The sequence below is a fragment of the Podarcis muralis genome, chromosome 12, assembly GCF_964188315.1.
Source record: "Podarcis muralis chromosome 12, rPodMur119.hap1.1, whole genome shotgun sequence".
Taxonomy (NCBI): domain Eukaryota; kingdom Metazoa; phylum Chordata; class Lepidosauria; order Squamata; family Lacertidae; genus Podarcis; species Podarcis muralis.
Window position 1 is genome coordinate 42,726,412 of NC_135666.1, and position 144,179 is coordinate 42,870,590.

General features: G+C 43.7%; 1 protein-coding gene across 5 annotated transcripts; it reads left to right on the forward strand.

Moving 5' to 3' along the window:
• Positions 1 to 29,839: 29,839 nt before the first annotated feature.
• LRRC3B (leucine rich repeat containing 3B) lies at positions 29,840 to 100,783 on the forward strand. Of its 5 annotated transcripts, none has more exons than XM_028750655.2 (3): positions 29,840 to 30,021; positions 94,671 to 94,842; positions 99,519 to 100,783. In XM_028750655.2, the coding sequence occupies exon 3, from the start codon at positions 99,684 to 99,686 to the stop codon at positions 100,458 to 100,460; it is 777 nt and encodes a 258-aa protein (XP_028606488.1). In that variant the 5' UTR covers positions 29,840 to 30,021; positions 94,671 to 94,842; positions 99,519 to 99,683; the 3' UTR covers positions 100,461 to 100,783. The 5 variants fall into 5 exon arrangements, with proteins under 5 accessions (XP_028606488.1, XP_028606491.1, XP_028606487.1 ...); XM_028750654.2 differs by lacking the exon at positions 29,840 to 30,021 and adding an exon at positions 30,682 to 31,982; XM_077916302.1 differs by lacking the exon at positions 29,840 to 30,021 and adding an exon at positions 30,682 to 31,982 and having other exon boundaries at positions 94,671 to 94,838.
• Positions 100,784 to 144,179: the final 43,396 nt, after the last annotated feature.

The window sequence follows — 144,179 nt, forward strand, 5'->3', positions numbered from 1 at the left end:
AAATTACAATAAGAACAAAAGATAAAGACTCACTTATCACAAAAAACCACTTTTCTGTATTCTTTTCTCTCTGTTGGCTAAAAGAAATTCTGTCCCCAATTTGAGAAATAGTCAGGGTTCAGTGCAGAGACAGTACTGGATATATACAGCACTGAAGCAAGTAATACAGTAAATCTGCAACTATCTCTTACCACAAATACAGAATCGTCAACAATAAGTTTCTTTTTTCCTGCTAGGGTATCCAGAACAAATACAGTGGTACCCCGCAAGACGAACGCCTCGCAAGACGGAAAACCCGCTAGACGAAAGGGTTTTCCGTTTTGGAGGCGCTTCGCAAAACGAATTTCCCTATGGGCTTGCTTCGCAAGACGAAAGCCCATAGGGAAATCTCCGGGGACCTCTTTTAAATGCTAGCGGTGGGGAGCAAAGCCTTCCCCCCCCTCCGGCCTTCAGAAGAGGTCCAGGAAGGCTGGCGGGGGCCGAAAGGCTTTGCTCCCCACCGCCAGCATTTTAAAAGCAGTCCGGGATAGCAGGGAAGCGCTTCCCGCTATCCCGGACGGCTTTTGAAGGTAGGAGAGGTCCGCGAAGCCTGGGCGCACTGATCTCAGCGCGCGCAGGCTTTGGCATGCCGGCAACTCACCGCAAGCAGCGGCAGCGCTGCCGCTGCTTGCGGAGAGGTCCGCAAAGCCTTGGCCGGACAGCTTTTGAAGGCAGGCGGGGGGGAGCAAAGACTTTCGCCCCCGCCAGCCTTCAGAAGAGGTCCTGGACCTCTTCTGAAGGCTGGCGGGGGGCAAAAGTCTTTGTCCCCCCTGCCTGCCTTCCCAGGGGCTTTTAAATCGCCCCGGACAGCAGATAAGTCCTCCGCTGTCCCGGGGCAATTTTAAAATGCCGCCCGCCAGCATTTTAAGATCGCCCCGGACAGCGGAGAAGCCCTCCGCTGTCCCGGGGTTTTTTAAAATGCTGGGGGTGGGAAGAAAAGCCCTTGTCCCCCCCCCCCAGCCTTCAGAAGAGGTCGGGGGACAGACTGTCCCCGGACCTGGTCTGAAGTCGGTTTCCCTAGGAACGCATTAATTGATTTTCAATGCATTCCTATGGGAAACCGTGCATCGCAAGACGAAAAACTCGCAAGAAGAAAAAACTTGCGGAACGAATTAATTTCGTCTTGCGAGGCACCACTGTACATTCTCCAGTGATGTGGAGCCTGTGACCATTGAGATATTGTTGGATTCTAGCTTTCACCAGCCCCAGCCAGCATGGCCAATGGTCAGGGATGATGAGAGTTAACATAGGAAATTGCTTTATACCAAAGGCGCCTACAAAGAGGTGTATTATTGCTGTTGCGTGCAGCAACAAGTGTTTTACACTTCCCGTTAAGATTTATTGGACCATGAGCTCCTCTTCCTGCTACATAAATGTTCACCAATACTCCTGCATTATTGACACTGTCTCCTTTGGCTATCCCAAACCATGGTTTCCAACCCTGCCATCTTCCCACTATTCTTTCAAACAGCAGAAGTTAGTTTCACGATGATGCTATGCTGCCACAATGGAGGCAGATTTAGGGCGGTGTGCCCTATATGGGGAGAGGCAGTCCTTAGGATATTGTGGTTCCTGAGCTTTTTGTTTTGGTCACAAAATTAAGCAGAACACTAGGGGGAGAAAAGCCGTTAGTGAGGCAGGGTCTCATTTGTGGATTAAATTTCTTGTTACTGCCAATTTCTCATTGCTGTTAGATAACTTCCCTGAGCTAAGATTAACATTTGTCCAGAGAAAGACATATAGCCTTAGACATGTAGCATTAGGGAGATTAGCTTACGCATTTATATTTGATATATGCATATTTTTGTCGAAGGAGCTAAATACTGTAGTCATTCGATTAAAAATATAGGAGAGAATTTATAGAAGGACATAGTTTGAGCACTGTTCCCATGGCAACGACATCGCTGGAAACTAACTTGCGCATGGTAAGAAAAACAGTTTTCAAGTCAGATAGTCAAACACACCTAAACTGGGTTAGATCAGGGAAGCCAGTGTGGTGATCTATCCCTGTATTAGATGATAGGTAAAGGTAAAGGGACCCCTGACCATTAGGTCCAGTCGTGACCGACTCTGGGGTTGTGGCGCTCATCTTGCTTTATTGGCCGAGGGAGCCGGCGTACAGCTTCCGGGTCATGTGGCCAGCATGACAAAGCCGCTTCTGTCAAACCAGAGCAGCACACAGAAATGCCGTTTACCTTCCCGCTGGAGCGGTACCTATTTATCTACTTGCACTTTGGCGTGCTTTCAAACTGTTAGGTTGGCAGGAGCAAGGACCGAGCAACGGGAGCTCACCCCGTCACGGGGATTCAAACTGCCGACCTTCTGATCGGCAAGTCCTAGGCTCCGTGGTTTAACCCACAGCGCCACCCGCATCCCTCTTAGATTATAGGACAGGACAAATAATTTGTTAAAGGTATATCTCATCTTTCTTCCACCATGGAATCAAGGTAACATATGTTTCCTAATCAGGCACTAACTAGACCCAGACCTGTGTTGCTTCAGCGAGGGTGCTAACATCACATGTGCCCATCAGACTCTGTCGTGTTAGCAGAATCATAGAGCGATTACAATGACTTAACCCACCCCTCTCCTGCTAAGGCCTGGGGTCTTCGCTTCTAAGTTCTCCGGTGCCGTGCTGGACTCATTGCTCTGGGAAAGGTCACAGTACTCTCTTAGCTGTAAAGCCAGCGAGTGGAATGGCTCGGAACACAGCTGTAATTATTAGGAGACAGATGATATATGGGAGACAGATGAAAAGTGGGAGGACGTGTGCTGCCTCATTCCTCTCGTAATTTTGGCAGCTTTGTAGTCGCTACAGATCCGTTCAGCTTCCTTGGGCTCATATCTGCTGGTTGTTCATCTGCTTTGAAATGTCTTGAAAATGGTACTGATGGTGGACTCCTCATGTCAGTTTCTATTGCATTAAAAAACAAAACCCTTATGATTTCAAAATGATAGACCTTTCTTAGTTTGTATATGTTATTCAGAAGTCCCTTTCTGGGTATCTCTCTCTCTTTTGACAAGGTAATAATCATAAATAAATAAGAATAAAAATATGTAACTATCCAACCTCCCAAAATTTCAACACCTCTTGCGATAGTTTGTCCCCTTTCCATTTTAACAGTACAGATTCTAAAAACACCCTCCATATTTCCTCAAAATTATTTCTCTTGCATATTCCCCGTCTTACCTTAATGGCACATGTTAATTTATCATTAATAGCTATATCCCACACCTCTTTATGCCATTCTTCCAATTTATATTCCTCTTACCCCTTCCATTTCCTAGCTATAATAATTTGTGCAGCTGTCAATAAATTTGTGAGCAAGTCATTCATAGCCTGTGAACCTTCCACCCCATCGTAAATTGATAATAATGCTACCTCTGGACTTTCGGACAGCTTTAATCCATTGGTATCTCTTTGGTCAGGTGGATGGCAACAGAGAACAGAATCTTTTCAGTGATGGTACTCTGCCATTGGAATGTACTTTCCAGGAAGACTTATCAGTCCATCCTGAGAGCACCAATGCTGAAGGGCAGGATTAAAAAATAAGCAAACTAAAACCAATGGATTAAGAAATAGTCAATGTAGACCCACTGAAACCAATGGACTTAAATGGCTCAGCACTGCAATACCTGAAGGACCGCCTCTCCCCATATAAACTGTCCCGGACATTCATCCTCTAAGGCCCTTCTTCATATTCCACCTCCGCGTGAAGTCTGGAGGGTGGCAACACAAGAACGGGCCTTCTCTGTGGTGGCTCCCTGTTTGTAGAATGCTCTCCCCAGGGAGGTTCGCCTGGGGATAATAATACTGACCTACCATAACGGGGGGGGGGATGCGGGTGGTGCTGTGGGTTAAACCACAGAGCCTAGGACTTGCCAATCAGAAGGTTGGTGGTTCGAATCCCCGCAACGGGGTGAGCTCCCGTTGCTCGGTCCCAGCTCCTGACAAGCTAGCAGTTCAAAAGCATGCCAGTGCAAGTAGATAAATAGGTACCGCTCCAGCGGGAAGGTAAACGGTGTTTCCGTGTGCTGCTCTGGTTCGCCAGAAGCGGCTTAGTCATGCTGGCCACATGACCTGGAAGCTGTACAGTGGCTCCCTCGGCCAATAAAGCAAGATGGGCGCTGCAACCCCAGAGTCAGTCACGACTGGACCTAATGGTCAGGGGTCCCTTTACCTTTACCTTACCATACAGGGTTGTTGTAAAAACCACCCTGATGATGTATATTAAATGACCAGCTAATTCCTAGTGGTGAGAGACCTCAGTGGGACAAATTTGAGTGTGTATCTCCTTGCAGTCAGCCTTTGACAAGACCTCTAATAAAATAAGAATATTAAATACGTCAAGTATAATACAGTCATTATAGTGTAACAGATGCTGGTGGACTGCTTTTAGAGTTTCACATAATGCAGGGATTTATCCTGGGACACATACATTCAAAGAATGATCCTCAAGTATTTTATTTGCTTCTCTTGCAGAATAGAATAGCTGAGGAATACAACTTAATGATTCGACACATAGATTCTATTGACAGGGAGCTGCAGTAAATTCTCAGCCTTTGGGGAGACATGCATCATTGAGATAAACAATGATTCGTAATCTGTGTGGGTGAATGGAGGAGTGGAAAAAAAGAAAAGGGCCACCCGTCAGAGGGATGCACTATTAGTCTATAAAAACATACACATATAAATGTAACGTCTCTTTTATATTTCACTGTGTACATCATTTAGAATCACTTACACGAATAGCAAACCCTGGTGCCAAGTTATACCAGTTACATTGCCAACACTGAATCAGTAAAAAAAACACCACACACATACACAAGAGGGAAGGGTTAGCATGCTCAGGGAAACCTCAAAATTTGCAGGGGAAGAAGAAAAAAATTATTCAGGGAAAAAAACCCTTAATGGGGCAAAAAATCCCCTGTAAAACTACCCAAGTGAGGACTAAACACAGAATACTGAGTATATTGGGGTGTGGCAAACAGAAAACAGGGGAGAAGGGGGAATGAATAGAATATCCTGAAAGAAAGCATGTCTGGCTGGAGCACTGAGAAACCCATACTGCAATGTTTTGCTGCAGGCTCCAGAAATAATCTGAATGCAAAGGCCTTTCCCAGTGTGTCCATACCGTTTTAGTTTAGTTTTTGTTTTTATATGTGTGTGTATGTATTATTTCCTGCCATCATTTGTTTTTAACATTCCAGCTTAGAAGTTCACCAGTTGGATATCAAACATGGCAAGGGGCTATAAACTACGGCTATATGATTAGGCCATCTGAAAAGGCTTCTCTGTCCACCGTGACTGTCATGGAAGGCTGAGAGGATGCACCAGTCAGGAACCTAGACAAGAACTTTATTGACTCCCTAAAATGAGAACAGAACAGTCACAGGAAACTCCTGACTCTTCTCAGATACAACGAAGTCCGGTGCCAGTTAATGAGAGGAAGAGCTTCAGCTAACTTTCCCACATATAGAGGTTATTTGACTCCAACTGTCCATTACTCCTGACCATTGGCTGAGGATAATGGGAGTTGTAGTCCAACATCTGGAGAACCACCCTGGGATTTAGAACCAGCACCTCTGCATTGGTCTTGCTTAGTGTGTCATGTTCTTTTGAAGCTGTGGCTTATTGCTACCCATCTGTTTCCTTCTTTCCCCCATCCTGTGATGACGAGCCCATGAACTTTAACACCAGAATTGCTATATAAAGCTTAGGAAGAAATGTAGTTACTTTTACACAAGCGTTCTTTCAAATTGGGCATGTTTTTATTAAGTCTTTTGTGGCTTGGTATGTTAATATGAAGGTCAAGCGCAAGAGCAATGAAGCCTTGAATTAAAATATTCAGTACTGGTTAAGTTTTTTGAGGGCTCTTGGGCAAGATGCTCTCGTTGGCTCCTTTCCATCACCTCTTCTTCCCTGCTGCCCATTCACTTGCTTGTCCCTTTGTGCCTAATCCATGCCATCTTAAAGAGGATAAGACGAGGCATGTGAAGGTTGCTGCTTCTTCTCCTTGCTCCTCCCAGTACTTCCTTGGCTAGAGAAAGAGCAGTAAAAGCAGGGGCCAGGAGACTCTTGGAATCAGCAATGTGGGCCATGGACTTAGCAAGCAAGCGCCCAGTGATTCCCTTGAATCACTGAATCCCTTGATTTTTCTATTGCAGTGCCTTTAGTTTTCCAACTAGCAGAACACCAGTGTTTTGTTTTTGGTGGCAGCAGGTTACTATAAGTTGGGTGTCAGTTATTCCTTCTTCTAAGGGTTGTTTTTTTAAAAAACCAAACTCAAACAACTTGGGTGCAATTCTGAGTGCAGGAAGAGAAACCACTTAAGCATTTTGCCTCCAGGTATTTTTCTGTTCAAGATTACCCTTCCCAATCTGTTTTGTTGTTGTTTTTTCATCTTGCAGGGTGAAACCCACAGAGAAGCTGCAGGGATCCTGTGTCTTTCCATCTGTGGATTAAAAAGTTCCTTGGAGCGGGTGGTTTTGAGCTGAAAAATTCCAATAGGCAAAGAACCAGAGCTCCTTCTCTCCATAGCCTTCCTACTTTCAGATTAGCAGCCTGCCTAGGCTTACTTTGAATCTTTAAAAAAATGCATAGAAAAGGCTATCGTAATTTGAGCCTATCAAACTAGTTCCTAACGTGAACCACTTTATGGTTTTGATGATGGAAACACAGAACTATGTTTAATCTATGGCCTACCTGAAGATGACCAAGCGATGAAATAAGAGGTAGCTTCTAATTAGATGACGTGTGTTGATAGAAGCTTTTAAAAATTATTCTTAAAGCTGATTTTACTGCTTGCTTGCTTTTTTCACATAGCGGTTGTTTGTTATGGGTTATTCTGCAGTGCCTACTGGGAGACTTCCTCACATTCAGTTTTTGCTGAATTCCAAATAGACTCCCAGGGGAGATGCTGAAGAGGCCCTGTTGCTTGAAACAATCAAATCATTTGACAAGAAGCATTGCCAAGTACCCTGTAGGCAACAGCCCTGTGCTAGCCGGGGAGCAAGAGCTGATCTGTTGGGGTTTTTCCCCCCATTACTTGTTTCTGAAATTTCGGAAGACAGATTTGCATGAATAACGCATAAGGGGAGAAATAGCAAGTAAGTGCCTTGCTGTTGTGATACATTTTCTTTCCAACAGAATTCAATGCCATGGGCTCACATTCAAGAAAAACTGTCAGCACTATAAGACAAAGGAGAAGGCAAGCGGGATTAGCAACAAAATGTGTTCGGCAGCAATGTGCAGTCAGTGAACTAGGGGGACTAAGCTAGTCCCCTAAATGTTCCCCTGGTGCCTCTTTCTCACAGCCCAGGAAGTTTCTGCCCAACTTAGGAAGGGGAGCGAACACTAGGATGGGTCCAAGAGCACTCACGACATCACACGTGCTTCTCCATCCCCCAAAGGTCCTCGCAAGCTGGTGCCTCTGGCCCTAACTGTTCCCCTACAAAAAATTTCACTGCGCACCACTAGTGTGGAGTGCTCCACTTTGGGACACCATCCATTCAGGTAGGCAGACCCTCTTTGAGGACACTCCATTCCATTCCCCTCTCTCCGCTTTTCCATTTCCCTCTTCCAGCTGTGGCTCACCAGGTGGGGCTGAGGAGCTACTCTGCTAACTTCCCAGCAAGTGGGTCACTTTTTCTTATTGGGAGGAGCAGGGGACGAGGCAGTCCAATATGGTTCAAATGCACTTGCAGGAGCATCCAGTTGGCTCTGCTGTTGCTTTTGCGCTGCGCCTCACCCTTCTCTCTCCTGGTATGAAACAGTCACCCACCTGCTGGGAAGCTATTGTAGTGGTTTTGCCTCAGACAGCAAGCTGCTTATGTCCAGCATTCAGTGGCTACTGAGCATGCCCAGTATGGACTGATTTTGGGGGCCCTGCAACTCTTTTACTGTAATTTTGCAAAGCCTTGCAGTTTCCCCAAGTCTGTTGATGCCTCCCTCTTGTGTGTGGGAGCTATTTTGGCTACATAATGATCTGCACTCTGAGAGCTGAGTTCACTCTTAGCATATATGATGTTCACAGAGAGCGAGCCATTTTACACACTACAGAGAATGAGGTGCTAAATGGAGGTGATGGTATGCTCTGAAATTTACCACTCCAGACTGCAAGTAGGTGGTCATATTTTTTAATGCCCCTCTACTTAAAAATCTCCCAGATGTCTGAAGTGGTAAGAATTTTTCCTGTGTGAGTGGTAAAAAAATTTCCTGTGTGAGTCCGCATTATAGGGAAAGACCAGTCACTGATCTCCCAACACCTTTTTGTGAACTAAGAACGGATATGCGTGTGGCCTAATTTAAAGGAAAGCCAACGCATGTTCTGAAGGAATTTAACCCCGTTTCCAGGTATAAATCAGCCCCCACTCAAGCTGCTATTTGCTCAAAGGTGGAAAACACCTTGAATTATCACTGCCCCCACTTTCAGGGAGCATTGTTGAGTATGCACCTGGTTTAGATTGAAACAGTGGGAAAGGATTAAACCATGTTGCTTTTCTGATCAAATTAGCACCCCAGGACTGCATTTAGTATAAATAAAAACAATGAGAGATCACTCATTGATCTCCTCTCATAGCAAGTAGTTTAGCCCTTGCACTAGTGGTACAGGAGTCTGTTTGCCAGTGGTACATTAATCTGTACCCACTCCACCAGGCCTCTGTGAGATGCTTCTGATGACATGGGAGGAGCCTATGTTTCAATTTCTCCTCAAGGCTAGTGTTGCCTATTCATTCAAATCAGTGGTGTGTAGTCAGTGGACCAGGGGGACTCGGTTCGTCCCATAAATGTTCCACTAGCACCCCCTTCCCAAAGCTCAGGAAGCTTCTGCCCTGCTTATGGAGGGAGGTGTGATGTTCACTTGTGCGACGGTCCTCCATAATCACCATCACACGCTGGTGCCTCTGACTCTAACTGTTCGCCTATGAAAATCACTGCACACCACTGATTCAACTTGCCCTCTCTAGCTTTCTCCTTCTCTCTCTCTGCCAAACTTGACCATAAAGAGGGCAAGATGAGGCCAAGATGAGTACCAAGAACCGCTGAGCTTGTCCAAAGCTACTGAAATCATGGGATTTGGTGTAACAGAAATATTTCCCAAGCCGAGCTCATAGAAGTTGGAAGTGGTACATTCCAACCTGCGAGACTCCAACAGGTTCACAATTCACACACTTTTAACTTCAGGATTTGAGAAAATTATTTTAGTACACCATTCCTAGAACGAAACTTGGGTTATGTTCACATTACGGCTTACTGTGACTCCAGCATGCTTCCTACCACTGGGTTTTTTAAAGTCAGGTTCACACAACATTAGCCACAATCCTTTAGCTTTTAGAGAAATACTCTTCTTTGATATGCTTTTTCTCAAACCAGTTTTGATGTGATTTGAAAATGGAAGCCGTGGTTTTGTTGTGGTGTGGGCAGTTCATGCAGACCCAGTGTGGTGTAGTGGTTAAGAGCAGTAGACTCGTAATGTGGTGAACCGGGTTCGCTTCCCCACTCCTCCACATGCAGCTGCTGGGTGACCTTGGATTAGTCACACTTCTCTGAAGTCTCTCAGCCTCACTCACCTCACAGAGTGTTGGTTGTGGGGGAAGAAGGGAAAGGAGATTGTTAGCCGCTTTGAGACTCCTCAGGGTAGTGATAAAGCGGGATATCACATCCAAACTCTTCTTCTTTTGTGCATGCACAGATGATGGTGCATGCACAGATGAAAGTTTCACTGAATTGGAGGCATAAGGTGATGCCTCTGGTGTGAACAGCAGTGGAAGAAAGCGACTTGGAAAGGCAGAAGAGGAAATCAACCTCACAACTTTTCAAGCTGCCAATGTGAACATACCCTTGGTTTGTTTTTTTCCCTCAGCTGAATTGCAGCAGCGCAAGATTTAGCTGCTAGAACGATACACTCGGGGCTAGTTCAAAGATACAGAAATTGTTCGCTAACGTTTTAGGGGGAAACAGTGCATTCTGAATAGCAGATTTTTGCTATACCGCTTCCATCCACTTTATTCTGCCGTTATTTATATAAAATCTAATTTGTGTACTAGTACATAAGTACAAGTACTCACGACCCCTTGTCAGACAATAAATTAAGGGAAAGTATTTCCAAATTGAAAATTAATTCATTCAAAAATAGGCATGCATGTACATGTTTGTAGGCTGTTACGGTTTCTTCAGAACGCTTGCAGTACAGAAGGCGAAAGCATTTTTTCATTCAAGTGACTGTCGCTACTTCTCCTAAACATTGCTTAAGGCTCCTCTTTTATTTCACTAGATTCCACTAGGATAAAAATATAATAGTTCACACCCTGGTATGCACTCTGTAATGAAAAAGGAGTTCATATTCTATAAATATAATTCATGTGCCAGGACAAATCAGTTGTATTCTTACAAACAGCCCTCTAAAGGCATGCAATATATCCCCAGTTTATTGTGCTTTTCACAACAGTGGGATCATAACTCAGAAAATGCGCTCTGGCATTAATGCTAAATATGAATATTTTGACCCGGCATAGCAGCCACCTGCTGCCTGTATATAGGAATGGATTAATAATGATCAATCCTGCTGCCCGTCTCTTAAGATCAAATCATTAAGTCCTCACCCAGAGAATATTCCTGTTGAACACTATTGTGCTTCCAAAGTGAATAATAAATCGGACAGTACATTCTTATGATTTATTTCTTTAATTGTTTGAGACAAGTTGTATGTGGGGGGCAGGGATCAAGAATGAATACTCCCCCGCCCCAGCTAAAAAAATGTCCCTGCACGTAGAATATGTGGATGCCGCAGAGAAGGGCTTCAGAGTAGCCTCTCGCCCGATATATTAGTTTTCTATTTGCAAGGGAGTCATTTGGTGTGAAGGAGCATTAACTCATGCAACCTATTACCTGTCGCTTGAAGTGATACAGTCCAGGAACAGGTTTAACCACCTCATCTACTGTGTGTGTATGTGTGTATGTGAGGGGGGGGCGCTTTGTTGCTTTCATGTGGTAGAACATGAACAAGAAGAAAACTCCACATGTGTGGAGGAGAACACCAAATCAAATCTGCGATGGCACACCTAGCCTGCACTAACCTTCATTAGAAGGAAATTCCATGATAATGACCAGCAAATAATACACAGGGCATATACATAGTAGCAAATCCACAACATGGTGGTGTAGCATGGGTTGCCTGTGCCCGGGGCCACGCGGGCGGGTGGCGAACGGACAGAGTACATATATACATTCAACTGCCTAATAGCATCTATGTCACCCAGGAGATCTTAGCCACAGAAATAAGAAAAGAAGAGTCATTCCATTGTCTGGAGAGGCCACTCCCTGGTTCGTGTGGAGAAGCTGTTTTCAACGCAGCCCCACGACGGAAGCACACAGCTGTATTGAGGCAGCACTGGGTGTTGGAATTTGGTGCCCCTAACAATTTTGCAGCGAGGGCAACCAACCCTGTGCTTCCACCACCACCACCATGCTAGGCCACTGCCACAACGAACACAATTCAGCTGAAATCAGTGTGTTTCTGTAGGGCTGGCACAAGACGTGTACACACCTCACCCATTCCAGATGCAAAAACTGACTGCAGTGGCAGTTGAATTTTATGCCGACAATAGGAACTGGGCAGCAGCATCTAGCTGAAGGGAACTGCTGGTTTAGGAGTTACTGTGTAGGCAAAGGGAATGGCCGATTTTGTGTGTGTGTGTGTAAGAATGCACACATAGCAAAGAGGCAGCTGCCTTACTCTGTTGAATAGTATGGTCAACACTGTGTTAATGCATGCCTAATGCAGGCCACATTTACACTATAAATTTAAAGCAATAACATGCCACTTTAAACAGTCATGGCTTCTCCCAAAGAATTCTGGGAGCTGTTGTTTGCTACGTTTGTGCTGGGAGCTGTTAGGAGACCCCCTATTCCTTTCCCAGAGCTACAATTCCAAGCGTTCTCTGGGCTAGAGGGATTGACTGTTCAACCACTCTGGGAATTGTAGGTCTGGGAGGGGAATAGGGGTCTCCTTAACGATTCTCAGCAACCTTAACAAACTACAGTTCCCACGATAGTTTGGGGGAATCATGACAGTTTAAATTGGTATTGTGACACTTTAAATGTTTGATGTGAATGTGACCTCAGTGTTGGGAAAGTTCCTAATGGATCTCAACAATGAAATAATTATTTAAACATTACGTTAAAGTTTCAGGAAAGCTTTCAGAACGTTACTTCACTTTCTTTGTTACTGTTTACTTTATTTGCATGTTGTTGTATTTGTTCTCAGTTGGGAAAAAAATCAGTAATATTATTGATAAAATGACCTAAATCAAAACAAGTGTTTCTTGTTTTGTTTTGATTCCATCACTTTTGAGGAACCATAATGCTGCTTCATATTTAGCCCCAAGTAAAAATAATTTGAAATAGTTGGGAAATTAATGGTATTCCTAATTAGTACTGCAACTAATGGTGTGATAAGCATTCATTTGAAACTACATTAATGAAAGACATCTCCTTCCCTCTAGCCCTCTCCTCTAGATTTCTGTCTGAGCTGACTTATAAAATGAAAGAATTAAAACCTCCTAGCAAGCAATCTTAATTAATCTCTTGTCTTTTTTCCCCTCCTAAAGGAGATGATCTGATTGGAGATGCCACAATGAAAAACAATCTTTCTTTTCTCTTGTGAAACTGGAAAGGTTTATTCTCTTCATTTTCAGAGCTAGTAAAGATTTTTTTTTTTAGGAGCTTTATTTAAGAAGCCTGTTACCAGAATTACTCTGGAGAGTTTAGACTGTGGATTAGATTAATGAGGTTTTAACTAAAGAGAGAGAAATGTGTGTAGCTTTTCTCTCTATCACTGAAGTGACTTTCTCAGAGGTTTCTTCCCCACAGAACACCAGAGGCTGTTTATCTTAGAGAGGAATTATACATCTATTTTTTCTCTCACACATGCACACACACATGAACACGCATGAACAAAGCATGTAAACCAACCTGCACTGAAGTTCTTTTGTGATGTTTACAAATAACCGTTGGTTCAGTGCAATGCAATGCCATAAAACATAATGTTGTGCCAGCATTGCAAGGGCTGTTGATGTTGCAGAGACGCTGCTGTTTGGTTGTTTAAGGGTTTTGTTGTTAGTAGGGATGGTGCACGGTATCAATTAGCATTTAAAGACAAACCTACCCTAATTTGTGCTTTCTGAAACAATACATAAACTGAAACTCAACCGTCCTTTCAAATGGTCACTGCTCCATCTTTTGCAGTGCAGTTCCCCAGCTAAGTAATATGTCTAAAAATGCATATATTGGCGTAAATGTGCATCAAAAGCATATATCAGTGAAAATAGTATACAAAATGCATTGTATTAGAGGAAACTGCCTTGCAAAAATACGTCTGTTAGGCAAAATTGCATACAAAAATGTGTTTATAAGGAGAAATTTGCAATAAAATGGTGACAAGGGTCAGGTCTTGACATTCTGCTTCATTGGGGTTCTTATTGTTCTGCCTAGGAATATATCTGAATTCCATTGTGTGCATTGTCATCCAATGTACAGTGGTATCTCAGGTTAAGTACTTAATTTGTTCCGGAGGTCCATTCTTAACCTGAAACTGTTCTTAACTTGAAGCACCACTTTAGCTAATGGGGCCTCCTGCTGCTGCTGTGCCACGATTTCTGTTCTCATGCTGAAGCAAAGTTCTTAACCTGAAGCACTATTTCTGGGTTAGCGGAGTCTGTAACCTGAAGCGTATGTAACCTGAGGTACCACTGTACTGCAATTCAATGTAAGGGCACTTCCAACATTTCCATTATCTATGTTTTTATTTAATTAATTTATCAGAATATTTATAGATAGATAGATAGATAGATAGATAGATAGATAGTTAGATAGATAGATAGATATAGATAGATGATAGATGATAGATAGATAGATAGATAGATAGATAGATAGATAGATAGATGATAGATAGATAGAGGTAGGTGTCAGCATCCGTCTGTTTTAGGAGACAATTGAAGAATGTGCCTTTGGGGGTGAAGTCAAACCGTCGGAGAGTTACAGCGCCTGCTGTGGCTGTAGAGATTGATACAGGACAGACATGTTTTGCTGCAGCTGAGACAGAGGAAGGCAGAGGTTTACAACAATATAAAAACATAAAACCAGACAGTAAAATCATAAAAAGTTAAAAACAAGAAAAGCAATAAATACATACATAAAAAAACATTATAATCTTATACTTTAATAACATGGACCAGAGTTAAGTGGTAGGCTATTTGCATTTCATGTAGAAGCCTCAGAGGCTGGAGCCTTGCAGGTAAGGCGGTGGAGTCCAGAAACATCTTGCCAGTTGAAGCAGAGCTATTATGCTGGTTTCCTGGCAGGTGCGTCACTGTTGCTTATTAGGAGGGGGAGGCGAAAGGGATGAAGCAGCACGGAGGTTGCTGCAGTGCAAACACATCTTGCAGAGCAGCAGATTGGCTTTGCTAGTGCGTTTGCACTGCAATGACCTCCCTGCCACCCCTCCCGTGCCCCTCCTGGTAAGCAACAGTGGCCCAGCTGCCAGGAAGCTAGCGTACCAGTTCTGCTCCTTGTATGTAGTGGAGAACATTAGTGCTGGTTTGGGGGTGGAACCTGATGAATCAACAGCAAAAGCTCTCATGCCAAGCAGACATTTGCTAGGGCAGGAGAACTGCTTGGTGGTAAAGTGTATGTTAGATAGTAAAGGTCCCAGGGCCGATTTCTGGTAACTTCAGGTGGTGGTTGTTTTCCCTCCAAAAGGATTCAGTGGTATGTGATGTGAAAGACCTCAGCTTGATTTCCTGCTAGGAAACCTAGGAAGGGAGCAAATATTCTGGCCTGGTATACAACAGGCCCAACACTGTTTAATTCAACACCACTTCTCATTATCTGAACAATTGCAAGTTGTTTAGGCTAATCAAATGAATTACATTGCCCTGTGTTTTAAACATTAATCCTATGGATTTTCATAGCCAGTGGTGAGGTTCCAAATAAACTTTAGAGAAAACAGGCATCCCAACCAAGTATGTTCTTAAAATAAGTGATGTGGCTCTTCAATTTCACTGAAATGGGTGAGAGGTGAAAAACTACATATTGAAATGATTGATTTATACTCAATTGCTTTTATGTGGTTTTATAGGAGGCTAGTATAGGTTCTAAGGGACGCGGGTGGTGCTGTGGGATAAACCACAGAGCCTAGGACTTGCTGATCAGAAGGTCGGCGGTTCGAATCCCCACGATGGGGTGAGCTCCCATTTCTCGGTCCCTGCTCCTGCCAACCTAGCAGTTCAAAAGCACGTCAAAGTGCAAGTAGATAAATAGGTACCGCCCCGGCGGGAAGGTAAACAGTGTTTCCATGTGCTGCTTTGGTTCGCCAGAAGCGGCTTAGTCATGCTGGCCACATGACCCGGAAGCTGTACGCCAGCTCCCTCGGCCAATAAAGCGAGATGAGCGCCGCAACCCCAGAGTCAGTCACGACTGGACCTAATGTTCAGGGATCCCTTTACCTTTAGTATGGGTTCACACACAAGTACAAAAAACAGAGAACAATTCATCGGAGTCAATTTCTCTGTGTTTCCAACAGAACTGCTGTATTTGACTGACAGCAGTAGTTCTCTTTTAATTCCTAAATAATTGTGAATGGCCTTGCAACCCAGCTGAATGGAGGATCTCCTTTTCATTCATTTCAGCGACAGCAACTGCCTACCCCTTTCTCTTTGATTTTGTTTTAATCAAAGCCACATGAGACAAAGAGTGATAGAAAAATTGGATTTGCTGGCAAACTGATGGGTTGTCAGGCTCAACCCATTAGAAGGCTTTTTAATCAAGATCCAAAATGCTTTTCAAAATGGAAAAATGATTACAAAAATCCCCGAGAAGAGACAATGAATTATTAAAATGTATATTAAAAAGCACTTGCCTTCGTAAGGACACCTCCCCTATTTGTTTTATAATTGTGAATTATTATATAATGTTAGCCCTATGCAGTTGGAGAGATAAAAACATAAAACAAATGAGAACAGAATGGTGAGCTGAACTGCTAGCAGAATCACATTACTTCCTAGGCTGCTACAGCACTTTTATTCTAGAATGTTTCCAATTATATTTCATTCATGAAAACCTTGAATCTTGATTTATTACACCGAATGAGTAGATCTTGCCAAATCCTATACATATAAATTTTCTATGATATTTCAGCAGTCAAGAGGGGGAAAGTGTACATTCTGATATTTATAACATTTCCGAGTCTGTCGCAGTTTAGATGAAATAAGAAATTGCAATAACTATATAATGGAAATAGATGTTTCCCGTCTCCTCCTTTTAGCTGTGCCAGGGGAGAGAGGGAAGCATATGAGCCTGAAGCTCATTCATGTAATGCTAAACTATGGTTTGGTGTTCCAACCAGCTTTCCCAATGAGAGTCAACCAATCCACAACGTATATAAAATATGGTGGACATCAATGAATGAATCAGGGTGCAAATCAGTCATTCCTTGTTCTTTATGGATATTAGTTGTACAGTTTCTGTATCACTGTACTTTTGCTCCTAGATTCCTGCTGAACATCTCTTTTTCTTCACTATGCCACATATTCCATTTGCTGCAACTCCTCCACCAACTTCCCAGAGCAATGACTAGTGCCCAAATTCTTATTTTGGCAATGTTTATTCCATCCATCTGCATCTTCATGGTCTGCTGCTGAATCTTTAGCTTTCTCCCCCATTTTCCCAGTGTCGTGTCAACCTTTCCTCGTCACGCGTCATTTCAATTCCCCAAGCACTTTAGAAGCACTAGAAGTGTGCCTTTCTTGGCTCCGGCTTTGGGTTAACCACAGTTTAACAGGCCCACATTTAGAGAGCCAAATTCATCAATCAGGGAGTGTCAGTGCTCTCTGGCTGGATGGCATGTTGCAGAAGGTGAAAGGCATCCATTGCAAAACTAAGCGGAAGGCATTCCACGGGTCTTTTTTCAGTGGAAGTCAAGGAACCAAGCCAAAGACGACAAGCAATTCATTGAGATCTTAAAGGTATGATTAATTTCCAAAATGCGAACGAATTCTCAACAAGAAAATTTCTATAGTTTCCACACTGGCAATATTAGTCAACATTTTAGGGTTGCTGATCATAGCTGTCAACTTACAGATTTGAAAATAAGGGACCAGCAGCCAAAATAAGGGACCTGCAGCCTCACCTGTTCCAGGCACTCCAGTCTTCCTGACCTCCTGAAGTCTGGTCAAACTCATGTTGGTAGCTTCGAGAACACTGTCCAACCAACTTTGTAACCAGAGGTTCAGCTGAATAGAATCTGAATCACATGCACCACAAGGCCTATGCAACCTCAACTTAAGATGGCTCCCGGGTCTGGCTTTGTACTGCAAAGTTTGCAGCAGCACGTGCAACAAAATGGCGTCCAGCATTCAAAACCCCCCTCAGCTTGCATTAACTAGCCACACACAAGGCATGCAAGCTCCACCCCCCAGTCGTTCTTAGAATTCTTATTGGGTGAGCAACACAGCCAAGCAGCACAGTTGGAGCCTCCCTCCGCCCTGGCCGGCAGGGAGGGAGGGAGAGGAGCTGCTTCCTTTGAAATTTAAGGGACATCATTTAAGGGACATCTATCAATAAGGGACAGCAGTGGGACATGGCGCTGGAATAAGAGACTGTCACTTCAAATAAGGGACACTTGACAGCTATGTTGCTGATTCTCCATAATGAAAGGAGCTGTTTCATTATTGGCCTGTATGTTGTGATGTGCAGCTTGCAGCATGTTTACTTAGAAGTAAGTCCCCTTAAAGAAATAAGTCCCCTTGAAGTAAATCGGCCTTCCTTCGAACTTAGGGGGCGTAGAATTGTCGCCTTAATTGATATATGCTCTTGGCATATATCTTAACAGTGTACACTAAGCTTTACACTTCATTATAAACAAATAAATAGTGAGGAGCGACATTGCTAATACCAACTGTTAGTGTTGTTTTGATTTCAAAATTGGTCTGCACAGTTTCTTGGCTAATATAAACATCATGTCTCTCTTGTTTAGCCTTAAAAATCAAAACAGGAATGCAGAAAATCCAGCATCCCATTGTCTTAGATGATAAATTGTTTGTCAAGCCTTCAGAAACATGTAATTTAATAACATTGAATCAGTTTCCTTTCTATTTGTTTAAACACACATGTAATAATAAACGCCTGAAGCCAAGGAATCCTGGGGCTTGGTAGGGGGACACATTCACAGCACACTACTATACATGTCTATCATCATCATTACTACTACTACCACCACTACAAGTAGTAGTAGTTACTATTACATTTTGATTTGTACACTGCTTATCTGCCAAAACGAATTCTAAGCAGTTTGCAGGTTTAAAATATGCAATAAAACAAATCCACTAAAAGCGCCCATGATTTAAAAACGCAATAAAGCAAGCCAGTTCAACAGCATAACAATTAAAATCTTTAAACCCATTAGATCACAAGGTCAGTTGCCATACTTGTTCAGAATTAGGTCCCATTGGTTACACAGCAGTCTTTGCAGCTTTGCGGGAGTTGGGGAGGTTGATGCCTCCCCCTTCAGCAATCCTAAGGCAGGAGGGGAAATGTTAAAGTCTGTGTGCATGTGAAAGGAAGATGAGAGTGGAGGGAAGGATATGCCATGGGCTTTTTTTTTTTTTTTTAAGCCGGAACTTATCAGAAATCAGTTCTGGCACCTCTCAGGTGGGTGATGTTGCTATTCTAAAACAGGCTTCCTCAAACACGGCCCTCCAGATGTTTTGAGACTACAGTTCCCATCATCCCTGACCACTGTTAGCTAGGGATCATGGGAGTTGTAGGCCAAACACATCTGGAGGGCCCAGTTTGAGGAAGCCTGTTCTAAAAGAACGAAGGAGGTGTTCTGGGTAAGTTCTGGCACCTCTTTTTCTAGAAAAATAGCATTGAATATGCCTCATTGTGTATATTCAATGCTATTTTTCTTGGGGGGGGGAGAGGTGTCTCATTGTGTATAGCGGGACGCGGGTGGCACTGTGGGTTAAACCACAGAGCCTAGGACTTGCCGATCAGAAGGTTGGTGGTTCGAATCCCCGCAACGGGGTGAGCTCCCATCGCTCAGTCCCTGCTCCTGCCAACCTAGCAGTTCATAAGCACGTCAAAGTGCAAGTAGATTAATAGGTACCGCTCCGGCAGGGAGGTAAACGGCGTTTCCGTGCACTGCTCTGGTTCGCCACATGACCCGGAAGCTGTACGCTGGCTCCCTTGGCCAATAAAGCGAGATGAGCGCCGCAACCCCAGAGTCGGCCACAACTGGACCTAATGGTCAGGGGTCCCTTTACCTTTTCCTTTATGCCTCATTGTGTATAGCAGGAGGGGGGCAGAGGTTTTGGTGAATGAATGTGTGTTTAAGAATGAGAGGGAGTCAAGGGGGATCCCAGCACTGGTCTCACCCGCCATTGAGTTTGGCGCCACCCTTGAAAATGAAGCCTCTGCTCCAAAAATGTTGCCCGTTGTATAGGTCTGCAGCCTCGCTTCCTTTGCACGTAGCTTTGCGTGGAAATCATTCTTTTGAAAATGCCCTTGTAAACTACGAAATGTGCGCCCACGCAACGGAAACACTGATCTGTGCTGTGTGTATTATGTCTTGCACTGTTTATGCTGCTGTTTTAAAATAGCCATAGTCATTCTATTATAGACAACCTCGATAGCACCCCCACCCCCCGAAAAAAAGACAAAGACATTTGCAGAGATAATGGGACTGCAATCAGCAGCTGTCCACAGTAGAGGCAGTGTGCATTATCATGCCACCTGTTCCAATCCAAAATGTGAGCCACGCAATGGTCACCTCCAGGCTTGATTATTGTAACTCACTCTATGTGGAGCTGCCCTTGAGACTGACCCAGAAACTCCAGCGGGTGCAGAATGTCGCGGCAAGACTCCTTACGGGGTCCTCGCCGCAGGATCACATTCATCTGGTGCTATACCAGCTGCACTGACTCTCGGTGGAGTACAGGATCAGGTTTAAGGTGCTGGTTTTAACCTTTAAAGCCCTATACAGCCTAGGACCCTCGCACCTACAGGACCGCATCTCCTGGTACGTCCCACGGAGGACCTTACGGTCTTCAGATAAAAGCATCTTGGAGATCCCGGGCCACAGAGAGGTTAGGCTGGGCTCAACCAGAGCCAGGGCTTTTTCAGCCGTGGCCCTGATCTGGTGGAACTCTCTGTCACAAGAGACTAGGGGCCTGCAGGACTTGTCATCTTTCCGCAGGGCCTGCAAGACAGAGCTGTTCCACCAGGCCTTTGGCCAGGGCACAGTCTGACCCCCTCTCTCCTTCTGTAATCCTCATAGTACTCTAGCCCAATGGTTGCCATTAATTTGATTCTGAACTGATTTTAGAATGTATTTCAATTAATTGACTGTGATTTTATGTAAACTGTGCTATTTTTACTGTTGTTAGCAGCTTGGAGCCCGGCTTTAGCTGGGGAGGGCAGGATATAAATAAAATATTATTATTATTATTATTATTATTATTATTATTATTATTATTAATACTAAATGTTTTTTCTCCACCCTGCGTAAGTTGAACGAAATACACACGCAATGTTGATACCTCCCAGGACATTTGCATTGGGAAGTTCTTACCACCGCACCATATTTATGTGTAGAAGAAGAAGAGTTTGGATTTGATATCCCACTTTATCACTACCCTAGGGAGTCTCAAAGCGGCTAACATTCTCCTTTCCCTTCCTCCCCCACAACAAACACTCTGTGAGGTGAGTGGGGCTGAGAGACTTCAAAGAAGTGTGACTAGCCCAAGGTCACTCAGCAGCTGCATGTGGAGGAGCGGAGACGCGAACCTGGTTCACCAGATTACGAGTCTACTGCTCTTAACCACTACACCACACTGGCTCTGCAACATAATGGGACCTGGCTATAGAGGCTAGGTTGAGTAATAAAAATGATTAATACTATGATTGATTGACTGAATCATTCTTCCATCTTATCTCTGGGGCTTAGCACAAATTGCAGTAGGGTTGGTGGGGGCTTTTGTTTTATGTTTTAACAACCCAAAAGCCTGTAAAACTACTCCATATAAACCAACAGATAGAAATGTCACAGGAGCCAACCATTTGTTACAAATCCCAAGTAGCAGCTTAACCCTGGAATTGTAATCCAGCACAGGCATGACTGAATCTTACAATGCTGTTGCCTATAAAAGCTCGCGGTGCAATAAATTAGGTGGTCTTTAAAAGTGCCGTTATACTTTTTGCTATCTTCTAAGACCTTGGAAGTCTCTAATAGAAGCAAAATACCATTCTATATGTCCTTGTTATTCGGACACTTCGAAGATGTTCCTCCTGGACAAGCTATACGGACAGCTGAGAACAAAGCCATAGGAGCGGAAGCCATTGTACAAAGCATTTGAGAACTGGAAAATGGTGAGTCCAGAGGAAAGACAAATGGACTTGGTTCCTAAGCTTCTGGTCCACTAATGATGGGAGTTTCTCTTCATAATAGGTGAGCTTCTGTTTAAGGAAGATGTGCAACTCTTCTGCTCTACGCAAATAGTCCCCTCCATTCACAGAGCCGCAACAACATAGGATCCTAACTCTGCTCCTTTACAAAAATATACAAGGAGGTAGGAACCACCTGACTTTAGCGTGGGAATCATAAAGCAGTGCCAGTCCTTCAGAAGCAGCAATGTACCTTTGCAGCTCCCCAAGTTCTTTATAAAACTGCCCCCCTCCCCTTGTAACTTCAAAAATATGCTCCCCCTTGGACACAAGATGCACTTTTGCTGGACAATTGCTTATGACAGATTAAGCATGTTGCTTTCCCTTCTGAGATACATGTTGTAAGCAGATAAAAATATTGACATGGACTGAGGGTACACAATAAATATCTCTCTAATTACCACTGCAACTCTGGGGAGTCTTTCAAACTGTTCTCTCTTTAAGAAATTTTTAATACGTTTTCTTATCAAGCTGTTCTCTCTTTAAGTAATCTTAATGTTTTCTTATCAGCCCAAAGGGGCGATAAGCCTGGGTTGAAAGAGGACATCTTCATATGTATCTGACCCCTGGAAAGCCCTTGAATGTGTGTGAGAGAGTCATGTTCTGTTACCAATACATGTGTTCCACCCATGGGTTTAGTTTGACCAAGCATATCAGCCATATGAATATCACTGGAATCTTTCTCCATATAAGATTATGGCCTAGGTTGATTTTATTAGATGGCCCCAACCTCTGCAGCTTTCTTCAGTGTGTGTGGGCTGGTCAATAGGAAGACTTAGTTCATTAATGCATCAGCCAGCATATGAATTTTATGGCACCATTAGAAGTGAGCAGATTAATCCTCTATTAAAAAGGAATATAAGTTTAACAGCAAAAGAGAAGGTCATTTGGCTGCTCTTCACATCCTAGAGTATGGGCAATGTTTGCTGACTTCTACACACAGCCAAGGTGACTAAAATGAATGGACTGCACTGCTTAGTTCCTTAATTAGCCCATTAAACAATTTTAATGAATATTTATAATTTTTAAGTCTCTGCTATCATCGACACAGATACTTTTGCTTTGGTAGATAAAAAGTATTTATGGAGCCCTGATCTTCCATTGAGGAAAAGTTTCATAATTGATTCTTAAATATGTATAAATTAACATTATCTTAATATTGAAAGTTGAAAACTGTGAGGTGTATTGCATTCCGTCCTCATTTTTATGACTATGTGCATATTATTGCTTCTTACTACACCGAGAAGCCAGGTGACCTCTTCTTTTGACCTATTAAATACATATTCTTCATTTAAAAAGGAGGGTCAGCCCTTTCATTTTCTAACAATGGTGTAACAATCACATGCTAGCTAGTGCGATAATGCACAGAAGCTCCCAGGTATGCTATCTACAGAACTGCCCTCAAAAATTAACTCACTCTTCCAGTTAAAACCCATTCCGTACTGAAAGAACAAAAGCACCAAGAAACACTGTAACAAAAGAAGCAGAATTCTCATTTTTAATCTGAGGCATACACTTGGTCAAGCTACATGTGCCTTATTGACACCTCATGACGGAATGGGGCCAGCTCACACAAACTGAAGTACAGAAGGCGGTTATGCAGAATCTGGAGGATAGAGTGGTCATGTGATTTCTTCACATTGTGATTTCTAAGACATCAATGGGCACAGAGCGTCTTGGACTACATACAGACATGTGTGGGTAGTAAGCCCAGTGGATCATTACTGAGACTTCTATTACCAGGGCTTTTCCCCCAGCCAGAATTCACCCAAACTCAGTTCCAGCACCTCTCAGGTGGGCACCATTGTTATTATAAGACAACAAGGGAGGTGTTCATTATGAGTTCTGGCACCTCTTTTTCTAGAAAAATAGCACTGATTACTATCATTCCTTCTAGGGGCTTTAGAAGAGCCTCAAAGGAAGGGAGGATGTTTAAAATGCCCTCCGGCAACTCCTGGAGTCCTTATCTGACTGGGATATAAGCTTGTTTTCTGGGAGTGTGTCTTTTTTCCATATTATTTTTTTAAAGCTCCTACTCTCTCTGCTGAAAGGGACGCGGGTGGCGCTGTGGGTTAAAGCACAGAGCCTAGGACTTGCCGATCAGAAGGTCAGCGGTTTGAATCCCCGTGATGGGGTGAGCTCCCATTGCTCAGTCCCTGCTCCTGCCAACCTAGCAGTTGGAAAGCACAACAAAGTACAAGTAGATAAATAGGTACCACTCCAGCAGGAAGGTAAATGGCGTTTCCGTGCGCTGTTCTGGTTCACCAGAAGCGGCTTAGTCATGCTGGCCACATGACCTGGAAGCTGTATGCCAGCTCCCTCGGCCAATAAAGCGAGATGAGCGCTGCAACCCCAGAGTTGGCCACGACTGGACCTAATGGTCAGGGGTCCCTTTACTCACTCTGCTGAGGTTCACAGGAGACTTGCTTCAGGCGCCATCTTCTTTCTCCTTCCCTGGGTGGCCTCCCCACCCTCCCACTATATATAAGGGTCTGGTGACTTCTGTTTCAGTGTATCTGAAGACGTGTGCATGCACACGAAAGCTCATACCAATAACAAACTTAGTTGGTCTCTAGGGTGCTACTGGAAGGATTTTTTTTATTTTGTAAGATTTGGGTATTTGTCACCTAAACCCTCATCTGGGCAGGTGAAACAATGGGAAGTCCTAAAGTGACATATGCTGTTTTGTGTATAATGTATGAACATTTGCTTGGGCGCAGATAAGCCATCTGCTTGCTGCGGTGTCCGTACCATGTCTGCAAAGGCTAGGAGAACTGGCAGGGTGCTTTGCTATAAGTATACACTTTCTTAATAAAGTGCTAGACCTGGTCATTCTTATATTTTTGGCATCCCTTTTTGGTATCCCTGCACCCAACCACTCTCATGAGCCCTCATTTGGGCTGCAGTTCAGGACAATGAACAAAACAATAATTTCACACAAAAGCCTTTATATCCACACATGTTGCCGCAGGGAGTCTATGAATGCAGGCAAATATGTAAGTAACATTTTGAAGGACCAAACACATTGTGTGCAGTATTATTATTACTTAACTTGATTCATAGATAGAATATTTAAAATCCTTCCATTGTAGAAGAACAATTGTGTGGGAAGGTGGATTTCTTTTGATTCAGTAGCAAACACATTTGCCCTGGAGCCAGCTGAGAAGACACTTGATTTTTCACCCTTTATAATGGTGCTTCGGCTTCTCAACCAAATGTGGAAAACAGTAGCTTCCCAGGCTCTGTGACAGAAAAACACAGAAAGACAGGCTGGGCAGAGCTTCCATATCAAATGCATTTTGCAGTCTTTTTCTTTGTTTCACAATCTGCAAAACAAAACCAGATGCTCAAGCTAGATTTCAATGCTTCTACAGTATCCTATTGAACTTGCAACTATGTTTTGTTTTTTAAGCAAATGTGTCCAGCACTCTAATACTGCATGGTCCCCATTCCTCATGAAAGTAAATAACTTTCCTTAACTTCTATGGGAGAACGAGGGGCAAATCTGCACCCATAAGAAACTGATGACCAGATAGCTATATTTGGAGAGGTAATTCCTGCACCCCAATTATTTATCAAAGGAGGGATGCCCTGAGAATTAGAAGTAAGCCCCCTGCTTGAATTGTTTGCAGGACTGAAGCAGGTTTTGCCTGCTATAAGCAGTCCACCCTGCCTTGATTCTGCTTGCACCCCCAATTCCCATTGCCCCCTGCTACCCCAACCCTGTGGGGACGCGGGTGGCACTGTGGGTTAAACCACAGAGCCTAGGACTTGCTGATCAGAAGGTCAGAGGTTTGAATTCCCACAACGGGGTGAGCTCCCGTTGCTCGGTCCCAGCTCCTTCCAACCCAGCAGTTCGAAAGCAAGTCAAAGTGCAGGTAGATAAATAGGTACTGCTCTGGCAGGAAGGTAAATGGTGTTTCCGTGCGCTGCTCTGGTTCGCCTGAAGCGGCTTAGTCCTGCTGGCCACATGACCTGGAAGCTATACGCAGGCTCCCTCGGCCAATAAAGGGAGATGAGTGCCGCAACCCCAGAGTCGGTCACGACTGGATCTAATGGTCAGGGGTCCCTTTACCTTTACCTTACCCCAACCCTATATGCCAAAGGGAGGAAAAAGTATTTTGGGAACAGGAACATAGTAGTAGGAAGTGGAAGGCTGCCACAAATATGGAAAAGGCTTACTGGGCCTCTTTCTCAACTCAACTGGCAAGCAAGATGCTAGCAATCTTTTTCATGACCCATACCCACTGAGATTCCTAGTGGAAAATTACATTGGCCAGTGAGAGACTTGACTCTCTCCCCTTGGAGGTCTTCAATATTTGGAAGGAATGCTCCCACTTTATTTAATCCAGTTGCTCATCCATCACTAGTCCCATCTTCAACCTCTTTAACTTTTATTAAACTGAGAAAGCAAAACAGCTGCAATTGAGAAGACCAGGGGGTTTACAAACCTGTCTCCCATCTGACAGTAAGAGCTGTTTGACCGTGAAAAGGACTCCCCTTCATTGGTGGCTTTTATGCAGAGGTTCAATGGTCATCTGTCATGGATTCTTTAGTTGAGATTCCTGGGTGCAGGGGGTTGGACTAGATGACCCTCAGGGTACCTCCCAAATCTACAGTTCTATGATCTCAAAAGTAGGTGATCCACAAAAGGGACTTTTTTTTTGTGGTCTACACCTCTGCCGCAACCCTATAAACCTCTTCTGCAAAAGTCAATGGCAGCCACTGTGGGACTCACCCATAGTGCTTCTTCATTTACAGAAAATGGCGGGGGACTAACTGTGAGGGTTTGGGATAATATAACAAGATGAAATACATTCCACAAACCCAAGTAATTTTAGTCCTGTGGTATGTGATGTAGCTTCATATTGTAGCACAACACCCCAATCTCTGAGTGGTTTGAGATTCCAGGGTTTCCAGGATCTTTCCTTTTGGAAATGAGGCACAGCAGAAACTGTGGTGTCTTTATGATATATGGTTTATTTACACATATATACAACCTGAGCCTACGATGGAAGGGTTCACAGCATTAACACCTCAAAAGGATCTCGTTTCTCCCATAGCCACAGCTTTGGATTCAAGCAGAAATCAAACATTGTTCTGACTCGCTCTGTAGCTCGCTGCTTTTGCTTCTAGCTCACCCAGTGGCGTAGCGTGGGTTGTCAGCACCCGGGGCAAGGCAAGTAATTTGCGCCCCCTAACCCGTGGATTTGCGCCCCCTAACCCGTGGATTTGCGCCCCCTAACCCGTGGATTTGCCCTAACCCCAGATGTTGCGCCCGGTGCGGCCGGCCCCCCCTGCACCCCCGCTACGCCACTGAGCTCACGTCACGGCAAAACCCTCTGCCCTCAACTCTGCCTCTGTCTTTCTAACTACCTGCGAGTTGAGAGAGGGGCTCCCACCCATTTGCTGTCTCCCACAGATATCCTTCCTTTGCTCTTCATAATGGCACATCATCCAGGCTATCACCTCACCAGGAGGCTAGCTTGGCTATTCCAAGAATCATAAGCCTTGATTAGATTTTAACACTTGCTAAATCCAGGGATTAGAAGAGTCTCAACATAGAGCCTAACATCCCAAACTGATTACTATCTTTTGTTAACAGTGAAGAAGAAGTTGTTATCTGTGCTTAGACATGGGTGAAGAGTATAGAATAAGTATCTGAACTAGGCAGGTCATGCATTCCAGAGATCGCCCACCTTGCACAATAGCTCTGATGTGCCTTAAGTTTTAATGACTTCGTATACTGGATTTAGGGACGCGGGTGGCGCTGTGGGTTAAACCTCAGTGCCTAGGACTTGCCGATCGTATGGTCGGCGGTTCGAATCCCCACGGCAGGGTGAGCTCCCGTCGTTCGGTACCAGCTCCTGCCCACCTAGCAGTTCGAAAGCACTCTTAAGTGCAAGTAGATAAATAGGGACCGCTTTATAGCGGGAAGGTAAACGGCGTTTCCGTGTGCTGCGCTGGTGCTGGCTCACCAGCTGCAGCTTCGTCACGCTGGCCACGTGACCTGGAAGTGTCTTCGGACGGCGCCGGCTCACGGCCTCTAGAGCGAGATGAGCACGCAACCCTGGAGTCGGCCACGACTGGCCCGTACGGGCAGGGGTACCTTTACCTTTATACTGGATTTAGGAACTAATTAAAGGTAAATTGGGGGTGCATCTGGTTCCCCAACCCCCCACAACTGTGGCAAAAACCTCATTTTGACTTTGACCACGGAAGCAGTAACAGAATGTTATTTTGCCTAGCACAGCAGGATAGGACGTTGATATATAAAATGTATTTACCAAAAATAAAAATTATCTTGAACGCTACAGATAACTGGTGAACTGCCTTAGCCTACATTATGTTTGATTTCTCCCTGCAATGATCAATATCATACTCTTGAACTGTACTCAAATACAGTAATTATGTTCCCAGCACGATAATTGGTTCCTGGGCAGTACAATATTTGTTGCTTGTAGTGCAGCTTGTATTCAAAAAAGCTACCCTTTTGATTAGTAAAAAACCAACCATTTTGCTTTGAAACTGAATTCAGCAGTTTACCTTTGAGAATTCCCTTCAGTCTTAAAATTCCGAGGACGCCAGTGTCTAGAAGCTACAACGATCTGAAGCAACAGCAAAAATCTAAAGGTTATGACATCTAAATATCTTAAGTTGCTGCTGTTTGCGCTTTGATTGAATTGATTTTTGCGCCCACTTTTATTGTCCTTTTAACAAGTACTGTAATATTTTGTTCTTTTGTGAGGTCACATTCAGGGGTGCCAACTTGTATAAAATATTGGGGGGGCCAGACAAGCCCTGCCCTGTATCCTGATTGATCACGTGACATGCGACACGTACACCACTTGAACAGCAATGCCCATCAACTTTTTCTGAGGGGGGGGAGAGCCCTCAAATATTTTATGGGGTGTGTGTGAAGGGATCTCAGCCCCTAGGAGTTGGCCCCTCTATTGGTCACATTCACACCATACCTTTAAAGCCACATGGCTTCCCCCAAAGAATCCTGAAAACTGTGGTTTGCCAAAGTTGCTGGGAACTGCAGCTTCTTTGAGGGGCAAACTACACTTCCCACAATTCTTTTGGGGCGAAGCCATGTGATTTAAAGGTATGTTGTGAATGTGACCCATAGGAGTCAACTCCTGGGGTTGAGATCCCTTCACCCCAATAAAATATTTGAGCCACGCCCCTCCCACAAGTTGATGAGCACTTTCATTCAAATATGATTTAAATGTGTGGCACGGTTGTGATTAGTCCTTTTGAGACATTTTTGTTTGTGTGGCTTTTCCGTTTTTGTGACTGTAACTTGTTCTTCGTTTTACGGGACTCACTTGTGACTTTGTTTTTATGGCTTGTTTTTGTGACTGTGTGGAACCCAGTACAGCTACTGATTGACTGATTGTGTGACTGCGGAAATGGATAAAAGCCCCCCCCCCATCCAAACAATGACTATCATCAGTGCACGTAAGGGGGGGGAAATGAATTTTAATTATCATAGTCTACAATACTCTTGGGACGCGGGTGGCGCTGTGGGTAAAACCTCAGCGCCTAGGACTTGCCGATCGCATGGTCAGCGGTTCGAATCCCCACGACGGGGTGCGCTCCCGTTGTTCGGTCCCAGCGCCTGCCAACCTAGCAGTTTGAAAGCACCTCCGGGTGCAAGTAGATAAATAGGGACCGCTTACCAGCGGGAAGGTAAACGGCGTTCCGTGTGCTGCGCTGGCTCGCCAGATGCAGCTTGTCACGCTGGCCACGTGACCCGAAGTGTCTGCGGACAGCGCTGGCTCCCGGCCTATAGAGTGAGATGAGCGCACAACCCTAGAGTCTGGCAAGACTGGCCCGTACGGGCAGGGGTACCTTTATCTTTACAATACTCTTATTTATTTTATAAAACAGTACATTGATCATTGCTTTCATTTTATGGATCGATGGTCTCGTTAGATAGTAAAATTGTTGTTTTTTAAAGCCTGGAACGGATTAATCCGTTTTGCATTACTTTCTATGGGAAAGCGCACCTTGGTTTTGGAACGCTTTGGTTTTGGAACGGACTTCCGGAACGGATTAAGTTTGGGAACCAAGGTACGGCTGTATCTGAAAAGTAGAAATGAAAAACTAATTAATTAATTAATTAATTACATACGTACGCCAGAGGTAATAATGCTATGCAGAAGCGCAGAGGGAGACTTTAGACCCTATTTGTCCTAGAAATGCTGACCCCCAAGCCGGGCCTTAGACCCCGCTTAAGCCCTTCCTCTAGCCCTCCCTCGTGGCGGGTTTTTGGTTTTCAGCCACTGGAAGGCAGAGTCTCCTTTGGCCCCACGAGAGCCTCGGAGCTGCTCCTTTCGGCAGGCAGAAGCTAGCGGGATCCGTCCTCGAGTAACCATTTCTTCCCTCTGGAAGGGGAAGGGAAATAAAGCACCCACTCCTTCTCTTCTGCTTATATGGTCAGGCGGGCAGGCGCAAGATTTGGGCAAAGGAAGGTAAGCCGCCGCCGCCTGTTGCATTTCCTGCCCGGGATTGGCGCGCTCTCTCCGCCGCCCCACGGCGACCATTGATTCCCAGGGAAGGGCTGGGGGGGGGGTCGGGATTGGGGGGGGGAGCATGACGCCTCCGAATGCATTATATAGACAAGCGGATCGGCAGGCAAGGCTTCAACGGCGTCGTTGCCTAGGCGTCGTCCCGTCCCCTCCCCCCCCCCCAGCACCGTAACAACACGCCTTTTAAAGTTGATAAAAATGGAAAAAAACGCGGAGGGAAGCTTCGGGCGCAGTGCGCTTGGGTGTGATGCGCGCGGATTTCATCCGGTGCCCAAAGGATTGCGCACGAGGCGCCACCGCCACGGAACCGAATTCTCCCATCCGGCGGCAAATCCACCCCCCCCCCATTTCCTCCCCTCCCCCCACCCACCCCCAACAACTCCCGTTTTTAAACCGGCATGGATCTGAGCCTCGATAAAGCTGCATCATTGGGAAATGAGGCTGCTAAATCCACATTTTTTGGCTGGTACCGATTCCATAGTTCGGTGGGAAGCACCTAGTATTTTCCACGGGGATCTACAGCCAGAGGAGGACCGTGGGGTGGGGTGGAGGGGTGTCCCTGAATGACAAGGCTGCAAGTGCAACAGGAGTTTTTTTGGGGGGGGGGCGCGGGAGGTTGGCCCTAGCAGGTGCAGAGGGAAGACGATCGGACGCCCAACCCCAGCAGCAAGTCTCTTTACTTCCGAGGAGATCCTTACACCCACCCACTCACCCCTCGCCTCCCCCGGGGTGCCTGGAATGAAAACGGAGCTGCCCAGATTGAGTAAACCAGGAGTAACCGCGGAGTACATGGCAGAGGACGTGATCTCGGAGAAGAGAGAGCGGCCGATCGGCGGGCGGGTCATGGATTGACATGCCAGGGTGGAAGAGAAGAGATCGCTGCCCGAGATCGCGAAGCTTTTCCCGGGCTGGAGGAGGAGGAGGAGAGGGACCTGGAGAGATCAGGTGCCCGTTCAGGAAGCGGCACAACGGCCTCGCCTCTTTCGCGCCCAGGCTCCCAGGAGCAAGGCGAGGGCGGGGATCGCGGCAGACACCCGGAGTCCGTGACTCTCCGGCTGCACGTCCCAAGAAACTCTCGCGGCCGTGGAGCTGGGGGAGGGGGGATCTGGCGCGCCCAAAGCAAGTCATCTCCCCGATCGCGTCTCCAAAGCGCCCTCCCTGCCAAGGGCGAAAAGCCCCCCATGGCTCGCTGGGGAGGGGGCCTAGCTGCCCAGTGTAGGAGCCCCCCCTCGATCTCCTAGGCGGCAGCACCTGTAGAGCACGAGGCGATCGAGTCCACTCGATCCCACCCCTTTCCCGCAACCTCCCCACGGCTCCGCAGAGCGAATCGAAGTCGTGCATGTGCTCCTGTCTCTTGCAAGGCGCTGCTCTGCTCGGTTTGCCACGCCCGGGTTTGCAGGACGCCGCCGAGCTGCTGGTGCCGCCGCCGCCGCTGATCAGCATTCGGGGGGCGATCGGGGAAGCGATCGGGCGATCGGGACGTGCCCTCCGGCTGGCCAGCGCCGCGCACCATGAGGCGAAGAGCGAGCGAGCAGCCGGCGGGGAGCGCCTGGCGTTGCCTTGGGATTTGGCCACACTGAAAAAAGGCTGCTGGTGGTGTTGGGGGAGACCCAAAACCAGCGGGGAAACCCTTCTAATCCGGATCGGTTGCTACGGAGCGGACTCTCCGCCGGGATCGTGGGGAGGAAAGGCTCTCTCGCTCTCTCCCTCCCTCCAATGCCTCGCTTGCGTCGTCCCCGGGAAGGCGCGCAACAAATGGCAGCCAGGTCTGTGATCCGGGCTGCGGTAGCAGCAGCAGCAGCAGCGACTCCCAGGTGAGGCGCAAAAGGCTCGGCAAAGCTGCAGTTCTCCATGCCCGCCTGCGCCTCGCCTTCCACGCCGCCTGAGTCACCCCGCTGCACCCGGTAAGGTGCTCGAATCCCCTGTCCCTCGGGTGGGGGGTTAGCATAGAGCCCTCTCCCAACTTCACTTTCATACGCGGGGAGGGAAGGTGTGGTGTCCCCCCCCCCTTTTTTCTTAAAATTTGTTCAGTTCGCCTACTAACCCCCTTCTTCCCTTGGTTGGTGACGCCTGTAGTAGAGGAGGAAGGGTGGGGAGTTTGTATTCCAAAGATCAGAAATGGGTGATATAGTGGCAAGCCCTGGCTGGGACACTGTGGTCGTGACCTTAAAATGTGGCACTTAGGAGAGAAATTCTATGGCTGTGCATAGTAGATGTTCTCAGCGAGTGGGAACTGGCTCTCTGTGCATTGCTATGTATGTGTCTCAAACTCCCCACCCTTGGTGTATTGATTATATTGGCACACAGCAAAGCTGTGCCAAATGAATTGTGTGCTTTGGTCCAGTGTTTTGCTAACTTGGGAGAGGTGAGCAAACTGGCAAACTACGTAAGAAACAGGGCAATGTAAAATAAAATTTGAAATGCCGTACAAGAGGTAGCGGGGACCTGTTTTAAAATACAAACGAAAAGTATATTGATCCCACAAAAGGAAAACATTAAACCGAAAACTTGAGGCAGAACAGATTCTGGTGATATTGGAACATGTCCATGCCTTGTGTGGTGTATGTTGTGGCCTGTTGAGAACTCGAACCTTGGAAATGTGTTGTGATGGGATACAGGATGGTTTGCATGCTTAACTTTTGCTTTTGGCTTCCATTACTGGACTGTAAATTACAGATGTGAATAAGTGTGTGGTTTGTTGACAAAGACCAGAATATGTAAGCTGTTTTATAAACTGACTCTCTCCTACTTCAGCCATACAGTATCAGTTTCTGATATTTCTGTATTAGGTCCAGTTTAGTACAGCCAGAATAATTGGAGGAATAATTGGACCAGTTCTGCATTCCCTATTGCTTCAAATAATATTTGATAGCGAAATATGTGTTCAAATAAGTTTGCTGGGTTTTGTTTTGCTTACAGAATCCAAGATCTTCTCTTGAAAGAGTAATGATAAAATGTAAAGGGTGAAATCCAGGCTCCTAAATGTGAATGGGAGCTTTGCCACTGACCTCAAGAGGCTATTTCTGGGCTTACACTCAGAATTAAAGTTGGACTTGGTCCTTCTGACCTCTGAAAACAATGAGTAATATTCTGTTTGTCTTCCAGCAGAAATAAACACACCAGCTACTGCCTAAATTTCCATTGCCTTTAAGTTGCTAAGAACTTCTACCTCTCGGGAGACATTTAACATTTTGTGCTGTTTGGGCCTTGAGTGATCTATTTTCCGAGTGAGACTGCAGAAATCATAATTGTAGCTTTTTGACGTTGAGAAAGATGATTACTAGTAAGTCACATGTTGTGCCAGAAGGAGAAGGCAATGGAAATAAAGATTTAATTGCAATAAATGAAATAAGCATGTATTTGTCTGATGAGCTTTGATTCAAATGAAGTAAGGATATATTCAGACGAAGATGGGATGGGTCAAGAGTTTCTCTTCATAGTGCTTTAAAAAAGGCCTCAAATCTAACCTTAACTGCAAGAAATAAGTCTATATTCAGATGATGAACTGGAATTTAAGATGGAGTAAAATAAAGATGGGTTTGGAGTTTGTAGTGCTTTAAACAGGGAGTTGGCTCAAAAGTGTCAAGTGTCTTGGGCCAGTTTGTATCTTTCGTGCTTGTCATTGTATATTGAACCAAGCTAAAGCGGTAACTGCTTACCTGAGAGTAAAGCCTATTGAACTCAATAAGATGTGCTTCTGAGTAGATCTGTCAAGCAAACAGTTGGGGTATGTATGTATGTATGTATGTATGTATGTATAAATAAATAAATAAATAATATAATGATTATAGATTGCACTGCAAGTCGCTCAAATGGGAAGCATCTGAAACAGCTTTGGAAAGCAAGGCCATCTGTAATGGAGGGCTTGTTTATGTGATCATTTATCCTGGGATCACAAGCCATTAATTCACTTTAGCTCTTGGTTTGTTTACGCACTCAAGGGATGAACTGGAAGATAAAGTGAGTTGTGAAATCACATAGTCAGGAACTGTTGACTTCCTGCTCTTTTAACCCAGGATAAGCAATTGTATGAACAACAACAGGATCGTTATTTGTTCTGTGCAAACTCTGGTGGAGTCTTTTGCTCCGTGCAAGCCTCATGTTGGTGCATTAATAACCTGAAATTATTAGTGAGGTGTATTGCTGATCCCATTGCTAAGCCAATACCTTCAAGAAGCTCAGAAGCTTTATTAGCATGCCATCAGCGATTTGAAGGTGAACAAAAGCCAAGTGAAAATTTCAGTCCTTTCTCATCTGAAGACAAAATATTGGAAACTACTGAAAAATTAAAGATGATCACATTTCCATTTGACACTAAAAAAGGGTAGCATACTAATTCATATTTAATGTAGTTTGCCTACTTTTGCAATCACATAAGTCTGCTTTCCCTTATTTATGGGGAAATTTCCTTGGCCTTGATGAGTTTAGTTACTTGACCAAAAAATGAAGGATATAGCAACTTGCCACGCATATCAAAAAGATACTGGCTCAGTTTGCACATAACACTAAGTCAAACTTTGGCCTAGTGTGAATGAGCAAGCATGCTTGGAAAATTTCAACCACTTTATTACTCCTATGCTGCTGCTGCACTGGAGGGAACTAAGCCATGGTTTGACTTAGCATGGCATGTAAACCCTGGGCTCGTAGTTTGTTTTCCCCAAACAAGAACAAACCTTGGCTATCATTTGTGGGTTGCTTGGAGCTCATTCATGCTATAAACCCTAGTTTATAGCTCAAGATTATTTGTGAACAAGGCTAGTCTTTGAAAAAATGGAAGCATGATCCAACCAAGTGAAGCATTTTTCAATCCCATTGATAACAGTGGGAGAGTCAAACGTATACTTAAATCATATGGGAAGTTAAAGTACTTAGCTTTGTCAGGATTAGACCCTTGGTGAGAAGCCGGTTTTGTTGTTGTTGTCAAACTGCAGTGTGGGGAAAGGGGAAGAATAACTCTATAGAGTTGTTAAATGCCACTTTTGAAATATTTGTGTATCCCTCTGTCTGATTTCATTGATTCTAGAGACCAGAACAATAAGAATATTTCCACATATTTCACTGGGCTTGGAGTTTTCTCCACAAAAAGAAAAGGGGGAATTGGTCATATGGATTTTTAAAATGGTAGAGGCCCTACAGAATATCAACTGAATTAAATGAAGTTTCTAGAATTTCTAGCAAGTGATTTAAAAACCGTACAAGACAATTTCTAAAGCACTGGAATTTATTTAGCAAATGCATTTTGAAAGCTTTGGTAAGGCTTTTAAAACAGTTTTGTTAATAAGAAGTCATTTGCTTTAATCTGATGAGGAAATACGTTTGTGTTCACCTAATTGGGTGTTCTGGGGACCAGTTTAAAGCATTTATCCCATTGATCCTTCAGGGTTCCAAATCTTGTGAAGAACCTACACAGGACTAGGCATTTGGTCTGCAGACATTTGCCTCTGAGCCAGGAAGGATGATGGCGAAGTCGGTTGAGGGATTGAGCGAGCCGTCTCCTCCCCACTCTGTGATGGATTTAGAATGTCTGGTTGGAGCTGTCTCAATGGAGGAATGAAAACAGCAAACAGTAGTTCAAGTCTGATCATATTTATTTCGGAGCAGACAGCTGTTGCTTCATGGGCATTATAATTTGGCTCTGTACAGTGTGTGTCAGCAAGAGGTAGGGCCTCATAGACATTTATTTCTGTGTAGATAAATGTGCTTCCTCTTAATGAAAACAGTGCTCTCCTTAGGCAATCACTTACCAATGAGGCCCTTGTTACAGAGTTCCATATCACTCAGTGATTTAAGCTTTGCATGTTCACAGTGATGCAACATTAACGGAAACATTTTATGCTTGAAAAATACATAGGGTTGGATCCCTAAGTTAGTTGCACTTAGTTCCCATTGACACCAATGCTCAAATAATTATCATACATGGGAATTACTTCCAGGTAAGTGGGAAAGGATTGCCCGGGTATAGAATTTTAGCCTTTTGTCTGGGCACAAGCTATTGCTCCTGGTGGTGCAATTTTGCTGAATCATTGGCAACCGTTTTGCGGATGCTTGTGGCTTTCAGTGGATCCAGACTTTTCAATTGTGCCATTCTTCACATTTAGTTAAAATAGCAACAAGATATAAATCCTGGTTCACCCACCCCAGCACTGTAGACACCTGTTTTGGGAGGAAGCCACTGATTTCCAGTCATCCTCCCTCCCATTATCCCACTGGTGAAAAGTCCTGTCAGAGCTGACAGCACCATCTGTTTGGCAGGGAAGACCCCTGCACACAGCAAATCGTGGACAAACTTTGAATTGCTCCCCCCCCCCCCCCGTATTCAGAGAAAATACACAGAGAGAATAAATTCAAATACTTCTGAGGGTCAGTCATTTGTGACTACATATGTGTGTGTGTGTGTGTGTGTGTGTGTGTGTTTACCTACAAATAAAAATTGATGTCAAAATACTGCTGCAAAGCTTGGACAAGTACAGCTCTTGACAAACACAACTTGGGCCTGCTTTTGTTCAGGGAAATTCTTTGTTCATCCAGTCCTTACTGAAATATATTTTAAGCTGCATCCTGTTTGAATTTAAGCTTTCAGTTATTTGGGAACATTAGCCGATGTGAAAAGCATCTTTTTCCTGATCACATTTCCTGATACAGTATTTGATTCCAGGTCTTGATTTAGAGAGTTGTCAAACCAAAAGCTTGTTATCATCAACCACTAAGGGGGGAAAAGCTCCTTATGTTCAGAGCATACAATGGTTGTTTCTAATTCTGGCCAGTGCAATTCTATGGGCTGAGCTGCACCACAGGAGTCTGTATTTGGTTGAACAGGGACAGCATTGGAATGATAGGGTGGGACCTCATATTTTTGGCTTCTACCTCTCCAGAAGGATAACATTTCCATTCTTCACATTATGATGGCTCTGTGTCATGAGCACGAATGTGAAGGCGTGTCTCATTCATAGAAAATAGGAAAGTGCCTTATGCTTAATCATCCATTGGTCCATTTTGCTCAGTAAATTGACACCAAGTATCTTCAACCTTTTCAGACCCACCTTTAACCCAAGCATGCCTTTGGGGACCCATTTCTTAATCTTTGCATGGTGGCAGTGCTTCCGTTGCAACTCGGTTAGTGGGTCCCAACCCACCAGTTGAAAACCAGTGGTCTACACTGTTTGGCAGTGGCTTTCTACAATTCCGGGATGCGGGTGGCGCTGTGGGTTAAACCACAGAGCCTAGGATTTGCCGATCAGAAGGTTGGCGGTTCGAATCCCCGTGACGGGGTGAGCTCCCGTTGCTCGGTCCCTGCTCCTGCCAACCTAGCAGTTGGAAAGCACGTCAAAGTGCAAGTAGATAAATAGGTACCGCTCCGGCGGGAAGGTAAACGGCGTTTCTGTGTGCTGCTCTGGTTCGCCAGAAGCGGCTTAGTCATGCTGGCCACATGACCCAGAAGCTGTACGCTGGCTTCCTCGGCCAATAAAGCGAGATGAGCGCCGCAACCCCAGAGTCGGCCACGACTGGACCTAATGGTTGGGGTCCCTTTACCTTTACCTTCTACAATTCCAGTGTGGAATCTTTCCCAGGCTCCCTGGAGATGCTGGGGATGAAAGTTGAGGCCTTCTGCATGCAAAGCAAATGCTTTGCTGCTGTGCTACATTCCTTCCCCTCCCCCCACAGAGTGATCACAACTCCAGAGGCAGATTTAGGGGAGCATGACCAGTTCCCCCACATCCTACCCGTAGCCTGGTAAGCAGCAAGGAGGCATGAGGGCTCTGGCAGGGTCCTAGAGTCCTCCCACCTCCATCCCAAAGCTTTCCCAGCTTTAGGAAGGAGGCAGGAGGGCTCTAGGATGCTGCCAGAGCCTCACACCTCCTTCCCAAAGTGATTTGGGGAGGCACCCCAAGGGCTATGGGGTGTGTGTATCAAATTTTGGCCTTGCGCAGGACACTGTATTACCAAGGCCTGCCCCTGACAACTCCAAACCACTGAGTCTCCCTACCAAGGGAGTAGTGAGCGAAATGACATCTACCAATACTCGTTCTGCTTTCAGGATAGAGATTATTTGAAAGGGTAAAAGGGGAGGATGTATGAAAGATGGGCAAAAGGAGGATTAAGTAAATGCTTGGCTAGGTCAGAAGAAAAGGGGGGAAATATGGTATTTATGTATTGTGGCTAAGAAGTCACAGTAGCAATTGGAGGACTAGCCATCATAGTTAAGTACCTTTCCCTTGGGGTCCCGTGCTTGCAGTCAATGGTTTTGCTTAATTATCCTTCCTTAGATCGGGCCCCAGGTAGGCTTCCTTCTGCTAAAATCAAGTAAAAAAAGGAACAGCCACAAGCAATATTCTAGCAACAGGAGGGTGATATTTGAGGATTTCAGAGTAGTGGCTGGAGTATTCGAAGCAGCAGAACTAGCAAATGAAAGACGGGAGAATCTGTGTCACATTGGTAGATATGCCAAGACAGAGCCAAGAGACCTGTTTCCCCCAATATTGGATTTATTAGAAATTGAAAGCACAACCTTATGAGATATTACTTTTTTTTTTTACTGCACTGTGGTGCACTGCTTTGGAGACCTTAGTATGCACATTCATTCTTCTTTTTATTGAAGGAGAAATTCCAGACAACTGGGTAACAAGAAAGCCTCAAAGCGTTTCTGACTTTCTGGAGTCCCTTGCCAAGGAAGAGGAGAATTCAGCCTGCTTTTGTGCCTTGGTTTCTGCCTTTAGTGCCCAGGCTCAGCTCTGGAGCTTGTGGAGCAAGCACCTCTGTGCCTACACAACTTATCAGTTTTTATGCACTTGTAATTAAAACGCAAGGGACGCGGGTGGCACTGTGGGTAAAAGCCTCAGCGCCTAGGGCTTGCCGATCGAAAGGTCGGCGGTTCGAATCCCCGCGGCGGGGTGCGCTCCCGTTGCTCGGTCCCAGCGCCTGCCAACCTAGCAGTTCGAAAGCACCCCCGGGTGCAAGTAGATAAATAGGGACCGCTTTCTAGCGGGAAGGTAAACAGCGTTTCCGTGTGCGGCTCTGGATCGCCAGAGCAGCAATGTCACGCTGGCCATGTGACCCAGAAGTGTCTTCGGACAGCGCTGGCCCCCGGCCTCTTGAGTGAGATGGGCGCACAACCCCAGAGTCTGTCAAGACTGGCCCGTACGGGCAGGGGTACCTTTACCTTTTAATTAAAATGCAAAGCTTCTGGGTCAAAGGCGGTGGCTTCTAGGCAGACTTGCACCCCAACACTGAAAAAGAAAGCTCTTAAACGCCAATGTGAATGTTACAAGATGTATTCCTGTTGCACCGCACTTCTTAACAGATGGCTTACCCTTCAGTCACGCTGTGGCAGAATGACGGCATGTTCTGCTATTGTGGATCAAGTCATATTGCTGTTGGCTGGTGGTCACCCTGCCCAGCAAGCAGCATGTATATTTTTAACAGTGACATAGAACACAGCCACGTTTTATTTAATTTATGTATGTTGATTGAGGACAGCCGCAAAGGGCAGAGACTTTTGCAGCAAAGGGGGAGGCCCTGGGGTTTCAAACCAAGGTACACAAAAATAGGTGGGTGGGGAGGAGGGACCATGCGGTTTAAATGTTGCTTCGCCCTGCTCTGGTCTCAGGCTTACTTCACATGTGGAAAGCTTGTAAAAATAAGGACGCGCCAAACTGTTACCACCCTTGCTTTGACATGTGTCACCCTCTATATGGACTATGGCTCTGTGATCAAGGATGGAAAACAAAACAAAAAGGGGGGTGGCATTTAGTGTAAATGTTCTAGGGGAATTATTTTCCACTGCAACCCTGGCTCTGCTCTGCTGGAAGACAGGCTGCTTATATCAGGCATTGCTGGCCCAGATATTAACGCGTTTTCCAAATAGGCAGGCGTGCAGTGCAAGTAACTTCGGAATGTTTAGTCAAGGTAATGGAGTTCCCTTGTAAAGGACCGACTGAGATAGCATCAGAGCTTTTCTAGAAATGAACTCTTGGAAAGGGACTTTGCTGTGAGTCCTAGAAGACCTGCTCCCAGCCTTGCAGGCCTTTTCCCATCTGGCCTGGGAAGGCAGCCTTGACTGACTCCAGCTACAAAAGCAGAGACTGCTGGACAGAGTCTTGGGCTGGGGTTTTGTTGGGAGTGGGTTTGTTGCTGTTGCTGATGTTGTTCTTTTTTGTATTTTTGTTTTGGATCTTATGTTTTATGTGGAAATGGTTTGATTTGGTTGTGTACTTCTGCTATTTTGTTTATTGTTAATGACTACTTTTGCTACCTTTGTAATTATGTAATTGTTTATATGTTGTAAGCCGCCTTGAGTTTGGATTTAACGTTGGGAAAGCAGCATAATAATAATAACCAGGGCTCCTTTTTTCAGCTGGAGCTTACAGGCGCTCAGCTCTGGCACCTCTCGGGTACCATTCTAAGAGAACAAGGGATAAGTTCATGGTGAGCTCTGGCACCTATTTTTCTAGAAAAATAGCACTGATTATAATAATTTGCTATTGATATGGCATACAAATGACATGATTGATTGATTGATTGATTATTGGGAGAGAATAGCAAAATTCCAGTGTGATAGTTGATTGTGGACAGTTGACTGTGGAGGCTGTTTTGGGGATAAGAGGGAAAGAAAAGAAGGAAAAGTGATGCTGTATTTAGCCACAGAGGCTACAGGGGAAAACTGGATTGGGGGGGGGTATTGCATAGAAACTGAAAATCCATCAAGAGAAAATGAGGCTTGTACCTTTCCTTCCATATGCTCTGTCCAGTACAGGAACTATTCACATTAGGCTAAGCTCCAAAAGAGAAAGTAAAAAAGAGGAGACTGTCATTGGCTATGGCAAGGCTTTCCTGGACAGTGTCCGCTGGAATGGGAGTGCAGAAAAAGAGCACCAAAGCCAGGATTCCTGATTCAGCCAAGCTGAGTTTATTCCAGCTAGATCCTTTTGTGGGAACACCTGGACTTCAAGGTTTCGGAGATAAAAGACCAGGCACCCATCAAAGAAATATAAAACTGCTTCTGAAATCAAATCACTTGTGCTGCCTTGTGGAGTTTCTCTGGGAATATCTAAGGGGAATCTTGGGGTCTGAGAGATAGCCAACTATAGCTTTGATGACAAAGACTCACCATAGAGTAGGGCGATCATGCCATGTTGATTTCTAGATACAGAAAGGGGAGGTGATTTTCTTCCTCCTGCTTAACAGAGGGAGGGTCTAGGCTTTAGGTGGAGTTAAGTTAGTGGCGCTGTGGGTTAAACCACAGAGCCTAGGACTTGCCGATCAGAAGGTCGGTGGTTCGAATCCCCGCAACGGGGTGAGCTCCCGTTGCTCAGTCCCTGCTCCTGCCAACCTAGCAGTTCAAAAGCACGCCCAAGTGCAAGTACAGTGGTACCTCAGGTTACATACGCTTCAGGGTACATACGCTTCATGTTAAACACTCCGCTAACCCAGAAATAGTGCTTCAGGTTAAGAACTTTGCTTCAGGATAAGAACAGAAATCGGGCTCCGACGGCATGGCGGCTGCAGGAGGCCCCAGGCTGCAGGAGGCTAAAGTGGTGCTTCAGGTTAAGAACAGTTTCAGGTTAAGAACGGACCTCCGGAACGAATTAAGTAGTTAACCCAAGGTACCACTGTAGATAAATAGGTACTGCTCCGGTGGGAAGGTAAACGGCTTTTCCGTGCGCTGCTCTGGTTCGCCAGAATCGGCTTAGTCATGCTGGCCACATGACCCGGAAGCTGTACGCCGGCTCCCTTTGCCAGTAAAGCGAGATGAGCGCCGCAACCCCAGAGTCATCTGTGACTGGACCTAATGGTCAGGGGTCCCTTTACCTTTACAAAACATACTAGAGATTTCAGGGCTCTTCATAGCTAATCAATAGGTGATAAAGTGTGGCTTTTACTAGATTAGGAACTGGAGGAATGCTGGTCATTAAGCATTTCAGGATGTTTCCTGCTAATGTTTGCTTGTTTCTTAAGTATCTTCTTTAGCTTATGCTTCACAAAGTGCTCCTAGGATTGGTTGCAACATAATTGAAACAACAGCAGCAAGAACAACAAGAGCAACTTTTTATTTCTACCCTGTCCATCTGGCTGGGTTTCCCCAGGCACTCTGGGTGGCTTTCAACAGAACATTAAAAACAGAATAAAACTTCAAACATTAAAAACTTCCCTAAACAATTTTAAGCGAAATGCAGGTTAAAAACACAACATTTAAAGTTCATCCATACAAACACCCAGAATCGTGGCAGAAGCCAGTGAAACAGATTGGGCATTTGGGCAACAGGAGAAGACCAAGGTGTTGACTCCACTCATGTTTCTAGGTATGGAATGGGGAGAGAATTCCTTAGTCAGGATGCCACCACAGAGTAAACCCTACAGTGTGACACCGCCTGGTGTACATACACTGTGGTAGGGCAAAGCAAAGGACCTGGGAAGGCGGATACAGGGAGATGTGTTCCTTCATATATCTGGATCCTAACTTGTTTATCAGTATCTTAAATGAATAGGAAGCCACTGTATATCTTTCAGAATCAGTGTCATGAACCCTGCTAACTCTTCCAGTCAACATTCTGGCAGCTGTGTTCTCCAGTAACTGTAGCTTCCAGACCATGTTCAATGTGTAAGGTGCATCTTAGTAAGCCAAGTGGGAGGTTATCATAGCATGGGTCATTGTGGCTAGGTTATCTCAGTCTACAAATGGCCATAGCTGGTGAGTCAGTCACAGCTGGTGCAATGGCACTCTGTACTTCGGAAGCGTCTAGTGCGTCTAGTGAGCATCTAGTGACAAGCCTGGATCAAGGAGTACTCCTAGTCTATACACCTGCTCTTTCAAGAGGAATTCAGCTCCATCTAGAGCAGCTCTATCTATCTCATTGGGATTCAGCCTCAGTACAACAACAATTTATTTATACCCCACCCATCTGGCTGGGCTTCCCCAGCCACTCTGGGCAGCTTCCAGCAAAATATTAAAATACAGTAATGCATCAAACATTAAAAGCTTCCCTAAACAGGGCTGCCTTCAGATGTCTTCTAAAAGTCTGGTAGTAGTTGTTCTCTTTGACATCTGGTGGGAGGGTGTTCCACAGGGCGGGTGCCACTACTGAGGAAGCCCTCTGCCTGGTTCCCTGTAACTTGGCTTCTCACAGCGAGGGAACCGCCAGAAGGCCCTCGGCGCTGGACCTCAGTGTCCAGGTAGAACGATGGAGGTGGAAACGTTCCTTCAGATATACTGGACCGAGGCCGTTTAGGGCTTTAAAGGTCAGCACCAACACTTTGAATTGTGCTCGGAAACGTACTGGGAGCCAATGTAAAAACCAGACCCCCCTGGCCTCTCCAATTTCAGTAGAGGGGTTTGACAGGAAACTTTCAAATGTACCTTCTCCTAGTTTGCTAGGTCCTCACGAGTATTTGTCTTCCTGGGTAAAATGCAGCTTTTTGAGTAAGGTGCTTGGGCGAGGACACACAAAATGACACTGCAACAGTGCTCTCCAGCAAGAAAACTGAGCCCAACCCACCAGCCTTGCATGGTGGCCTGCCACCTTGACAGCTGTCTCATTTTTGTAGTTCTAGGTATGGAGCAAAGCAGGAGGATTAGGGAGGCCCTCAGGCAGCTTGATGGACCATATGGTTGTTAAAGGTATGCATCTAAAAATGAGGAAATGCGTTGATAGGTGTTTTCAGCTCATACGCAGTGCTGTTGTCCTAGAAAAAGAGGTGCCAGAACTCACAATGAAGGTATACAAAGAGTAGAACCTCATCCAGGTTGATGAGGAACTCACAACGAACTTCTCCCTCATTCTCTTAGAATGGCAATGGCATCCACCTGAGAGGTGCCAGAACTGAGTTCCAGCTAGTTCTGGTTGGGGAAAAAAGTCCTCCTTATGTGCATGCTTGAATCAGGAGAGCTCTTATACAGGGGTGGAGAGCCTGAGGCCCAAGGCCTAGAAGTGGCCCTTCAAACTGCTTTATCTAGCCCTCAGGCCTCTCCCTAGGCCACATCACTTTTCCAGGTAGCACCCCTCAATTGCGCTCTGCACTCGACTTGAAGTTCTCTTGCCTGTCTGGAATGGAACATTGAGCTTCATAATGCCTCTTGCAGTGTGTGTATATATCTGTAGGAAGAAGCCTCTACTTTTAGCATGGTGGGAATGTATCCTACTGTAGAAAGATTATTATTATTATTATTATTTTATTTGTACCCCGCCCTCCCCAGCTGGAGCCGGGCTCAGAGCGGCTATCATATAAATAATACAATATGCATAAAAACAATCAATCAATCAATCTATTAAAATGCATCCCAAAATTAATTCAAACAAATTAAAATTAAAGTTAAAACTGAACAAGTGACAACCCTCAGGTTAAAACTGAAAGCGGTTAATACCCGCCAGGACCAACTGTTTCCACTGATATTATAAGGACCCGTGAGCAGGCTGGGAAACCTCCTTTGTGCTTGTTCTTATACCAAGAGAAAATGAGTCAGACTGAACCCTGACCAAAGGCCTGGCGGAACAGCTCCATCTTGCAGGCCCTGCAGAAGGATGTCAAATCCTGCAGGGCCCTGGTCTCTTGTGCGAGAGCGTTCCACCAGGCCGGGGCCACTGCAGAAAAGGCCCTGGCTCTGGTCGAGGCCAGTCTAATAGATAATAGATGCAGTGGTGTAGCATCGGTTGCTGGCATCCGGGGCAGGCAAGCTGCCAACGCCACCTGAGCACCCCCACCCCCCCCACCAGAGCCAAGGGAGCCCAACCAGCCGATGCGGCCCTTGGCAGGTGAATCCACCCAACGTCTGCATAGAGGAGCAGCAGGCTGCGCCATGCTGGGGTTGCCCCTTGCTTACCCCCATCTGTGCCCGCTCACCGTGGGCCTGAGCTGCTCTTCTGCCTTCGCTTAGGTGGGGTGGGGATCCCTGTGGAAGTCAGTGCCTGCATGGGGGCACCTGGTTGTGCCCCCTTAGAATTTTGCACATGGTCCCCCTGTCCCCCCCTCCAATATATTGCTGAATAAATGTGCCCTTTGTTCTGCCCCAATTTTAACACTGGCTCTTCCCATCACCAGAATGCGGTCCCTCAAGGTTTGCCACAAGGAAATGTGGCCCTCATTCTGAACAATGTTTCCTACTCATGAATGAATGAATGGATCTTTATTTGCGTCAGCCATCGGCCATAGCAATAAAACAACAATACGGTATACAAATAATAGAAACAAAAAGTCAATTATATAAGATACATTTTAGGGTTTTGAATCAATAGTCACATAGTGGATCTTATTCTAATTGCCCCAGCTAAAAACCTTGCAACCTTTGCTGTCACCTTCTCATCTTGATCGGCCAAGAGAAAGGACACTTTGGCAGTGGTTGGGCGACCCAGAATGGACAATAAAAGAGGGGTGATAATCTCATTCCTCAAGTCTTTATAAAGAGTGCAAGCCAGAAGGGCATGCGCCACCAATTCGGTACTGCCATCTCCGCAGGAGCATAAGTGTTTTTCGTGTGGAATCTGTTGGAATCATCCCTCAAGTACAGCCGAGGGCAATACATTCAATCTTGCGAGAGTAAAAGCGCGTGTATATTTTGGAATTGCTAGGTTATGCAGATAGGGTGCAGGAGTGTCAAAATGGGAAGGTAGAAAATAGTCATACCATGGGCAAAATTTCCTTATTGTGGCCAAGTTGTCCAGAGCTCCGCAGATTTTAATTGAGATTTAATAGTTTTTCCTACTCATGTGTTATACGTTCCGTTTTTGGAAACTAGTTTTGGGGAGGAGGGGATCCTGTCAGACTTGGACATATACTGGGACAAAAGTAATGCATTTGTATTATATATTTCTTGGCACTGAATATTAACAATGTATTGTCTCGTGTTTTAAATAAGCATTAGCTTGCTCTTACTGCTAAAACAAAACCAAACCAAATTCTTGGGTGTTATTGGTTCTCCAGCAGACATTATGTGGGAACACTGTTTTTTGCTTGTTTTTAAAGGGTATGGATTTTCGGTGCTCTATGTGCTTCACGTACATCATCTCTGTAATTCTGGTAACAAGAATTGGAAGGGCAAAATTTGCAGCTCCATTTGACAGATAGTAAAAGTAAGAGGGAGACGCGGGTGGCGCTGTGGGTTAAACCACAGAGCCTAGGACTTGCCGATCGAAAGGTCGGCGGTTCGAATCCCTGTGGCGGGGTGCGCTCCCGTTGCTCGGTCCCAGCGCCTGCCAACCTAGCAATTCGAAAGCACCCTCGGGTGCAAGTAGATAAATAGGGACCGCTTACTGGCGGGAAGTTAAACGGCGTTTCCGTGTGCTTCGCTGGCTCGCCAGATGCAGCTTTGTCACGCTGGCCACGTGACCCGGAAGTGTCTGCGGACAGCGCTGGCCCCCGGCCTATAGAGTGAGATGGGTGCACAACCCTAGAGTCTGTCAAGACTGGCCCGTACGGGCAGGGGTACCTTTACCTTTTTAAAAGTAAGAGGAAGTGGAGATGTTGAGTCCGCAGCTGAGCGGAGTTTTAAATGGCTGTGGGAGGGGAGGGCATAGACCTAAAGCTCATGCTGTAAAGCACCACAGAGTAGATTACTCACGATTAACGAATAATTGTCCACACTTAATTGCATGTAGATTGTACGGTATGGTGTACATTAGCTGAAATGTCAACCTGGAGTGGCTGCCTGGCCTTTGAATATGGTTGCTTTGTTTGGCAAAGATGAGCTGATGTTGTGAGGGAAAAAGTTGGCCTTCATTTTCTTATAATGTATTCAACCATTCTTCCCAATAATTGTGTAGGCCCTTATTTGCGGCAATCTGTGATGTGGTCAGACAGGATGCCGGACTAGACCACTGGCCTGCTCTGTTCTTATTTAGAATTGCACACTGGAACAGTTCAGCTTTTAGAACTGTAGAAACCTTTTGTTACCGTTTCCATTGAACTGTGAATCTGTCGTTTTAGACTTTTGAATGTGAGGCAATAATGAAAAACATGGAATTTGGCCAGTGTACAAATTCTCCCTTGCAAGAGTCTACTGCTTTGTTAATTTTCAATTTGAGTCAGTCTGCAAGTCTATCAAGAGTTTTCTGAAGACTTCTTTTACACCAGCTTAAGTTCCAGTTCCCTGTCAAACTCCTTTCTCCCCCTAGAGCTCGGTTTATCTCTTTCCATTTCCTCATTATATTCTCATCAGCTGTGCCTTAGCTGCTAATTGGTCTCTAGGCGCAAACATATCCAGCAGAAAAGTCCCACAGAGGGGTAGGATTGGGCTGTTGAAGGATCTTTTCTTAGTATATGCTCTCTTGGGGAAAAAAATCCCCACCTCCAGTCAGAGGGGTTTTCAGTAAGATACAGGAGCACCAATATTTAACTGTTTACCCTGGGGCATTTAAATGAGAATAATGGGGAAGCTCTGGTGGTTCTGTAAAGTAGTAAAAGCACACGAGAAAGGTGAGGAAAGGGGAGAAAGAATAAAACAGCAGAGAAGAAAGCTTCTTAAAGATAATTGTAATGGGCACAATTCTACTAAAAACAAACACTTCTAAATCCCAGTGACTTCCAAAAATTACATTTTTAAATGTACTTAAAGGTAAAGGTAAAGGTACCCCTGCCCGTACAGGCCAGTCTTGACAGACTCTGGGGTTGTGCGCCCATCTCACTCAAGAGGCCGGGGGCCAGCGCTGTCCGCAGACACTTCCGGGTCACGTGGCCAGCGTGACAAAGCTGCATCTGGCGAGCCAGCGCAGCACATGGAACGCCGTTTACCTTCCCGCTAGTAAGCGGTCCCTATTTATCTACTTGCACTTTGATGCGCTTTCGAACTGCTAGGTTGGCAGGCGCTGGGACCGAGCAGCGGGAGCGCACCCCGCGGCGGGGATTCGAACCGCCGACCTTTCGATCGGCAAGCCCTAGGCGCTGAGGCTTTTACCCACAGCGCCACCCGCGTCCCTTGAAAAATGTTTAACTTTGACTTAATAACAATAACAACAATAAACTGCCTTTCATCTGAAGATCAGTGGGTGACTCACAAAATGGGAACACAAAATACGTAATACATAAAATACATAATAAATACATAATAATTGTTAATAATAATAATAATAATAATACATAATATTTTTTTAATTATTTCTGGTAGGTGACTGCAGTATGGATGCTATGGAGCCACTGCTTTTGAATGTCCAGTGTCTAGTCTGTTTAAAGTTTTTAGGACAGGCAGCAGATTTCTGATTAGCATACTGCTTACGATATTCTGGAGATATTTTAAGAGGAGATTTATATATTTATAATAATATTTATAAACTGTCAAGGTTGTGTACATTAAGATAATTAAAATTTATAAAATAAAATAAAAACACAGTACAAAATACAGCTGGATTTCCCGCATTGGCAAGTGGGGTGGAATAGACTATCTTTGAGGTCTCTTCCAACTTTCTTACTCTAGAGCAGTGTTTCCCAACCTTGTGCCTCCAGATGTTTTTGGCCTACAACTCCCATCATCCCTGACTAGCAAGACCAGTGGCAAGGGATGATGGGAATTGTAGGCCAAAAACAGCTGGAGGCACAAGGTTGGGAAACACTGCTCTAGAGCATGGGTAGGCAAACTAAGGCCTGAGGGCCAGATCCGGCCCAATCGCCTTCTAAATCCGGCCTGTGGACTGTCCGGGAATCAGCGTGTTTTTACATGAGTAGAATGTGTCCTTTTATTTAAAATGCATCTCTGGGTTATTTGTAGGGCATAGGAATTCTGTTTTTCTTTCTCAATATAGCCCGGCCCCCCACAAGTTCTAGGGACAGTGGACCAGCCTCCTGCTGAAAAGGTTTGCTGACCTCTGCGTAGCGTTTCAGATTTTGGTCTAGGACAGAGGAAATCATAGAAATCCCTACTTGCCCTCAAAGCTCGTCAGTTGACTTTGCACTAGTCACTTTCTCCCAGCCTAAGTTTTTTTTTGTTTTTTTTGTTTTTGTTTTTTACACAGGGTTGCCAGATTAATAACCTGAGTGGGAGGAGAACTATCTATGCTTGTCTGAACCCCATAGAGAGAGGACAGGATTATAAGTGACTAATACCAAAGCCTTGCAGCTAATTCCCACTCAGGTTGCTGGCCTGCGGTCACTTCTACTCTCTGCCTCACTTTCCCTCTGTGCTGCCCCTTCATCTTGCCTTTCCTGGACCCACAAGCCCAATTCTCCCGACCAGAAATAGCATAGGGACTAATTCCATTCAAGTTTCCATGTCGCCACCATGTTAGGCTCTCTGATTTTCTTCTCTTTTCTTACTTGGAAAAAAGCTAGAGAGAGCATCGTAATCGTGAGGTGAAGTTTCCATTGGTTGCTCTCGTCATTATCCTGCATCTTGGTTTTGCCATCAGAATACTGACATTACTGTTTACTGCAGGTGAATGAATGGGAAATTAGAAGCCGTCCTGTGTGTGTGTTGGATTGCCATCCAGAATGTGTGTGTGTGTTTTTTTAGAGTTCATTGCTTTTTAGAAAGATCACTAATTTTAGCTTCTTGAAGGTTCTGTTCTGTTGATGAGCCAGCCTTTTCCTCCTCCCCCTCGTTTCTTTTAGCTCATAGCTAAACAAAAATCCAGAATCTCCAAAGTAATTGCAGATAAGTGTGGGATAAATTGCCGTTTTTTGTGTGTGTTCAAGAATGAGGACGGCTTCACACATGACATTTGTGTGTGCCATCTGGGTGAAAACAGTAAAAACATTTAATTAGCAGAATGTACAAGTCTTGGAAGCTGCTGCCAGTTGTAGATTCCTGTTGTGTGTATACCCAGTGAAATTAATCTACAGTGGTACCTTGGTTCTCAAACTTAATCTGTTCCGGGAGTCCATTCGGCTCCCGAAACCATTCGAAAACCAAGGCACAGCTTCCAGTTGGCTGCAGGAGTTTCCTGCACTCAAATGGAAGCTGTGTCGGACGTTCGGCTTCCGAAAAACGTTCACAAACTGGAACACTTCCAGGTTTGTTTGGGAGCCGATTTGTTCGACAACTAAGCCATTCGAGAACCAAGGTACCACTGTATGTATCTTTCCTTAAAGACTGTTTACAATACATCTTTAACATGTGGTTGTTTCTTGGCCCATCCAAAGGGAAGTGATAACTGGGTAAGAAAAATCCTTCGTTAAGTGCCCTCGACAGAATTTGCCGACCGAGTCTGCTATGCTGGTATCTGGTATTGAAACTATGCAGGCCAAGCAAATGAAAGGAATATGGCAGTTTATGAATTGACCTGTACTGGGGTTTATGGCCTGTGGCAGTTGCTAATCAGTTCATAAAGATTTTTAAACTGCAGTGGTATTTGACTATTGGATCTGAGCGAGTCTAATCATGCCGTAGCTGAAGTGGGAGAAAGACTTGATTAAAACACACACGCAGGAAAACCGTAGATGTTCAAAGTACTACGTTTGCGTTAATGTTGCGAGTTATTGGAGTCTGATTGAGCCTGTCCTCCCACAGCTTAATTGCATTAATGCAGGCATAGGCAAACTCGGCCCTCCAGATGTTTTGGGACTACAACTCCCATCATCCCTAGCTAACAGGGCCAGTGGTCAGGGATGATGGGAATTGTAGTCTCAAAACATCTGGAGGGCCAAGTTTGCCTATGCCTGCATTAATGCAACTGTACAGTGGTGCCTCGCAAGACGAACGCCTCACAAAACGAAAAACTCGCAAGACGAAAGAGTTTTCCGTTTTTGAGTCGTTCCGCAAGACGAATTTCCCTATGGGCTTGCTTCGCAAGAAGAAAGCCCATAGGGAAATCTCCGGGGACCTCTTTTAAATGCTGGCGGTGGGGAGCAAAGCCTTTCACCCCCCTCCGGCCTTCAGAAGAGGTCCAGGAAGGCCGGCGGGGGCTGAAAGGCTTTGCTCCCCACCGCCAGCATTTTAAAAGCGGTCCGGGATAGCAGGGAATTGCGCTGCGCTAAATGCTGGCCGTCGGGAGCAAAGACTTTTGCCCACCGCCGGCCTTTAGAAGAGGTCCTGGACCTCTTCTGAAGGCCGGCGGGGGGCAAAAGTCTTTGCTCCCCCCCGCCTGCCTTCCCGGGACAGCGGAGACTTCTCCGCTGTCCCGGGGCGATCTTAAAATGCTGGCGAGCAGCAGCAAAGCCTTCGCTGCCGACCCCCAGCATTTTAAAAGCCCCCGGGACAGCGGAGGCTTCGCTGCCACCCGCCAGCATTTTAAGATCGCCCCGGGACAGCGGAGAAGTCTCCGCTGTCCCGGGGGCTTTTAAAATGCTGGCGGTCGGCAGCAAAGCCCTCCTGTCCCCGGAGCTTGCGGGGCGGGAGGTGGGGAGAAGGGCTTTTCTTCCCACCGCCAGCCTTCAGAACAGCCTTCTGAAGGCTGGCGGTGGGAAGAAAAGCCCTTGTGTCCCCCCCCCCCAGCCTTCAGAAGAGGTCGGGGGACAGACTGTCCCCGGACCTGGTCTGAAGGCGGTTTCCATAGGAACGCATTGATTGATTTTCAGTGCATTCCTATGGGAAACCGTGCTTCGCAAGACGAAAAACTCGCAAGAAGAAAAAACTTGTGGAACGAATTCATTTCGTCTTGCGAGGCACCACTGTAATGTTGACTTCCTGCAAATCATGGTTCGCCTTCCTCATAGCCTGTTGATTTAGCTGTTCATTGGCACCAATGTTAATTGAGGGCAAAGTTAGCTGGGGTTTAAGTCAGGGATCTGAACCTGCAGATTGAAATCAGTCTAGCTTCTGTTGAGAATACCTGAAATATTTCCTCTTTCTGTATGTAACGTTGTGATAGCTGTTTGTCATTTTCATTCTGTTTGTTTACCAATAATGTGAGTTTTGTATGTTTGGCAGTAATGTTTGGTACCAGTTGGGTTACCGTAAAAGCAAACTACGACACTTGCGTAGTTCTGCTTTGTGAATAAGCCCACAAAGGTTTTTAGCCTGCTGGGGGCTGACAGAGGAGAGGCAGAGATCTCACTTTCATTCATCCACTGTCTTTTTGTGATGGACACAAGGGAAGGGTCTTTCCTCTTCTGGCTTCCTACTTCGTTTTTGTGCTGGCCACTGAGAGAAAATAGAACACTCAATTTCTGCCCCGGTCGTTTGCTCACTCGCCTGCATGGAATTCCTTGTCGCCTATGGCTACCAGGCCAGGGCTTAAATCCAAGGTTGGCATTGGTACTGCAGCTCATATGACCTTAATGCATTTTTTAAAGTGCAATTATGGGCTTGGCAAAGTCATAGCAGATGAGATGACAAACTGCTGCAGAAACGCCATGATCTTCCTGGTATGAAAATACATAAAGTATGAGCTTCTAAAGGTTTCTCTATTCCGAATTCTATGCAGATAAGCCACCAGCTTCTTCAGAAGGTTCGGAACTTGTCTGATTGAAATATAACTTTACCCTTGAAAAGAGCATCCTTTCCCCCCCCCTGTTATCGAGAATACTATTTTTTTAATGAGAAAAAAAACATAGTTGGTTTTCATTGATCATGATATATTATTGCATATTTAAGCGGGGGTCAGATTCTCCCTGTCCTTGTCCTGTTTCACTGTGGATCTTGCCAGCAAAGCTGTTTTTAATTAACCACAAGTTCAGCAAGGTTACTCCAATGCAGAGAGGTTCTCCTGAGGCAGCCAGCCATTTGGATACAAAGAACTCTATCTGGGATTTATGGTAACCAATGCCCATATAGCCCAGGATCTATTTGTGCTTCAGCTTGATTTGGGGAGTTGATGTAGAACGAAGGTCAAAATTGGGTTCATGTTGTAGCTGGAGGGTACGCATGCTGTTTTTACTTTTACTTTTTTTTGTTTACTTTTCTTTTAAAAATACCTAGCCCACCTTATCTCAGCAGGACAGATTTCAGCAAATCTTCTACAGCAAGCAGGGATAGAGTTGGGGTAGAAAACCATGTATAAGCAACCTTTCCTGACCTGAGGCTGGTGTAAAGTCAGAAATAAATTGCATATAAGAGCTGAAAAACCCAGTTTCTGTGAGAATGATATCTCTTTCCAAATCCATCTTCTGTGCACCATTCCCTCCCCACCCCCAAATAAGCCCAAAAGTAAGTTCCTTGGATTCAATAGGACTTATTCCCTAGGAGCGAATGAATGTGCTTAGGATTCCAGACTTAACTTCTGAGCAGCTATTCAAAGGATTGTGCTGACTGGCATTTAGAACTGTGAAGCATAGAGTTGTCTTGTCCTGTCTGGAACGGTGGGCGCTTCGTTCTCTGCCCGCCTAAATTACCCGTAGCTTATTTCAAACGTCTCATATCGTTGCGCCACTTTCTTTCGGAGTTTTGCTTTCGTATGAGGAGATCAGCCGTGCATTAAAGGTCTCCTGCTCTCGTGAGTCAAAATGGTATTCTTCAGTTTCCATGGATGGTGATCTTGTTCAGACAACAAGACTTTTGTGAAGGAAGGTGGCGAAGTGAAACAAAGTGTAATAAGATGCAACACCTCAAAACTGCTGGTACCAGCATGAATACTTTTTTATCTCCTGCATTTTTTGAAAGGCATCCAAAAATTTGTTTCTTTGTGCATTCTTCCTCCCCACCCCCCCACACTCCAGCTGAATCCATTTATATAGCGAGCTACTTTTTTTTTACCAGCCCTTAATTAAACCTGCGGAACAGGGAATAGAAATTGAGATCTGTATGAATTTTATTCTCAGTTTTTAATTGTCAGTGGGTAAGAGCAAAGGAAGACAGTACAGTGGTATCTCAGGTTACATACGCTTCAGGTTACATACACTTCAGGTTACAGACTCCACTAACCCAGAAATATTACCTCAGGTTAAGAACTTTGCTTCAGGATAAGAACAGAAATCGTGCTCCGGCGGCACGGCGCCAGCGGGAGGCCCTATTAGCTAAAGTGGTGCTTCAGGTTAAGAACAGTTTCAGGTTAAGAACAGACCTCCGGAACGAATTAAGTACTTAACTGGAGATACCACTGTATTTAAAAGATTCCATATTCACAGAGTTGTCGCAAGGATTTACAGCTAGATAACACGTGTGAGATTCTCTGTACACTTCAGAGTTCTGTACAAATCTTGTGGCAGTTGGAAGCATGATCAGGGGATTTGTACCTGCGCAAAGGTTTTTTGTGGAGTTGGGAATGGGGAAAGCATGCTTTACTGTTTGGGGGTGGGGAAATGTTTTAGTAGATGGATCTGGTTCCTGATTCAGATTACTTCAAACCAATTCGTTTGCCAGTTCTGAACATTCTGTTTAAAGTTTTGTCATCGCTTCTGCATCCTCTCTGTAGACAGTTGCACCGCAAGGATACTGGCAGCCTTATGAAAAGAAGAGATATGAAATGAAAAGGGGCAGACTCCACAGTGAGCAGAGGAGAGCAGGCAGTTCATCCCTGGCAGGAAAGAGGAGGGCCACTGCTATTTTCACTAGGCAGAACAACCAAGAGGGCCATTTTGTTTCACACAGCCAGTGTTGGAGTGATTGGACTGAAACACAATAGCAGATCTTGAGCTTCAGTCCTGTATGGGGGAAAAACCTAAGACCGTGTCTTGACAGTGGTCTGGTGAAAGGGTAAATTGCTGCATGCAGTGAGCATGCAGACCCAGCCCCAAACATCGCCACCTGTGTCTGCGGCTCTTTTAGAGGTTCTGAAAGAGCATACAATTGAACTGGCCCTGGCTTAGGGTCAGAAGAACCACATTAGGTTCAATTTGGGGCCTTTTATTCATAACGAATGGGACGCAGGTGGCGCTGTGGGTTAAACCACAGAGCCTAGGACTTGCCGATCAGAAGGTCGGCAGTTCGAATCCCCGCGACGGGGTGAGCTCCCATTGCTCGGTCCCTGTTCCTGCCAACCTAGCAGTTCGAAAGCACGCAGTGCAAGTAGATAAATAGGTACCACTCCGGCGGGAAGGTAAACAGCGTTTCCATGAGCTGCTCTGGTTCACCAGAAGCGGCTTAGTCATGCTGGCCACATGACCCGGAAGCTGTACGCCGGCTCCCTCGGCCAATAAAGCAAGATGAGCGCCATAACCCCAGAGTCGGCCACGACTGGACCTAACGGACAGGGGTCCCTTTACCTGTACTATTCATAACGAAGCACAAAGCTGGCATAGGCACTCTCCTGGGCTTCCACACCAACAGTGCCTAGCTCTAGGGCAGTGTTCCCCAAACTTTGGTCTCCAGCTGTTTTTGGACTACAATTCCCATCATTCCTAGCTAGCAAGGCCAGCTGTCAGGGTTGATGAGAATTGTAGTCCAAAAGCTGCTGGAGACCCTAGTTTGGAAACAATGCTCCAGGGGGTTTCACCAGAGGGAGACATTATTGGGTATGAGGTCCTAGAGAGCCTTTGCACACCTATAATGACTGAGGGATGGATTATATTTCTTTGCCGCTTTTCATTCAAATGAATCCCAAAGCAGCTTACAAACGATAAATAACAGCAACAAGATAGAACGTAACAGAACATCACAAATATAGAATCATTAACAAATCCTCTGTGAAACATTTACAGTATAAAACACTGTTAACAAAGCCACAACTAAGGAATGAGCTAAACATCACAATTTTTATTTAAAATATATATTTTTATTAAAGATTTCTTGGTTTACAAAAGTATGTGCAACATCTCATTTTTCAAGTTACATTTTCTACAGATCAGTTTCGTTTGTTGAGACATGAGTGTTACATTAGGAAGAAAAGGGGGAAAGAGGTGGAGGGGGAAAGGGTGAGTGGGGTGGGGTCGGGTGGCAATGCTTCTATTCTGCTTAGTGTTATGTGTGGGGTTTTGTGTCAGCGTCACTTGTGTGGGTTCTCTTTACTATTCACTTGTATCCCTTTGGTGTGAGAGACGTTGGGGTTGGTCTAGGGTGTGGTTACAGTGGTACCTCGGGTTACATATGCTTTAGGTTACATACGCTTCAGGATACAGACTCTGCTAACCCAGAAATACTACCTCGGGTTAAGAACTTTGCTTCAGGATGAGAACAGAAATCGCGTGGCGGAGGCGCTTCTGATTGGCTGCAGGAGCTTCCTGCAGCCAATCAGAAGCCACGTTTTGGTTTCCAAACATTTTGGAAGTTGAATGGACTTCCGGAACAGATTCCATTTGACTTCCAAGTTACGACTGTACACCATACAGTGGTACCTCGGGTTACAGACACTTCAGGTTACAGATGCTTTAGGTTACAGACTCCGCTAACCCAGAAATACTACCTCGGGTTAAGAACTTTGCTTCAGGATGAGAACAGAAATTGTGCTCCGGCGGCGCAGCCGCAGCAGGAGGTCCCATTAGCTAAAGTGGTGCTTCAGGTTAAGAACAGTTTCAGGTTAAGAACGGACCTCCTGAACAAATTAAGTACGTAACCAGAGGTACCACTGTATTTGTTTGTGATTGGCTGTAGTGAACTTTCTTTTCATGTGTGAGTGAGGTGTGTTTGGGTCAGCTTAGCCAGATTGATTCGAATGCTGTTGGCGGGTTCTTGTTGTTGTCTTGTTGGGCTGTGTACGTGATAAAGGGTAACCATATCGGGGTGAAGGCATCCTCTTCTGTTTGTACCCGTGTCAGTTTCAATTTATTGGTTAGTTTTTCCAATAAGGCTGTTTCCCATACTATTTGATACCATTGGTCCATGCTTACTCCTGACAGGTCTCTCCAGTGTCTGGCTGTGACTAAACATCACAATTAAAGCAAAAGTCTTATGATACGATTAACAAATCAATAGGGCATTTATAATCTAAGAAACAATAGTAAACAAAATAGCTGCCAAAGAATAAACTGAGCATCGTCAAGTTCATACACACTCTCTCCCCAGCCCTGTGACTCATAATCTTTCATTCTATTCAGCTCATTAAAACACACATCCACATGATGCTTGTGGCAGCAACTCCATTCTGAAGGTTCCTCAGGTTGGAGTAGTAGTGCAGCTACTGATGCAGCCGCGGCAACAGGGGGTGGTCTGTGTATGGGGTGGTGGTGTCTAGGGCAGCAAGTCTTCCTTGGGCAGTAGAGAATGTCTTGTTCTGGCAATGTGTATCTCCAGCAAACGCGATATACAGCAGGCTTGGAGAACCTGTTGCCCTCCAGATGTTGTGGGACTACAGCTCCCATCATGCCTGACCTTTGGTCATGCTGCCTGTGGCTGATGGGAGTTGGAGTTCAACAAGAACAACAACAACAACAACAACAACAACAACAACAACAACTTTATTATTTATACCCCGCCCATCTGGCTGGGTTTCCCCAGCCACTCTGGGCGGCTCCCAACAAAATATTAAAACTAAAACAAAACATCAAACATTAAAAACTTCCCTAAACAGGGCTGCCTTCAGATGTCTTCTAAAAGTCAGATAGTTGTTTATTTCCTTGGCATCTGATGGGAGGGTGTTCCACAGGGCAGGCGCCACTACTGAGAAGGCCCTCTGCCTGGTTCCCTGTAACCTCACTTCTCGCAAAGAGGGAACCACCAGAAGGCCCTCGGAGCTGGACCTCAGTGTCTGGGCTGAACGATAGGGGTGGAGATGCTCCTACAGGTATACTGGGCCAAGATCTGGAGGGCCGTAAGTTTCCCATTCCTGGTGTAGGGAGACATGAAGCACGGGCATAAATGACATGGGTGCCTAGTGCAATACATTAAAAGTTATCAGAGCTTCGATGCTATTTGCTTCTGTTTGTCTTAAATGGAAAATGTGGGGATGTTTTCAGTTGTTACCACCTCTGCAGATTAAAGTTGAAGTTACAAATAATATGTCTCTTTTTAAAAATATAATTTTATTGAGACATTTCGACATACAACAAAAAACAGAAACAAAACAAAAAATAGGGAAGACAGAGAATCCAAATTATATTGTTGTGATATTGCAGAAGCAGCTGTGATTTGAGACCAAAGGCAACTTGATTTATTTAGATGAGGTCTAGAATTTTGCCCAACTTGGTTTGTCTGCTGAAAGATGTCATCAAGACTTTTTTTGGGTTATGACCTCTGCCATATCTATAAGAATTAAATGAAAGCTTTGATGCCTTGTGTACAAATGCTCCTAAATAACCATTCATTTTTAATATATTCAAGGCGTCTTAGTAAGAATGGAAGCATCTGAACAGCAGATTTTATTTAAGTTGGTATCTTGCAATCAGCATGTAGTCGGAAATAATTATTGTAAATGCGCTTGCAGCTTCAAACACTCAAAACGTGCATCCGTTTAAAGTTGTCTTGCCTGCAATCCTGAAAAGATAAATCCCTTTATCTCTTAGCATGCATTTTTTTTCAAGTTTTCATTTCTGAGCTTTGTTATGATTGATGTTGTAATAAATGATTTTTTTTTAACAAGAGAATATGGGAGTAAATTCAAATACAGTCAACCTGAAATCCTCTGGATTCTGCTTTGTTCCATAAGCCTTCCCATTTCTATTCTTTGGTGTTCAGTACCTTACAATAGTAAAGATGCCCGCAGCTGATATTTTTCTGGTAATTTGGCATGCTCGTTTTATTTGAAGCGGCAAGCAAAGATTTTGTTAGAAAATTTAAGTAATTAGGTTCTAGGAGTAGCTCTTCCCTTGAAAAGGGAAGCAGCAACTGGGGGACAAAACGTGAATTATTTTGATGGAAGCAACAGTAGTAGCTGGTAATGGGAGAGAGCATAAACGAGGGTTCAGACAGGATATTTGTAAAGCCCTAAAGCTCCATCCTTAAACCATGTTTTGCACTCCATATTTAGGATGTGCATCTAAAAAGTGAAATTGAATACAATAAATGCTTGCATTGTACAGGCACCCTCATCTAAAATCGTGATTGGCTGCAAACACTGCTATTTTTCTAGAAAAACAGATGTCAGAGCTCACCCTTGTTCTCTTAGAATGGCAATGGTGCCTGTCTGAGAACTGCCAGGACTGAGCTCCTACTGAAAAAAAAAAGCTATGGCTGCAACTATCCGTTAGAATTCCTGCTCCATGATTGCAGTCATGAGATTTTTGTATATCACATGACGTGGTATGTTTTGACTCCACAAAGTGGGAAGTGACGGAGACAGGATGTTTGTGTTACTGTGTTCCATGAAGTGGGACTATTGTCATTTGTTCTCTCTCTTTGCTGCCTGATGCTAGAGAGAGAGGGAGCCATGTTGCAGTGATCCGTGTGTGTTTATATGTAAATAAAGTAGATTAGCCAAAATGCTGAGTTGCTGAGGTCTGTCACGCGAGATGCGAAGACTCTGCGGATGTCTGTTGGCATCGGTCGCTGTGATGTTCGGGCAGAAGAAAGCTTATGAAGCTCCCGAACAATTGACCAGGGGGGAGGGAACATGTCAGTCGGGCATGTGTCTCTGCCAGGATCCTACTCGAGTGTAGGACCAGCTCCTGACAGGATGTACATGGGTGGGAAACTTTTATTTGCCTCCTATGTAATATGTGCAAGTAGATAAATAGGTACCGCTCCAGCGGGAAGGTAAACAGCGTTTCTGTGCACTGCTGTGGTTCGCCAGAAGCGGCATAGTCATGCTGGCCACATGACCCGGAAGCTGTACGCCGGCTCCCTCGGCCAGTAAAGCGAGATGAGCGCCGCAACCCCAGAGTCGGACATGACTGGACCTAATGGTCAGGGGTCTCTTTACCTTTACCTAATATGTGCAACAGCCCTTACTCAAAAGAGAACAGGTCTTCTTTACCTTTATTATTATTCTTTATTAAATTTGTATCCTGTTCTGTATCTGTAGGTCTCAGGGCAGTTCATCATGGAACTTTGGAGTGTCAGGCATAGCCCTACTGGCTTTAGCCCAAACGTAGCAGAGTTTTCCTGCACAGCGAAGAAGCTAGTTGCGGCAGTAATGACTAGTCAGCTAGACTCAGAATAACTATTTACAGGATTTATTAAAAGGAAAAATAAAACCAGCAGAGTTTCTGCATACAAATCAAAGCAAAATAAACCCTCTCTTTCTCTCTCTCAAAACCATACACAGCACTTCTACTCCTAACAACACCTCACTTCAAACTGAGCTAGCAATCCCTTGATAACAGAGCAGAGTGCTGGTCGTTAACCAATCAGAGTGAGTAGTTTCTAGGTCAAGCAGACCTGGGCTTTCTGCCAAGAGTAAATTGACACCAGCCTGAGTTAATTGTGCGAAGCTAGAATCTGCAAGTTTCCCACGAGAACCAATTAACAGAAACTGAACACCCCCTCACAGATTCTGCTGAACAATTAACATCAAATACACCTATGTAGGAGATCATTTTTCCAGCAAACCTAAACCCTTGCACATTCGCTTGTTCTTTATCTTTGCCAATGGTTTAGTTAACACATCTGCTACATTTTCTTCACTTGATACATAAGTACAGGTGATTACATTGTCTTGTACACAGCAACGTACATTTTGGTACTTTACAGAGATATGTTTGGAACGCGATTTGAAACCTTCTGTTTTACTTAATGTTATACAAGCTTGATTATCAATGTAAACTTGTACTGGTTCTCCACAATTTACATTTAAATCTGCTAACAAATGCTTGAAATAAATCACCTCGTTGCACAATTCACTCAATGCGGCGTACTCTGATTCCGTTGATGACACACTTACAACGTCTTGCTTGCGTGACCGCCAGCTGATTAAAGCTCCACCGACCATTATGACTAGTCCTGTGACAGATTTTCTATCCGGCAAATTTCCCCAGTCACTATCACAGTAGCAACTCAACATTTCATCCTCTGAAGAATTTAATTGTAACATATAGCCAATTGTCTGTTTGAGATATCTCAGAACTTGTTTTACCCCTTTCCAGGCATTTAGTGTGGGTTTTGAGACCAATCTACTTAATATGCCTACTGCATAGCTAATATCAGGTCTGGACCACTGTGCTAGATACAATAAACTTCCAATTACAGAGTGATATACATCAGGATGTTCAAATTCAGGACTCTCATCTATATGAAGTGTTTTTATGAAACCTGGATCCATAGGCACCACTGCCCCTTTGCAATCCTGCATCCCGTATGTAGTCAGTAGTTGTTTAACTTTGTTCTGCTGACTAATTAGGCAGCTGCCATCTTGGGCCCAGCACACTTCCAACCCTAGATATGTCCTAACCGGGCCTAAGTCTTTCACTTTGAACTTACTGGACAATTGTTTGGCAAACCTTTTAGTTTGTTTATCTGTTTTGCATGCATACAAAACATCATCTACATAAATCAGACAAAACTCTTGATCACTGCCTGTACCACGTACATAAACACAATTGTCAGCTGTACTCTGCTTGAAACCAAATGACACTAAGGCCTCATGGAAACATTTGTTCCAAGATCTTGCAGCCTGTTTGAGACCATATAGAGCTTTGTTTAATTTTAACACTCTCCTGTCACCAGAGGTTTAAGTTTGTACACCCACCTGCAGCCTACAATCTTTGCCCCCTCAGGCACTGCTACTGGTGTAAAAACCTTGTGCTCATTCAGAGAGGACATCTCTTCCTCCATTGCCTGTTTCCAGAGCTCTGCCTCCTCTTTTGGTAACTTTAACACTTCCTGAAAACTCTTGGGTTCTGCAATCACACTAAACACATTTGCAGTATCAGGAGAAAAACGCACTGGAGGCACTCCTTTGTTTTGTCTTTTAGATCTTCTGGGAGAAAATTTTTCTTCTGACCCACTTTCCTCTTCAGAACTTCGACCTCTCTTTTGTTGCTTAGCAACTGGTCTTTGGCTAACTCCACTTTCTTGAGAGCTCTTATCTGAACTTTCCTCCCCCTCAGACTCTGACTCCCTGTGTCTACCTTCAGAGTCATGAAGCTCCTGGGAAGGTTCAAACCAAACCTCAGTATTGGCATGTAGTCTCTCCCAGCCACTATGTTCACAAAAACTGGCATTCCTGGAGATCACAATGCCATTTGTCCCTTCAGCAAAACGGAAACCTTTTCCCAGCTCCTGGTAACCCACAAACACTAACTGTTTGGTCTTAGGATCTCCCTTCTTCCTCATTTGTTTTGGAATTAATACCCAGGCTTTTGATCCAAACACATGCAAATGGTCAATTTTGGGTTTTTTCTGAAACAATTTAAAGTACGGGGTTGTACCTATTGTTTGATGAAAGAGCCTGTTTTGGAGATAACACGCGGTGAGCATGCTCTCCCCCCAATAAGACATGGGCAAATCAGCATCATCAAGCATGGCAAACATCATATCTTGTAAAGATCTGTTTTTTCGCTCTGCAACGCCATTCTCCTCTGGGGAAAAAGCATTCGTTTTTCTATGCCCAATGCCACGCTTTTGTAACCAATCTTTAAAAGCATTTGACATAAATTCGCCACCTCTGTCCGTCTGAATCCTTTTGAGTTTAATGGACAGAAATCTTTCCACAGATGCCACCCAGCCTTTAAACTTAGTGAACACGTCACCCCTGTTCTTCATGGGAAAAACCCAAGAATAACGTGTGGCGTCATCCACAATTGTTAATGAAAAGCGCGATCCACCCCTGCTTACAGCAAATGGACCAATTACGTCCATGTGAACCAGCTGTAGCGGTGACTCACTAACTCTGTCACTTCTGGGGTAAGAGACTCTGTGGGTTTTAACCTTTTTACACACATTACAATCAAGGTACTTGTTACAACTCTTTAAATTACCCCCATCAGCCAATTCAGACATTTTTAGTACACTTTTCCAGCAAGCATGCCCCATTTTCCTATGCAATAAGTGCACACAGTTGTCATGTATAGCTTTGTTATTCACTGCAGGCTGAGATTTACTGACTACTGCTGCAACTTGAGATCCTGCTTTAAGCCAAAACAAGCCTCCCTCTGACTTAGCAGTGCCTAAAATCTCACCAGCCTTCTTAATAATGCAACTGTCTCCTTCAAAATGCACTTTAAACCCAGCTTTTAGCAAACAATCTACAGACATCAGATTGCTCCTTAATGACGGCACACAAAGTACATTTTGCAGGCATTCACGAAGACAAGGAACAAAAACTGCACCCCCCGAAATCACTTCGGAAGTACTTCCGTCTGCTAGAGCCACCTGGCTGCGCTGTGCTGAGTTCTTGGAAACAAACAATTCATCTGAATTTACTATGTGGCGAGATGCTCCCGAATCGACCACCCAGACCGCTTGTTTCTCATCAGCAATCTTGACCTCGCCGGTCACCAGCTGAGCCGACTGTTTTCGTTTGAAGAATTTCTTTTTTCGCTGCTGCTGCTGCTGATCTCGTCTCTGCTCCTGCACCGGCAACTGAGACTTGACCAACTCCGGACATTGTCGTTTCAGATGCGCTGAAGACCCACATCGGAAACAACGCCTAACAGCAAACGCTGACTCCTCACCGGTACGCTGCTCTTGCTTCACCTCTGGCACGGCATGAGAACTCCTTCCAAACCGCCCGCCTGTAGAAGCCTCTGCAGCCAACGACCTTTCTTGCCTCTTCTGCCATTCTTCAATCAAACGCCCAGTAACATAGCTGACTGATAAATCACGCTCCTGCATGCCTTCTAGAGACAAAACTAAATTATCCCAGCTTTCCGGGAGAGAACTCAAAATAATAGCCACCTTCTCCTGCTGGTCTAACGCACAGTCTCTTTCCTGTAGCGCAGTAAACTTTAACTGTAAACTGTGTAGGTGTTCCTGCATTGTAACCCCAGGCTGTAACATTGCCTTGTACAATGCCTTGCGAATGAACAGCTTGGAAACCGCTGTCTCACGCACATGGAGTTCTTTAAGTGCTTGCCACACACCTCTAGCTGTCTTGATTCCCCTCACATACGGCAACTGGGAATCTTCCAGCCCCAAGACAATTGTGGCCCTTGCTCTTTGGTCTTTATCGAGGTCTTCATCATCAGGCTTCGCAGGAAACTTACTCACCACTTGCCAGAGACGATCCCTCTGCAGCACTGCCTGCATGCGTTCTGACCACAGCAAGTAATTGGAGTCATTCAGACGCTCAAAAGCCATCTGAACTGGTTGTGAGGCCATCTTGAGAGCGATGTCCCTGGAACCCGGAACCAGCTACTCACGACCACCGAGAGAGAAAACAGGAACCACAGCACCCAGCACTCACACGCTGCAGCTGTTGTCCTTGTGTCCGCTGCGTCACCAGCTCACCACGGTCAGGAACCAGCCAGAGTCCATCAGCTGCACCAACAGGAACCGCAACTTCTGGAACTACTGGAACCAATGCCGTTGATGCTGACACCACCACAACTCAGGCTGGCAGCACAATGCCCATAACCTCATGGAACTTTGGAGTGTCAGGCATAGCCCTACTGGCTTTAGCCCAAACGTAGCAGAGTTTTCCTGCACAGCGAAGAAGCTAGTTGCGGCAGTAATGACTAGTCAGCTAGACTCAGAATAACTATTTACAGGATTTATTAAAAGGAAAAATAAAACCAGCAGAGTTTCTGCATACAAATCAAAGCAAAATAAACCCTCTCTTTCTCTCTCTCAAAACCATACACAGCACTTCTACTCCTAACAACACCTCACTTCAAACTGAGCTAGCAATCCCTTGATAACAGAGCAGAGTGCTGGTCGTTAACCAATCAGAGTGAGTAGTTTCTAGGTCAAGCAGACCTGGGCTTTCTGCCAAGAGTAAATTGACACCAGCCTGAGTTAATTGTGCGAAGCTAGAATCTGCAAGTTTCCCACGAGAACCAATTAACAGAAACTGAACAGTTCACAACACAAAATTACACAATACAAAAGCACAAAATACATTTCAATATAACAATTGACCATAGGTATACAAACTAATAAGAATACACTCCCGGACAAAAGCCCTAGCCCATAAATACAAATATCCAAATTAACATACAACATTTAAGAACCCTCTCAAATAAAACAACACCAACCCAAGTTAAAACCCCATGCCCCATTAAATAATTTTAGCCCATACCCTTGTTCTGCCCCTGAAGTGCCACCTCCCAAGGGACAACTCCCTTTGGTGTCTCCCCTTCAGGAGTGGCAGGTGGGGGATTGCGCAGGCCCCCAGGACAGGCAGACTTTGTAGAGCTGCCCAGCAACAGGTCATGCCTAGCTAGGGCAGCAGGTGTTTCCAGTGCTGCTTTAATATCTTGAATGCACGACAAGCTGTACCCTTCTACACAATTATTAGAGTTGTGGGAGCCCTGTCATCCTTTGTATTTTTTTGGATAACATTTTATTAATTTTCCAAAAATAACAGAAATCAAAACAAAAATCAAAACCAAATAGATTGACTTCCCACTAGTCCCTTCCTTGGTTCAATTATATATCAACATACCGCATGTCCATTGTTAAATTTGAAACCCATTTAAATTACCAGCTATTATCCATTCATAAGAAAATTACAAGTAGTTTTAAAACCCTGCTAATGTATTAACCTGTGTACAATGCTTCTATATATAGGCAATAAACATCTTCCATTCTTTAAGTTCATTGTCATCTCTTCCTCTTAGTTTCATTGTCAATTCGGCCATTTCAGTTTGACTTGCCACTCTTCTTTAGAAACATAGGAAGCTTCCTTATGTTGAGCCATTGGCTCATCTAACTCAGCATGGTCCACTGACTGGCAGCAGTTGACCAGAGTTTCAGACCAGGGCCTCTCCCAGCCCTACCTGAAGATGTCTGAACCAGGGACGTTCTACATGCAAAGCAAATTTTCTGCTTCTTCCCAAGGTAAACATGAGTCTCTTTTGAACTTACGAGTTAAGCATTGACGGTCTGGGCTATTGGTTTTAATTAATTGCTTGAGAATAATGCAATAGAATTAATGGCAAACTTAAAAAAGCTAAAGGACCCCTGACAGTTAAGTCCAGTCGGTACGACTCTGGGGTTGCGGTGCTCATCTCGCTTTACTGGCCAAGGGAGCCGACGTTTGTCCACAGACAGTTTTTCTGGGTCATGTGGCCAGCATGACTAAACCGCTTCTGGCGAAACAGAGCAGTGCACGGAAACGCCATTTACCTGCCAGAGTGGTACCTATTTATCTACTTCTCTACTTATATTATTATTATTATTATTATTATTATTATTATTATTATTATCATCATCATCATCATCATCATCATCATCATCATCTACTTGCACTTTGATGTGCTTTTGAACTGCTAGGTTGGCAGGAGCTGGGACCGAGCAACGGGAGCTCACCCCATTGTGGGGATTCGAATCGCCGACCTTCCGATTGGCAAGCCCTAGGCTCAGTGGTTTACACCATAGTGCCACCCGCGTCCCTTGGCAAACTTAACTCTTGGTAAAATGTTGTGTGCTAGCCTTGTGCATCGACGTATTCATCAGATGAATTAAAAGCAGAATGAGTCTTGTAACTTGGTTTCTGTTGATGTGGACTGTGTTTGCTGTGCTGGTTTGTAATTGTTCTGGTTCCCAGGTGGAATTGAAAATGAGGCTTTGGGTGAGCTGCAAAAGTGGGTATCTCCCAACTGAGTTTTGCACGTCACCTCATAACAGTTTCACTGCAGGCTTTGACTCACAATGTTTCGGGGCTGCACAGTGCTACTTCAGATTATACGTGGGGGTTTGTGATGGATAGATCCTTCATATGAAAAGAAAAAAACCAGAAAAGCACATAGAACTTTTCTCACTAGCTGTATTTACATTTCCTGTCAGAGGCTTGGCACAGTGTGCACAAGAAACACCTTTTGAAGATGATGGTTGACAGAGGCTTGAAGAAAGAAGTGAAATCCTGAGAGAAAAATCTTGTGCTTCTTGATAGAATCACAGAGTTCAACACACACGCCCTCCTGTGTGGGCCTGTACACATTGGGCTAGAAGCCTCCTTCACGTATTTGGGTCCCAAGCCATTAAAATACAGTTGTACCTTGCTTTTATAATTTAATCCGTTCCAGGAGTCCATTTGAATCCCAGATGAGTTTGAAAACCAAGGCGTGGCTTCTGATTGGCTGCAGGAGTGTCCTGCAGCCAATCGGAAGCCATACCAGACGTTCGGCTTCTGAAAATCATTCGAAAACCGGAACAATCACTTCCGGTTTTCAATTGCTCAGGAGCTGAAATGTTCGAGTTAAAAGGTGTTCAGCTCCCGAGATTTCAGAACCTTAAATTGGGCCCAAAGACATAGTGTCACATGATTGCATCTCAGGACACTGTACCTCTAAAAAATACTTCGGTAAAAACATCATGGGCATTTGACCAGGGCTGAACACCCCTGATTCAAATGTGTGCATCCAAGATGAGCACAGCCTGCTCATCTCATTCTGCTGCCTCCCCATTCCTTGGCCCCAAAGATAACAACTTGGCATTGGGTTGAGCAGTAGGGAAATGGTGCATATTCCCCTATCCTTAGAGAAGCCTCTTTCATCATCAGAGATGGGACTTAGAAAGCCTTCTCCCTAGTAGAAGTAATATGTAAACAGCAGCATTTAATCTCTGGGATTATCTTCTGGGGGTAGGTTGATCATTGCTTTTCCCCTTTGCTGCATTTGGTGGTAAGTCCTTGGTCTTTGGGGGTGGGGAAGGAGAAGAAGGTGGAGCTTAATCTGAGTGCCTTTAATTTAATTTAATTTAATTTAATTTATTCTTACATTTGTATCCCACTTTCCCTCCAGGGAGCCCAACATGGTTCCCACCGTCTTAATTGCATCCTCACAACTCCTTTGTGAGGTACATTGGGAAGAGAGACAGTGACTGGACCAAGGTCACTTGCTAAACTTCATGGCCAATTAAAGCATCTGAACTGGGTCTCCAAGGTCCTAGTCCAGCACTCTAACCACTATACCACACTGTCTCTCTGCATGAGCCTTTTTATGAGTTTTTTGTCAGCACTTCATGTGAGCGCTCACAAAACTCAAACTTTTGGGTTTTTTGTGTTTTTTTAATATATATTTTTATTAAACAATTTCAATCAAACAGATTAGTCAAATAATCACTTACATTATTCCCCCCCTTTTATTCCCCCCATCCCTCCCTCTCCCCCTCGCCCAGGACTTCCCTTAGCTGCCCTCTCTGATTTATTTGCACATATTGCTCTTTGCACATAAAAAACTGTACATATCATTACATCATCTGTCCTATATTCTATTAATAAATTTGTGGATGTTTATTCAAAACCTGCCACGGAGTCCAAATCATTTTGTGTTGTTGTTTTTAAATAGACTGTAAAAAGTTCCCAATCTTCTTTGAAGTCCCGATTGAAGTCCTTCTCCCATAGCTTATTTGTGAGCTTTGCCAACTCTGCATAACTCATCAGTTTTTCTTGCCATTGTTCTTTTGTTGGGATGTAGTGGTTTGGAGTTACTCGTGCGTAAGCCGACCCCGTTTGGGTGCTTGGTTGCCTGGTTAAACCCTTCGGACTGCACAGCCCATCTCCGCTTGACTGCCTCAGTCACTGGCAGAATCTGTCTGTGGGCGTTTCTTAAACCTCTGCCAGCATAAAAGCTGTTTGACACCTAATCGTCTCCGCCTCTCATTGCGCGGGAGTCTCCTGCGCAGGGTGGGCGTGGGTAGCGGAGTGCCTGGGCTCTCTTCACTGACTTCCAGGGAAGAATCCCAGAGCCCTTCCACCTCCTCTTCCCATTGCTCTCCTGGACTCTTGGTGTCACGCGTATTTCCTTCCCCTTCCACCAAGCTGAGTCTCCCCCTTGTGCTAGGACCTTCACCTGCAGAATCTGAGACCCTCTCCTCCTCCCGTGTCTCTGATGTCAGTTCCCTGACATGGGATTTCCTCCTTCTTTCATCCTTGTGCTAATAAGGCTCTTGCCGCTGTTGTAGCATACATAAATAGATTCTTTAATTTTGGGGGCAGGTCTCGTCCTATAATCCCTAACAAAAATGCTTCCGGTTTATTTATAAATGCCATTTTAAACATTTTTTCCAATTCATTATAAATCATTTCCCAATTTTCAAAAATTTCTCTACATTCCCACACGAAACTCAAACTTTTGGGGGTCACATATTTTGAAAGCGCACTGTTCAGATACATCACTTCAGCTGTGCGGGTCTGGATCTGTCCAATGCCTTAATATGGAGACCATCAGGCAAGGCCAACGTCAAAATGTGGCATCCTTAGGTAGCTTCCAGAGCTCAAATGCTGATGCTTGCTCAGTGCCCCTATTTAAAACAAAACAGAAACAGTCCAATGGTTTGGGCGCTCCAGACAGACCTGAGTTCTCCCTGCCACTTAAATTTAACAAAATCCTATCAAAACATGATATTGGGAGCCAGGTTTCCGGGAAATTTAAATACCAGCAAGACCGGGTTGCTTGGAGTGCTGCTGCTTGCCTCCCACAATTGCCAGGTAAGCCTGCCGGGGCCCATTGATGGAAGAACGAGCCCAGCAGAGGGCACTTTGCTTAAAGCAAGAGATGCTATGCATGTCCCTCCCAGTGATTTGGAAGATAAACACATAATACTGTTGCAAGCACTTTGGTGCAGTAAGTTTGATAGCACACACTTCTGCCTGGTCTATTGTCAATAGACGTTCAGTGGTACCTCGGGTTAAGAACTTAATTCATTCTGGAGGTCTGTTCTGAAACTGTTCTTAACCTGAGGTACCATTTTAGCTAATGGGGCCTCCCGCTGCCGCCGCACAATTTCTGTTCTCATCCTGAAGCAAAGTTCTTAACCCGAGGTACTATTTCTAGGTTAACGGAGTCTGTAACCTGAAGCGTCTGTAACCTGAGGTACCACTGTACTTGAAAGGAAGTTGGGAGAAAATTGGTTTTCTGGTTCTCTCCCGCGGTACCTGGAAGCACAGGCTATATCCTTTTACATGATACTAAAGCTCCAATAATAGCCGCATAAACCTGTACCATTGTGTCACGATGTTCTTGGCTGCACCTCAGTTTTTAATTCACAAGAGTATCCTGAAGGGCTTACTGGGTTTCTTATTGGTAGCAATTCGCATCTGCTGTAGACTTGTACTTTGGGGTCATGTTTCTGCTGTTCAGTGACAAAAAACAACAGCAACCCTTGAATGAACATTGACTGCTTATTGTGACCTTCGTTGTGTATTGCTTGCAAGATCCGCGGTTTGGTTTCTTTACTTTTTAATGGGCTGGACTGCTCTTCGTGAAACTGTATTGAATCTCCGAATTAAGACATTTGATACGTGAAAGGAGAGTTTGTCTCATCCTGTTTTATCATTAGCAGTGGGATGCTGGAATCATATTTTTGGATCAAGATGAAATTAGTTGCCTTTAGGCTCCATTTCAATCAATGGAATCAATTAGATTTATTCCGTCTCGTTTTCGCAGATGGGTAAGATGCCTAAAGCGTGGAATTCTGGAGGAAAAACAGCTGCAGAGCCTGATCTGAATCCCTGTGCTCATTTTCTACTGCATGTCTCCCCCTATCTGGTTGCCCCTCAAGATGCTGTTCAAACCAAATGTCACTTTCAGAGGCAAAAAGCATCCCAGAGGGAGCAACTTTCAGCAGAAAACTGGTGCAGGGCCCCTGATCTAGATGAGGAAGATGTTCCAGATTGGGGGTCTACAGCTTTCCCCCAAAATAAAAGCAGTTAGGTTAAGCACACACTTAGATATGCAACGAGCAATGTGTGTCGTTCAATGTCAATTTCAGGCACCAATACTAGTTCTGCCTCTTTCGTCTTGTGGGCTTCTGCTACCTGAGGCAGCCGCCTCAAATTGCCTAACGGCAGAGCCGGCTCCACCTGAACAGGGAGAGAATGGGAAAGACTTATGCAAGCGGGTTTCTCTTGAGCTCTTCAGAATTTTATGGGAAATCATATGGAAATACAAATCATATGGGAAATTTCTTAAACGTTCACGGCAGATTTTATTTTGGGTGGTTTAATCCTGGGCAGTGCGCGTGTTATGTTTATGTGTTTGCTCTCTCTAGATTGCTTCCCCAGAGGTGTAGTTTTTATGAACTGGTTTTTCATTCAGTGCAGTGCTTCATTTGGTCTGGAAATACAGTGTGGGCTGCTATTCAGCAAGCAGACTGATGACTCACCCCTTTGCCTTGCTGACTTTTTGTAGCTGATTCTATCGCCTAACGTACCTAAGGTCTAATAGGTTTCTAATGAGATGTTAACAGCATCCAAGGGTAGATGCTGTACTGCCACAGAATGATTTCTTTTCCCTGGAACACCACCAACTCTGTTGCTCTTAGATCTTCTGCAGCATGTCTGCTGTGGTTGTTTACACTTTAGACTTCGGGTCAAAATGTGTGTGGGACAAGCCCTCAGCAGCCCTACTATTTTTGTCTGGGGAAAATCGGGCTCGCCACATGGGCAGTGTGTACTGAAGTTCTCACCCTGGGCCAGCAGGGGGATACTGTAGATAGTTTTCACTCAGGTCCACATATGCAAATAAGGGATTGGAAGTGACGTTCAGTGATTGGATAGTAACAGAAAGTTGTTACTGTTGCTTTGTAGTTGAGCTCTATATAAGCAGGCTGGCTGAACCCTTCAGTTCAGTTCAGTTCTGGCCTGTGAATAAACAAGAGCTGTTTGAAGAATCGCTGTGTCGTCTGATATGTTCACCCACAACTTAACAGTGCGCTTGTTTGCTTAAAACATTTCCCTCCCCACTGCAGTTCTCGTCCACATCCTCCCTTTCCACGCAGAACTGCTTTTATGAGGACCATTGCTCAGTGATAGATAGGGCTGGGTGATCTATCAGAATATTGTCCCAAACCGATTTGAAGTCCATATATGTGATATTGGTTTAATAATGCTTGACCAATATATGATCATGACCAATCATGATGTATGTTTGTTTGCTTTTGCAAAAATCACAATGTGGGGGAAACTGTGAAGCCAGCCGGCGCCTGGACATAACTCCATCATTTCAGACATTGTGATATATCAATATATTGTGACATTTAGCTGGTGGAAAACCTGACATCAGCCAGCCGTAGTGGTAGACTTGCCTTGCACGGAAAAGGTCCAAGTTCAACCCTTGGTGTCTCTATATAGGTCTCTGAAAAGCTCCATGGAGAACCTCTGCCAGTCCAAGTAGACAACACTGAGCTTGGTAAACCAAAGGACTGACACACTCTCTCTCTCTCTCTCTCTCTCTCTCTCTCTCTGTATATATATATATATACACACAGTGGTACCTCGGGTTACATACACTTCAGGTTACATACGCTTCAGGTTCAGACTCTGCTAACCCAGAAATATTACCTTGGGTTAAGAACTTTGCTTCAGGATGAGAACAGAAATCGTGCAGCGGCGGCGCAGCGGCAGCAGGAGGCCCCATTAGCTAAAGTGGTGCTTCAGGTTAAGAACAGTTTCAGGTTAAGAACAGACCTCCAGAATGAAATAAGTTCTAAACCTGAGGTACCACTGTATAGTAAATAAAGAAATGAATAAAATACCATATATGTGTGTGGTATTTCATTTCTTTATTTTACTTTATTTACTTTCATATATATATATGTGTGTGTGTGTGTGTGTGTGTGTGTGTGTGTGTGTGTGTAAATGAAGTAAAATAAATGAATAAAATTCCACACACATATATGGTATTTTATTCATTACTTTATTTACTTTCATTTACAGCAGTGTTTCCCAAGCTTTGGTCGCCAGCTGCTTTTGGACTACAACTCCCATCATTCCCAGCTAGCAAGACCAGTTGTCAAGGATGATGGGAATTGTAGTCCAAAAGCAGCTGGAGACCCAAGTTTTAGTAACACTAATTTACAGTATCTCCCTATGTTGCTAGTTCCATAGCACCAAAGACAACACAGTGCCAGCATGCCTGCCGATCTGTTCCAGTTGGTGGTGTGATGTATGCCAGGGGACCCACAGCCTTCTCTGGTGCCCACAGGGTTCTTCCCCCCCCCCATCACCCCACCAAAATTAGGCATGAAAGCAGCACTCTGTTGTAGCCAGTAGAATAGTTTGCAAGGTAAGAGGAATGCCCATGAACATTTTTCCAGTTTGCAAATGTAGGCGCCCCTGAGTCCCCACTGCTTACTTCATGAACGCAACTACACATTTACCAAAATGGGCTCTGATCATAGCAGTCAACTGTCCCTTATTTGGCAGGAAAGTCCCTTATCCCAGCGCTGTGTCCCGCTGCTGTCCCTTATTGATGATGTCCCTTAAATTTCCTGGGTTTCAATGGAAGCAGCTCCTCTCCCTGCCTGCTGGCCAGGGAGGAGGGAGGCTCCAACTGTGTTGCTTGGCTGCGTTGCTCACCCAATAAGGAGTCTAAGAACGACTGGGGGGTGGAGCTTGCATGCTTTGTGTCAATCAAATCGGCCGCGTTGCCTGGGGACTCGCCTTTGCTCAGCGCTTCCCAGCGGAGAGGTGACGGTGGTTTTCCTTGCTGCATCCCCTTTGCCAGGTTGCTGCGCTGTGGGAACCACCGCTTGAGGCTTCGTTTGGCTGCTGGCTGGGCTTTCTGCCTTTGGCTTGGAGGGGCTCAGAAGTTGAACATACCTGTGCTGGTAAAATCCCTTCTTTTGGCTGCCGATCCCTTATTTTCGAGGCTGCTGCTCCCTTATTTTCAAATCTGTAAGTTGACAGCTATGGTTCTGATGTCATCTTAGTTTTGCCCTTGTGCACAGGATTGCAAATGCATAGACAAATCCTATGTGCTAAGGCCTATTTTATTCAACTGGTCTTCCTCCAAACTCGATGTGCTGTAGGATTGCAGTCTTAAATCTGCTTTACCCGGGCATAAGGCCCATTGAGCTCTGGAGTAAGCAATGGAATAAGCTCTGTTGAATTTTGAGCATGCACATGTAGGCTTATATTGTTAGTCATCTTCAGGTTTCTTAATCACAAAGAATTACAAATTGTACAGTATTTAAAACACACACCACCATGTGTGCCTGTAGACAAAGAAGTGCTTACTCAAACATTCTTTCAGGTGCTGTTTTCATGAAAAGTGCCTTTACACTTCATTGCTTAAACTAACAAAAATATGAACCTTGTTTATTTTGTAAAGCCATGTGCGGATGAAAGCATATAAAGGATTTTTGTTAATATTAGGTTTCTGTAATTTGTATGTGTGGGCTTGCAGACCAAAGGTTTTATTTTTACTTCTTTTTTTGCAGTAACATTTTGGAAGTTCTTTAATTGAAAGATCAAAATAATTCATATTACTTGCTTCAGTAAATTTTAATTTCATTTCCTTCCCTGGCGCTCCTCCTTAGTTATTGATGTTTGACATTGCAAATGGTCCTTTTTCTTTCTGCGGTCATTTGTTAGCTTCCTACTAGTAGTATCAGATGATGACTGAGCTTTCATGACGGACGCCTGTATCCTCTGAACAGAAGGCGTCTGTGACCATGTGAACTGGTTATCTGTAATTATTGACCATCCATTCAAAGTGGACTTGATGTACCAGTCACTAATGTTGTTCTAGACATCGTTGTGGGGCGGGGGAGTTGGATAGGGGTGAGAGAGGAGGAATCTCCCCTGCTCTTAATAAGGGTTTGCTATCACATAAAAGGGACGTGGGTGGCGCTGTGGTCTAAACCACTGAGCCTCTTGGGCTTGCCGATCGAAAGGTTGGTGGTTCGAATCCCCGCGACGGGGTGAGCTCCCGTTGCTCTATCCCAGCTCCTGCCAACCTAGCAGTTCGAAAGCACACCAAAAAGTGCAAGTAGATAAATAGGTGCCACCCCGGCAGGAAGGTAAATGGCGTTTCTGTGCGCTGCTCTGGTTTGCCAGAAGCGGCTTAGTCATGCTGGCCACATGACCTGGAAAAACTGTCTGCGGACAAACGCCGGCTCCCTTGGCATGTAAAGCGAGATGAGTGCGCCAACCCCAGAGTCGTCTGCAACTGGACTTGTCAGGGGTCCTTTATCTTTACTTTTTTTTACCACATAAAAATAGTGGTGAGAGTCTGGAGTCTCCAGTGTAGGACTTTGTGGGTGTCCAATTGACAATATCTGCTGTACAGTGGTATCTCGAGTTAAGAACTTAATTCGTTCTGGAGGCCCGTTCTTAACCTGAAACTGTTCTTAACCTGAAGCACCACTTTAGCTAATGGGGCCTCCTGCTGCTGCCTCGCGATTTCTGTTGTCATCCTGAAGCAAAGTTCTTAACCCAAAGTACTATTTCTGGGTTAGCGGAGTCTGTAACCTGAAGTGTCTGTAACCCGAGCTACTACTGTATGGTGTACAGTCGTAATTTGGAAGTCAGATGGAATCCGTTCTGGAAGTCCGTTCGACTTCCAAAACGTTTGGAGACCAAAACGCGGCTTCTGATTAGCAGCCAATCAGAAGCCGCGGAAGCCCCGTCAGACGTTCAGCTTCCAAAAATAGTTTGCAAACCAGAACAGTCACTTCTGGGTTTGCGACGTTCGGAAGCCCAAATGTTCAGGAACTAAGCTGTTCGAAAACCAAGGTACAACTGTACAAGATTTCTGTCTACAGAGTATGAGAATTAAACGTCCAATGATGGATGCTTTAAAATGACCCAACTGCATATTTAACTGACCTAATATTCAGGAAAGAAAGAGAGAACTTTTTCAGGTCTATCAACTTCAAATAAAAGATTTTTTTTCCAGTTAGAAGGAATGGGGAATTGGAATGTATGCCAAAGAAGGAAGAGAGGATCTCTGTGGAATTGACCTAGTTCTTATGGCGAGAAAATTTTCCCTTGCAACCATTGCTAATTAATGTATTTTAGGTTGAGATTCAGCTTACCTTCACCATGAGGTAGGTAAATGTGAGGTAGTAATTAGAAGCAGGCTCTCCAATGAACTTTGTTAAGGCAGATCTTGGAATATGAATCTCCCAGTTCTTCCTCAAATGGCCTCACAGATACCAGATCCCGTTTATGTTTTGCCCTTCCCTTGAATGGCTCTGGGGAATGATTGTAATTGCAGTGTAGAAGTCTTTAGATATACAAAAACATGTTAATCTCTTTTATTCTCCCCCTCCTTCCACCCCCACAATATCCAGGCCAGACAAATTAAATCATATTGTTTGCACTTGTAAGCCTTTGCCATATTTATTTTCCTAGGAAATTTGTTCGGGTTTTTAGCACATGTCCAAAGTTGCTTTTGTACATTTGAAGAAATGCTATGGTTGAGTGGAAACAAAATCCTTAATAAATGTCTGCAAATTATGCTGTGAATAAGTGTGTCTCTTCAGCTTGCAAGCACTTGGCATAGCCTCTTGTAACATTTATGTTGAATTGATGATTGACTTAATTTTTTTAATGTAGAAGATCAGTGAATGACAGCTCATCACTTCAGATGTTTGGAAAACCCACTTATTTTTGCCTGCTTTTTCTTCATTTTGTTCTGCAAAATACTTATGTATTCTGGTATTTCGGGGCTTGATGTTTGTGGTTTATTTTTGCTGACTTTTAATGGGTTTGTTGTACCGAATTTTATTTTAATTAATTTAATTCCGTGGCTTCCTGCAGCCAATCGGAAGCCACGGAAGCCCCGTCGGACGTTCAACTTCCAAAAATTGTTCGCAAACCAGAACAGTCACTTCCGGGTTTACGATGTTCGGAAGCCAAAACGTTTGGGAACTAAGCTGTTCGAAAACCAAGGTACGACTGTACAAGATTTCTGTCTACAGAGTATGAGAATTAAACGTCCGATGATGGACATTTAAAAATGACCCAACTGCATATTTAACTGACCTAATATTCAGGAAAGAAAGAGAGAAGTTTTTCAGGTCTATCAACTTCAAATAAAAGATTTTTTTTTTCCCAGTTAGAAGGAATGGGGAATTGGAATGTATGCCAAAGAAGGTCTGTAACTTGAAGCGTCTGTAACCTGAAGCATCTGTAACCCGAGGTACCACTGTATTGCCCTAATTGACTGGCAGGGAGTCAGACAGGGAATGCTCCCGGGCCTACCTAGTGATCCCAGGTGTTGAATCTTGGGGTTTCTGTATGAGAAGCAAATGTTCTGCCTTTGCGTCTCTCTGTGCAAGCAGACAGTGGGTTGTTGTTGTTGTTAATTATATTTTTGGCATCAATAGATATGTTTGTACTTCTCAGGAAGACAAAAATAGCCCTTTCAGCGTAGAGTCAAGGATGGATAGGTACTGATGATGAACCCCATGTGCATATATTTCCATGAACATCAACAAGGCTAGTTATGAGGGCTTTTTGTTTAATTTAGTTAGAGACTTCACTGTAGAGCAGTGCACAAAAGTGTAATTAAGCTTCTATGCGTGGAGGAGAAAAAAAGCCCACTATATTCAGTGCGACTTATTTATAGCTATAATCCCTACCTGAGCATAAACTAGATTAAACATGGCATAGCTTCTTATAATATAAAATAGTACATATTAAAGTATAACACACACATGTATACATAAATGCTGCTTTTCTGAGCAAATGCAAACATCTTTTAAAAGGTTTATTTTTAAGTACAAATTTTAAAGCTTTAGAAATTTAACCCTGCCATTCAATCAAGTAAACATGTGTAGGATTGGACTGCTCAGTCTTTCTCAGCAATAGTTTCTTTTGATCACTGATTTATGCATTGCAGAATATAAACACCTTTCCTCAAGGCTGCATGCCTGCTGCAAGAATGTAATGTTTTCTCTGAAAACTCTTTTCTTCATCCAGTTAGTTGTAAGGTAGGCATGGTTCTTCCAACTAGGTCTGAGCGATGTCTGGTTTTCAACATTGTGATATATCACCAGCAATATACCAGTATATCATGAAATAAGGTTGTAACTATGTACTTGGTGGGTCTAAAACTGATACATTTTTACTTAATGTTTAACATATTGTTACAACTGTTATTTTATACTGTAGTACAGAGCAACGGGGGCTCCAGGAATCATGAGAAAAGTGACGAATGGCTTCACTGTTTTCCCCACATCACGATTTTTTACATAGCACACACACATCGCAATTTGCGATACATAGCCATGTCGAACATTATGAATCCATTACCATGACATGGACTTCAAACCGATTTTGGGTGATGTATTGATACATCGCCCAGCCCTACTTCCAACTGGTGGCGCTGAAGAAACAGACCATTTTCCCCCTTGTAAATGTTGACATATAAACCTAACAGCAGTTGCACCGAGAGTGTCAAATAAACCACAAATGCACTGTAAATTACTGCAGGCTCCCAGGTTTACAAAATGGCTAGGGATAGCACCCGATCTTCACATTTGAGGAATATCTTTATTAGGGCCGACAACAATGCAAGAAGCTTTCAGTATTGTGACAAGTTTGCCACATTTCTGTGACTTCATTTGATCCTCCCAAATAAAGGTAATACCCAAAGTTGGAGTTGTTGTTTTTTTCTTCTTGTGGACCAACTCGGCTCCCTCTTCCTTTTTATGAACCCTGATTGTTTGCATATTTACTTAGAAGGATGCAGGTGGCGCTGTGGGTTAAACCACAGAGCCTAGGGCTTGCCGATCAGAAGGTCAGGAGTTCGAATCCCTGTGATGGGGTGAGTTCCCATTGCTCGGTCCCTGCTCCTGCCAACCTAGCAGTTCGAAAGCACACCAGTGCAAGTGGATAAATAGGTACCGCTCCGGCGGGAAGGTAAACAGTGTTTCCATGCGCTGCTCTGGTTCGCCAGAAGTGGCTTAGTCATGCTGGTCACATGACCCGGAAGCTGTACGCTGGCTCCCTCGGCCAGTAAAGAGAGATGAGCGCCGCAACCCCAGAGTCATCCGTGACTGGACTTAATGGTTAGGGGTCCCTTTACCTTGAAATCCTACTCAACCCTGTTAGCTTCCAAGGAAGCATACCTAGGGTACGGTAGCAGAATTCCTTGGAACACGCACCACCTGAGCTACCTGCAAGTAAGCCCTGCAAAGTAATAAGGCCCCCAAGTTGTGATAATTCAGATGTCGCAATGCCAGTGCCATTCCGTTTTAGCCATTCTTTTCAACAGCGGCCTCTGATTCATTTTTCCCCTCTTACGTTCGCCTGAATTCCCTCTTGGCAGGAGATCCTCAGGTGGCTGGTGGAAGCATCTTTCTTAAACGATTTGTGCTGCCGTGGCGAATTAACATTTTGTAGGTACTATGTACTAATGTGTTCCTTGCTGAATATATCCCTTCGTTGTTTACGTCTTTTCCACCTCACTGACCTTATTATCAACAGATCTTCCTCGGGCTAATTACCCCGATGCTTTCTTTGGTGTTTCCTGTTTTGAGTTCCTGGTATGTGCAGCTCATTCATTATTCTTTCCAAACAGTCTCACTGTATAAAACATGTGTTAATTAGGGCAGGCTAGCAGGTGCTGAAATGTTGCGCTCTGCCTTATTACTTTCCGAGGCTTCCTTGTTTATGCAGGTTTCCCTATGTCCCTATGTAAAAGGGACGCGGGTGGCTCAGTGGTTTAGACTTGCTGATCAGAAGGTTGGCGGTTCAAATCCCTGCAATGGGGTGAGCTCCCGTTGCTCAGTCCCAGCTCCTGCCAACCTAGCAGTTCAAAAGCATGCCAGTGCAAGTAGATGGCATTTCCGTGCACTCTGGTTTCCATCACAGTGTTCCATTGTGCCAGAAGTGGTTTAGTCATGCTGACCACATGACCCGGAAAGCTGTCTGTGGACAAAGGCTGGCTCCCTCTGCCTGAAAGCGAGATGAGCGCTGCAACCCCATAGTTGCCTTTGATGGGACTTAACCGTCCAGGGGTCCTTTACCTTTACCTTTTACCTACGTCACACAACTATGGGCTGTTTATGTGACTTGCTGCATCCTTTGGTAGGCTTTGCCTTGTAGTTCAGTACAGGTGGAATTCCCTTTCTTCACCCCAAGCAGTCCATTTCCAAAGACCTCTGAAATTTCCCCCTCTGTACTGTATTCATATATCTATAAATTGTGCAGTACAGTGGTACCTTGGAAGTTGAACGGAATGCGTTCTGGAAGTCCGTTCGACTTCCAGAACATTCCAAAACCAAGGTATGGCTTCCAATTGGTTGCAGGAAGCTCCTGCAGCCAATCAAAACCCACAGAAGCCGCGCCAGACGTTCGGGTTCCAAAGAAGGTTCGCAAACCGAAACAATCACTTCCGGGTTTGCGGTGTTCATGAGCCAAAACGTTTGACTTGCAAGGCATTGGGGATCCAAGCTACGACTGTATTTAAAGCAGCCTTTTACCAACCTGAGGGGACACGGGTGGCGCTGTGGGTAAAAGCCTCAGTGCCTAGGGCTTGCCGATCGAAAGGTCGGCGGTTCGAATCCCCACGGCGGGGTGCGCTCCCGCTGCTCGGTCCCAGCGCCTGCCAACCTAGCAGTTCGAAAGCACCCCCGGGTGCAAGTAGATAAATAGGGACAGCTTACCAGCGGGAAGGTAAACGGCGTTCCGTGTGCTGCGCTGGCTCGCCAGATGCAGCTTTGTCACGCTGGCCACGTGACCCGGAAGTGTCTGCGGACAGCGCTGGCTCCCGGCCTATAGAGTGAGATGGGCGCACAACCCCAGAGTCTGTCAAGACTGGCCCGTACGGGCAGGGGTACCTTTACCTTTACCTTTATGGGCTTTTTAAACTCTTGTTTTCATCAATGCAGGCTATTAAAACTAGACTTCAAACTTCATTTTTAAAAGATTTGATTGCTGGTGGTATGTGAATATACAGTGAATTTGCTGATATGATGTAACAACAGAGAATCGGTACTCTCTGACCCCTGCCCAATATAGACTGAGCTTCATCTCTTAGCAGTGGCCCATCCTCTGCATAGAGCTGTGAAAATGTACACATTACGTCACGTCTTCTGTCTTGCTGAAAGCATTAATCTTATGCCCAGACACTCATTAAAGCGTAGCCAGGGAATCTGTTTGCAACTAAATGCCTGGTTGGAATCTTCATGCACATAAGAAAGCAGTATCACACACAAAAAACCCTACCTTTCAACACAATCCTATGCATGTTTCCTAAGGAAGCCAGCTGAGTTCAGTGGAGTTTATTCCCAGATAAACGTGCATAGATTTTTACCGGTGCTTCTTTCCTAGAAAAATAGGTGCCGGTACTCACCGTGAAGTTGTTACAGTAAGTGCCACACATTTTAACAACAACAAAAGAGGCACCAGTACTGCGTGCCCTTGAGTACCCCCCGAAAAAAATTAGTACTGATTTTTACTCTTTTTGTCATTGTCTTCTATGTTAGTTGCCAAATCACAGCCTGTAGATGATTCTGATAGTGATCAAAACTTCTCTCTCTCTCTGGCCTGTAGCAAATGGACTAACTAGTTTTTGTGTTTTTCCTTTTTATTTGCAAAACATTTTTTTTATTTTCACATGTAATTCCCCCCCCCCAAAAAAAAAATAACCAGGCAAATGTGGACAGTACTAACATAAAAGAGTACTTGTATCAAATAAGCTGGAAACAAAATTTGCAATTGAGACAAATAAAATAGGTGCTATAATATTGTTACATGCCACCCCCAATCTGCAGAGCGGTAGCCAGATTCCAGGGTTTGTGTTTATGTATTTTGTTTGTATTGTATTTTTATGTTGTGAACCACCCTGCGATCTGTGGGTGAAGGGTGGTATGCAAATTAATAATAATAATGTGGTTGATTTACATATATACAACCTGAGTTTACTGATAGAGGGGCTTGCAGCAGCAGTACCCCAAAATATACCAGCTTATTCCATAGTATCATCATCCCTCCTCTGCAGCCTCTCTCTGCTTCCTGGTTAAAGGTAAAGGTAAAGGGACCCCTGACTATTAGGTCCAGTCGTGGCCGACTCTGGGGTTGCGGTGCTCATCTTGCTTTATTGGCCGAGGGAGCCAGCGTCCAGCTTCCGTGTGGCCAGCATGACTAAGCCACTTCTGGCGAACCAGAGCAGCACACGGAAACGCCATTTACCTTCCCTACCTATTTATCTACTTGCACTTTGACGTGCTTTGGCAGGAGCAGGGACCAAACAATGGGAACTCACCCCGTCGCGGGGATTCAAACCACCAACCTTCTGATCGGCAAGTCCTAGGCTCTGTGGTTTAACCCACAGCGCCACCCGCGTCCTGGCTACCTCACTCTAAACACCAACCCCATTGCATCTAAGCTTTCCTTTTCTACCTGGGGAGAGGCCTCACATTTGCATTCTCACCCTATTTCCTTCAATCCCGTGTTGTGTTAATGCATAATCCTTTGATGCTCTGGACTCCCTAATTATTTATCCTCCTAGGCTATCACCTTACAAAGAAGTCTCTCAGACTTCCTTAACACTTGTTGATTTGGCTAAGATTACAGTGTCCAACAAACAACCCAAGAAGTGTGCTAAAGTTAATTTACTCTTCACATATGCTAATTCCAGGGGGTTAACAGCAGCTAACCCGCATCATAAATGCACATGAGACTGGCTATTACTGGTCCTAACATTCTAATTAAATCCTAACATTTCTTTAACCAAAGCATTTAGCACCTACAGATTGCTAACAATAAAGCAAGTTGTGGACTGATGCAAAACGTATACAGTGGTACCTTGGGTTACATACACTTCAGGTTACATACGCTTCAGGTTACAGACTCCGCTAACCCAGAAATAGTACCTCGGGTTAAGAACTTTGCTTCAGGATGAGAACAGAAATCGTGCTCCGGCGGCACGGCAGCAGCAGGAGGCTCCATTAGCTAAAGTGGTGCTTCAGGTTAAGAACAGTTTCAGGTTAAGAATGGACCTCCGGAACGAATTAAGTACTTAACCCGGGGTACCACTGTATATTATTGGTTTTTGCACATTTTCCAAACATAACATCCCATCTTATACAATATAACAAACCTTTGGCTATCACAGCCTAGGACTTCGTCAACCTCGACTAATGGTTTTCTAACTTTCTTTCTGATTTTGCATTTTATTTTAACAGTTATTGCTATAAAATCCAAATCTTAAATAAACTCCTTCTTAGTCCTTTTTCGCAATAATTCACATAGTTCTCCTTACAAAACTCCTTGCAACCCTACAAGCGATGTCAGTTGAGTACAATTGTCTTTCAAATACAGTCATACCTCGGGTTACGAACACTGTTTTTGGGTTGCGAACTGCACCGAACCAGGAAGTACCGGAATGGGTTACTTCTGAGTTTTGGCGCATGCGAAGAAGCACCAAATCGCGTCATGCGCAGACGTGGCGCTGCAGGTTGTGAACGCTGTGGGTTGCGAACGTGACTCCCACACGGATTACATTCGCAACCCCTAGGTATGACTGTATAAATTTCTTCCAATCTTTCAGGAAAGTTTGGTCTTGCTGGTTCCAAATTTTCCCAGTTAATTTCTCCAGCTTGGCATAGTCCATCAGTTTCATCTGCCACTCTTCTTTCGTTGGTAGTTCTTGCTTCTATCGCTGGGCTAATAGTATTCATGCTGCAGTTGTCGCATATAAAAATAATTTTTTTTTATCATGCTTGTAAATCTTTGTACCTACTATACCAAGTAAAAGGACTTCTGGTGTTTTTTTTTTTTTTTTTGCAAATGTATATTTCAGCATTTTTTAAATCTCATTATAAATCATTTCCCAGAACACTCCTGATCATGAAAGTGAACTGCAGAATCAAGTCAGGGGTAGAAATTACATGGTTTAGCTATGAGTAAAAGCTGTGTTTTTAAAAAATATATCCTCTGTCTTCCTTGATATGAGGTGAGCAGTGGTGTGCAAAATTGAAACTTCTGTTTGTGGCAAACATCATCTGGAATTGTTAATTGCAAGAAATGAGCTGGCACTGTACTAGATGATGAAAAGCATAGTAAATTGGGTGCCCTTGCTTATCTGCCTTTCTCTATAAAAAAAATGCAGGCTAGGAATGAGAAAGCAAAAGCCTGAAATTCTCTGTTTTCTGACAAAGTGATGGGGCTGCACTTTTGTTGTTGTTGTTTAGTCATTTAGTTGTGTCCGACTCTTTGTGACCTCATGGACCAAAGCACGCCAGGCACTCCTCTCTTCCACTGCCTCCCGCAGTTTGGTCAAACTCATGCTGGTAGCTTCGAGAACACTATCCAACCATATCGTCCTCTGTCATCCCCTTCTCCTTGTGCCCTCCATCTTTCCCAACATCAAGGGTCTTTTCCAGGGAGTCTTCTCTTCTCATGAGGTGGCCAAAGTATTGGAGCCTCAGCTTCAGGATCTGTCCTTCCAGTGAGCACTCAGGGCTGATTTCCTTCAGAATGGATCGGTTTGATCTTCTTGCAGTCTATGGCAGTGTTTCCCAACCTTTTTTGGGCAAAGGCACACTTGTTTCATGAAAAAAATCTCGAGGCACACCACCATTACAGCCCCGTGACGTCAGCGCGCAGCGTCACGCCGGGAGGGACGCACGAAAGTGTAAGTTTCAATTTTTTCCCCTCCCCCTTGCCTTCCTTCTGTGCCAACCGCCAAAAAGCCAAGAAAAAAGCCAAGACTTTAGGGCAGCAGGTCGACACGGAAGAAGCTCCTACCTAAGGACAGGTGCGACGGCCGTGTCCTCTTCTGCCACACTTGGCAGCCCTGCCTCACGGTCGTGACTCCCACCCTGATTTCTCCCCGCAGGTCGAGCGGCACAGGCAGCCCAATGTGTCCAGCCCAGACACAAGCCCCGCTTCCCCACTCTAGATCCTGAATGCGACCAAGTGCTCTGGACTCCCGAGCAGGGTGGGAAAGAGGACTCGCATCTGGTAGCCTCCGGGCTCCTCGCCTGCTCGAGGGATGGCATTGCAGGCAAGCTGCCGGCCATCGCCATTGCCGCCCCCTCATGCGAGTGGACCTGCCCGGAGTGGTGGGCCGGGGGAGGCTCGCTCTCTGTGGGGATGTGGCCCGCACGCGCGGCCCCGCTTCCTCCTGCCCAGGGCTGAGCTCCTTACCCGCGATCTCGGTCTCGCGCACGCGGATCCCACTTATTCCGAAGCTCGCGCCACTAGCCGGGGCTCTCACACCGTGCCAGGGCGAGGCGGCGAGGCCCACTGACGTCATCGCGGCTCGCCGCTGCCCTCGACTTCCCTGTTCCCTCCCCTCCCTCGGGTCGCCGTGGTTACCGAGGACTGCAAGCTGCTCGGGCGAGCGTGGGGAATTAAGTGGGAGAAGGAAAATTAAAATTAAAACTCGCCTGAAGGCCACCTCTCCGGATATCTTTCGAATTTTTTAATTTTTCCCGCAGCACACCAGGCAACGTCTCGCGGCACACTAGTGTGCCGCGGAACACCGGTTGGGAAACACTGGTCTATGGGACTCTCAAGAGTCTCCTCCAGCACCATAATTCAAAAGCATCAATTCTTCGGCGATCAGCCTTCTTTATGGTCCAGCTCTCACTTCCATACATCACTACTGGGGCTGCACTAGGGAATGGTAAATCAGTCCATGTCAGGTTTGCATACTCACTGAACTTGTTCTGTTTCACCATTAATCAGATTTTTAAAAAATGCACATTTTAAATAACCCTTATTTTTAAATGCATTTTCTCTCAAAATACACATCTCTAAACACATTTTGATGTGCTTCTTTAGCAGAGAAATACATCACAATGTTTAGAAACTGTGAAAGCTCGTGAAGAGCCAAGCACTAATTGTTCATTAGTCCAGAAGGCTAGAATCAGATTTGTTTCTGTTGGAATTGTCAAAGATCAAATTCTTCAAGCACTCCTAGTCTATATGCTGCCCACTGAATGGGGTATAGAAAAGAGATTTCCTGAACCCTTTAGTCCCTTGCACATGTCAACTAGCCTTATTCATTTACGTTATGCAGGAGAAAGCTATTGTCTAAACAGGAAGAAACTGTACAATGCAGTGGGCAGTTTAGCAAAATATTAGATTTCTTCTGCTTATGTGCTGGTATGTAAACTGTGGAATAAGCCATGGAGAGGCCAATGGGCATGATTCCTGTTCCTCTTAATGTGTGTTAGGAATATGCCATGAAAATAAAGTCTGAACAGAGAGTCTAGAGATCATTATATTCAACATTCAGAACCCACATTTCTTGAATTCAGGATGAGGTCACGACCATGGTATATTTATCTTTAATTCTGTTTCTAAGTGTGTAAGGGAAGGACAGGATAGAAGAAGAAGAAAAGGGAGGCAAAGAAATTGAATGGCAGAAATTCTGAACTTTTAGAAACTGAATAGCAATTAATTTTCAAAAAGTCCTTTTGTGATCTGGAATGCTTTCCTTTATGGCTGTTCATTATTTTTAATGGCTGTTCCTTATATAAAAATCAGGCTTCCACTTAAATCTACTTATTTTTATTTAATTGGCACTTTGAAGGACAAAACATGTTGAAGGAAAGAGGCTACTTCCTGCCTCGTTCCAATTCTTTAGAATGCGAGGGTTGGGGGCACTTGCAAAATCAAACAATGAAGTAATATTTACTCAATAATGTTGACTCAAGAGGTGGGAAAGCAGAGTTAAATTCATTTTTAGCATGTCGTGCACCCATCAATTGGAGAGTGCTGATTCACTTACACACAGAGTATAATTAAGTAAGTCTTTAATCTGGAATAAGGAGCAATGCATTCAATGACTGTGAAATCATAGCATAATTATGGCTATAAATGTTCATGTGGCTCTCCTTAGCATTTTATAATTCCATAATTGTTAAGAGTCAACGGTTCATAGTGTGAGGTCCTTAACTCTATCTGGCCATTAGCTCTTTCAGACGCTAGGAAAAACCGTTGTAAGTAAAGAAGAATTTACAGAAGACAACCCGGCAGATTCCCCAGAGTCCACAAGTCTCCTTTCTAAATGTAACTCTTGATACCAGGGGTAAAAAGGTAAAGGTAAAGGGACCCCTGACCATTAGGTCCAGTCGTGACCGACTCTAGGGTTGCAGCGCTCATCTCGCTTTACTGGTCGAGGGAGCCGGCGTACAGCTTCCAGGTCATGTGGCCATCATCCCTAAGACGCTTCTGGCGAACCAGAGCAGCGCATGGAAACACCGTTTACCTTCCCACCGGAGCGGTACCTATTTATCTACTTGCACTTTTGTGCTTTCGAACTGCTAGGTTGGCAGGAGCAGGGACTGAGCAATGGGAGCTCACCCCGTTGCGGGGATTCGAACCGCCAACCTTCTGATTGGCAAGCCCTAGGCTCTGTGGGTACCAGGGGCTATTTCATTAGATAACAGCGGTATTACATAATTTGAAGGTGAGGCTTACTGTTCAATGATGACATCTCTATTATTCATTGAATCAGTGATCTTTTGAACTTCTTTCTTTCAGCCTAATCTGCTGTTCACTTTTAAAAATTATTTTCTCCTATTCCATTAGTGTTCCGTCCTTCAAGGTGTTTTGGTCATTCATTAGGAATTGATGGCACTCTGCGAGTTGCCAGGTGCCACTCAGAACTGAGACACTAGCAAGCTAGCGAGACACTAACATCCCTTTGCACAGCATATGAAGAAGGAGGGAAGCGTGAACCCTTCTTGTTAAAGTTAGTTGTCCTTTTGCGTTACAGAAGCCAGACTGGCCTCAACCAAGAGTCAAACAATTAGTGTTGCTGGTAGGCCTGAGTGATGTCTGGTTTTCAACATCATGATGTCGAACCAGCTGAACATCGCAATATACAGTGGTACCTTGGTATCCATTCCAGGAGTCCCTTTGGCTCCTGGAACCGTTTGAAAACCAAGGTGCGGTTTCCGATTGGCTGCAGGAGCTGCCTGCGCTCAATCGGAAGCCGCGTCAGATATTCGGCTTCCAAAGAACATTTGCAAACCAGAACACTCACTACCAGGTTTGTGGCATTTTGGAGTCGATTTGTTTGGGAGCCAAGCCGTTCAACAACCAAGGTACCACTGTACCGATATATCACAAGGTCTGAAATAAGGATGTAACTGCATAGAGGCAAACAGGGCAATGTCTTGGCGACTGTTACTATTTAAAACTGGTAAGTTTCTACTTACCTTTAATATATTAAGAGAACTGTTATTTTATAGTACAGAGCAACAGGGGTGGCAGGTGTCATGAGAGAAGTGATGATTGGCTTCACAGTTTCCCCACATCGCAATTTTTTGCATAGCACACACACACATCGTGATTCACGATCTATTGCCGTGTCAAAAATTATTCAAACTGCTTTTTGACGATGTATCAATACATCGCCCAGCACTAGTTGCCAGTAGCATGGAAGACTCTTCCATTGGAGATTTGAACACTACAATCTTCATCAGAGGCCCGTCTTTGGGTTTCCCCTCCACAAGAGGGTGGCAACACAAGAACGGGGACTTTTCCATGGTGGCTCCCCATTTATGGAATGCTTTCCCCCAGGGAGGCTCACCTGGCGCCATCGTTATATATCTTTAGGTGCTAAGCAAAAACTTTCCTCTATAACCAGGTGTGGCGTTTGTACAGAGCCCCCGGTCGTTTCACGGACTATTGACCTGTACACCACTGCTTTATCCTTCCGCTGCCACCAACCAGGTGAAATACTGAGTCTCAGTCAGGTGGTAGAGTCAACAACAAAGATTAATGTTTATTGAAGAACAAACAAGTTTTAAATATGTTCAGAACGGGTTCTCAAATGCACGCCCTTAACTTGATGTGGTGCTATCTCACACTGTCACACTCCTCTCTCTGTTCTATCCCTGTCTCTCACTCTGTCACAACCACTATGTTTGACTTTTACTGCCTCTGTCTGACCCTCACGCTTCTATCTCCCCCTGGTAAACCCCTGGGTTGAGCCTCAAAACCAGGTGGGCTCCACCTCTGAGCTTTCTCATTGGTCAATCTACATTAACCATTTCCATCCCTCTGTACAAACATAATCACAAGGAATGGGCAAACGCCACACCAGGCCTTGGCCTTTAACTATCTGTGGCCTTTTAGAAGTAGGTGGGATGTTTTTAATGTATTTCTTTTTCCTCCTGGTTTTGATGTATCTGTGGGGGAAGTGTGTTGTCTGGTTGGTTGGTTGGTTGGTTGGTTGGTTGGTTGGTTGTAAGTTGCTTTGGGTTGCCCTGGGCGGGATAAAGCGACTAAGAAATACAAAATAAATAATAATTCAGCAGGATTCTTCACTCTCCACCTTCAGGCATCTCCTGAAGACTTTTTTATACCTTTAGAGAGGTGTGTGTGTGTTTGATTAGCCATTTCCCTTAATGATTATCTGCGTTTTTATTTTTTAAGTTGTGTCTTTGGTATAATGTTATCGGAAACACAATTTACAAGGTTAGGAAGTGGAACTGGCACCTTGATAGCAATTAAAAAGCTGGGTATCTGGCAGTGAAGTTGGAAATTCAGCTTTTGATGAACCTGATTACATGGATTCAGCTTTCCCAAATTATGCCAACCATTAAATAGCCTCTAGTGCTCTTGTTGTACATGAAATAGAGCCCTTTTATTACACTTATGTGTGTGCTCACAGACCATTACAATTCTAATTATTTCTCCCTTGTAAATGGTAGCCGAATAACAACTCAGTAAACATAGTTGGTTTTTTCCATTGGTAACAATAAAATACTTAATAGTTCATATTGCTCCTGTTTTTCATAAATGCACTTGATACAGTGGTTCATCTTGCTGTGTACAGAGGTTCCATCTTAGATTTTTGTTTCTTTAGATATAGAATGTTAAATATACTATATGCATATCAGTAGCGTTTAAAAAGAAGCTTAGGCTGAACTGTGGACCACAGTGGGAGAACAGCATGGATACCTTTGGTGATACAAAATTAACCATGCAAATGTCATGGTTCAGCCAGTCTGAAGAGCATTGCAATTTGTGAACTCCTATACTGTGTCCTAAAGGACCATGCATGGGGACAAAGGACCTCTCAGACACCGGGCAGAGGGCCTTCTTGGTAGTGGCGCCCACCCTGTGGAACGTCCTTCCATCAGATGTCAAAGAAATAAACAACTATCTGACATTTAGAAGACATCTGAAGGCAGCCCTGCTTAGGAAAGTTTTTAATGACTGATGTTTTAATGTATTTTTAATCTTTTGTTGGAAGCCGCCCAGAATGGTTGGGGAAACCCAGCCAGATGGGCAGGGTAGAAATAAATTATTATTATTATAGATTATTATTATTATTATTATTATTATTATTATTATCATCATCATCATCATCATCATCATCATCATCATTACAATGTGTGGTTCAGCTGTATTCTACAATTTGGAAGAAGAGTTTGAAGAAGAGTTTGGATTTGATATCCCGCTTTATCACTACCCTAAAGAGTTTCAAAGCGGCTAACATTCTCCTTTCCCTTTCTCCCCCACAACAAACACTCTGTGAGGTGAGAGGGGCTGAGAGACTTCAAAGAAGTATGACTGGCCCAAGGTCACCCAGCAGCTGCATGTGGAGGAGCGGGGAAGCGAACCCAGTTCACCAGATTACGAGTCCACCACTCTTAACCACTACACCACACTTGGAGTTAGCAAGGCCTAAGTATTAAGACTTTGTAAGCCCAAGTATTCCATAGTCTTATGCCTCTTTCCCCAGGCAAGTAGCATCCCCAAGTACAGCTCTGTATAGCTCCCTTTGTTTCTGCACCACAGTTTATTGTGCCAGAGCACCAGTGGCCCCGAGCCACCAGCAAGGCCACCATCACTTGATATTCTTAAAAGACCATGATGAAATAAGAGCTACAAGCAGTTCATGCAGTAGCAGGGTGGTAAAACTTACCACCAAAGAATGGCAAAAGTGAAGGGGATAACTCCCATTCTATAACAGAAGGAATTAAATCTTGGCTGCTTTCCTGATATTCTGCCGGTTGGCTCTTCAGCAAGATACGCTACAGTCAAACCTTGGTTCCCTCACGCCTCCATTTTGAAACGTTTTGGCTCCCAAACTGCTCCGGTTTTCAAATTATTTTCATTTTTCATTTTTCCCCCCATTGACTTTGCAGCCCACCCATTGATCCTCAATTTTCGAACTTTTCAGAAGCCGAACGGTATTCTGGAACAGATTAAGTTAAAAAACCCGAGGTTCTACTATACCATGGGTAGGTAAACTAAGGCCCGGGGGCAGGATCCGGCCCAATCGCCTTCTAAATCTGGTCTGCAAATGGTCCAGGAATTAGCGTGTTTTTACATGAGTAGAATGTGTGGTTTTATTTTAAGTGCATCTCTGGTTTATTTGTGGGGCATAGGAATTCATTCATATATGTTTTTCAAAATATAGTCTGGCCCCCACAAGGTCTGAAGAACAGTGGACTGGCCACCTGCTGAAAAAGTTTGCTGAGCCCTGCACTATACCATTAAGCCTCAGGATAGCCCTTCCTTGGCTTTGCTTCAGTACATAGCCGCCAAGTATAAAAAGGTAAAGGTACCCCTGCCCGTATGGGCCAGTCTTGACAGACTCTAGGGTTATAGGCACCCCCAATGTTTACGGTGAAAGGGCCCACAAAATTTTGCGGTGGCCACACACGCATGCCACAAGGCGTGCTGATGTCATAAGTGCACGCCAATTCCGCAAGACCCCAGGCCCCCTCAGTCTCAGGGGCAAGGCAGCAGCCCTGCTTCAGCGCACTTCTTTTCTTGTGTGTGTATGTATTTGCATTTTTATTATGCACAAAGAAACTAAACAAACATAAAAATGTACCAGCGTCCCAGGAAGGAGGGACTTCCCTGCTATGAGCACACACTACAGTGCAATACACTTCTGGAATTTTTCCTCTTTTGATCATTAACTGAGGTGTGTGCCTGGGTGGGTGTGTATGAATAAGAATTTACTAGAATGCATCAGTTTAGGTTCTGAATTGTTGGTTTTGAATTTCTTCCAAATATCTAAGGGTTCCAAGCTGAGACGTCAAGCACAAATCCTTTGTAATCTGATTCAAGATTTATTTATTTTTTTGTGTTAATGAAAAAGTTACTTTGCAGTTTTTCAAAATACTGCAAAGCACTCCCCAAAGTAGAATGGATTATCTATTTAAAAATTAAATAAATGAATTGGGGGCATGCATTCTCCCCAAGCCTCCATTTTGGTGTTCTTAACTGGTCTCTGTACAGTTTGTATGTGTGTTACCTCTCCTATTAGCGGCTTTCTAACTGGTAATTGGGGACCACATACCATTCTTTTATTATTCCCTTTTCTGAAATTATATCTTCTGTGGTTGTTTGTTTTGCAATTTGCTTCCTAAGAGGGTATTGGATTTAATTGCATGGCTGTGATTGTTACTAGCTGTTCAGTTCCAGATACTTCCTGTGGAGATTTGTATGCCTAGGCAGCAATGGTCTCTCTTGTCATCTCCCGCCTTAGACAATGGCTACAAATCTTATAATTGCATCCTTCTAAGTTACGTTTTGCCAGGGACTATTACGGTGGCTTGAAATATTGCATTCCTAATTGTACTTGTTGGTGGTTTAGCCTTTCTGCTTTTCTTTAAAATTTTAGAAGTGTTCAACATTGTGTCTAGATGGTGACTATCTATGTTCCTATTGCCACACTTCTTAAAGATGCAATATTCAGTCCTTTTTTTCTTTAAAAATGTTTAGGGGTACTCTCATTTTCCTAGTCATATTGAAATACTGCCCCTCATGGAGGCCAAACTTAGATTCACAAAATGTTTAGGGGTATGCGTACCCCTGCGTCCCCTCCCAGAAAAAAAGCACTGAATATAAGTCTCAAATATATTATCTGGTCCTCTTTTGTTTTAGAGCATTTGTCTCATATGGTTCTATTGTTCCTTTTAACAACATGATCTGCTCTCACGCCTGCATAGATTGTCTTCATTCAAGTGACTTCTGATGATGTTCTTTAATAAAACAAAACATTCCAATTTAGTTGTCTTAATCACTTTAACAGTGATACCTTTAACTAGGGATGTAATAAGTAATAACATTCTTAATGATCTTTCTCTGTTTGCATTTTTCAGTCATGGAGTTACTACATAACAATGTTTTCTCCTTTAATACATACACACAAATTTTATATTTATATTATATTATATGTTTCCACAAAATGCAATTGGTTGCCTTAGCAGGATAGACCTATAGGTAGCAGATTTGTTCAGTTTTAACTCGGAGTTGTTATTTTAGGCTGCATTTCTGTACTTCCTTACCTGTGAGTAAGCCTCCTCAAATTCTGAAGATACATGTAAGAGCTAGATAGCAACTGGATGAGTGTTTGTGGTTGTATTCATGCATGTATTTACACACAAACACATGTATGTGTGTGTGCTAGTTTGCAGAAGAGTGTGTTTCCATCATGTTGTGTTCTTCAAGCCCCATGTTGGGCAAAAGATTGCTGCATTGCAGGACACGGACAAGATAACCCTCGTGGTCCCTTGTAGCTTTACAACTCTATGAACACAAATGTCCGTTGCCATCTGCAGAAGTGGCAACCATTTTGTGAGACAATGCTCCCTGGGTCAAAATATGGCCTAGGACTTTTATAGTGACTCACAGAACTTGTAATATTTTTTTCAGTTTACCACCTGTGTTTTGAAGTACAAATTACCCTTTTACCCATTCGCCTCTATGCAACCTGGCCAGTATTTTGCCCACCTCTGCAACTTCCTTGCTGCCACAGTTGCCAACGTTGGCTCTTTTCTAGTACATTCTTCATATATCATTTTATGATTGGCTGGCTTTAGCCAACCCTGTCTGTGGCTGGGAGTTCTTTTCATTTTCTTTAGGGTTTTTTTTTTTGGAAATTTCTTTAGGGTTTTTGAAATGCATGGTTAAGAAAACAACAGGAGCCCTTTGACTGTCTCTACAGTGAGGGATTTTTTAAAATAAAACAACAACAGCAGCAGTAGCATAAAAGCACTGCTTTTATCCTATCAGGATAACTCCTCACTTTGTGTTAAGACAGACCATTCAGGAAGATACAGGTACAAGTGTAGAAATGTTCAGAGACGTATATGGCTCCTTGGTCGTGAATTTATGGGTTTATATAGTATTGTGGATTGTTGCTAAATGTAGCAGATGGTGATTAATGGGTTGCCTGTGCATGTTCCTCAGCCAGCTTCTGCTGTTTATAATGGAACTGATTTGGAAAAACTATAGGGCTAATTCAGAATCCTTGATGCTTGGTTACTAAAGGCTTAAGGTTTGATGCCTTTGAAATGTTGTTTTTCAGTGAGGAGAACTATGACTTTGGCAAACTTTTTAAAGACTTTATAGAAAGCTTTCTTAAAAAGGTTATTGTTCAGGATTTTAGCTTAGGACATATTCTTGAGATATTCCTGAATTATGGAAATAGAAAATCATCACATGAGATGAATTCATAAGATTCTGGGTCTTACAAATCTTTTGCAAGGAAGTCTTGCAATGAACAAGATCTCCATATACTTTTCCTTTTTTTATCCCCTCCCCCCAAAAAAGTACGCCTAAGAGATGAAACTGGGGTACAAGAATGGATAAATTATTGTTCTCGGTACGACAACAGTTTTACCCATTTCGTTATGTAATGCTTAATGTATGAATGCCAGAATCAAATCATAAGAACTCTGTTTAAAAGTGAATTTACTCCTCACAGAGCTAAAGAAATATTTTGCTTCATTGTTGAAAATTTGCAAACGCACATTGTAAATGCACCCTTAGTTTCTTCAGCATTCAACTTGCTATTTTCAGTATCCTTTTCAAGGCTGTTTTCTCTTACCATCAAGTTCTGGAAAGTCACTGCCAAAATTTGCATTTCACTTAAGATCCCCACTCGAAACCTCTCATTGCTTAGAGATATCTTATGGACTAGCACTATACATTTTGTTCATCGAAATCAGTTTTCATTGCTTGTGATTTGTCTGCTGGGGTATTCATCCTTCCACATTTCCTCACTCTAAAAATATTTAGAACTGTTCCACCCCATCACCGCCTTTACCATTATCATTATTAGCAACAGGGATAAGGCACAGTCGATTTTTGTTTGGCTTGATTTCTATGATAAGTTCCATATTACGAAATTAGAAGGAAGAGAAGAGTAGTTTTTTAACATTAACTAAACATTTTTGCGCAACCTTTTCTACAATCATTTTCTTTCTTTTTGTCCCCAAGACCTCTCGCCCATAAGATATGAGATGGCACCATGTGATTCATTCAGCAAGATCTCTTTCTACCTCTTTGTCAGAAAAAAGCAGCACCCTATGAGGATATCATCAGATAGGAGGCTACCTGGCAACCTTCCAAGGCTTCTCACCAAAACATCAAAGCTACGATAAGTTGGCAGGTTCTTCAGATTTCTTTTATTACACACTGTGTCTCTGAATTTTCTCAACCCCAGCTTTAATTTTTGAGAAGATTATTTAGATGGCATAGCAGCTACTTCCCAAAACTCAGAACTCAGGTTTTATATATATATGAGAACCAATAGTTTGAATTCAGCCCCCCATGCATACATCATTGTTAATTTTATTTATGTTGTTATTTGTCATATTTGTAAAAATATTTTAGAGCTCAGCTGAGCCAAAACTTTGACGGAGATGAATTTTCAGCTCAAAATGGTCGAGAGGGAGTCATATGGGGAAGTCATAAAAATGGTTTCACACAATTCCCCCCCCTCACCTTTTCCACTGCCACTGCTACCTGGTGGAAAAACAATTGTGCTCCTAATTGATGCATGCCATTGTCATGAAAGCAGATCTGAGTTAAGGGTAAAAGCAGTGCTTCCTGATCTCTCTGGAGTCTTCTGAGTAGAACTGTAGTGAGAAGTGTGAATGGCACCAATGGTAAATGTATGCTTGTACTTGATCTCTGCTCCCATACCCCAACCGCTGAAAAGAGTCCCCAACTTTTCAGTCTTAGTCATAGTGGTGACATTTCCCCTGTGAAGAAAGGTTGCAGCATTTGGGCCTTTCTAGTTTACCAAGAATGCAATTAAGGAGGGGCATGACACAGGGCACAAGGAGAAGGGGACGACAGAGGATGAGATGGTTGGACAGTGTTCTCGAAGCTACCAACATGAGTTTGACCAAATTGCAGGAGGCAGTGGAAGACAGGAGTGCCTGGTGTGGCCTGGTCCATGGGGTCACGAAGAGTCAGACACGACTAAACGACTAAACAACAACAACATAACACAGGTGTATACAGTTTTGCACGATGTGGAGGAAGTGGATAGAAACACCCACATACCCACACACCCATAATACTTGAACTCAGAGCCATCCAATGAATCTGAATGTTGCAGAATTCAGGTTCGGCAAAAGTAAGTACCACTTCACACAGTGCATGGTTTAACTATGCAATGTTCTCCCACAAAATGTAGTAATGGCCACCAACTTTAAAACAGAATTACAGTGGTGCCTCGCAAGACGAAATTAATTCGTTCCGCAAGTTTTTTCTTCTTGCGAGTTTTTCGTCTTGCGAAGCACGGTTTCCCATAGGAATGCATTGAAAATCAATCAATGCGTTCCTATGGAGACCGTCCGGGGACAGAGGGGAAGTGCCGCACGCCTTCCCCTCTGTCCCCGGACCTGTTTAAAGCAAGGGGCGGCGGGGAGAAGATTGCTTCTCCCCGTTGCCTGCCCCGCAATCTCCGGGGACAGAGGGGAAGGCGCGCACGCCTTCCCCTCTGTCCCCGGACCTGTTTTAAAGCAAGGGAAGGGGCAGCGGGGAGAATCGCTTCTCCCCGTTGCCGCCCCTTGCTTCAAAAGAGGTCCAGGGACAGCGGGGAAGACGCGCTGCGCTTCCCCGCTATCCCCGGAGCTTGCGGGGCAAGCTTCGTTTTGCGAAGCAAGCCCATAGGGAAATGCGTCTTGCGAAGCGCCTAAGAAAATGAAAAACTCCTTCGTCTAGCGAGTTTTTCGTCTTCCGAGGCGTTCGTCTTGCGGGGTACCACTGTAGACAAATTTGCAGAGAATAAGGATATTGTTGGCTGTGTTCCACCTCTGATGTTCAACCTCTGAATATCAGATGCTGGGAATCACAAGTGGGGAGACCACTGTTGTGGCCAGGTCTTGCTTAAAGGTGCCTGGTTGGCTACTATAAGAACAGGATTCTGGATCCTGATCCATCAGGCCTTTTCCTATCTTCTTATGTTGGGTGGTCTGTTTTGGCTGAGCCCTAGCAGTATCTCAGCATCACTCCAAGGAGCTCAGGGCTGCTTCCTTGTGATTTTCCTATCTTAGAAAAACCATGTGACATAGGTTGGGATAAGCCAAGATCTATCACATTTATATCTTGCACTATCTGATATAGTGGTACCTCAGTTTAAGAACAGCCCTGTTTGCGAACTATTCGGTTTATGAACTCCACAAAACCAGAAGTAATGTCCCGGTTTGTGAACTTTACCTCAGTCTAAAGAACGGAAGCCAAATGGTAGAAGGCTGCAGGAGGCCTCATTGGGGAAAGCGCGCCTCAGTTTAAGAACGGTTTCGGTTTAAGAACGGACTTCCAGAACGGATTAAGTTCGTAAACCGAGGTACCACTGTATTCCATAAAAGCTCTCATGCAGTTGTTCCAAACTAGTACTAGGATTCAGTATGCAGAAAGTAGAACAAAACCCATTCAATACCGAGATTTGTTTAAGCCCTACTGATGAGATTCTGAAATTCCTGCTTCTGAATTCAGATGGACAATCACTAATGTGAGCCCATCTGTGTCTGTATGATAACCTACATCTATGAAGTTATAGCCACAACATGTACTTTGTGAAATTTTGACACAGTGATTACACCACTGAAACGCCCACATGGAACCTTCAGTATTGGAATGAGTTGAGTCCCTCAAGGCAATGGCTTCCTGAAGTATAGAGTCATTCTTTTGTGACATCTAGTTGACTATGGACTTATGGTTGGAAACAATAGAAGCTCAAGGATTACATTCTTGGCGCCAAACTGCATGTGATTTGGAGCTCCATGTTCAGACGTGTTGGGAAGATTTGTCTTTTTGCCCAAGCTTTCTCCAACCCGTAAGACTGGAAATATTTTTACATGTTTTCTCTGAATTTTTGTTTTATTTGCTTTTATATTGCTGGTTTACTGGTTTTAGGTTATAGGGGCTTGGATTTTTTAGTGTTTTAATGATATTCTGTTTGTTTGTTTGTTTGTTTGTTTGTTTGTTTGTTTGTTTGTTTGACTGTACACCATTTAGAGATTTTTGAAATATTAAACACTAATTAAATGCCTAAACAAATAAATGTTACCTTTCCTTGATTTTTTTTTAATTAAAAAGAAAAGCAGTCAGGCACCAAAACACACACACAAAACTCATCATTTTTCTGTTGAGGTGCTTCCACAAAACTAAGTTGTGCATGGTTGGTATTTATTTAAAAATGGCCTTCTACTAACATATTGTAGCAGGGATTTCAGAATAGAAATGCTTTACCTTGCAACACCTTCATTTGGGGGGGAAAATCAAATTGCTAATACCTCCATATTATATAGCATTTTAGGTGTGCAAGTTGGGTTTGTTCCATTTCTCTTCTTCTATAATTGCTCTTTAAGTTGGGTCATTATTGTCCCCATTTTACAGATGGGAAGCAAAGACTAAAATGTTGGGAGTTGCCAAAATTCACAATATCTATAGCTAAATTAGGGTTCTTAGAGATTTCTCATATGCTTGTCCCTCACTTTATATCCAATATACTGCACCCAGTCCTTAATTAAGAGAACAGATGATATGTAAATTATCCCCAAATTTAGGAATAAAAATTGAAGATGATTCACACAGCTTACATTCTAGGAATTCAATTAGCAGTAACTTCCCTTTGTGTATAAAATAAGAATAATTTATATGTAAATATAGCTTGGAAGGTGGGCAAATCTCTCAGCTTCTGCATAAAAGAAGATGTCTGTATATAAAGAACCTGCTTTGACTTATAAAACTGGACTGTAGTTCATACTTAAAGGACAATAAAGCAATTGTGTCGCAAAATCTTGTATGTTAACATTTCACTGTCTGCTCTCCTGTTCTGTTCAAATTTAATTAAGGGGAAACTATTTGAATATTTTCACTTTTCTTCAGAGAGTTAAAAGACAAAAATACATTCATTTGCTTTCATTGTTACACTTAGATACTGTAAAATTGTAGAGAGCATTTTAATTATTACAGTGGAGTGTATTCCATCATTTCTGTTATAGTGCTAGTGATAATTTAAAATAAAATATATTATTTTTTAAGATATTTTATTTCCAGTGTCGCTGCCACAAACATGTAGCAAAATTCTTTATCATGCAGGTAGATTGAAATATTCTGAAGGAAAAGGAAACTGGGCAAGAAAGCTTGTATTTGTGCCATGAAATCCAGCAATATTTTGGTTTGCTTTGAAAAGGAGTGCATTCTTCTTGTAAGAATGTGCCCTCCTTTAAATAGTTTTATTTGAATTGAAAGCTATACGGAATACTTTGTTGCAAGGCCATTAACCACAAAAATGCTTGCCTAATTTGTTACTGCTGCTGGAGACCCACTGTAAATCTTATTAATGTGTCTGCTACTGTAAAAGGAAGAAAGTAATTAAGTTTTATTACTATTGTTCTAGAAAACCTCTGTTTTTTAAAAAAAAAAGAAAAGGGGAAAAAACAATGTCCCTCAAGAATGGTAATATTAGAGGGGATGACGTCTGTTCTCTGAAGGAAATACATATGAAACTCACGTTGGCAATGTGCGTTAATAAAATAATAGACTATCCCATTGAATTTTTCAATTAAGACTATACTCCTATTCATCAAGGATGCGGAACGTACAACTCTTTAGAAGTGTTGGACTCCCATCATGCCTGAACACTGCAGATGATGGGAGTTGGAGTACAGCAACTTACCTGGGAATAAGTCCTACTGAACCTCATTGGGGCTTACTCCTGAGTAGACATGCCAAGGATTGCACCGTAAATTGCATTTGTGCCTTGTTGAAATGAGTGTCTTTTCTAGTCTGATTGGTGGTTGTTGTTCTTTTGTTTTGATTTTCCAGGGATGTTCTTTCGAAAAGAAAACCGACCATGAGGACGCCCGCGCATTAACACATTCTTGGGCAACGTCGCCGAAGAGGATGAGATTGGCGTTTTGTGCCTGAGACCCTTTGCCACCACTGTTGGGTAAATGAGAAGTGGCTGTGTGATTATGCTGACATCCCAGCATGCATCTGGTAGACCTGTGGTTAACTCGCTCCCTCTCCATGTGTCTGCTCTTACAAAGCTTTGTCCTCATGATACTGTGCTTTCATTCTGCCAGTATGTGCCCCAAAGGTTGCCTTTGCTCCCATTCCGGAGGTTTGAATGTCAGCTGCAGCAATGCAAACCTCAAGGAAATACCCCGAGACCTGCCTCCTGAGACTGTCCTCCTTTACCTGGACTCCAATCAGATCACCTCCATCCCCAACGAAATCTTCAAGGACTTGCACCAGTTGAAAGTCCTCAACTTGTCCAAAAACATTATCGAATTCATAGACGAACACTCCTTCAAAGGGGTGGCCGAAACCTTGCAGATGTTGGACTTGTCGGACAACCGGATTAAAAGTGTGCACAAAAACGCGTTCAACAACTTAAAGGCCAGGGCTAGGATCGCAAACAATCCCTGGCACTGTGATTGTACTCTGCAGCAGGTCTTGAGGAGCATGGCCTCCAACCACGAAACGGCCAACAGCATCATCTGTAAGACTTCAGAAATCGACGAACACGCCGGGAGGCCGTTCCTCAACGCTGCCGACGCCGACCTCTGCAACCTCCCTAAAAAGACTACTGATTATGCTATGCTGGTCACCATGTTTGGCTGGTTCACCATGGTGATATCCTACGTCGTTTACTACGTGCGGCAAAATCAAGAGGATGCTCGCAGGCACCTCGAGTACTTGAAATCCCTGCCAAGCAGACAAAAGAAACCAGAAGAAGCAGATGACATAAGCACTGTCGTATAGTGCCTCGGGTTCAGTGATTGACTACGAGGTGGAAATTAGATGTGCATAGCACGGACGCCAGGTGTTTACTTCTAACATTCGTTGTAAACCTGTAAGACTCCCCCCCCCCCCAATTAAGCTGAATTATACCACTGTCAAAACTTTCTAACAAAAAGATTTCTGTTTGGGGTGATAACAGTACACCTTTATTGTTTCTCTGGTGGTATTCTCAACCAAGTAAAACTAATATGTAAACATTAGTTTAGACCCATTCCACTCTTTAATAATGAAATTTATTTTTTTAATTTAAAACCAAATAAAAGCTTAACTTTGAACCATGTAAATACAGGCTAATTTATTGAACCAAGGTCTGCCTGATGTGTGCGCGTGTGCGTGTTAATATGAGAGAGGGTGGAGGAGTCTAGAATGGCTGTGGTATAGGATTTATTTTGTTTATAAGAATATTTATAAACCACTAACTCCTACAAAATATCAAGGCAGTGTACAATTAATAGGGTGGTTTTCATCCTGAAAAATCCTGCCACTGTCCAGCTTTATCTTATAAAAAAAATATTTGTACAATTTCACAGAATTGGGCAAAATCTGTAATGATAAGAACACATTGTGACTGCTTAGTGCTATGAGTGTGTGAGTGTGTGTGCCAGTCTTTCTGTAATCTTTCACCTCTCTCCCAACCCTCTCCAATTGGCATTAAGCTTTAACTTAAAGTATCAAGGGAAACCGATCATGTTGCTGAGAAGAGGGAAGGAAATCCAATAACTAGCTGTTCTTTCAAACCTCCCCAGAGAATCCTGAAGCATCAGAGGGTTTAAAACACACACACACACACACACACACACAGAGAGAGAGAGAGAGAGAGAGAGAGAGAGAGAGAGAGCGCAAGAAGGCTTCCTTCTGTGTAGAGATTAGAAATGGATGAATTTGTCAATTTCACTTTCTCTCTGATTCTCATTTTTCCATCCTTTCGTTTAGTTCTGCACATTCTCACAACGGTTTGCAGTTTATTTGTTGTTGTTTTTAAAGGCCTCAATAAAACCCATCAGTTATTTTAGTGCAAATTTATCCTAATATACACATTATTATATGCATTTTTTCCTAATATGCACAATTTGCATTTCATTTTTTCCCAAAGTTTTTATGTTATTTGCACTAATATATACATATCTTTCTGCACACTAGTATCTCCATTTTTGTACATATTACTTGACTGAGGAACTGCATTGCAAAATTGGGAGAAGTCAGGATTTCAAAGGATGACTGTGTTTCCATAATATTTTGGAAAGGGCAAATTTGACAAGTTTGCCTTCAAATGAGTACTGAATTGAATTCCTTCACCATTTCTAGTGGAGATACTTGCCTTTTCCTAAAGTTCCCCACACCCCAGAGTGTACAGACAGGCTTCCTCATGTTGCAGGTAAATCCCAGAGAATTTTTTTGGGGGGAGGACAGTGGGAAGAGACTCAGGACTGATGGGGCAGCGGGAGGTATCTGAAGTGGTACCTCAGATTAAGAACAGTTTCAGGTTAATAACGGACCTCCAGAATGAATTAAGTTCTTAACCTGAGGTACCACTGCAATTTGATTGTGACATTGGGTGGACCCTGCAGAAACAGTGCAGCATGGAACCCACCATAAACTCTCCTGTTTTTTTCAGATCAGTATTCCAAAACATGGTTATTGTGGCAGCACAGCAGTGTGAAGTTAAAATGCCTGCAAATCCATAGAGTTTTTGCTTTGCTGAGCAGAGATGGCATGACTTACTGGCTGTTAACTGTCGTCCTGCCATTGCAAGCTGTGGAGCTCATAGCCAAGTACCAGACAGATTTCCTTTACCATACTAGCTGTGTTTCTTGGTTCCAATAGAACCAGAGGGCAACATCAGCACCAGCTTTCATTTTGTCTATACAGACACATGCCCTCACATAACAGAGGGGCAGTGTTTGATCTGTGGCATTTGTATAGAGTGGGTGTGCTGGTCCCGGCGGGTTACCATGCAGCGTGGTCCGAGTCCAGTCCAAGGTCGAGGCTGTGGTATGGAGGCTGTCCGTCAAGGCGGGGTCCAAGGCAAGGAGTTGGGTGTGGTCAGGAACTCTGGCAGAAGAGCAGGACAGGGTGCCAGCAGGAACAGGTTACCAACAATGTTGGCACACCACCATTAGAAAATGTTAAAAAATTTAACTCTGTGCCTATATTGACTATATATAAAGTAATTCTCTTGAATAGGAATCAAATAAACACAAAGAAAGTATTTTATAATCACTTTTTTATGAAATAGTAAGTAAACAGAAATATGAAAAATTATAAAATACTTTATTTTTAAATCTTTCGAATTTTTCAATTTTTCCCACGGCACACCAGGCAACATCTCGCGGCACACTAGTGTGCCGCGGAACAGTGGTTGAAAAACACTGCTATAGACAGAGCTATTCCGCCTAGCCTTTAATTTGAATTCAGCCTGATCTTTTATTTCCCTTCTCTTCTCTTCCCTCCCCCTCCCCTTTTATGAAGATCCCACAGCTTTTATGGGATCCCACAGCTAATTCTCCCCTGGCCTCCTCGCTGGCCCAAGTAGGACCAATTCAGCCAGCTAGCCCTGGGGATTATCTAATGCTTATTTCCCCTAAAGTGATTTTTGAATTTTATTGTTATTCATGTTTTTATACTGTATTTTATGCTGCTTTTACAATTAAGTGCTTTAAATTTGTTGTTAGCCGCCCTGAACCCAGTTTTTAAACTGGGAAGGGCAGGGTATAAATCATCATCATCATCATCATCATCATCTTTTGCCCCTTCATGTAACATTCAAAGGGGCTAATTTGTATGGCACAGGCTGTTACAAAGAGCAGTTTTGAGAAAGGCCAGTGCTCTTTTTCTATAGAAAGAGGTGCTGGAACTCTCCATGTTCTCTTATAATGGTAATGGCGTCACCTGAGAGGTGCAGGAACTGAGTTCCGGCAAGTTCTGGCTGGGAAAAGAAGCCCTGGATATAGTCAAAAGAAAAGTGGCTTTTCCACTTGCACCGTAGAGAGGTAATACATCGCAAATGGATAATTTGCAGTTAAGAAATGGAATGAAATCCAACATTGCCTCCCCCTTCTCTTTTGTTACCGTATCATATATTTGAAACCTAATGCTATATTCAGTGGCTGGTGTCAGTTAGACATATCTCTCTTTGCCAGCCTCGGGATTTAATTAAACTATTCTAAAATAGAAACAGATGAGCTTTTTGTATTGTGTGAACAAAATTGAAAGGTGCTTTTCCCCCCTTGAGAATAGTGAAAAATGTAAGTTTGGGGGGGTGTCCCCATTTTTTAGCTATATTGAGTATAAACTACTTGAAGAATTAGAACGATGCAATAATTATTAAGTATTACAATGTGTCCTGTTTGATTAAAATGATCCTGTTTCAATTGATTTGTCAATGGATTTTAAAATGATTTTTAAAAAAGAAGTGATTTGATTCCGACTAAACAGCAGGAAGAACTTTTTTACAGTAAGAGCTGCTCAACAGTGGAAATGACTCCATCAGAAGGTGGTGGACTCTCCTTCCTTGGAGATTTTTAAGCAAAGGTTGGATGGTCATCTGTCATGGATGCTTTAGTTGAGATTCCAGAAGGGGGTTTGGACCAGATGTTCTTCAGGGTTCCTTCCAACTCTACAGTTATATGATTCTGTGATACAATTTTGAGTGTATGTTGTATATGCAAAAGATCTCATTTTTCCAACACTAAATTCATTTCTTGACATTTCCATGTCAGTTTGCTTAAAAAAAAAAAGTCCTCATGAAAATTAATCAGCATTTTAATGCAATATACATACAAGCAAATAGATTTTGCCTAACGTAATGCTTTTTTGTATGTTAATTTTGCTGACAGCTTTATTGACACTTTACCCCAGTATTCATTTTTGTAATTATTATTTTTAAAATGAAACAGTATACTAGAAGGAGCGTCTCCACCCCCATCGTTCAGCCCGGATACTGAGGCCCAGCTCCGAGGGCCTTCTGGCAGGTCCCTTGCTGCAAGATGTGAGGTTACAGGGAACCAGGCAGAGGGCCTTCTCGGTAGTGGCGCCAGCCCTGTGGAACGGCCTCCCATCAGATGTCAAGGAAATAAACAACTATCTGACTTTTAGAAGACATCTGAAGGCAGCCCTGTTTAGGGAAGTTTTTAATGTTTGATCTTTTGTCATGTTTTTAATATTCTGTTGGGAGCTGCCCAGAGTGGCTGGGGAAACCCAGCCAGATGGGCAGGGTATAAATCATCATCATCATTACATCCTACCCCACCCAACTAAAGGATGAACAACAATTAATAACAAAATGCCTGAGTGAATGGGAGCATCTTTGTCTGGTGCCTAAAGGTTGATAGTGATGGTGCTAGGAATATTCCTCTGTGGGGAGCATTCCACAGTCGGTGAGCCACCATTCAGAAGATCCTGTTCTTAGTAAATCTTCCGTCATATTTTTCTGATGGCTCTCCTAGTCAGTAGCTTATTGCTTGCTCTTTGTCTAATGAAGGTATCCTGTCCTCATTTCCATCTGTTCCTCATAGAGAAAAGGAGAAAGATAGGCAAATGTGGTGAAGTATTTTAAAGTTCCAGGCTGGGATCAAAGGTCTGGTCAGGTTGAAGAACTCATTCCTTAGGCCATGCCTTTTTCTTCATGGGATCCCAATGGAAATTTAAGTGAGGCCGAAGGATTTATATGATCTGAAGAGAAACCAGAGTAAAATTAGTGAAAATGTATAAAGTTAGTAATAAATATTGGAAATGTAAAGAAAAAGAGGGAACATTTTATCACATGTGGTGGGAATGTAAAAAGGTGAAAAGCTTCTGGGAGATGATATATAATGAGATGAAAAAAATGTTGAAATATACATTTATAAAGAAACCAGAAGCATTTTTACTTGGCATTGTTGGGAGGGATATAAATAGAAAGGAATGTAAGCTTTTTTTATATGCAATAACAGCAGCAAGAATATTACTGGCCCAAAAATGGAAGCAAAAAGAATTACCAACGATTGAGGAATGGAGGATGAAGCTAATGGACTATGCGGAACTAGACAAACTAACAGGAAGGATTCGAAACCGGCGGGACCAGAAATTCACGGAAGACTGGAGTAAATTTACAGATTATCTGAAAAGTATTTATGAAGAGCAGGCGATGTTTGTAGGTTTGCAAGAAGTTTTGTGAGGAGTATTAATGGAATTACTGCAAAAATGGATAAGGGGAAGGATGATTTGTCAAGAGAGGTAAAGGCAATATAAAGTTTAGAAATGCATAAGAAGTGGTTAAAATGGTAGATCATCAGAGGTGCTGATGGAAGTCTAAAAAGATTGTATAAGTGATAAGTTTTGTGGTGCACCTTATAATTTATATGTTAAAATTAATAGAATATATATATATATATATATATAGAGAGAGAGAGAGAGAGAGATGAAATTTAAGTGAGGCTGCCTCTCGGCTGAGGAAGGCCAAAGGCCTCTGCCGTTCCTTTGCTGCTTCTCTCCTCCCCCTGACTTGTGTCTGCGGTGATAACAACCAAAATGATGACTCTGGCAGCCTTTGTCTTTCAAGGCTAGCAGGAGAACAAATGCCTCAAGGGGCAGAGCTCTTCCGTCTTCAGGCAGGCGAGCAACTTCTAGCTGAGGACTGGGAATAAGCCAGGAGGCTCCTTAGCTCATCAACTGCTTCATCTCGCTACCTTGGCAGCAGCTTTCCGTGCTGTGTGGCATTTCCCTCCCTGATCCTCATCAGTCCCTTGGTGAAGTGTGATTTTTCTCCATTACCTTCTTAGCCTCAGGTTTTAAAAATTGTAATGTTCATGCTCCAGTATTCCCATCAGAGGTGTTAAATTGGCTGTGTGCTTTTTTAAAAGAGTTGGCTTCTGGGGATGAGGGTGGGGGAAAGTCTACAGGTAGATATATCTACTCTCTTTTAGCTTCAACTTTCCCTTGTCCTTCTCTTCAAATTGCAAGACCAGCCACTGCCTCTGCAGTATCCTTGGTTATTTTTTGCCTGGAAACCATCTCCTAAGTGATGCAAAAACAACAAAGTTTGACCCGTAGCTGTCAACCGTCCCTTATTTGGCGGGAAACTCCCTTATCCCAGCGCCGTGTCCCGCTGCTGTCCCTTATTGATGATGTCCCTTAAATTCCCCAGGTTTCAAAGGAAGCAGCTCCTCTCCCTCCCTCCCTGCCGGCCAGGGAGGAGGGAGGCTCCAACTGGGTTGCTTGACTGTGTTGCTCACCCAATAAGGAGTCTAAGAACGACTGGGGGGGGTGAAGCTTGCATGCCTTGTGCCGATCAAATCGGCCACATTGCCTGCAGCGCTTCCCAGCGGAGAGGTGACGGTGGTTTTCCTTGCTGCATCCCCTTTGCCGGGTTGCTGCGCTGTGGGAGCCACCACTTGAGGCTTTGTTTGGCTGCTGGCTGGGCTTTCTGCCTTTGGCTCAGAGGGGCTCAGAAGTTGAACATACCTGTGTTCAGAAAATCCCTTATTTTGGCTGCTGATCCCTTATTTTCGAGGCTGCTGATCCCTTATTTTCAAATCTGTAAGTTGACAGCTATGGTTTGACCAAATGTGGGGGACCCAAGGCACAGGGCTGAATTGCCTCTGCTCAGGATGCAGCCTGCAGTCCTGAAATGTCTATCTTTTTGTGCATTCAGCAATTTCTATTCAAGGCCTATGGGCACATTTGGATTTTTCAGTGAGTGTTGTGGGCACCAACCTTTTGGGAACCTCTCCCCTCCCCCAGATCATCTTCCCCTACCAAGCACACAGAAAGACAAAAAATTGCATCACACAGACTTCATTTTTCCAAGGATCTGACCTCAACTCAGATCCAGTAATATTAATCTGAGCCTTAAAAAAGCTTTGACAGATGCCAACAACAACAACAAAAGGCACACAGAGCTGAAAGAGGAAGCGGGAAAGAACATCACTCATTCTTCACTGAGTGCCTCAGGTCTATAAGAGGAGAAAATCAGTGCTTTTGTATAAACATAATATTAACGTTTCATTTTGTATCAATACAAAAGACTAAGTCCATTCTTGAGAAGAAATGTATTGTGAGTCACTTTTAAAGGAAAGCACAATGGATTGTGAAAGTCTTTGTATGGGACACGTATTTGCTTAATTTCCTCCGGATTCATTCATGATGCAAATCGCTCAATTGAGAAAAAAAAATGCAATCAACTAAAGTGGTGCTTTGCTTTGTTTTGAAAAAAAAAATCAAGGCTATCACAGGGATTTACAGCTGGATTAGTCAGATCAACATAAAATGTCTGGTGGCGAAAGAAAGAGGGCCAGAGAACATCTAATTTCAGGAAAGCTGCTAGTTAGGTAATTAGAAAATAGGTTTCCGGTTCCGCTCTGCCTTAATGGAGGCAGCCTCCACAATAGCAGATCGTTGGCGAAGGAAAAACAAGGATGATTGAGGGTAATTATCCTTGCAAATTCCCCCCAGGGACGGGGGCCCTGAACGGGCTTCAGTTGCAGTTTGTCTTGGTACCTGGCGCTCGCTCCGGCATTGAATGTGGGGGGGGCAGGGAGGTGCTGAGTACAAAAGCACTTCGCCTGGCAAAAACCCTCCCAACACCGCCATTAAGAAGCAGAGGTTCTCCTGTTAATTAGAGCGTAATTGGACTAAAGTACAGGTATGTGCTAGAAGAGATGAGATCAGAAACTGCGGAACAAACCAAATGCTTTAACATTTGAATTTGAGATAAGACTTCATTTGGTGCAAAAGACAGTGGGGGGAGGGGAGCCTACAGTTTCTTTATTTAAAGTTTTCTTCTCTACATTTATGATTCAGCAACCCTCCTCTGAATGTTAGTTCAAATTATATTTGTACAAGTGAGGATGGAAGAAATTGGATTCTAAATATGGAATATAACATCAAATGAAACTGTGTGTGTAAAAAAGAAAAAGGGAGGGAAGCTCAATTTTGCAAAAGGTTTATGATGGAAACCTAGAGCTGACCCTTCCCCATCCCTTATTGTTTACAAAGTGAACTGAATAATGCTAAGAGGACTTGGAATTTAATTTAATTGGAAGTATAATTGCTCATATATCTTCAGTTGGAAGGAAGGATGAAAGGAGTCTGTGAACTGCCAAGGAGCTGATAAGGTTCTTTATTGAGTCATATGCAGTTTGACAGACCACTCTTCCTCCCAGGCTGAGAGGTAAAATGGTGACAACAGGTAATAGTTACTGGGACAGAGTGACTATTGCAGCTGTTGTTAAAGTTGCAAAGCAACAATGCATGGAACAGAGCGATGGAGAAATTTCTGGAGCAGCAATGGTATATCAGCTCCACTCAAGACATGACGGATAACAGCAACAACCGGGTTAAAGAAAGACATAGCATCTTACAAGGACAGGAAGAAACACCACAGACAAAATAATTGCCACACAAAGGAAGAACAAGGATATAGTTTGAGTTCCTCACTTGTAATTTTATAAATCATTTAATGTGTCAACACGAATAGAAGTTATTAATATTACAGTTGTTGTATGAGGGATTATTATTATGACCGGAATGTAATTTTGGAATGCAGAAATAAAGAAAATAATCAAACCGTCAAATCTAGCATGCAGGGGTGGCACTTTATCTAAATTATATAATTTGGTATTTGAACAATTCGTATTAATAATTGTATTATAAATTGGTATTGTTATAATGAGGCTATTATTGGACTCTAATTGAAAGCTAATAAAAATTATTATTGAAAAAAGTTAGGTAATTAGAAATAAATCCATAGAACAGCAAAGGGATGAAAGGCAAAAAGGAATGGATGTTTTCCTAAAGTAAGGATGAAAACATATTGGCAAAGATCTGCGATCCCCCCCCCCCCCCCCGTTTCATAAGTTCATTAGTAACAATGAACAGATGCCAATTGAAAATATGATATTAGGCAAGCTTGACAGTTTCAAAAGATTCTTAGCTTTGTTTACTAAATGCAAGTAAGATAAACAAGCTAAATGAGTTCAGTCTCTTAAGACATCTGGAAAATTTCTGATGCAGGCTGTAAACTTTCTGATGCAGATTATCCTATTTTTTTTCATTCATTCTTTTTCCTGCTCATAGGAACATTAGAATCTGTGTTATGCCAGGTCATACGCTTTGGCTGATCGGCGACTTCCGGTCGGTGCCAGCGCTTAATGGCGGTCCTACCTCCGAGCTCCGGAGAAGGACTGCTCCGCAAGTTCGGGTCTTACCCGCTACGGCGAGCGGGGGACCCCTAAAATCTCAGGCGCGGAAGCCTGAGAGCAAGGAGACTCGGTGGGCACCTTTGCGCCCCCCGGTACTGTGAAAGAGCCTTTTTAAAGGCTCCGGAGCGGCATCGGGAGTGAGCGCGGTGCTGAGAGTCGCTACCCAGCCTGCGGAGTGAAGCCGCGTCGCCATTAGCGGAGAGCGCCGATTCCTTCCTGAAAAGAAAATCTGGACTGGATTCCCGTGAGTAAGAAGGGAAAAAATTAGGAACTTTTAAAAAGTGAAAATTTGGCTGAAAACGGGAGGGCAAAAAATAAGGAAGTCTGCCCCCCCTGGACTGCAGGAATTTAAAGCAACGAAAGACCTCGCTGCAGTTATTAGAGACTTAGTTGCGAACTGTCAACCTGAGCTGTCAAAAGTATCTCTCCCCTCCAGATTGGCAGGAGAAGGGGGAAAAAAAGACAGTCTTGCGAAGATACTTTTAACTTAAAGGGAAACAAAGTTTTTCACTGCTCTGATCCCCGGGACGACCTGCCAGGACTTAACACCGGGAAAACTGTTCTTTAAAACAACTTTGAAGTGGATATAGACTACACCTTAAATGGTGGAAAAATTTTAAGACATTTAAGACTTAAATGGGACTTTGTTACTGATATTGGACTAACCAAATTTAAATTGGAGAAGAAGTTTTATAACTTTAATGGCGGACTTGAGATTTTCTACATCCGGCTTTCTGTCTCTTTGTTGTTTCTAACTTGGAAACTTTTAACTGCTCCCTCTTGAGGGCTAAGAGGGAAAAATTGTAAAGTAACTGACTAATACTGGGATTTTCCATTGCAAGTTTTTCCTGTGAGAACGGCCTTGGGATATGAGTGGCACGGCAGAGGAGATAAGAACCAGATCTAAAGTTAAACAAACACAAAAGAAAAGAGGCTCACTCTCTGGCAACACAGTGCCTGCACCAGACACTGGGACAGCAGCATCAATGGAACCTATGACACAGGCACTGCTTAAAATAAATCAATCCCTTGAGGCCTTAACAAAGCAATCAGCAGAAAATTCAAAGAAATTGACAGAACTTACAGCAAGATTGGATCTGAATACCACATCAGTGGCAACAAATACAGAATCTATAAATAGACTGATTCAGGAATCTTCAGAAACAAGGAAAATTGCAGAGAGTGCAAAATCTGTCGCAGGTGAGACACAGGAAAGACTTGTGCCGATTGAGAAAAAGGTGAATGAGCATGAAGCGGCCCTCTCCTTACTGGAATTACAACGGAAAGAACGAAATCTGAAATTTAGACAGGTTCCAGAGAAAGAAGAGGACAATCTGGCGGAATTTCTCACAGAGGCAATTCTGGAAAATTGGCAAGAAGATCTGGAGGAAGATGAAGTGGGGATAACAACTGCTTTCAGACTTGGTAGAAAGCAAAGCAAGAAGTCAAGGGATTGTCTGATCACCTTTAGAACCAAAGAGGAAAGAGACAAGATACTGAACCTTCATTATCAAAAAGCTTTGGTGATTGGAAACATTCAAGTTCAAATCTTTAAAGACATCCCTAAATACATCTTGGAAGTGAGGACCTTTTATAGAGATCTTGCCAATTTGCTGAGGAAGAACTTCATACCCTTCAGGTGGGAATTCCCACAGGGGTTGTCCTTTAACTACAAAGGGAAGAAAGTAAGAATAAGAACAGTACAGGAGAAAGAGTACTTTTTGGAGAGAAACCTAGAGGACCTACAGAAAGGTACGGTGGATCCGGCAAAAGAAGGGCAAGGATTAACACCAGAAGGAGGAGGGCTAACAGACATTGCAAATCTATCATTTGGACTACCACAACTGCCAACTGAAGAGGAAGAAAAACTTGGAGCAGTCGGAGGATCAAACATCTAACAAATAAAATGTCTCTGCAACTTCTAAGCTGGAATTGCAACGGTTTGAACCATCCCAGAAAAAAACGACAGGTTTTCCACATTCTGAAAAGGGAACAACTGGATCTGATATGTCTACAGGAAACTCACATAACTAGAGCACACAGGAAATTGTTGGTGAACAAAAGACTGGGACAAGAATTTATATCTTCTGATAAAGTAAAAAAGAGAGGAGTAGTGATTTATGCAAAGGAAAAATTGGAACCAAAGTTAAAATTTAAGGATGAAGAAGGAAGATACCTGGCAATTGAAGTACAGATCCAGGGGGAAAAATATTTGATAATTGGAGTATATGCACCAAATGATGGGAAGGCAGAATTTTTTAAGAAGTTGCATGAGACCTTACTAGATTATCTTGACTGCAAAATAATAATGATGGGGGACATGAATGGAGTGGTTTCTACAAACATGGACAAGGCACAAAGACAGACAATATCTAAAGAAGGAAGATTACCAAAGACTTTCTTCGAGATGACGGAAAATATGGACTTGATTGATATTTGGAGAACAAAGAATCCTCTCGAGAGAGAGGGAACTTTTTTCTCGGAATCTAAAATGACATGGACGAGAATCGACCAAATCTGGGTATCTAGTGTGATGGCTACAAAGATTAAAAAAGTAGAAATCTGCCCAAAAACCTGCTCCGACCATAATGCCGTAAAGATGGAAATGAAAATGACAACAACTGGATCCTTTAGATGGAGAATGAATGACTCCCTATTTAGAGATGAACAATTTTGTATAAAGGCCCTAAAGACATTGAAAGATTATTTCGAGATAAATTTGAGAACAGATGTGGAAAAAAGAACAATCTGGGACGCAAGTAAAGCCGTGATGAGAGGCTTCCTGATACAACAGAATTCAATCAAGAGGAAAAAGCAAAATGAAAGGAAAGAAAGAATATTAGAAAAAATGAAGGAAGGAGAAAAGAAACTGAGGTCAAAACCAAAGTCTCAAGAAATTTTGAGAGAAATAAAATATTATCAGACGCAATATATGGAACTGACAAATCAAGAGATAGAATGGAAAATTAAACAAATGAGACAAAGGACTTTTGAGTCTGCAGACAAGTGTGGGAAGCTCCTTGCATGGCAATTGAAAAAGAGACAAAAAATGAACACAGTTACTTGTTTGGAGATAGAGGGAAAGAATGTTCATAAGCCAAATGAGATAAGTAACTGTTTCCAAAGTTTTTTTAGGAAATTATACACACAAGGGCCAGTAAATGAACAAGAAATAGAAGAATTTCTTAAAAATTATGGACTATCGAAAATTCCAGAACAGGGCAAGTTGATTTTGAATGAGAAAATAACAGAACAGGAAATAGAGGAGGCCATACAAAAGGCACAACTGGGAAAGTCTCCAGGACCAGACGGACTGACGGCTAGATATTATAAAGCTTTGAGAGAAGGTCTAGTGCAACCACTAAAAGAAGTTTGCAATGAAATATTGGAGGGGAAAAAGGCACCTGAAACGTGGAAAGAGGCTTTTATCTCACTTATACCAAAGACCGAGACTGAAAAGAACCAGGTTAAGAACTACCGCCCGATATCATTATTAAATGTGGATTACAAAATTTTTGCAGACATTTTAGCAAAAAGACTGAAGAAAGTATTGACAGGTGAGATTCATAAGGATCAATCTGGCTTTCTCCCGGGTAGACACATGTCTGACAATGTGAGGAACATAATAGACATTGTGGAACTGTTGGAAATGAACATTAACAGAAAAGCGGTTCTGATTTTTGTGGACGCGGAGAAAGCCTTTGACAATATTTGTTGGAGTTTTATGAAAAAGAATCTCCAAGGGATGGGGGTAGGCCAAGGTTTTGAAAATGGTATAGGTGCAATTTACTCTGAGCAGAAGGCAAAGCTAATTGTGAACAATGTGGTAACGGAAGAGATAGCCATAGAGAAAGGAACACGACAGGGATGTCCTATTTCCCCCCTACTTTTCATACTAGTTCTGGAGGTTTTGTTAAATATGATTAGAAAGGACCAGTTGGTTAAAGGTCAGGTTGGAGTGAAAGAGTATAAATTACGGGCATTTGCAGATGACCTAGTTTTGACTTTGCAACAGCCAATCACTAGTACAAAAAGAGTTTTAGAACTGATCGAGATATTTGGTCAAGTTGCAGGATTTAAGCTGAACAAACAAAAAACTAAAGTATTGGAAAAAAACCTAACAAATGAAGAAAAAGAGACATACCAGAATGAAACAGGTTTGGAGATAGCAAAAAAAGTGAAGTACCTGGGGGTGAATTTGACATCGAAAAATGTGAATCTTTTTAAAGACAATTATGATAAATGTTGGACAGAAGTTAAGAAAGATTTAGACATATGGTCAAGGCTGAAACTTTCCTTGTTAGGCAGAATTGCTGTTATCAAAATGAATGTATTGCCTAGAATGTTATTTCTGTTTCAGACATTACAAATAATAGACAAGATGGACTGTTTCAAGAGGTGGCAGAAAGACATATCGAAATTTGTTTGGCAGGGCAAAAAGCCAAGAATAAAATTTAAGACATTAACAGATGCGAAAGATAGAGGGGGTTTTGCCCTGCCGGACTTAAGACTCTACTATGAATCAGCAGCGTTTTGCTGGTTGAAAGATTGGCTGCTCCTCGAGAATACAGACATTTTGGACCTTGAAGGATTTGACAATAGATTTGGCTGGCATGCATATATATGGTATGACAAGGTAAAAATGCATAAGGGTTTTAAGAACCATATGGTGAGGAAAGCTCTGTATAATGTTTGGATTAAGTATAAAGACCTGTTTGAAAGTAAAACCCCCAGGTGGTTGTCACCAATGGAAGCAAAAGAGGTGAAAAAATTGAATATGGGTTCTAATTGGCCTAAATATTGTGAAATTATAGAACAGGAAGGTGAAAATGTAAAATTGCAGAGTTTTGAGAAACTGAAATTTAAGGTGAGAGATTGGTTACATTATCGACAGATAAATGAAGTATTTAAACAGGACAGAAAGAAAGGCTTCCAGGTGGAGAAGTCAAAATTAGAAATAGAACTGTTAGAACCCAATACTAAAAATTTGTCAAGAATGTACAACTTGCTGTTGAAATGGAATACTCAAGATGAAATGGTGAAATCTAATATGATTAAATGGGCACAGGACATTGGGCATGATATTGAATTTGCAGACTGGGAGCAGTTATGGACCACTGGTGTTAAATTTACGGCATGCAATGCCTTAAAAGAAAACATTATGAAAATGATCTACAGGTGGTACATGACTCCTGCTAAGTTAGCAAAGATCTATCATTTGCCCAATAACAAGTGTTGGAAGTGCAGTGAAACGGAGGGAACCTTCTATCACCTTTGGTGGACCTGCCCGAAGATTAAGGCTTTCTGGGAAATGATCTATAATGAAATAAAAAAAGTTCTGAAGAGAACGTTTGTAAAAAAACCAGAGGCCTTTCTCTTGGGTATGGTGGGCCAAATGGTGCCAAAGAAGGATAGGACATTTTTTATGTACGCCACCACAGCAGCAAGAATTCTTCTAGCAAAGTATTGGAAGACGCAGGATTTACCCACGTTGGAAGAATGGCAGACGAAGGTGATCGACTATATGGGACTGGCAGAGATGACTGGCAGAATTCGAGACCGGGGGAAAGAGGCGGTGGATGAAGACTGGAACAAATTCAAAGTTTATCTTAAAAACTGTTGTAATTTGGAAAATTAGGGGCTCAGAGTTATAAGAGATAAAGAACTACAGTGGTATTAATAATTAACTGAAGTTAAATACATGAAATATATTTAAGTTATGATCAGAGGGTTGCTGAAAAATCTTGAAACAAGAATGCAGAAAAGGGGTGGTATGGGGAAGTCATGTTTTTGTTTGTTTATGTCTATGTTTTTGTTTTGTTTATTTTTATTTATGGAAAACTAATAAAAATTTATAATAAAAAAAAAAAAAAATATAAGAGGAGAAAATCAGTGCTTTTGTATAAACATAATATTAACGTTTCATTTTGTATCAATACAAAAGACTAAGTCCATTCTTGAGAAGAAATGTATTGTGAGTCACTTTTAAAGGAAAGCACAATGGATTGTGAAAGTCTTTGTATGGGACACGTATTTGCTTAATTTCCTCCGGATTCATTCATGATGCAAATCGCTCAATTGAGAAAAAAAAATGCAATCAACTAAAGTGGTGCTTTGCTTTGTTTTGAAAAAAAAAATCAAGGCTATCACAGGGATTTACAGCTGGATTAGTCAGATCAACATAAAATGTCTGGTGGCGAAAGAAAGAGGGCCAGAGAACATCTAATTTCAGGAAAGCTGCTAGTTAGGTAATTAGAAAATAGGTTTCCGGTTCCGCTCTGCCTTAATGGAGGCAGCCTCCACAATAGCAGATCGTTGGCGAAGGAAAAACAAGGATGATTGAGGGTAATTATCCTTGCAAATTCCCCCCAGGGACGGGGGCCCTGAACGGGCTTCAGTTGCAGTTTGTCTTGGTACCTGGCGCTCGCTCCGGCATTGAATGTGGGGGGGGCAGGGAGGTGCTGAGTACAAAAGCACTTCGCCTGGCAAAAACCCTCCCAACACCGCCATTAAGAAGCAGAGGTTCTCCTGTTAATTAGAGCGTAATTGGACTAAAGTACAGGTATGTGCTAGAAGAGATGAGATCAGAAACTGCGGAACAAACCAAATGCTTTAACATTTGAATTTGAGATAAGACTTCATTTGGTGCAAAAGACAGTGGGGGGAGGGGAGCCTACAGTTTCTTTATTTAAAGTTTTCTTCTCTACATTTATGATTCAGCAACCCTCCTCTGAATGTTAGTTCAAATTATATTTGTACAAGTGAGGATGGAAGAAATTGGATTCTAAATATGGAATATAACATCAAATGAAACTGTGTGTGTAAAAAAGAAAAAGGGAGGGAAGCTCAATTTTGCAAAAGGTTTATGATGGAAACCTAGAGCTGACCCTTCCCCATCCCTTATTGTTTACAAAGTGAACTGAATAATGCTAAGAGGACTTGGAATTTAATTTAATTGGAAGTATAATTGCTCATATATCTTCAGTTGGAAGGAAGGATGAAAGGAGTCTGTGAACTGCCAAGGAGCTGATAAGGTTCTTTATTGAGTCATATGCAGTTTGACAGACCACTCTTCCTCCCAGGCTGAGAGGTAAAATGGTGACAACAGGTAATAGTTACTGGGACAGAGTGACTATTGCAGCTGTTGTTAAAGTTGCAAAGCAACAATGCATGGAACAGAGCGATGGAGAAATTTCTGGAGCAGCAATGGTATATCAGCTCCACTCAAGACATGACGGATAACAGCAACAACCGGGTTAAAGAAAGACATAGCATCTTACAAGGACAGGAAGAAACACCACAGACAAAATAATTGCCACACAAAGGAAGAACAAGGATATAGTTTGAGTTCCTCACTTGTAATTTTATAAATCATTTAATGTGTCAACACGAATAGAAGTTATTAATATTACAGTTGTTGTATGAGGGATTATTATTATGACCGGAATGTAATTTTGGAATGCAGAAATAAAGAAAATAATCAAACCGTCAAATCTAGCATGCAGGGGTGGCACTTTATCTAAATTATATAATTTGGTATTTGAACAATTCGTATTAATAATTGTATTATAAATTGGTATTGTTATAATGAGGCTATTATTGGACTCTAATTGAAAGCTAATAAAAATTATTATTGAAAAAAGTTAGGTAATTAGAAATAAATCCATAGAACAGCAAAGGGATGAAAGGCAAAAAGGAATGGATGTTTTCCTAAAGTAAGGATGAAAACATATTGGCAAAGATCTGCGATCCCCCCCCCCCCCCCCGTTTCATAAGTTCATTAGTAACAATGAACAGATGCCAATTGAAAATATGATATTAGGCAAGCTTGACAGTTTCAAAAGATTCTTAGCTTTGTTTACTAAATGCAAGTAAGATAAACAAGCTAAATGAGTTCAGTCTCTTAAGACATCTGGAAAATTTCTGATGCAGGCTGTAAACTTTCTGATGCAGATTATCCTATTTTTTTTCATTCATTCTTTTTCCTGCTCATAGGAACATTAGAATCTGTGTTATGCCAGGTCATACGCTTTGGCTGATTCCATGTGACCTGCTTATTACACATTCATCCTGATTTGTTTGTGCAGAGGTTAGATGATGTATCAAAGCCAGTGTCATCCCACATTTTCAAGTGTGTTTCCTCATCACTTTCTTTATCACAAAAATCTGTTCTTTGAGGGAAGCAGTTTGATGTGGAAGAGCTCCCAATCAATGTAACCTATTTTTTTTTCCTGGGATGTGATTGGATCTCACCCAAAATAGCAACAGTCTAGAAGCACCCTTTGTGCTGTCTAGTGCAGCATAGTCTACTTTGACAGGGTCTGCAGGGTCTCAGGTAGGGAGATTTCCCCCCCCCCAGAACCCCCTACCTGGTTTTTTTTCAGCAGGAGATAGGATTGAACCTGGAAACTTTAGCATTAGAACAGCAGATATATGGTGCAACTGAGGCTAAGGGCACTTCCATATGGGCTGCTTGATATTTCTAAATTGCTATCCTACACTCTCCATCCTGTCACTTGCCTGAGTGAAAAGTGATGGGGAAATTGCAGTGAAACCTGGCAATGTCATATCGCCTCTTCATGAATGTATCAGGGCGGGTGCTCAGGAAACAGGCAGTGTTGTATAACTTCTCCGGAGGTTTTGTGCAAGCCTCTCCACAGGAACGCTGAATAAGCAGCTACTCCAGAAGATCCCAAAATTAGCTCAAATTATTGTTTGTTTTTTATGGTGTAGAGATTCTATGTTCTATAGCAGCCACAAGTTATGTCAGTTCAAAACGGTTTCAGACTAATCTGCAGCTCTTATTCGAGGGTGTTAATGAAAACTTGTTTTGTGTTTGGGGGTCTCCAGTTCCTGTAAGAGCTTTTGAGATTTGCTGGAGCCAATTAGAAGCAGTGTGAGAACAGAAACAGTGACATTCTGAGCAACAAGCTGCTGTTCCTTATTTAGCTGGTGTGCCACCACCAAAAAGACCCTATACCATTCGCCAATTGCCTTGCTTCACGGGGACACAGAACAGCCTCAGAAGCAGAGCTTAGCTTCTAGGTGTGGGTGAGAGAAAGAAGCCTGCAGTAAATTGCATCAGCTCCCACTGCCCCTTATATCTCACTGTCCTTTATTACGATGGCTCTTACCCTTGTCTCTTGCTGCCAAGTGACTGCCACAACCTGTTGGGACCTTGTGCCCTGCCGTTCTTGAGAAACGAGGGAGCTTCAAACATCCCTCTTCTCCTGTACTGAACTTCTGGAGAGGGAAGTAGAACAATGCTTGGTGGCCCATTCCCTAACTTCCAAAAACTTAGGAATGGCGTTTGTGCATAGTTCTCGGGCACCTAGAATAGGGCGAGAAACCTCTGGCCCTCCAAATTTTATTGGACTGCAACTCACATCAGTGGCTATGCTGGTTTGAGCCAATGGGATTTCAGCAACATCTGTAGGGTCCATTTCGGGTTCAAAGCAAAGTGGGGGAAGACTTTGAAGAATCAGGAGGCTGATGGGATGTTAGGAGAATTGAGGTGGCTGGCTTGGAGAAAGAAAGAGAATGACTTACTTCCAAAGTCAGGTTGGCTTGGGAAACCAGCTGACTTTTGCAGAAATAGCTTACATTTATTTCTGTGCTGATCCTGTTTGAGCTACTGCTGGTGGCAGGCCATCACGAGTTTTATATGTTTCCCTTCTGTTTTACCACTTGTTGTATTGTGGTTTTTCATCTTCTCCGAGAGCCTACAGGCTGAGCGCAAGCAATGATTTGCAAGCAATCACACAAGAGAGAAAATGAGTTAAGCCTCTGGTCTCGAGAGTGTATGGAAGAGCTGGCACTGGATACCACAAGGGACAGAGAACAGTGTCTAAACAGCATTTTTTTAAAAACCAACACTTGTGCATAATGAATGTAATACAATCTGTGCCGCCGTGGCTAGTTAAATATACAATTTTGGACATTCAGAAATGTAAGGAGCTTAAGTGGAATTAAAAGCTAAAGGTCACCAATCAATCCTTTAATTTTTCAAAACAAACAAGGAGGAGGTGTGTTCTCTAAGTTTGTACCTGGCCAGAGTAATGAGACTTCCACGTTGCTTATCAGTGAACCTGCATAGCCTTTGGCTCAACCGAAGCAATATGAAATGTCCGCAGCTTTCTAATTGCTGAGAAGGGGTCAGCCGAACCTTGCTGACAAACAGAACAGCTGCTCATCCCCTGGGGCAGGAAAACTTCATTGCAGAGGCGGTGATGGGCTGGATCTGAGCCAATAAATTGTTGCTGAATCCCGAAAAGGCAGAGTTTTGGACTAGGACTTGGGAAACCAGGGCTCAAATCCCCACATGGCCACGAAGCCTGCTGGGTGACCTTGGGTCAGTCTCTGCCTCTCAGCCAGTGTGGTGTAGTGGTTAAGAGCGGTAGTCTCGTAATCTGGGGAACCGGGTTCGCGTCCCCGCTCCTCCACATGCAGCTGCTGGGTGACCTTGGGCCAGTCACACTTCTTTCAAGTCTCTCAGCCCCACTCACCTCACAGAGTGTTTGTTGTGGGGGAGGAAGGGAAAGGAGAATGTTAGCTGCTTTGAGACTCCTGAAGGGGAGTGAAAGGCGGGGCATCAAATCCAAACTACTACTCCTCCTCCTCCTCCTCCTCCTCCTCCTCCTTCTTCTTCTTCTTCTTCTTCTTCTTCTTCTTCTTCTTCTTCTTCTTCTTCTTCGGCGTGACTTACCTCACAGGGTTGTTGTGGAGATTAAATGGGGGGAAAGATCACCATGTACACCACCTGGAGCTCTTTGGAGAAAAAGGGGGGATATAAAGAAACATTTTTAAAATAATGCTATAGTAGCCTCCAGATTGGACAATTGCAATGTGCTTTACAAGGGGTTGCCCTCGAAGATGATTCAGAAACTTGTTTCAAAGTTATGGGTTCCATTCAGAGATCATATAAACCCTGCTTCAAAACAGCTACACAAGTTGCCTGTTTGTTTCTGGGTGCAATTCAAGGTATTCATATTAGTGTTTTAAACCCTTAAACACCATCCTCTTGGGTGTTGAGATCTACAGAGTGGGCTCTCTTGGGAGTTCTGCCATTCTCAGAAGTGTGAGAAACAGGAGAGGCCTTTCCCAATGGCAGTCCCAAAATTGTGGAGCTCCCTCCCTACAGAGTTGTGTCTGCCAGCTTCACAGTATAGCTTTCCCCATTTGCTGAAGGCACCCCTCTTTACTCTGGTCTTCAGCAGTTAAGATGTTTTGTTGTTCTCACTTCTTTTGCTGAATTTATTCTGGGCTTTTTTCCTCATTGGTACAGTTTTAGTTGTTTTTTTTAATAATTACACCTGGTTTTATAAGTCTATATTTTATGGTTGTTGACTTGCACTGGGACATTACGGTGAAGGGCAGGTAAGAAATATTGCATATAAAATAAACCAGGGATGCCTAGCATTTGACAGAAAGGGACAAGGGACACACAGATATGTGGTTAACTCTTCAGGGGCTGCAGGGGCATGTCAAAAGGGGGTGTCAAAAGTGAAAAGTAGGCGTGGTCTTTTTTAAAGGGTATTTTGGGAGGGCAACAACAAATCACAGCAGGAAACACATATAATTTTATTTTTTTAAAAAAAATGGACAATGGGGGGGCACAAAAAACCTTTTGGCATCACATAAAGTGTATCTCTGGGAGCAACTAATGAAACTTCTTTTAAAAAAATTTAAATTTGTAAAAACATATTAACTAGGCAAATTTGTTGTTGTTTTGAAGAACCATAGAAGAATTTGGATATGACAGTACAATAGCTTTGGAACCTTTGGGAAGGGTCAGCAATTTTTTTAGGGGGAGCTGGGGGGTTTCACAATAATAATAATAATAATAATAATAATTGTGGGCTGGATGTGACATTCAGCCCATGGTCTGTTCAAACCTCTGTTTTAAAATGAGTGTCAAGCAGCAGGGCCAATGATGATATCACAAAGGCTAAGATCCGAGAATGCTTTGCATATTCACTGATGTGCAGTGTACTCTTTTTTTGGATCGCCATGAGGTGTTACAGTTATGCACATGGTAAGGATGTGTATCAAGTTAGTGGGTTATACAATACAAGCCTGCAAGAGATTGCTTGGAAAATGACAAGTGTACAACCAGAGAAGGCACAGTCTAGGTTGACTCCTAGTTTATTATAGCACAGAGCCTGAGGGCAGGCTTTAGGGAAAAGATTTCTGCCTCCAGGTGCCTGGAAGTTATGGATTTCGCAGCTTAAAGATCTCGCTTGTTTCCTTGCATTAGACACAAAGGTTTGAAGGTTCAGTGCCTGAGCAGCAACTTTCTTCAAGGCAACTCGAGCTTTGCAAGAAACTTAAAGCATTGCCTTGTTACACCCTTTCTGTTCAGTCTGTGCAACTACTCTGTGCCTGTTTGAAAGCTTTGAATTTAAATTGGATGAAAGGGAGGACTCTAGACACATAAAGAAGGGTAATGGCAGCCCAGAGCAAAATCAGCCACCGACTGAAGTGGCCCTTTCTCTCTCACAAAGTGGGTACTTTTGCTCTCTTCCCTATCACTGAGAGCAACACCAAAAAAGGGGGAGAGGAAAATATTTAAGAAGTGTAGGAAGAGGAAATATACAGTGGTAAATAACCTACGGAAATAGAGATCTGGTCTGGGGAACAATGTTAGAATTCCTGCTCCATGATTGCAGTCATGGGATTGTTGTCTTTCACATGACGGTATATGTTTTGACTCCACAAAGTGGGAAGTGACGGAGACAGAATGATTGTGTTACTGTGTTCCGTGAAGTGGGACTATTGTCCTTTGTTTTTTCCCCTCTTTGCTTTCTGATGCTAGAGAGAGAGGGAGCCATGTTGCAGTGCTCCGTGTGTGTTTATATGTAAATAAAGTAGATTAGCCAAAATGCTGAGTTGCTGAGGTCTGTCGTGCAAGGTGTGCAAACTCTGCGGATCCCTAAGTGTGCCGGTGTCGGTTGGCACCGGTCACTGTGATGTTCGGGCTGAAGAAAGCTTTTGAAGCTCCCGAATGAAAGACCAGGAGGGAGGGAACATGCCAGTTAGGCATGTGTCTCTGCCAGGGTCCTACTTGAGTGTAGGCTGAACTCCTGACAAACATGTGGCCCTCCAGATGTTGTTGGATTCAAAGTCTCCTCTGCCCCAGCCACTATGGTCAATCAGGTAGGATGGAAGCTGTAGTCTGACAAAGCTGGGATAGCTCAATTGGTAGAGTATCAGACTCTTAATCTCAGGGTTAATAATTCCTGCATTTCAGGGGGCTGGACTAATGACCTGCATGGTACCTTCCAGCTTTATGATTCTGTGATTCTAACATCTGCAGGGCAACTCATTCTTCAGTCCTGTTGTTTACCACCTGCCTAGACGTGACTAATGGTGACCACGTGGCACATTACGGTCCAGAATAGAAATCAATCCAGCGACACCAAACCGTATTTGCTTCTGCTGTTGTTTTCAGCCTGCTAACAATACACAACTGATTGCATTCCTCCACCCCACCCTGCTATATAAATTGTTTCCTTTGCATTGGAATTTATGGTGTGGAAATAATCACATCATGGATTACATTGATTATTTGTATCTTGCATAACTCATTGCAGAAATTTCGTTAAATAGTGGACGGCAAGATGAATGTGGCATAAACCAAACTGCAGAAAAACTGAAGCAGCTGGTGATGCCAGAGGCAGAAATCGCAACCAGTCTATAACTCTGATGGCCCTTCAGCACCCACTAGCTAATGATCCTGACACGAATTCCTCATTCTGAGGAAGGAGACATTTTGGGGGGCACCTTGCCTTGAATTCACTGTGATCAAAGGTTGGCTTATGAAAATTCAGCCATTGGTGGGTGGGAATTAAAAACAAAAACCTATAGGAAGATTGGCAGATGAAGATGATGGACTTTTCGGAGCTGGCCGACCTGACTGGAAGAGTCCGCGACCAGAAGGAGGAGGATCACCAAGAAGAATGGAAGAAATTTAAAGACTATTTAGTTAACTATGTTAAACTAACTTAACTGGGGAAAGCTTGCAAAAACCAGATAGGCTTAGGATTTAAATATGTTGGGTGACGAAATAACATGCTCAAAGTTGAACTGCAAAGCAAGAAGATGTTAAGTGAATAAGTTAAATTTTTAAGAATTTAGGTTTTGGAAAACCGTTAAAATGATTTACACTGAAATTCAACCAGGGGGATACGAGAAAGTCACTTAATAATGTTAATTAAGTTAGTTTTATAAGGTTATGATTTATGTTTGTTTGTGTATCTGTTTTGTTTGTCTACAAAAAAATTTTTGTGGAAAATTAATTTTAAAAAGGAAAAATAAAATAAAAACTAAAACCTGTAGTTTGAGGAGAAATAAACCCATATTTTTTTAAAAAAGCAATGCATAGGAGAGTAAGAAACAAGCATGAGATTTGGGAGGACTTTGGTACTCACTTTCTTGAATCTGCACTGGTTTTATATGATTAGGAATAGTACAAGACTTCAATAAGAGAGAAAGCTGGGTTCAAACCTCATAACCCTATGTATTCTCTGCCCAGTGCAGAGAATAACATCAAATAGAAGGCTGTGGTAAAGTAGGCCACCCAAGAGAAGCAATGCCTTATGAACTGCACCCTGAGTCTTTAGCAAAGGAGCCATTGATAAATGTATGTGGTGGTTTTTATAATATGAATATTGCAAGGAAGTGGGTTGTCTTAAAAAAAAAAAAAGCTCAGATAACCGAGCTTCCTCATCCAGCGGGTACCCAATATTTAAACAGAATATGTGAGCAGTGCATAACAGCTTTCTGTGATAAGTTCTCAAATGGAAGCAGAGCTTTTACTCTTGACTGAGGCATGAAATGTCAGCTCTTGGAGATTAGGATTTTGCAGTAGGATTGGCTTAGGAATTGCCAGAGTGGAAAGCAGCGCTTTCATTCTAATATGGGCTTGTTCCCTAATGCGTAAAAGCAAAGCTTCCTTTTTCTCTTGCTTGCAAAAATGCTAACTCGACTCCACATTTTCTGTTTGTATACTTAGATGCAGCTATGGGATGAAATTCACCTGTCTGGATTAATAATAATAAGTCACAGAGAGGTGCTTTGGACGAAGGCAAATAGAAGCACATTATCTCAGTGAACCTGGTACACTAATCCTGAAAATTCACCACACTTGGAAAAGCTACTAAAATACACCTACACAATCAGCCAAAAAGATCAGTAGAAGCAGCAAGTAGCAGTCAAGATAAAAGACAGCAAGAGCACTTCTTGCCTGTTGCTATTTTGGGTTGGGCTTCAACCACAAATTTAATAAATTCAGGTTGCACTATTATAGTTAATATCGAGGTTCTGGACTTTTTGCAGTAAGGAAAGTGATGTTCTGGAAAGTGTAGGCTATCAATTGCTCTAACACAGCATCATCTAACCTCTTGCAATTAAATCAGAATGAATGCTCTTTAAATAGTCTAATCTCCTTGCAAACAAATCAGGATTAATGATGGAAGCGCTGCATCTCATATGGAAGCGCTGCATGTGAAAGGTAAATTAGAAGGATCATAAAAACCACCAAAAGCTGTCACAAGCACAAAAGTGCAAGGTAGACTTTGCCTGCTGCCTAGAAGATAAGAAAGTTGGCACCAGCTGAACATGTCAGAGCAGAGTTCCAGGAGCCCAACAGTGCTGCGGAAAAGGCCCTTTCTCTAATAGTCATAAATCCAAACTTCAAAGGCTAAAGAAGAGCTTTGGAAGGTCTAAAGTGGCAAGCAGGTTCATGGGAGAGAAGGTGGTCTCCTAGATCTCTCGGTGAGACAACCACTTTGAATGATGCCACAAGGACAGAACTGGTGAGGAAGGCAGGACTTAGCATAGTAGCACTGAAACATCTGATTGCGCTGCTGGGATATTTTTCAGTGCCCCTGAAATGGAAAATGCACCCCATGAGAAAGGCATGCCCCTACTGGGAAGGGTAATTGCAGTGAGAAAACGGGAGGGTTTCTAAAGTGCATGGGGATATATTAATTGACATGTAACATTATTCCATAAGAATGTTGCTGGGAGACATGCTATGTCATGACTTAACATAGTTCCCAGGAGTATTCTGGCCTAGATTCTTGGAGAGACATTGTGATCCTACAAATGGATGTTAAAGTTTAAATTTAAGTTTGAAAAGCAACCTTATGGAGTTGGTCACCTTATGGAGTTAAGTAAACCCAGTACATTTCCAAGCACAATTCAAAGTGTTGGTGCTGACCTTTAAAACCCTAAACGGCCTCAGTCCTGTATACCAGAAGGAGCGTCTCCACTCCAATCATCCAGCCCAGACACTGAGGTCCAACTTTGAGGGCCTTCTGGTGGTTCCCTCGCTGCGAGATGTGAGGTTACAGGGAACCAGGCAGAGGGCATTCTTGGTAGTGGTGCCCGGCCTGTGGAACGCCCTCCCATCAGATGTCAAGGCAATAAACAACTATTATACTTTTAAAAAACAACTGAAGGCGGCCTTGTTTAGGGATGTTTTTAATGTCTGGCACTGTATTGTTTTTAGTATTTGGTTGGAAGCAGCCCAGAGTAACTGGGGAAACCCAGCCAGGGATGGGCGGGGTATAAATAATAAATTATTATTATTATTATTATTATTATTATTGATATCCACTACCACCAAAATGTTATCAAAATTCCAGGGACGCCGTCCCCCATGAATGGCACAACACCCCCATTTTTCAGGTGAGAAAAAGTGAAAGAATCTGAAAGTGTGTTTGTGTTTTTGGCCCACCTTTGCTTACCATAAGTGGCAAAAGGTGATTATTGTGGTAGAGGATCGTATCCGCATCTTTCTGGGGCCATATTTGATGCTGAGAAAAAGGTTAGCCTTTCCTGAAATGCACTTTGTTCTCCTGTTTGGCACAGTTTAGCACGTGGGCCAGTTCTTGCACTGTCGCCTTCTCCATGAGTCACACAGATTCTAAGGGATGCCAGTCTTGTGTTAGATTCATTATCTGATTGGTTGACTGCTTTCAATGCTGCCTGTTTAGTATGCAGTATGGTGGTCCTCATATCACATGGCCATCTTTGATAAGGACAGGCACAGCTCTGCAGTGTTTGACATATCGGATCAGGCGTTCCTCTGGTCCAGCCATCTGTTCCCAAGAGTAGTCAGCCAGACACTTTTTAGGATACTTGCAAACAGAGTGTGATGGAAATAGCCCTCCCTTGCTGTTTGTCCCCAGCATTTGCTATTCAGAGCAGGATTGACAGATCAGTGTATTCCTGCTCTGTGTTGATCTCACATGCTCATAAGTCTGTTCTGTCTCCTTTTCCCATCAACCTGATTTTCTTTAAAATCCATATAAATATCTGTTTTCAAATATGCGTTTTATCACAACAATTCATACATAAATACATGTTTTAGCTCATCATACGCATTTCCAAATGTATTTGATCCTAGAATACTTACATTCTGGTATTTTTTTTAAATTGAAACTTGTATTATAAAATTCAGAAAATTGTGAAATCCAAAAGACAATTACACCATAAGCCATATGTCAGCAGGGGAGCTCCAAATTAGGTATGTTCAATGGGAAAATATGGACCAGATGAAGTTATTCTCCATCCTTAATTTCAGATTTATAATTTAAAATGCATTGTTAGGGAGTCTTCCTGTGAATTTAGTCCATGGGTAGGCAAACTAAGGCCTGGGACGGTCCGCGGACGGTCCTGGAATCAGCATGTTTTTACATGAGTAGAGTGTGTCCTTTTATTTAAAATGCATCTCTGGGTTATTTGTGGGGCATAGGAATTTGTTCACCCCCCCCCAAAAAAATATAGTCCAGCCCCCCACAAGGTCTGAGGAACAGTGGACCAGCCTCCTGCTGAAAAAGTTTTCTGACCCCTGATTTAGTCTATTCCTCTCTGATTGTATGGAACCATTTAGGGGAGGGGTGTATTTGAAGCTCTGTGGACTATTAATAAACTTGAGCCGAACCAAACTATGAAATTAGCAGCCGCATCATCTGTACCCTGCAGGCACCCACTACAATGAGACTGCAAAACTTCATTGTTGTTGCTTGCTGCATTTATTCTGAATGAATCATTGCTTTCTTTGGCATGTGCACATGGTGAACATGTGGTGAAGGGGAGGGGAAGATGGGCAGTGCTTCCATATGTCTAGCGTACATCACAGATACAACATACTGTATATCGACTTGTAGCTGCTGGTTTTGTAATATGCATAAAGGCCCTTGACTTTTAGAAAAAGAGTCACAGGTTGTACGCAGTGTGAGCAATTCCAAAATCTAGAAGGTTCCTCAACCTAGATACAGTTCCTCCCAATCTACTGTTATGAGTTGGGGGGGGGGGTAGGTTGTATGCGAAGACCCTTTAAATTCCTGGAATAGCCAGGCTAGCTTCCTCGTGAGATAATGAGTGGGCACCCTTCCCACAATTGGCTGGTAGTTAGAAGGACAAAGGCCAGAGTTGAGAGTGGAGTTATGTGAGCAAGATGCTAGAAGCAAAATTGAGCAGGGCAGCTGAGCGACAAAGCCATGCCTAATTTCTGCTGGAATCCAAGGCTGTGGCAAGACCCTCTCGGAGTGTTAATGCTGTGAACCCCTCCATCGTAGGCACAGGTTGTATATTTGTGTGAATAAACCATATATCATGAAGACATCACAGTCTCTCCTGTACCTCATTCCAAAGGGAACACAAACCCTGCAACCCCAGGAATCTCACGTCAATCGGAGATTGCGGTTAAGGTTAGGGTTTGATTCAGTTCATATTTAAAGGCAAACCTACCTGACTGACACTTTCTGAAACCATATGCAAGCTGATACAGTTAGCCATCCTTCAACACTTGCATTTACCTGAATTTTGCAACGCAGTTCTCTAGCCAAGTAATGTATGGCAAAATGCAAAATACTGTTGTAAAGTGTGCCTATAAATGCATAGATTAGTGAAGCCATAATACAAAAATGCATTCTGTTAGGGAAAATAGCTTTGGGGAAATGTGTGATCAGGCAATATTGCTTTGCAAAAACGTGTGCATTAGGAGAAATTAGCACTAAAATGCTGGTGCATTTCCAGAAGGACTTGGGGAAATGAGTAACAGAGAGAAATTGACAGATTTGTGCATCCCTGGTAGCCAGTATCTCCTCCAGAACAAGCAGGACACATCCCATTGGCTATCAACTTGCGTCATCTGGAGTGGGAATTCTGTTGGTTGGAACACCCTCTGCCCTATTCAGAGGGTAATTTCAGGCCCACCACAGATAGGCTTAACCGGCAGGGATGCCCTGTGTGTGGTCATGCAGTTTTTAACAATCATCGCTGCAGACAGATCCACCACTCATCAGCTCAGGGATTACCCTTGTTTCAACAGCTGCTGCTTCAGAAGCACTGCCTTCAAGCAATACATCAACATGAGCAAATTCACTTTACTCCTTGTAACTATGCTGCCACATTTCTTCACAAGATCATGTATTTGAAATGTTCAGTCTATGTGCCTTTGGGATGGACTCGCAGCCTGTTTAGAAGACTGCCAATTATATTGCTAAGGGGGCTCCCATTTGCCTTGGCTAATGTTGCATCCACAAAGGCTCTTTTTGTCTCTTCTTCACATGGACACATTGGCTCAGAGGCTTAGCGGCCACAAACACTTTGGTAATAAAGACTTTGATGGGGTTAAGTTGTTCCAAACTCCCTGGAAACAGAGCAGCTAGCCTAGCTTGTGTAGAGGCTGAATGTTTTCCTTTTGTTCTCTTCTATTCTTAGCATCGCTACTCAGTTTCCATCCAGTTGCACCAGTAAAGTCAACACCTGTCTTTCTAAATATAGACAAGTGTCTTTTCAGACCCTTCCCCCTTCCACTGTTTCCTTTCCCTGGAACGGATTCCAGTTTGTCTCTGTGACTGGCCCTCACTGTCGCGTTTCCCGAATCGACCTTATCATCACACTCCTTTTTAGGATCTTCTCTTCCTGTGAAAGGAAGGGCTTAGCAGGACAGGTGAGAAAGCAGATTTTGTCTGCATTTTAATGAGAAGCTTCCTAATCCACACAGTCCAAGCCAATATGCTAACCGAAACATAGCTATTCTCTTAATTTTGCACATTTCCAAATTTTGGACTAGTTTGATTCTTATTGTAGTTTATCTCGAAAATTCTCAATAATTGTTTTTTTTTATGAAATTTGCACATTTCCCATTTTTGCAATGCACTTCACCAGCAACCAAGGTGTACAAAAGTGAATACATTAGGAGAAAGCATGCATATTAAAGAATACATTAGTGAAAACAATGTCAGTGTGCATTAGATAGGCTGGCCCTAAAATGTGAACTGAATCAAATTTCTTCTCCACCCCCAATCTTGAGATCCTTTTTTTAAAAAAAAACTTGGAAATACCATGGAGCAAAACCAGGACCTTCTGCATGCACAGAATGTACTCTGTCATTGAGCTATGGAACCTCTCCCCTCATTCTTGGGGAGGATGGTGGCGGAGGAACTGCAAGTGTTCTTGGATGACACAACTCAACTGGATCCACTTCAGTCTTGGTTTAGGCCTGGTTTTGAAAGTGAATGTCAGGCGTCAGAGGATCCAACCCCCCACAGGGTAGGTTGCCAGGAAACGATAAGACAAGGAAAGTTCTTACCAATGTTGTTTATTCAATATTTACAGAAAGAGGCTTAGAAATGCAGCCTCCTGGATCAATGGCGTTGCTCCAAGTGAAACCCCACCCCCTCCATCTCTCCCATTATGTGTCATCCCTACGGTAGCTGAGCTGTGCCTTCTGCCTCAGAGCTCTCTGCTCTCCTACTTTCAATGCCCGCCAGGTTCTGGGAGAGGGGGGGTCTGATAGACAGATGATAGATAGATAGATGATAGATAGATGATAGATAGATAGATAGATAGATAGATAGATGATAGATAGATAGATGATAGATAGATAGATAGATAGATAGATAGATAGATAGATAGATGATAGATAGATAGATAGATAGATAGATGATAGATAGATAGATGATAGATACATAGATACATAGATAGATGATAGATAGAGATAGATAGATAGATAGATAGATAGATAGATAGATAGATAGATGATAGATAGATAGATAGATAGATAGATGATAGATAGATAGATAGATAGATGATAGATGATAGATAGATAGATGATAGATAGATAGATGATAGATAGATAGATAGATAGATAGATAGATAGATAGATAGATGATAGATAGATAGATAGATAGATAGATAGATAGATAGATAGATAGACAGATAGATTAGATAGATAGATAGATAGATAGATAGATAGATAGATAGATAGATGATAGATAGATATTTTATTACGGTTGGAGACCAGCTTATAAAACACACTTGGGGGTACAGTCACAGAAGGAAAACAAACAATTAAAACAATGTACAACAATAAATTTAAAAACAATGTACAACAATAAACTACCACAGGGAGCTGACCCAGAGTCACCCATAGAACTGAGTTTGAGGATTTTCTTAGCAAACTAGTTTGAGTTGGGAGATAGTCTGCGCCTACAGATCTGTACACAGAATATGGCGACCATCCGGGTCATCTTCTGATCTTTGCCTAACAGGAAAAGGTCAAATTTTTGCTTTTTCGGGAGGTCAGCGAGCCTCACCAGTAGGGGATCAATGGTCTTACTACGTGCCCCTTCATAAAAGGGACATCTAAAGAACAAGTGCTCTGGGCTTCCTATCTCACCTAATGAACACGCAAAGTCTCTGAGCGTATGCAGGGGGTCTGGAATGCTTTCTAAAGACACCAAGTTTGTCAGTTCTCTCTCCCCTGGTGCTTCCAACTCCTCCTCCTCCTCCTCCTCCTCCCCCCCCTCCTCTCCCATTATTTCCCAGCTTTTCCCCTCATCTGCCTCTGAGTTATTACCCCCCCCCCCTCAACCCCCTGTTGAAATTCTGAACTGTCTCCTTTTTCTCTGGAAGGGTCAGGCTGGGGAAGCAGTCTCCACTATTCCTCCTCTACCCAGTCCCTGACAGTGAATCAGCCTTGGTTGCCCTGACAGATGACCTGTCTCGGGAGAGGGTCAGGGGGAATGTGAGCTTGCTAGTATTACTCAGTTTCTCAGGGGCTTTTGATATAATTGACCATGGTATCAGAGGCACTGTGTTACATTGGTTCCCTTCCTAATGACATGGCCAAGTCCAGAGAGTTGCATTTGGGGTCCATGGGACACTATTTTGTCTCCAGTGCTATTCAACTCTATATGAAGCCACTGGGAACAGTCACTAGGAGTTTCGGAGCATGATCACACACAAGTCTACTTCTCCATAACATCTGACTCAGGAGAGGCTGTGTAAGCCATGATCAGTGTCTTAATGCAGTGGTGGACCAGCTGAGGACCAATAAACAGAGTGTGAATCCTGGGAAGATGGAGGCTCTGTGGATAGATTCTTGCCATGTCTGGAAGTTGGGTCAGTTGCCTGTCCTTGAGGGGGTTGCACTCCCTCTAAAGGAGCAGGTACACAGCTTGGATATGTCCTGAATACATCTTTGTCAATAGAGGACCAAGTGTCCTCAGTGGCTCAGAGTGCCTTTTACCAGCTTTGTCTGGTATGCCAACTACAGCCATACCTGGATTGGGATAATTTGCTCACTGTACAGCATGCACTGGTGACCTCAAGGCTGGGCTACTGCAATGGACTTTGTACAGAGCTGCCCTTGCACCTGGTTCAGAACTCCCACTGGTGAAGAACACAGAGCCTAGACTGGTGATGGGGACAGACAACCGACAACATGTAGCATCTCTGCTAAAACATCTGCACTGGCTTCCCACATCATACTGGGTCATGGACCTCTTCTGAAGGCTGGCGGGGGGCAAAAGTCTTTGCTCCCGACCGCCTGCCTTCCCGGGACAGCGGAGACGTCTCCGCTGTCCCGGGCGATCTTAAAATGCTGGTGGGCGGCAGCGAAGCCTTCGCTGCCGCCCGCCAGCATTTTAAAATCGCCCCGGGACAGCGGAGGCTTCGCTGCCGGCCGCCAGCATTTTAAAATCGCCCCGGGACAGCGGAGGCTTCGCTGCCGCCCGCCAGCATTTTAAAATCGCCCCGGGACAGCGGAGAAGTCTCCGCTGTCCCGGGGGCTTTTAAAATGCTGGCGGTCGGCAGCAAAGCCCTCCTGTCCCTGGAGCTTGCGGGGCGGGAGGTGGGGAGAAGGGCTTTTCTTCCCACCGCCAGCCTTCTGACCAGCCTTCTGAAGGCTGGCGGTGGGAAGAAAAGCCCTTCTCCCCCCCCCCCCAGCCTTCAGAAGAGGTCGGGGGACAGACTGTTCCCGGACCTGGTCTGAAGGCGGTTTCCATAGGAACGCATTGATTGATTTTCAATGCATTCCTATGGGAAACCGTGCTTCGCAAGACAAAAAACTCGCAAGAAGAAAAAACTCATGGAACGAATTAATTTCGTCTTGCGAGGTACCACTGTACAAAGTCCTGAACACTTTGGGTCTAGGCTAACTTAATTCAGCTCGATCACTGGGAACATCTGGAGGAGCATTGCTAGTTGTCCACCTGTGTTACAAAGGCCCAGTTGTCCTCAACTAGAAGTCAGGTACTTAGCGTTAACTGTCCCATGTTGTGCAACATTCCTCCAGCAGAGATTCAGGAAGCATCCTACTTTTCCCTTTTAAGCATCTCTTGAGGAGCTTTTTATGCTGGCATGCCTTTGCAGTTGTTCAAAATGTCCCTTGCATAGCCAGTCATTTTGACAATTGCTTCATATTGATTTTAATTATTTTTTACGTCATTGTCAGGGAAGCGGCTGGCACTGTGAGTTAAACCACAGAGCCTAGCGCTTGCCGACCAGAAGGTCAGCAGTTCAAATCCCTGAGACTGGGTGAGCTCCCGTTGCTCGGTCCCTGCTCCTGCCAACCTAGCAGTTCGAAAGCACATCAAAGTGCAAGTAGATAAATAGGTACCACTCTGGTGGGAAGGTAAACGGTGTTTCCGTGTGCTGCTCTGGTTTGCCAGAAGTGGCTTAGTCATGCTGGCCACATGACCTGGAAGCTGTACGCCGGCTCCCTCAGCCAATAAAGCAAGATGAGCGCCGCAACCCCAGAGTCAGCCATGACTGGACCTAATGGTCAGGGATCCCTTTACCTGTACCTTTACACCGCCCTGATGTTTTTCAGGAGGTCGGTATAAAAATACTTTTATAAATAAATAATTTCTTCTTCTTCCTCTTCCTCTTCTTTTTCCCAGCTGCTTCTTGTTCTCCCTAGCTAAGTCACAGACTGACTAGTTTTCTATAAGCTGCATTAAAAAAACAAACCGCAAACCATAGTATATTCCCTCCCTGTCCTCCCATTGCATCAGCTCCTGGTTGACAAATCCAAATAATTAATTTTTTATCATTGTGCTCCTAGGCTGACATTTCCATCTTAAAAGAAAGAAAGGAGCATGTTTAATTAAAGAAGAAAGTGCTTGGGTTTAACAACACTTCAATCACACATACACAGTTTAATAACATGCTGTCCTTTCAGAGCAACACAGTCGCTTTTCAAGCAATATTTACTCTCCCCCTCCGCCATTTCTAAAGTCTGTTTTCTCAGAATCGTCGCAGCAGCAATCTGCCAAAAGCTGAACACAATTAGCAGAGACCAGAAGCATGAAATTTGTACACTCCAATGCTTTGGGAGTGACTGCATCCATTCATTTTGGGCTGTATCGCTCAGTACCACACAGCGGCTTCTTGTTCCACCAATATTATTTCTGAATGACTTTGAATAAGACCCTTAACTGGGTTTAATTCTGTTTGCATTTGTGTGTGTGTTGGATTGGTTGGATGCAGAGGAATGGTGGGAGGAATCAGCTGAGGAACCACCAAGGGAAGAAGACTCAGAGCCCAGGCAATGGTGGCGGGAGACAATGAGTGGTCAGAGGGGAAAGCTGCAGAGGTAACAGGGCTTAGTGAGCTGGGCAAGTCTGTGGCAGAGAGTAGCCCAGAATCAGAGGCAGAAGCTGAAACAGGAGAGGAGGAAGCCAAGAGGCATAGATGAGTCAGACTGGTGAAGAGTCCTGCTGCGACAAGCTCCCATTCCCCCCTGACTCCTAGAACCAGAAGAGGCATGAAAAGGGAGGAGCCAAGGCAGGCAGGTAGGCTCAGTCTCTGCTTGCTTGGAAAAAGCCCTGGGGAGGAGCAGACAGCTGTGGGGAGGCAGGGACTTTCAGTCTCAACAACTGATTTCATGGAGTAAGACCTATGGGGAATGAGCTGTTGTGCTCATTAGGCCAAGTCAATGCTCACTCAGCCAAGTCTGTGAAGATCATGGTTTTGCTCCAACTCTGGACTGTGCAATTTACTGACCACCTCACTCTGTGACAGTGTGTGTGAGAGAGTGAGAGAGATATAGATATATAGGCATTTGTGTGCTGATCTATAACACAAAAATTTCTGGGCAGGTTGCAATAAATCAATAGACACAAAAACCCCAATCTAAATATAAAATTAAACATAAAACCATAAAATCAAAATCTGTCTTAAGTACAACACAAACAAAAACTCACCACACCCCAAAAATTGAGACTCAAAAACTGCAGACTCTTTTGTGCATTGCTACATTGCAAAATTTGTTTCATAACATTTGGAGGTTGAGTTTTTTCAGTAATGATGTGAAACGATCCTAAGGCAGAGAAAGAATAAATGGAAAATGTGGGCACTAAGATTCCTTGTAGCTTCTTAAGTCAAGTAGTTTCTGGAAATGACAGGGGATAAGCAAAGGAATTAAGATTTTGTAAAGGAACTAAATGCAAGTTATCACCCTGATACATAATATTCACCCCAAGGTTCTGAAAGAACAGGCAGAGACAATTACAGGGCAGTTATCAATCATTTTTGACAACTCATTAAAAACAGATGAGTTACCAGTTGACTGAAGGACAGCAGGGGAAGTCACAGCATTTAAGCAGATGATAAACAGGAAATTAGATGCCATTGTAACCAACCTTAATACCTTATTTAAAGCATAAAGGCTAAGAATAATTACTGCAATGCAAACTTTTCACTCCAAGGTGATTTAGATTAAGGTATCGGAGCACTGAGAGAGTGGTAAAAGGCAGAGGTCAGTCCTGATCACCTTTTTCGTAGCTAGGACTTTTGTGTGGGAAGAGGGCGGGGAAGATGCTAGGCAAGGAAATTGATGGGATGGAGGAAATGGAGAACAACTTATCTATTACGCTGTCCTCATCAATCATTGCTTAATGAACTATAAGTAGCATGGATCAGAATCCTAGTATCTCTAATGGTCACAGGGAAGGAGATGCGCTTTTTTGCAAAAGAAATCCCTTTTATTGGACCAGCAAGTTGCTCATATCAACACCATAAATCTCAAGCACTCGAGTCCCCCAATGAATATTGGGAATTATAGTTTGTTAATTACAGTTGGTTAAAGACAGCATCTTAAAAAGCAGAGACATCACCTTGCTAACAAAGGTCCGTATAGTTAAAGCCATGGTTTTCCCAGTAGTGATATATGGAAGTGAGAGCCGGACCATAAAGAAGGCTGATCGCCGAAGAATTGATGCTTTTGAATTATGGTGCTGGAGGAGACTCTTGAGAGTCCCATGGACTGCAAGAAGATCAAATGCATCCGTTCTTAAGGAAATTAGCCCTGAGTGCTCACTGGAAGGACAGATCCTGAAGCTGAGGCTCCAATACTTTGGCCACCTCATGAGAAGAAAAGACTCCCTGGAAAAGACCTTGATGTTGGGAAAGATTGAGGGCACAAGGAGAAGGGGACGACAGAGGATGAGATGATTGGACAGTGTTCTTGAAGCTACAAACATGAGTCTGACCAAACTGCGGGAGGCAGTGGAAGACAGGAGTGCCTGGCGTGCTCTGGTCCATGGGGTCACGAAGAGTCGGACACGACTAAACGACTAAACAACAACAACAATGGTGGTGATCTCACAAAGTTACAACAATTCGAAGCACAGTTCCCAGGATTCTCCATGACAGTTAACATGGCATAAGAGTGCTTTCAACATAGGATGTGGCCAAGAGCTTTAAAATCCTGGAGATCAACTTTTACAGCACTTGTTGTTCTTTTGGGCAGACTTTCAGTGCTCAAGGTAAGAGCAGAAATTAGATATTGCCTGAAGTCAGGAGAATGTTTGCAGGGTCTTTCCTGTGTGCCAGGCCAAAATGCAACAAATAAAGACTTCCCCCTTGTTGTCTTATTCTCAGATGGTGAGAGAGGGGCAGAAGAGAGCAAAAATTTAGGAGATGTCCCCCAGATCAAAGGGATTAACCCTTTCCCTGTGGCTCCCTGATTCCCCTGCTGGGTTTTGCCCCATTATGGAAATCTTACAGGAGTGCAGGCCGTGTTATCCGAATGTTGCATTCAATAGCAGCTGATATGTAGCACCCAGATACTCTGGCTGCAAAGAAGGAGCAGTGAAGGCTTGACTTAAACCCTTTCCAGGTGTTCAGTCACCTCATATGTAAGTAAAGTCACAGTAAGAAATGGGGTGCATGGGCCAAGCCCCACCCCCTCTGGTGTGACATCTATTCATGTGTTTGAGGGGCGAGGTCTGACATGGGATGAAAGGTCCGTGCAGAGATATAGGTAAAGGGTAAAGGGAACCCTGACCATTAGGTCCAGTCGTGACCGACTCTGGGGTTACAGCGCTCATCTCGCTTTATTGGTACAGCTTCCGGGTCATGTGGCCAGCATGACTAATCAGCTTCTGGCGAACCAGAGCAGCACACGGAAACGCTGTTTACCTTCCCGCCGGAGCGGTACCTATTTATCTACTTGCACTTTGACATGCTTTCGAACTGCTAGGTTGGCAGGAGCAGGGACCGAGCAACGGGAGCTCACCCCATTACGGGGATTCAAACCACCAGCTTTCTGATCAGCAAGTCCTAGGCTCTGTGGTTTAACCCACAGCGCCACCCGCATCCCAATTTAGAGTCTGGCAAAAACTGGATTTTAAATAGAGGATGGAGGCTTGAAGAGGCTCCAGACTTCACTTTCAATAAACAACTAATTTACTTTTAAAAGACAACTGAAGGAGGCCTTGTTTAGGGAAGTTTTTAATTTCTGATGCTGTATTGTTTTCAGTATTCAGTTGGAAGCTGCCCCAGAGTGGCTGGGGAAACCCAGCCAGATGGGGGGTATAAATAAATTATTATTATTATTATTATTATTATTATTATTATTATTATTATTATTATTTCAACCTCGTGGGTGGCTCTCAACAACATACACATGACAGCAGATTGGGCAGGGCTTTGGCAATGCATCCCTGCTTTTCCTAACACGCTTGCTTACACGTGAGGAGGCTGAATGGCCAAATAGGGCTCTTGCCCTCAGCTACGTATAAAAAACAGTTCAGTGTCAAATGCACAAATTATCACTTTCCAGGGTACAATTCCCTTCCCAACATCTCTGCAGGAGTCTGTCGCCCAGTAGGGTTACAATAGCCACAGCAATAGCCTCTTGCCAGTGGACTGCCAGCTGCCATCATCACCCACTGAAATTAGTGGGTGGTGATGGATGGATGCATCTTATCTCTAGAGCAGTGGTACCCACATGCGTGCACTGGGCAAGCCACATAGCCTGTTTTTTCAAACACTGCAGCTGCTGATAAATCTTTTTAAACTGTTGAACAGAGCCAACCCTACCATTAGGCGGCTGCCTCAGGCAGCCAGCTTGCAATGTCAGGGAAGTTATTTAATTTCCTATTTTTGTATTTTTACTGCTAGGGAGTAGAAGAGGTGTTTGTAAGGTTTTCTGCCTCAGGTGCCAGAATAACTTGGCTGGTCTTGAATCCTATATATCCTGACTTGACATAAGTGGAGGCCACCATTAGGCTCTGACTTAGGCGGCCAAATGCCTTGGGCTGGTTCTGGCGATGACTTATGGTTTTGTACCTTTATTTATTTATTTTTAAAACCCTACTCGTCGTTAATAAATCATTCTATTTGTTTCGAAAGGTTTCTAAACTGTGTTCTGGGAGTAATAGCCCTCACAAGGTGATGTGCCGTTGTAAAATAAAATGTAACACTGTATACAGTACATCACCCATATAAACCAATACACCTGTTAAAGTCATGATACACATTTCATGTTTGATCTAGTTGAGATTCCTGCAGTTCAGGGGGTTGGACTAGATGACCCTCGGGATCCCTTCCAACTCTTCAATTCTACAATTTTATGTTTCAATGAATGATCCAAATTGATCCAAATCACAAGGCTTAATGAAATGCAGACTGAAAAGTGGGTATAGGTTTTCAGCCTAAATTGATACGATATTTTCAGGTGAGAGTGGGGGGAGTGGAGTCTATAGGTATGGAGCCACCACCAAGAAAGCCCTGCTCCTGGTATCTACCAGTCTAGCATCTTTCAGTGATGAGCCAGAGGGCAAGGCCTTAGATATGGATCTTAACGCACAAGCAGCCTTGTGCTGCTGCAGGTTGTGTTTCAAATAACATCGTCCCATCAGTTCTTCCATATTAACAAATATAACCCTCAGTGATAACAAAGTTATCAATGATATCTTTGTATGTGTCAATGCCGCGGTTTTCCCAGTGCATCTCTATCAACATGAATTCACATCCCTTTTGCTTATAAATCAGTGGGAGGCAAACCATTGCAGACTAAATGAATCTGGTAGGCCAAGTTGCCTTCAGCGATATTCTGATTTTGAGATTCCCCGCGAGCATTTTTCTGGACTGCAGAAATCAATTCTTAAACAAACAAGCAAATAAGCAATGAAATCAGAGATGCCAACTGCGTCCGTGGTTTCACTCCAGAAGAAAACAGTTACATCAGAGAGGTAACCTGTACTTAGATGCACAAACATATCATAGAGCCTGCTCTCTGAGATTCTTAAGGTGGTCTCCCTGCCCAGCAACGTAGAGGGAACAACTGGTGGATGGGTGGTGTCAGAGACTGGGCAGAGGAGGAATGGTGGAGACTGCCTCCCCATCCTGACCCTTCCAGGGAGGAGGAAGAAGACGACGACGACAGTACAGTGGTACCTCAGGCTACATACGCTTCAGATTACATACACTTCAGGTTACAGACTCCGCTAACCCAGAAATAATACCTTGGGTTAAGAACTTTGCTTCAGGATGAAAACAGAAATCGTGCTCCAGTGGCGCGGTAGCAGTGGGAGGCCCCATTAGCTAAAGTGGTGCTTCAGGTTAAGAACAGTTTCAGGTTAAGAACGGACCTCCGGAACTAATTAAGTACTTAACCCGAGGTACCACTGTATAGATTTACAATAGGGGTTTGAGGGAGATGAGGGGAAAAGTTGAGAAATCATGGGAGAGCCAGAATAGCTGGCTGACACATCATTAGAAAGCATTCCAGACCCACCATCTCGCAGAATGCAGCGGGCCTTAAAAGTAGGAGAGCAAAGAACTCGAAGACAGAGGACACTTAGCAGCACCCGTAGAGGAGGTGATGATGATGACGAATGAGGAAGTGAGAGAGACGGGGGATGGAGATTCACTCAGGGCAAGGCCATTATCCAAGAGGCTGGGTTCTATAGCCTCTCTCTGTAAAGTTTGAAATAAAAAAGGACTGTAAGAAACTTTCCTTGTCTTTATAGTTTCCTGGGCATCCAGCCAGGAGCCACTGACAGCAGCCTGACAGGTGGGTTGCTCTGCCTTCCTGACATTCATGTCCTAGCCACTTATCAGGATGATGCAGGGGCGGGGAGGCAGAGCTGCAGTGCCAACCTGGAGCTCTAGCTGGTTATCCAAGAAACTCTGTCCTGCCCCTCCTCCCCATGGTCCCGGTACTCGGCAGTGGTGCCAGCAGGTTGGCTGTAAGCAGGATATAACTCTCCCTGCTGGCCACTCCTTAGTGATGCACTTTAAAGGTGCTCAGCACAACAGCCCATGGTCCTATTTACCTGTACTCTAAGGGGGCTCCTTTACCGGTAAATTCCACCAACTTCTGCCAAAAGGAAAGTGTTGCAGCAATTTCCGCTTCTCCATAATAGTGAATAGGGAGTGGGAGGAATAAAGTTTTTTTCTGAAGCAGATCTGGATCATGAGCTGAACCAGGCAACCTCTTTGGACCAAAGTGGGCTGCATCCCAAAGCACCGTATCAGGATCTGAAGCAAAACTCATGGTCGGCACACACACCCTTACCTCAGCCTGCTTAGCTTCAGCAGTGGAATGGGATTATGTGCCTTAAGACAAGTTTTGGATAAGGCATCTCTGTGTATTGTATTTAGTAGCCACATGCATGTGCTCCACAGCCCTGAAGCCATTAATGCTAGGTGGCACCTACTTCACTGGGCTTGATGACACACGAAGAAGTTGGGGTGCATAGAAAATGTCCATCTCCCAGACCGCTCTCTGCAAGACAGATTGGCCATGAAGATACAGAAGTTAGCCATCACTGTACCCGATTATTGCAGTGCTCTCTGCATGAGCGAATTCATCTTTTATTACTCTGCTGGCTTTATAGTCAGGGAGAATGCTGCTCTCACAAGGGTGAAAATTATGTGTGCATGGAAATTTGACAGCTGTCATCCATTTGGCGACTGCTGCTGTGATCTTAAACCCAGTCCTTCTGAACGAGAAAGTGGTATCTTTATAAGCAGGTGAAAGCTTTGGTCAATGGCGAAATGAAGTGTAGAATTGCCCACGGGACCAGATCATTGCTTTTTCTACCCTTCTTGCATATTTAACCTTTACCTTTTGTTTTCAGCATGGATATATAGAGGAAGAAGCTTTGCAGTCACCCTACGTTTCCCATTAAGGCCTGTCCATCATGGAAATAGGAACAAATTCAATAAACTTATAATGGCTGTTCTATGAAAAGCTCACCTGCTCTGATTCTAAAATGGCAAATCCCTTCTGCTGGGGACATGTCCATGCTTGGTGTTTTCATTTGTTGCTTTCACTGAAGGTGCTCTAAGCTTTCTGACAACGTTCATGAAATGTGACAGCCTTCTACAACCTGTTCCCCCCTAGCTCCTTCAGACTACGGTTTCCTTGATCACCTGATACATGCATTCATTTGCAGACCTCTCCCTAGTACATGTGACTTGGCTGAAGAAGCCACACTGCAAAATCTGGAGATGTGCGGGTTTTGAAGGATGGCTGGGTTTCAGTTAAGAAAGTGCACATTTGGTAAGTTTGCTTTTAAGTGCATACTGAATCAATTTTGTCCCTATACCTAGTTATAGTGCAAAACATCTGCATGGCATCAGGCCACAAAGGTCTAAAACTGGGCTGCAGCCTGCAAACATCAGATCCTCTAAGTGTCCCTATTTTCCAAGGACAGTACCAAATTTACAGAAGCCGTCCCGGCTTCTGATTTGATCCTGAAATGTTCTGCTTTTGCTTAGGACATCCCTGTTTTCATCAGAGAAATATTGGAGGGTATAGAGTTATGCAACCCCTGAGCCAAGGAGATAAGGGAAGTAACTATACAACCTTCAGAAGATATCTGAAGGCAGCCCTGATAGGGAAGTTGTTTTTTATAATAATAATAATAATAATAATAATAATAATAATAATAATAATAATAATGTTTTAATATGTTTTTATATATGTAGGAAGCCACACAGAGTGGCTGTGGCCACCCAGTGGGTGGGGTATTATTATTATTATTATTATTATTATTATTATTATTATTATTATATTTTATTGAATAGGACATCCCTATATTTATTGGAGAAATGTTGGAGGGTATCCTGCAACCAATGCGAGACATCAACTGTTCTTGATAAGAGATGCAATTTTGTTGCTGCTGCTGCTTAAGAAGTCATTGTGTCCTTAACTACTGAAAAAGTGAGGTGAATATTTGGATTGTTTTGTGCATCTCAGTCCAACTCTGAAAAGTGTTTGCTACTCTGAGGCATCTCAAGGATAACTCAATATTTAGTGGGGTGACTAATACATTTCGTCCCCGTCAACAGTTATCAGATTTATCGGATCGTTGGTTTATCAAAATATAAGAAGAGCCGAAGAGTTTCTGCCAGGCAAAGATTCGATGAGCAAGAATGACCCCTTCAGCATCGCCAGTTAACCAGCAAATGCTCATACAGACATGATGCAGTGTTTCTAAAAATAAACATAGACTCTCTTGTGATTGGTTGTGAACGAGGGTTGGGATATATACTGTCACATTCTGGCCTTTGCCACAGTTTATTGCAAGCAGGAAAGAGTCATTCTGCCCATCTCTGCAGGCATTTTTGGTGCTTTATACCTGATCTCTGGATTCCCAATCTTCTCAATGTACACTCTACATTGGAAGCAGAAAATGGAATGGGAGCTGGTGGAAAGAGCTCAAAAAGAACTGACTGCATGACTTGGCTTTGATTAAAATCATTGAGGCAGAGGAAGAGTGTGATGTTCTTCTCACAACATCACAGCAGTGATGAGAGAGAAAGAGAGAGAGAGAGAGAGAGAGAGAGAGAGAGAGAGAGAGAGAGTGCAGGGAATGGGATTCACTGTTTGCAAACCTTGCAAAGTCACCCATGCCCTGGAAAAAATGCCTTGAGACGGATTCAGCGAACACATTCTACTAGAGGAAGCCAGTGCGAAGACTCCTGCTAGCACAATAGGACTTTCCCCTTTTCCAAATCTGTGCAGAGACTTGTGTGAACCCTCCCCCCGCTCCAAGAACAGTGTGGGGAGGCAGAGGAGAGAGGAGATTCTTCTGCTGTGTAAGCAGAAATCCTTGCGCTGATGGAATGATCTCCTTAGCGCGAGGTTGAATTCCATGCACCCTTTTTAGTGAAGCAGGGTACAAAAGTGGATCAAAGTGTTTGCACACCACAACAGTGCTAACTCCACACTTATTCAGGATGCTACTTGCCAGCTACCTAGCACTGAGACAGGAACCGTACTCCACCATGAGTGCTAGGGCGCCCAGAGTGGCTGGGGCAACCCAGTCAGATGTGTGTGGTATAAATAGTAAAATTATATTTATGGAATGGGACATCCCTATTTTCATTGGAGAAATGATGGAGGGTATGAAGGAGGCAGCAAGGCTGGTGCGGTGTAAACGCACCAACACATTTGCAATGTGCTGATCTCACTGCCCGCTCCCCCCCCCCCGCTACTCTTCATCCAGTAAAGGTAAAGGACCCCTGGATGGTTAAGTCCAGTCAAAGGCGACTATGGGATTGCAGCGCTCATCTTGCTTTCAGGCTGAGGGAGCCAGCGTTTGTCCACAGACAGCTTTCTGGGTCATGTGGCCAACATGATTAAACCACTTCTGGTGCAACAGGATTGTAGGGTGTGAAACACAGAGCGGTTAAATACAACATTCCTAGAGTGCACATGTTTAGACATTAAGAGGGATGTTTGTCCAGCCAGTAGATAAACTTCCTGTTTCCTCCCAAGCTGGGACAAACTGCCTCTACATGTGACCAGAGGTGCAGGTAACAAAAGCACAGGGCTGGCCACCACACCTCCTCTTCTCCATTTTGCTTTTGTCGAAGAATCTATCCTTATGGGACAGATTCCACATGTATATATTTTGTAACCTAAGTCTGCCTTCTGGGATCCATCTGTGAACAG

What these genes read in the sequence shown, in the direction of transcription:
- LRRC3B (XM_028750655.2), top strand. Translation starts at nt 99,684, where the DNA reads ATGCATCTGGTAGACCTGTGGTTAACTCGCTCCCTCTCCATGTGTCTG.